This window comes from Pseudonaja textilis, chromosome Z (assembly GCF_049901715.1).
Source record: "Pseudonaja textilis isolate UNSWEBS1 chromosome Z, rPseTex1.2, whole genome shotgun sequence".
NCBI lineage: Eukaryota > Metazoa > Chordata > Lepidosauria > Squamata > Elapidae > Pseudonaja > Pseudonaja textilis.
The window spans coordinates 35,839,911-35,984,089 of record NC_142008.1 but is presented as its reverse complement, the minus strand read 5'-3'; the positions used below and the strand labels follow the sequence as shown (position 1 = coordinate 35,984,089).

The window sequence follows — 144,179 nt, the reverse complement described above, 5'->3', positions numbered from 1 at the left end:
ACTCGGTCGGATATGTAGGTATTTTATACAATCGCCTATGCATTCATCTTTGTTTGAGCTTCCTAGTATTGGGACAAAAATATGAGTATGGAGTCCGCCACTTCTGAGCCCTGTAAGAAAGGAGAGGTGGTCGCCCCCTTTCCACCCTCGGGTAGTATTTCATTTGCTCCGGGTCACAGTTCAGAGCTGTTTGACAGCCTTCGAGGGCGCTACGATCTGGATGAAGACCTGCGCCGTCTGAAGTTAGAGGAATTGAGTTGCACGCCGCAGGCCAGATCCGGAGAAAAAGCTCAGTTGCTAACAAGAAAAAAGCCGGGTGACTTGCCGATTTTGCAAGAAGAATTGGGCTTATTTAGGTGGGAGAACGTCTCATTGATCTCCATAGGACTCCGGTAGAGTGCGAGGCGCCGAGTGGCTAATATTGTATTTGCTGCGCACCATTACGCGCCAGCTGGTGGGAGAATGTTTGCACTCCCTCCCCCTATTTTGTTATATATTTTAGTCCCCCTCCGCCCGGTCTTTCGATGCTTGTGAAAGTATTCTCCAATACACGAGCGTTTAAACAACCTCAGCAGCAGCTCCAGCGCGCCACCGTTCAACTCCGAGACCCTTTTAAATTATTGGTAATTAAACGCTATTCCCAAAGTAACATTCATCTTCAAGTAAGCACGATTGCAACTGTCAACCGTCTGGAGGAGATGTGCGGTAATCTGGGAGCCTGACCTCCAGGAAGAGGGGGGGCGAGGGGCGACAGGGAAAAAAATCAATATTGCTGAGGAGACGGATTTTGTAGCTTTTAAATTCTCTGACGAGAAACAGAAGTATTTTACGATTTTTTGAGGTAGCTCTTTCCTCCCCCCGTTTTTCTCCTCCCTGGGGGCCTAAACGAAATGATAGGTGACGGCGAAAGTGAGCGAGGACATGGTTCCCAAACTTGTTTCTCTCACTTGTTGCTACTTGAGGCCCCCAGATGTGTGACGGACTTCATATCCCCCCCCACCCCCACGACTTCATATCTTCCCCCACACGCCATCGTCGCCGCCGAAGGGGGATCCTTTCCGTAGTAGGGAAACGTTTCCTAGAATGGAAGAAGCGACATTTTCCTATGTTCCCCCAGGACCGGCTCCTCAGCGACATCTGGGAGTCGTGGGTCTGAAAACAAGCGAGGGAAACTGGTTTGTGACAGCCACGACCGGCACATTTTCCCCACATAAGGGAAATGGCTGCTCTGTCAAGCCCCAAAGCGACATCTGGAGAAAGACATTTCAGCGGGAAAAGAAAGAAAAAAGGATAATCAGATATTCCGAGGTCGTCGGCTCCGCCTTGACTGACCCTCTGGTTTCAGCCACGCCCCTCCGGCGAAATACGCGCAGGACTGGGGGGTGGGGTGGGAAGGAGCCCCCCTCCTAGGAAAAGTTCAAGATTGTAACGAAAAGGTCCCACGCATGGGCCAGGCAGTGGAGGATAGTGAAGGACTCCGATTCACCTGCAGGAAAGAAACGCATTCATTTTTTCCTCCCATGGCAATATAGGTGCGCGTTTGGACGTGTGTGCTTGAATACCTTCTTTTTTCCTTGCCGTTTGGACAAGTTAGCCACTTGAATACCATTTCATTGCTCCCAGCCAAGGGAACAATGAAAACGGGCAGCGGAAATAATGGAGCAACGTTAAGCACTTCCCTTCCTGCAGGCTACCTCAGACTCCCATTGTTTCTGTGGAAGAGAGCTTAAGGAAGAGCTTCAGATGCGCTCGTTGAAATCAAGGGGCTTAAAATTATTTGGATACTGGGATATTTTTCTTTAGCAACGACAAGGAAAAAACAATACTGAGAAAAAATGACTTTACTTATATAGGTATGTTATAATTTATTGTTCAGCCTTTCTGTGGATTTCTTTGGCAGCTTTCCTTAGACAATTCCCAGGTAAAATGAAAAAAATAAACTTAGGCAGAAGCAAAAAGTTAATATGGGTGGAAGTGAAAAGATTTCCTTCCTTCCTTCCTTCCTTCCTTCCTTCCTTCCTTCCTTCCTTCCTTCCTTCCTTCCTTCCTTCCTTCCTTCTTTCTTTCTTTCTTTCTTTCTTTCTTTCTTTCTTTCTTTCTTTCTTTCTGATACATAATGACAACTTTGGCTAGAGATTCAGACCCAGTTATCTTCCCACACTTTGATGCTTTTGAATATCCTCTGCCACTCTCCTAGGACGGAATTGTATCTTTATTTCTTGAGGTGGGATCATGCTATCAATAAAACTTGTTCTAAGGCCTGATTAGTACTTGGACAGAGAAGATCCAGAGCACTGGTGAATTGAAAGCAGTGAGTTGAAAGAAGGCAACTACAGACCTTTCCCATACCTTTGACCTGCTCCTGAGGGTCAACTTGACTGTTATTCCCTTTCCCCAGGAATCCCAGAGCCGGGGTTTTCTTACTTTTTTACTTCACCCATGCACCCACCACCCATTTAAACGCCTCTGTCCACATCAGATCAGGCTGCCTGGGCCTGGTTAACTGAGGCCTATCTACAATAATTTCTGCCCGCCCAGTAAGATAGTCAGTGTGAGTGTGTCACCTAGGAAGCACCTTCTCTGCTAAAAAACTTTGCTTCTAGGCCTGAGGTTAGGATGGCCGTTGAGTCTCTGAGGTCTTTTTTGGGGGGCAATTAGTTTTTCCTACCCCCCCCCCCAGTTTTTAAAATGTCAAACTGGGAATTGGGCAGCCTCTAAATCCAATAAAAGGCTTAGTACATGTTCCAACAAATAAAAGCCACGTTTGGTTTGCTCAGCAAACTAATCAATAGCCGGAGGGATAGTGGTTGTTGGGTGTATTGACAAATCATGCCCATGGGAGACCCGTGCACGTGAGTCTTCCTGAATGAAGTATCACTTGTTCCCAGGGGGAGCGCCTTGGAATAGGACCAATTCTTCCCCTTCCTCCAAGTTGGAGAAGGGACGCTGGCTCCTCTAGTATCGGGATTCGGCTCCTGAGAATCGGCCAATAGAGCCGCTTCGTCTCGCTTGGACACATCGAAAGGTCGGCAGAGCTTTCCTTCCTTCAGGCCCTGCTCGACGAGTTAGTTTGTTTCCTGGCACCTCCGGGACCGAGTGTGTGTGTGCGTGCGGGGGAGGAGGGGAAGTGTGCGCTCAGCTGGGACTCTTGTTTCCTCCCAATTGCCCCCCTCCCCCCCCCGCTTCGCCGCACATACACAGGCACGTTCGTCTCATCGGGCGGATGAGATTCCTAATGGCTCCCCGAGCCACTAGGTTCTTAGCCGGGCAGACTTCTGCAAGTTGTTCCCGGTATGTAAATTAGGTCCCCAAAGCTGTTGTCCAAATCGAAGAAACAGAGAAATTAATCTGGGAGACTATCCATCATAGACTGTAATAAAGGGAGCGACATGGATGAGACAGATGATATGATTAAGGAGCTGTGGTCGTTTTAATTAACTTTTCGCTGTCCTGTAATGATCAAACTGGTCAACAGACCCGGTCAATAAGCATGTTAATATCAAACAAATAAAACCAGGGATGATTAAAAACCTCCCGGTTTATTAAATTTGAAATTCAAATGAAATTTATGTGCAGATGCAGACGGAATGCTAATGGGGCGCCACTTTTGCCAAAGCAGCGGATGCTACAGGTTTACAAGAAAACGTGCGGACCGCTCTCTGCCAAGCAGCGAAAGGGAATTGGTGCGCTCTTATTACCTCCATGAATTTGGAGAAGAAATATTTTTCTCGCTCTTGAGGCCCCAGTCCTCAGAAATTCCTATCTCCCCCTCTCCCCAACGTTCACCCTGCCCCACAAAGATCTGGGACTGCCTGAGGACTGTGCCCAGCCCTGATAACACAGGTTTTTAATTAATCTGGTATTTTCAACCCAGAGGAAGGAGCATAGCAGGCGAAGGCCGCTAGTGGATGCGCATCCTGCGCGCACATACCCTCCGCACACCAAGTTGCCCTCTCCGTCTGTTCGGAGGCACCGCAAGAAACGCAACTACACCGAGGCTTTGTTTCTCTTTCTTTCCCTTGTTTACTCTCTTGCTGGGCACAGAGAGTGCAATTCTTCCGCAGCGACATTTTCTAAATTGTGATAATTTGGGTAGAAGTTGCTTTTCAGTAGTTGAAAGAAAAGAGAAAAAAAAGAAGTTATCTATAGAAATAAGCATTTTTCAAACCCTCCCAAACTATATAATAACTGGCGAGATTTAGAAATGCATAACTGACAAGAAAAGGAGGGAAGCGTTTTTCTCCCCCCCCACCCACCCACCCAAGGAATTCGTCTAATTAATGATCCCTGTTTGCAGGGATCTCTTTAGAACACGGAAGCACCAAGCGTTCTGCCCCTTCTTTCCTGGAGGGAGGCATTGACTCCGTTGACTCCCGACCCCCACCCAAATCTGCAGGTCTTCTTCTCCCGTGCCCTTCTGGTGCAGCGGATAAAGTCAACAGATCCCGAGTCTCCACAGTTACTCCACCATCCGGATTCTCCCATAAAGCACTCCCTTACTCTTTTTTTTACCCACGGTTTCACCCCCACCCCCTTTCTGTTGGGTGCTTGGTGGGGGGAGGGTCAAGGGGTAGTATTGATTCAATTTAAATCCTAAATTTAAACAAGTGTGCATTAGGTCTTTAAAATGAATATCATTATAGAAGGAGACCAAAGGCGTGAAGTTAATTCTTTTTATTTGTTAAACGCCGCTCCCTCCCTCCCTCCACCCGTTCCTCCTCCTGGGCTGGCCTGTCCCGCCTTCTCAACAGGCTCAAGTCACTCAGAGCAGCTCAGCGAGAGAAGCGCCGCATTCATGGTTAACCGTCAGCCTTCAGAGAAAGACAGCAGTTCATTAATTTACTTCGCTCCTTACTTCCAAGTATGACCATGCCTCTTACCCCGTAATCAATAGCTATGATCTGCAGTCAATAGCTATGATCTGCAGTCAATAGCCACAAAGCATTAAAAGCCTCCCGCACCTCCGAAAAAAGGGGAGGGAGAAGTCCAGAATTGGCTATAGAGGTGAGATATCCCAGCCCCGACATATATGTATCTGGTTTCTCCTAAAAGTTTGGTGTGGAGGAAAAACTCCAGCTACATACATATTGCAAGCAAAGGACTGGGGCGCTCTTATATTAACTATACCACTGAACCCTTGTCATCTGAAAAATAATACCGGGAACAAAATTTTCAGGTACATTCTCCTAACGAAATATCCTCTTCTGCTTAAATTAAATAGGTTGCACTTTAGTGATGGTGGTTGTGTTGATGACCATGATAATAATAAATAACGACGATTTGATGGAAGTCTAAAATCCTTCCATTTAACACCGGGGTCAAGAGATTTCACTCCTCTGAAAACGGAGGTATTCCGATTTGAAGAAAAAAAGAGGAGGAGGGGAAAATATTTGCAATACGTAGTGCGGAATCCCAATTTCAAACTTTTTATTGTCCAAAACAAAACAAATATGTCGTTGAGTGCGTAAAATCCAGTTGAAACAATCAGGAATGCACCAGGAAATTGGCGTCTAAAATATCTACACCCATATACACAGCTCCATCTTTTTCAGGAAAAAAAGGGAAGGAGGGAAGGAAGGAAAGAAGGAAGGAAGGAAGACCCACTGACTGTAAAGTGGCCAGATCCTGGATAATTCTTTCCGCCGTTTCACACGACTAGACAGACTCCTTGGCGTTACAAAAAGGCTGGGTGAGTGGGTGCTCGGGTAGGGAAGGGCAGAAAAACGGGGTTTCCCAATCATCCAAACGATTGCTGCGGAGAATTTGGGTTTGGGGGAAGGCGGAAGGGACCGCAGACTAAAAGAGACTGGCGTTGAAACTACAGTCGGCAGCTCGCAAAGCGTGCGCGCCCGCTGTCACATGCTATGCGTAGTCTCAAGCAGAGGAAATAAAACGCTTTTCCCCGCTTTCCGTGTGAGGGGCTGAATATCTGAACAACCTTCCGGGAAACGGGAGCTTGTAAAACGGAGGGAACAAACAAGCAGGCGAAGCGCACTGCGAGGAACGCCGTAGCTCCCTTGCGCTCGCCCTGCACGCCTGCTTTTTCGCCAGCCCGTTCCCAGCGCGCTGTGCTGCAGCCCTGGAAAGGAGCGGGCGGCGGCGGCGGCGGCGGCGGCGGCGGCGGCGCTGATGACCTCACGCGGCAACGCAGCGGAGCGGCCGACGGCGCCGCAGATTGGCTGGCGCGGGCTCAGCGGCACTTCAAAGCGAGAGAGGGAGCTACAATTGTGGTGGAATGGGCGGAACTGATCATTGTATTGCACACCTCTAAAAAAAACACTGCCTCTGATTTATCAATATAAAAAAGATCCTCTGAGAGGAGGGCACTTTGTGGGATGGCAACTTCACTTCTAGGGGTGAGTCCGGAGGGTGTGTTTTATTTTTCCCCTACTGCCCCCCCGCTTTGCTATTTTAATTGGGTCCTTTTTATTGGCGATCGCGGAGCAGGGTTAAGGCAGCCCCTCTCTTGACCGGGGCTATTGAGGGTTTCATTTTTGCTTTTTTTTTTCTCTTGACTCCATGCGAGTTTAAGAGAAAAGAAAGAGGAGAGAGGGAAGGGGAGGGGGAAGAGGGCAGCCACTTTTTTTTCCCAACCCCCTTGACATCGTGCAGGGAAAGGTTTTAAGGGCATTAGCCCTTAACAACCTCCAGAGCTTGGGCTGAGCTATTCCTGTATCCCCGGAGAACTGGCCTCTCTGTTGTCGACGCGGACGGGGAAAAACAGCTGCCTCGCTTGATCTTTTTCTCTCCCTGTGAGAGCTTTAAAAAAAAAAAAATTGCAGCAGCTTGTTGTTGTTGTTGATCCCCCTCCTTTTTAACATTTCTTTGAGCCCGACATTTCCTGCAGGTATGTTGATTGTCTCTGTTTCCTTGAGGTGCGGATATAAAAGTTTGCGGGGGGGAGGAGAAAGAATGCTATGAGCGAACTCGGAGACTAAAGGAACGTTTTAAATAAACAACTTTAAACTGCGGCTACAGCCAATTTTAATTGCTCGATAAGAATGGCTGCGGATTAAATGCACCAATACTCTTGGTAGTTTCGGGAAGAGAAAGAACGGAGCTGTGGAAACCCAGCGCCTATGAACTGGGACTTAGTCGGTACCGAAGCTTTTCAGTTTTTAGATTTTCTTTTCGAGTCTGGGCTTCTGGATGGGACTGAGATTAAGTTCTCGAGCTCTTTGGCCTGACTCCGGGCTGCGCGCCAATCTCAACCAAAGAAACCAGTGAGCTTTCCTAAAGGGCGCTTTTCTGGGGGTTGTGAGCAGGGATCGGGGGAGGGGGTGTCGTTTCTTCTTACGGAATCAAGAGGAGGGGTAAAGGACCGCAAAGGTTCCTCGCCTTAGCCCCCATTTCCACGTCCGCAGGGGAGGCTGTTGGGCGCGGACCCTGCTCTGGGGCGGGCTGCCGCGGGCATCTTTGCCGGCGGAAGATGACGGGCGCTGTCCCGGACTTCTCTCCCCGTTTTCTGCAGGAAGAACCGCGTCTCGGCTCCACTCCACTGGCCATGCTTGCCGCTACCTGCAACAAGATCGGCAGTCCCAGCCCATCGCCGTCTGTCCTGTCCGACAGTACCTCATCTTTCGGCAAAGGCTTCCATCCGTGGAAACGTTCGTCATCTTCGGGAAGCTGCAACGTGGTGGGCTCCACTCTAAGTGGCGTCGGAGTCTCGGCCTCGACCCGTAACGGTTCTTCAGCTCACGCCGCGGCTGCGGCCGCGGCCGCGGCTGCGGCGGCCGCCCTAGTCTCGGACTCTTTCAGCTGCGCCGGCTCGCCTGGATCCAGCGCCTTCTCACTCACGTCGAGCGGCGCGGCGGCCGGCTCGCCCTTTGCCAACGACTACTCGGTATTCCAGGCGCCCGGGCCGTCGGGAGGTGGTGGCGGCGGCGGCGGCGGCGGCGGGGCAGCTCCTGACACAGCTGCCGCTCATCAGCCGGTATTCATCTCCAAGGTGCACACCTCGGTGGAGGGTCTGCAGGGCATCTACCCGCGCGTGGGCATGGCGCACCCCTACGAATCCTGGTTCAAGCCGTCGCACCCGAGCGACGCGGGCGCCTCCAGCTGGTGGGACGTGGGCGCCGGCTGGCTGGACGTGCAGAACCCCAACGGCGTCCACCCGGCCGCTGCCGCGGCCAGCGGTCTCCAGGCGGGTTCCCTACATTCGCCACTGGGCGCCTACAACTCGGATTATTCTGGCCTGGCGGGCCACTCGGCCTTCAGCAGCAGCGCCGCCTCCTCACACCTCCTCAGCCCAGCCGGGCAGCATCTCATGGACGGATTTAAGCCGGTGCTGCCGGGCTCATACCCGGACGCGGCCCCCTCGCCACTGACGTCCGGAGCCGGAGCCTCCATGCTGGGCGCCGGACCCTCCGCGCCACTAGGCGGCTCCCCGCGCTCTTCGGCCCGTCGCTACTCGGGCCGCGCCACTTGTGACTGCCCCAACTGCCAGGAGGCGGAGCGGTTGGGCCCGGCGGGTGCCAGCCTGAGGCGCAAGGGCTTGCACAGCTGCCACATCCCCGGCTGCGGCAAGGTCTACGGCAAGACGTCGCACCTCAAGGCGCACCTGCGCTGGCACACGGGCGAGCGGCCCTTCGTCTGCAACTGGCTCTTCTGCGGCAAGCGCTTCACGCGCTCGGACGAGCTGCAGCGCCACCTGCGCACGCACACGGGCGAGAAGCGCTTCGCCTGTCCGGTGTGCAACAAGCGCTTCATGCGCAGCGACCACCTCAGCAAGCACGTCAAGACTCACAGCGGCGGCGGGAGCGGCGGCGGCGGGAGCGGGAGCGGCGGCGGCTCGGGGGGCGGCAAGAAGGGCAGCGACACCGACAGCGAGCACAGCGCTCCCGGCAGCCCGCCCTGCCACTCACCGGAGCTGCTCCAGACCCCCGAGACGGGCCACCGGAATGGCCTGGAGTGAAATCCCCCGAGTGAGCCGGCGGAGCCCAGGCGGGAGGAGGACCTGGCTTTGCTCTTCCCGGCTGTCGTCTCTCTCCTCCCCCTCTTCGCCCTCTGTCTCTCCTTCTCCCTTTCTTGTTCGGATCCACCGCGTTTTCAGCCCTCCTATTTCATAGCCTCCCGCCCGCTGGGCCAAACGGGATCTGGACGTCAAAGTAACGCGCTCCAGCCAACGCGGACTCGCAGCCAGATCCCTGCCCAGAAAAGGGACTTCGGTTGCCGAGCGGCTGCTCCAGAGACACCCGCGCTGGAGGGGAAGAGGTTTGGGGCGCTCTAAGCAGTGGGGGGGGGATTGAGCTCTCGGCAAGGACCAGGGCCTCTCTCAGAAGGAGAGGCGGCTATCCAGGGGAGTAGGGAAAGGGAGAGGGTGAAGAGCCCAAGACCTCCCGCTGAAAGCACTTTGAATATTGTGAGATGCTTTTAATTAATATTATTATTATTTCAAAGAATTGCTCCAAACGTTAAATTTCTATTCAGTTTTGCTCCGAAACTACAGCGCTCACTCGCTTTCTCTGGAATGTTGCAACTAATAGGGTTACTCTGGAGGACGTAGGTGAAGCCTAAAAAGTGTGCGTGTGTCGAAGTGAGAGTGTGAATGTAGGCGCGATCGCCTAGCGCCCCATTTGCAATTCAGTTCTGTCAAAGAGGATCCCGCCTTGGTAGATATTACAAAATAAGCTGGGCTAGTCTTTTCTTTCGGATGTCTTTTCTGTTTAGCACTTCCAAGTATTCTGTGCTTCAGCGAGTAACTCAAAATAACTAAGATTCTGGTCTTAGTTGGAGGTTATCTTTTATTTCGGCTTTTAAAAAAGAAAAAAAAGTTCTAATGAACAGATCAGTAACTTTCAAGTAAATGGGCGCTTAAAGATGCCATTGACCTGAGGGGGAAAAAAATCAGATTTAGGAACCATTAAAGAAAAATTCCCTTGTTTTAATTAACCCGGCATATAGCTATAGAGCCTTCACTCAGAAATTAGTGAGGCTGGGTTTCATAGACTTAAGTACAAAATTGTTTTCATAGACATGTTTTTTTAAATTACTCTTCAATGCCATTTACTCAGAATTAAAGCAAACCGAATTAAAGTTCCAAAGTTAAACAGACAGTGACGATCCTTTCTAAGTATCTCTAGGATTGCATAGTAAATTGCCTTAAAATACTATCCTTTGCATGCTTTCCTAGGGATAAATTCCATTCAGCATAAAGATATTTATTTTTGGCTAATATTCGTAAAGTTGGGCTGCACCCATTCCAGTCAGTTAATTTATACCTCTATCAGCCCAACTAGTTTAAAAAGTTTTGAATTGGGCTATCAATTCGAGTTTTCTGCTGTAATCAAGCATTGCTTAATTTTTGGTTAAAACTGACCCTTCAAAATGCTTCCTGGAAAAAGTGTAATCAATTGGTGCAGTTCAACCACTTTAATTACATGTAAACTTTATAATTGTTGAAAGTTCTGACACAGTAAAAGTCAGTCCCATTGATTTCAATGAGATGTTAAAATCCATTTCTGATATTTTCTTTCTCAATGAGATCAGTATGACTCAAAATAGTTGTTTGACTGGCTAATACCCATTCGTTAAATATAAGGGACTTCCAATTTCCCCTATTATTCTTTTAGAAGTTAGAGAACAATAATATAATTAAATTATTTCAATCTAGATAAGTTTCTTCCCCATTCTTAAAAAAAAAAAAAAATACCAGCACCCCTGCTTGGTTTCCAGAGTGCACCAATTCATGTGATGCTTTGAAAACACCAAGGATACAATTTATTCTAATTCATAGCATAATTTTTCTGACAATAAGAAATATGAAAGCAATCTGACTTTTTTTTGCAAGTCTATAGTTTATTAAGAAGAAAAAAAAACCCAGCCAACCAAACAAAAACAGAAGAGCATAAAAACAAATATTGGTAAAATAGTTCAAAACCTAATGACTTCTACAACAGAAATCGTTGTAAAATAGCTAACAATTTAATATAATTCCACCACTGTATTGGTGTGAGGCGCAGTTGTCCAGGGGACGATTTGTACAGTATTTTTCTTGTATATTACTTCCAGTAAATATTTGAAAATATATCAAAGTACACTTGAGCTTTCTTTCTTTTTTTAAAAAAAAACATTTTCGTTGTCATAAAATATTAAATCATTATTGTTGCAGTCTTAATAAACTGCTTTTTTTAAAAAAAAAATGTCATTTGAAGTGTACAGAAAATTGCACTTCAGAATATAGTTTTGCTTGAATATTAATTTAGTTAGACATAAGACTGTAATTAAACAAAAAAGATTGGATAAATGTTGAATGCCATTTCATTTAATGGAGCATGTACTTTTTTGCATTTTCTGACAGTTCAGGTATAGTTTAAGTGATAATTCTCCTATATTTCACTCAGTGGGTTTATCTAGACCCATATATTAAATACACTGTCCAAATGATGCAGACAAATAATGGCCTGTGCTTTTCCCTGAAAATAAATATGGTGAATGTTAATAACACACTCTTGATGTTACCTAAACAACACAATCCTATGCATATTTTCTTGGAAATTCTACTGTCTTCAGTAGGTCTTATTCCTAAATATGGATAGGATTATTGCCTGCAAGTTTGCAAACTCTGCAAACAAATTGTCTCATTGTAATGTTGAAATAAGTTTGGATATTTCACATTGAAATGAAAAGAATGAAAGAAACAAAGGAAGAAAGAAAAAGCCTTTCTCTGGAATACTTTAAAATTGCATTTTAAATGCATGAAATGTTATTGACTTTTATCTGTAAGATTTTAAATGGAATTAATAAACAGCACATAAAATATTTGTTGTTAGGGTTAGTTAATTTCTTTCTCAGGATAATAATGGGATATCTTCAAGACATTGCAATTTGTTTTCCCCTGGACTGGGATCCCTTTTGAAAATAACATATGAGACTCTGCACCCTTGCGCAGGCTTCCTGGGCAAGTCTTTCTAAAAGTAATAGGTAAATGTATGCTCAGGACAGAACCCCTATTAAACACAGCTGGATTTGCTTTGAGGTAAGAAGCTTTAGCAAGTAATGTAACAAACATTGTTCTTCCCCCCTCATTTCTGTTGAGTGTGTGAATATTGATAACAAACACTTTCACATTCAAATATTAGTTGGTTAATGATTCTCTGATCAACTGAAACAGTTAAATTTTAGGAATATTATTCAGTGATTGGCTCAATGTGTGCATGAAGTGCTCATTTTTATTATTTTACAAGTAGCTTGGCTTATAACGCATTTCTTCTTACAGACAATAAGTGAATGGGAAACAAAACTGGTATTATCCTATCACGCTTGAACAACTATTAAATATGTTGACCCCTGTTATTGATTCTTAATGCCAGCAGGATAAGAACAAATACATTCCTTGAAGCTACTTTTAGGATCAGGGGAAAAATAGCTTAAGGTTGAAAAGAATCAAGCAGGAATATTTGCTCCTCAATAGATCCAAGACTGAAGTTTGAAAGTTGTTGATTATTCCGATTCCTGGCTGTTCGTCACTCTAAAAAGGAAATCCTGTTTGGTTGAAATTGTAAAGAAAAGACCACAGAATCGGTAGTCGATGGGTACTTTTTAGAAAGTGCTGTTCGAATTCCGTCGCCATTCCCTCCCGGAGCAAACAAACCTTGGGGGCTGGGGAAATGCAAACTTGAGTTTGGGGAATTTGGGCGCCAGATTGTTTCATTTGATTTCGTTCATCTCATGGGTGCAATCCGGAGGGCTGGCATTTTGCGGTTTGGCCGGTGATTTCGTGTGGCATCTCCCTTTCCAACAGGAAGGCAAAAGTGAAAGTTAGGCTAGGATGTATATAGTAATTGGAAAAGTAACCAACAAAATGAGAGTCCTAGTCTTGTCGGGGAGCTGAGGGTTGCGAAATAGTCACAACTGTAAAAATATAGCTGCTGTTGTTTTTTTCTCCCGGATTTTGACGTCTTTGCAAGGCACACTTTGCGGTTCTTTTCCAGCCTCCATCTCTTCCAAGCAAAGAAAAAGTTCGCCAGCATCAAGGGCGCACCGGTGTTCCCCCCGCCCGCCACATTTTCGCTTTGACAAAGGCTGGCGCGCGCAAAGAGCTTGAAAGGGGAGAGTTGAAGTTGGAGGTCCGTCAGACGAGATAGCGTCTTTCTTCTCCACCTCCCTTCCTGGCAAGGTGGGCTTCGAGGCTGGGGGCGGGGATGGGTTTGTCTGCCCCACAGGAGGGCCCCGAGGTGATTCCAGCCTCCCGCCCCAGCTGAAAAGCTGAAGCTGCTTTTGGCTTGGTGCCCTGAGTGTGCGTGGCCTATTCTGCGCTACTAAGTGGAAATTGCGGAGGTGAGAGAGGTCTCGACCTTAGTGCAAAAAAAGAAAAGAAAGAAAAAGAGAAAGAAAAAAAAAGCCGCTTTCTGCAGGCTTTCGGATGCTTTCAGCCGAAATCCCTCCCAGCTAGAGAAAACTCAGCCGGGCTGTGGGAGGGAGGCAGCGGGCGGGCGGGGAGGCGGAGGCAGTCCGCCTTAGCTATTTGCTCTTTGACTTTGTAAATAGATCTTCTGCAAAGCTGCCTTGGGCGTCCTGCTCCAAGTTTAAGACAATGAGGAAGTGGGGCAGAACCAATACTTGGAATTAATACCTTAGGATCGCGCCAGCTCTGTCTCCACTTAGATGTTTCCAATTGGAGCTGGACTAGTCAAACTGGATTTATTTGGGGCCCATGGGGGGAAAAAAGAGAGAGAGGGTAGAGACTCGCATCCAATATCCCCTGTTCCTTTGCTTAGTTACATAACCCCGAAGAACGTGCATTTGACACTTTCTACCACAGACCATGCCTAACCCCCTGGTTTGAAGTGGTAGGATGTGACCCCCATTGACTGGTGGAGCTAAGCATTGCTGCAGTCTTGGCCAAATTTTAAAAGAAGGATCCTAAATCCTTCTTTTAAAACTGAGCTCCCTTGAATCCTGTCCAAAGAAGACTGTATTAGGGTGGCAGCCTTGTAAACATGTGTAGTTACCTTCAACTCGAAGTAAACGCATTTAGGATCGGTCTCTAACTCAGCTGGCAGATATCTAATTCTGAGCTTTGGAAGGGATAATAAATAAGGAGGAGGTGCCTCTGAAAGAAAAGATAAGAGCTTAAATCAAGGTATGGAATCATCAACCACAGGTGTCTTTCTGCCATGATTCCGGAACGCCTGCATGGACTTGTGGTGGTTTAAGATTCTTCTTACTCTTGGTTGGGGACAGCCTCATTTCTGAGTCTCCGAGTTTTAAAGGCGAACTTTAGTACTAGCCAGCTTTCCTTGCTAGTTGCATCTCCTTTGGAAAAGGAGTCTTGTTCACCTTGTGCACTGAGAAAGTGTTGCGCAACTTTACAAGAAATGCTTTACTTGCTTCCTTTTTAGACCTAATACACAATAGGTATTAGATCACACAGTAGGTGGGGCTAGACTAGGAATCTGGACTAAACTAGCACTGGGTTGTTTGGGTCCTGGGATCCCAGTCAGCTACTATCGAGGTCTATATGTACGAAGCCATTCCTTGAAACTATAAAATGACTCCTTCGACTAGACTAGAGCAGACTAGAGCATATTTCTGCAGACACAGTTAGGTTTTGTTATTCCTGGTTTAAGGTTGAATGTGTTTTGTAACCTCAGCTGCAGGGTCGATCACGGACAGAGTTCGAATCCCTGCTCAGTTTGGAAAGGCAGGGGGAGGTTTGGGTCAATCACTATTCCGCAATCAAACCAACTTCAAACGTTTGTCGAAGGATAAAGAGGGAAGAAAAGGGAGAAGGCGTTGCTGTGAACTGTTTGGAGAGATGGTGGTTTAAATTTACACAGAGTTACAATAACGATTTGATGCTGGACAGAAAGTTCCTTCCTTAGGTGTTAGGAAAAGCAAAGAGTTTGAGTCTAAGTGTATTAATATGCATTCTGAATTCGGCGCTGGCTCTTATCGATCTAGAAGAAAAATACACTCCAGAGCCACTCAACGAAATCTTAAAATAGTTTATCTCTCCCTTGATTGTGTCGTGATCCTAACAATCCTGGGGTTTTGTTTTCGAAAAATTGCTTTTCTCCTGGAAGGAGCTTCTTCCGAACCTCTGTTTATTTCTCTGGAAATAAAAAGAGCACCGGGAATTCAGCGGCATGTCCAGACTGAGTCGCTGGGCTGCTGTCCCAAAATACCCTTGCAGCGATTCTCTTGAGGAAAACGCCAGACTGACTTCCGGGCACTATTACCCTATTAGGGTCTTTAAAGATTGCTACTTTCGAAGTGCCTGGGGGAAGGGAGTAGAAATTTCCCCACCCACAAGGTTTACTGTGACTTACTGGCTAGCAAATTCAATTAGCATTCTGTGGGACATTGATACTCGCAAAATTTCAATTCGGATCTAACACAGGATTTCCTGCCGGAAGCTGCGAGGATAAAATGGCTTAGGTTTCAGTTAAATGCAGAGAAAACATAAACTCGCGGGGACTCGGGTCGGTCGCGCAGTCCCCAAACACACGGGGATCTAGATATGTGTGCCGCTTATTCTCCCCCTCCCCGCGGGACAAAACCTGAGGCGGTGTTTTGAGTCCCTTGGGAAACAATTGCAGGACACTTGTTCCTGGGGTTGGGATGGAAGGATCGTTTGCTGGAAACACCCCCCGATTTTATTTCTGCCCAGTTTAGAGTAATTACATTTCCCTGGTTAAGAGGCCAGCCCAATTCTTCGTCGCCTGAGGAGGGAATGAGAGGCCTTTATCCCTTTTTTTCGCCGTGAGCCTCAATGGGGAATAATGGCTTGAAAGAACCAGGGGAGGTTGCTTGAGCTCCAGCCGGGAAAGTCTACGTCCCGTGGCAACTTTACGCGAGAATTACGGAGGCAATTTTTGGTGAAAGCATCCGAAGGCGATCTTCATTTTACCCGGCATTTGATACTACATCCCGCCGGCGTTTTCTAGTGTTTGTGTGGCCACCGGTCTTAAAATAATTATCTCTCCACGCGGCTTTACTTTTGGTCCTCTGTCCGTGAGCTAAGTGTCTTGGAGACTTGGTTCACCTTTGGTGGACGTGGGTCCGAAGGAGCCTTTAGGAATCAAGAAGGCACCTTACGCCTCACGGGTGGACGGGGTGGACAGAAAGGGGTGACTACGGTATGATTTCCAAAACCGACTTCGGTGCTCGCGCGGATCTGGCGCCTGAGAGCATAGCCGAGCGTGCCGACTTCGGGAGTGGAGAAACAGCGCCGCCTGCCGACTGAATCGAAGCTGCTACGTGTGCTGGCCGAAAGACAGAGGCGCCGCGAGGGCCGCAAACGGGAGCGAGCTTTTAAGTTGGCCAAAACTTTCTGCCAGTTTTGTTAGGCGCAGGGTCGATGCCGAAAATGGTTTTTTGGGTTTTTTTTGTTTTATATATATAAAAAATGTATTAAGGAAATTAAAGGTAAAAAATATTGAGGCTGAGGGATTAAAATGTTAATATATGTATATAGCACTGTATTTTTCTTGCCCGTTTCGCTGATCTTGCAGTTGACGCTTTATTTTTCTCTTTTGTTGCATCCACTTTGGGTTCTGCCGGCCCAAATGCTATTAAGTGGATCTGAGGAAGCTGGCTACCTTTTCTCAGATCTGTTTCGCTCTTCCTTGGCTCCAAACCTCCTTAGCTGCGGACTTTTAGTGGGACTCGGCCTTTCTTCCAGCTACATCAGATCTCACAGGAACAGAGCGAAGAAGAAATATTTTTTCAGAATCGGTGGTTAAAAGGAACCAACAGAACTAAAGGAAGGAAAGAAGCACCTTCCGTGTTTTAAAAAAGTTAATCCCAAAATGAAAGCAACTGAAAAGGAGGGATTTTTGGTCTCCTCTGTGCAGAGGCGCTTGCTTTAATTTCTCTACAAAAGAAATCTAATATAAAAAAGCAAATATTTCTGTAGCATATATAAGGACTTAAAGTACTTAGGTGCTCCTACAAAAAAAATCATGGCTTGATAGATGTTTGGACAGGGAACTTCATGATATATATTAGAAATTATGCTATACTTTGACGACGATAATAATAGTAGACATAACCCTTCCTGGTGGCAGTAGAAAAGCCAAGTCTAGCTAGAATTGCTAAAGTTGGTATAGAGATGAATCTAATCTATATAGCAGACACAAGATAAATAACGTTGCCATTTTCAACAGATGTGTGCTGATCCAACCTGATTCAAATCTCAGTAACAAAGGTTCAAAAAAAAAATTCTGCTATTTAATCTGTTACATGTCACATCATCAACACAAGTGAAATTCATTTGTTTTGGTTCAATTTTTATTGGTTCTTTTACCCATGCATTCACACGCTGTCTACTCTTCTCAACAGCAGTATTGGACAAGATGATTAACTGGATATGTGGAAACCTTCTTCGAGTTCAACTTTAGCTATGAAAGTTCACCGGCTGACTCTGGGCCTGCCATTACATTTCTTGTCATAGCCAAGATTGGCACTGAATTAGTGCCAAAGTAAAAATGAGTAGAAAAAGGTTATTTCTCTGCTGTCTCCAGGACATCAACTGTGCTTTCCAAGAAGTTCCCTACCAACAACCAGTTTGCAATACCTTCACTTAAATAATATTTCTCTTATTTCTAGAGAGGTAAAGACACATACTTCAGTACAACTCCCAAGCTAGAGTCACTCAAATAGATTACAACTCCTTTATCCACAATCTCAATACATGTCATGTTCCCTCAACTCCACCCCCGCATAATGAGAAGGGTAATTTGACCCTGGCACCAGTGTGCCAGGGTCAAATTACCCTTCTCATTATGGGGAGGGGAGTTGAGGGAACATGACATGTATTGAGATCAAATATATAGGAATATATAAAGTGTCCTTGAACATTTTGTGTAGAAAACACATGGTAGAATACACTGAGCCAGAAATTAAATCAAAACAAATTAATTTCACTTGTGTAGATGATGTGCCATGTAACAGAATACATAGCCAGAATTGTTTTGGGGAGCCTCAGTTACTGAGGTTTGGGTCAGGTTGGATCAGCATGCACCTCTTGAAAATGGCAAAGGTATCATTATCTTGCGTCTGTTCTACAGGTTAGATTCATCTCTATACCAACTCTTTTTCACCTGAGGCTTACCATTCAATTGCATCAGAAATCTTGGCCTCAGTATAGTGCAGATTAATGTCAGCAACCTGCCTGATTTAATTTCCATCCGTAACATGAGAAGAATGCCTAGATATCGGATTCACTTTAACTGATTGTCTGGTGCTTCAATGGCACTAAGAAAATATGCTTAAACCTGCCAGGATGCAAAGTAGATTTCTGCCAAATGAAAGTTGACTGCCTGTTTAAGTGCATGCCTAAAGTTTTGTGGATAGCCATTTCTGCAAATTATATGTTACAGCACAGCCAGCAGGATTCCTGATTCCTTCAGTACTTTTTGAAAAATTAAAAATAAATGCCTACACAGAAATGAAAGTCTTGGTACTTCAATGAATTGAGAATGAAAAATTAGAAATCTAATGATCTAGAAATGTTATTCACTTAATGGGCAAAAGGGGGAAATACTCCGGTTTGTAATGTTTTCTTGGTGGTTCTTTTAAATTATCCTTTTTTTACAGGCTTCTTATATTTCACATTATTGCTTTAAAATAAAGTTGTGTACTTCCAATTACCCCTTTAATACAATACCTGGCAGAAATGTTTGTATCAATCTTCAAAAATATTGAGTTCAAACTTTCCTTTTTTTAAAAACTATGCCAGGGAGTTCTGAATACTGAGGGTGCCATTTACTTGACTATTAAAATCTATCTGTATTTCTAACAACATTGCAGACTTATCTCTCTCTCTCTCTCTCTTTTATTTTTTACTAAACTTCCTTTGAACTGTCAATGTTCACAACTAAAGTTTTAGATATTGAATATTAGAATGTAAAAAGAAACTCTGGTCATGAATACTTAAGTATAAAATCTCAGAGGTATTTTTGTGATTAAGGTGACACTTACAATTTTTGTACAAAACAAGTTTGATCTAAAAATGCCCAGGCTATTTGATTAATATGGGCAGTATCATATTGTACATAAAATTCTAGTGTGTGAATAGATATTGGCACATCTGCTTTTGTGATTAGACTATGCCCTGCTTGTATAATGAAGATCTCTAATATGATCCTTAAAGACTACTGTTGCTATGTAGGTTTCTTTTATGGGACTTGCCAGACTCTCTGGTTCCTTAATTTTCTTTGAAATATTTTTGATGAAAAACTTTAAAAAAAAAACACAGGAGAGTCTGGGATGCTGCACAGAGAGGCATGAAACTTCTTGCTTCAAAGAATTTTTGAACAGAAAAAAATGGTGAGTGTCTTCAGTTCAAGGTTTGGTTCTGAAACATGCCCAGATGTCTAGAAAGTGAAAAGAAATTGGAATTGTGCAGAGAAATCTGATAGACTTGAAGAGACATTCTTGGCAAAAAGAAAAAGAAAAAAAAGAGGGACAGTAGAAGATAAAGCAGGCATTTTGAATATTGTAAACATGTAATGTGATTGCTCTACACTTGTGTAATTTAACTTGCATCTTTTGATGTGCATGGGGGAACTTTGAATAAATAGATTACTGACCACCAACCTTGCATTCTGCAAAATGGGTTTTTTGTTCTCCCTGGGAGAGACTATATCACTCAGCATCTCTTACCTGACTTACAAGCAGCTTCTTGACCCAGCACTTTATTTTCTGTTTTGCTAGATTTCTGCCTGGAATGTTTTGTGACTGGCTATGCCAGTGTGACTATCATTTTGTGAGAGGGGCAACGACACACTCTTAACATTCAAAATATACCCAAGAGTTCAGAAGGATACTGCAGAATCCTTACATTGCTATATGAGCACAAGTTGTCTCTGAACTGCGTTTGGTGCTCCTGCTCCTATATCCCATTCAGTTGTAATGTGTTTAATAAAGTGATTTTAAAAAAATGAATAACCAGAGAGAGTCAGTAAAGAAAGTCAATCACATGTAACATAGAGAGATGTATGGTCCTGTAGTTTTCTTTCAGACTGCTGCAGCCTGGCATAAAACTGGCATAGGTAAAAAGAAGGCCTTCTCAACAATATCAGTCAGGTGACCTTGCATTATAGTGCAAATCCAGGAATATAGTGACAGCCTCTGCACCTGCCCCAAACATATGTTCAAAAATTACACAAAGCCTCTTTTAAGATGAGCTTAGCTGCTGATTTCAAATTCACTCAAAAGCACCCATATATCCCTGGGTGCTTTGCAATAGCATGAAAATATGCAATGGTGAAAACAATCCTATTCACCTCTTTAGGGAGCAAAATGCAGAATGGTGTTCTATGATCTCGCTGCCATCTGAGTTCATTTCCAATTTTAAGGATAGCAAAGTGTAACAGATTTTACACATGTTGAGGCTCCTACTTGGTGGTTTCGAAATAAGAGGAGACATTATTCTGACATGTGTTGTTACCACAGTGGTGAACTATGGATGACTTGCAGCTGTTGTAAGACTGGTGATGGGGATTGGAATTGCTGTTATTCAGGTTAATTTAACTGCTGCTGACATTGTCAGTGGAGCACTAGAATAAAGGAGAGACTGCAATGGTTTGAAATTGTAGAACTACAAATTGGGGCTGAAGCTTTTTGAATGTCCAGGTTCAAACTAGAGCCAAAGTAGGCTGCTGCTGCTTTGCTGCAAAGTTCCAAAAGATCTATTGAAATTACTACTGATTTTTTTTAAGTTTAGGCTTAATCCGAATCTGATGCATACTCAATTCTTTAATTAGCCATATCTTTTTCTTCTTCTTTTCCTTAGGCTTTTCATTTGTGTTGCTTACATTACTTCTCAGAATATACCTCTGAATATATCCCAGTTCTTGCCTTCTGATGATACATTTTTACATTTTTAGCACACAGAAGGTTGCAACAACACTTGAAAAGGCTAGCATATATGGCTACTTTTTCTTTTTTCTTTGTCTTTCTTTTAACAGAAGTCAACTTGCCAGCAGGTTATGTCCCAGATATTTTGTAAATATATCACGAGGAGGATGTTTTAATGTTTTAACATTTCTTCTCAATTCTTCTTTAAATTGAGGCAGAATAATAAGTTTATTTAACAGTTTCTGATCACTTGAAGCCAATACACTTTGTTGCATCACAGCTATGCATTCAAATCATGTGTGCCATCACTAACTCTAAAAACTGGTCAGAAGATTTAAGCTGATGAAGGAAGCTAATATAGCCATACAACCCTATATTTATATTTATTTGTTTTATTTGTTTAAGAAGATGTATATGGCCACCAAACTCACTTTCAGTGACTCAGGGTGGCTTACAAAAATAAAAAGCCAATATAAAAACAGTAAAAACCAAAAGCCCTCCTACCCCATCTTCCTGCAGATAAACAGTCAAATGAGACATTTGATGGGTTCCACCCCACTCCAGGGCCTCTAGGCCTGTTGTCAAAACTGGGATTTAAGCATCTTGCAAAAGTGTCAAAATGGGGGCTAATCTTATCTCTCCAAAGATGGTGTTCCACAGGAAGGGAACCACCATGGACAAGGCCCTTGTTTTTCATCCTTCTAAATGAACCTTCTCAGAAGAGGCTGCCTGTAGCAGTCCCTGCCTCCCCGCTTTGGTGAATTGTGTAGCTGTGCCTGGAAGAAAACAGTCCTTCAAATAACCCCGATCCCAAGCTATGTAGGGTTTTGAAGATGACAACCAGCACTTTGAATTGCACCCAGAAGCAAATCAGCAGTCAATGCAGCTGCTGCAGGATCAGGCAAGCCACATTTTGAATCATTTAAAACTTCTGGATACTTTTCAACAGCAGCCCCATGTAGAATGTGTTGAAGTAGTCAAGATGGTAGGTAATTAGGATGTGAGTGACTGTGATCAGGGATTGTTAGTCCAGGAAAGGGCATAACTGATGTACAACCTGTAGCTGCACAAAGGGACTCCTGGCCACAATGCCTCCTTCTCCTTCAGCAAGAATTGTGAGTCCAGAGAACCCCCTGGGGTAGTGCCATCCCATCTAAGACCAGAGGTGGCAATTCTCCATTGACCAAGAATCCTCAACCAGAGCTATTCTGCTTTGCCAGGGCTGAATTTCATCCGGTTGCTCCCCATCCAGCCCTTAGTAATTTCCAAACATTGTGAGGGGGAGATCAAGCCATCAACAACTTGCCATGCATCGAGACATATAGCTGTGGCATATCAGCATATTGAGGCTATCTAACTCATGGTGGCAATGATGTAGATATTAAATGAAAGTACCAAGCCCTGTGGAACCCTGCAAAGCAGGGGTGAAGGCTGGACCTGTCGCTTGTGATTAACAGTAACTGAAAGTGACCACAAAGGGTGGAAGTTAACAAGGACAATATTCCAACCTCTGAAGCCATCCAGAAGGATACTATGATTAATTATATTGAAGGGTTCTTAGGAGAGCAAGGATGGGAATGCATGCAGAAACCCCGCCCTGCTCCTGCCAAATATCACTAAAAAGTGCGACCAAAGGCCATTTCCATCCTGTATCCTGACTGAAAAGGGTCTAGATAATCTAGTTTATACAGGAACCTTTGTGTGATGACCCATAGTGTCTCAAAAATAACACAAAAACTAAAACATGAATGTGATGCCTTCAACTTAGGCTTGCTGTTTTATTAGTCACAGTTTAAATTCAAAAAGTAAATAATGAAGCAAAAGGAAACCAAAAACAAACTGCATTGATGAGAGTTCCAAGGCAAACCAAGATAATTAATTACACATTCTAGGAAGATAACTGGGGAGAGCCCATAGGAAGAATGCCAACAAAGATAAATCTTATCCAAGGAAAGTACTAGTTTGACTCCAGTTTCTGTGAACACGCAGTTCCAAACTCTTATACAGAGGTCACAGCTGCAACCCATGAGGAGGATAATGGCCTTCTCCTCCTGAGTAGACCACGTTTTTTCCTGATCCTCTCCTCCCTGCGTGCCCTAGGATGGATAGGGGATGGGCCTGGTTCCTCCTCTGACTGCTCAGCCAGCCTCTGCCCTTCCCCAGACTCCTCCTCCACCTCTGGAGCCACACTTCCACTCTCTGTTGGCTGTTCCTCCTCTTCCTCAGAGTTAGACTCCACCAGGGACATGACACTCTGGAGTTGCCATGCAACCACCTTCTCAAAAACCTTCCCCTGAAAGGGAAGATTGGAGATATAATAAAATTATACAAAAATCTAGCAAAGGCTTCTTAAGAAGAGGGCAGACCACAACCCCCTTGAAATTCTGGGTATGTGACCACTATTCCTAATTGGACCCTGGGGCATGGTTTTCATGAAATGCCAAGCTAACTTCAACTCCACCCTTGCTGAGGATAGATTCAAGTCCCCCGGAACTACAAGTCTGGTGAACTCCACCACCAGCTTTGCAGTGAGGTCCAGGAACCTGGGTAAGGAAGCTGCCATGCAGTGGGGAGGCTGGCACAGTAGCAGCAATCTCACCTGATCCCTTGGCCCGGTCCAACCTAAGAAAAAGAGTCTCATAGTTGGGCACTTGTGGAGCCATGTACCTGGAGATTGCCAGAGATTAAAGGATAACTTTAAGTCTCTCAACAGTGAACTGTAGACACTATACTAAGCACATTTGTGTTTTAAGAAAAAGAAGTGGCAAGGTGATTAATGCTACTTTTTTGTGTCAGCCTGGTTCTTTGTGGGCTGCTTATTTCTGGGATGTTGTATCTCTGACGCCAGCAGAGTCTGTTCCCTCTGATAATTAGCTATCACAAAATATTGCTAGCAAGCTACCACTCTGACATAACTGAGTCCTATCAGTGATACTGGGGATATTTCAAGGAATTGACAAGCTTGCTAACCTTTCTGACATTCCATATGCCCATCACAACAAAGATCAATCAGTGGGCAATTTTTAGTCTTAAGCCAAGTCTGCCATGCCTGGAAAATAAATAGAAGAATTAATTTAAGTAGTTTTAACATTATTTTTATATTAAGGTTACAATAGAACACTTTCTGTTCAGCACAACTAGACTCCTGTTTGGAAGCCACAGTGCTGTTTTTCATTCATCCTTACTAAATTGTCAACCATCCCATTAGTATATACAGCAATATATATATATATATATATATCCTGGGACATTACTTTATCAAGAGTATAACTTTACTGATTGATCTATATAGGCACAGTAGAAAGCAAAGCTAGTTCTGATTTTCGTGTAAAAAACCTGCATAGTCAAATCCTCCCTTTCCCCCATGGGCCACCCACTGTCCAGTGTCCACGAATCCAGTGTAAACTCTTTGCTTTGGGAAACTGCTTGGCTCAGAAGGCTCTCATTGCTTGACCTTGAAGCATAGAGCAAGCCACAGGCCACCAAGCGTGCACATGAATTCCTCAATTCTCTCCCAGCCACCTATACATTCCAATAATTCCTCGTTCTTTGGACCACATTGACTCTCTTGGGATCTGGGGGAGGCCCTCCACCTTGCACACATTTGCCTTCCAGAAGGTTTTGGGCCCTTCTCCCTGTCTCTTATGCTCACAGGCTGTTTCTCAGATCTCTTGGCCTTCTATTTGGGATGGCAGTGCTCCTGAACCTCTGGGCTTCACCAGAACCTCCTGGGCCATGATTGCTCCTGGCTTCTTCCTCTCCTCTGAAACTTTGTCTGCCACCAACATATCGGGGTTGTTGGCCTCCTGGCAGGATCCAGTTAGGCTACTACTATGAGAACTGGCTTAATATCAATGGTCCCATTGGCATATGCAACTCCTGGGATTTTATTTTACCAGGAGTTTAACTTTACTAGTAGATCCATATAGGCTATATAGAAAGCAAAGCCAGTTCTAACTTTTTGTGTTAAAAAACTGCCTAGTTTTTTAACATCTCCCTTCCCACTCCCTATGGCTGTCCATTGCTCAGTATCCACCAATCCAGTGCAATCTCTTTGCTCTGGAAAACAGTCTCCTCAAAGCCCTCATCAGTGGACCTTGAGATGTAGAGATTCTCCCAGGCCATAGATGGTGCACATGACTCAATTCCCTCCAGCCACCCATACATTCCAATCATTCCTCCCTGGTTTCTGCTGTCTGTGATCAAAAGTGCAGAGTGAGTCAGCCTGGAAATAAATATTAAGATGAAATTCTGCTAAATATCCGGCTAGAACTGGACAGAGAAAGTGTTACCCAAAAGCTAAGAAATCCCTGGGTTTTTTTTTACCTCTATGTTTCAAAGTATGAAATAATTATACTTTGTGTTATACTATGAATGAACATTGTTGAAAATTCCCAGTCATCTATCTGGAAGTTGAGTCCAGTTGCCATGACTCCTCTCTGGGGGTATCTTTTTTCAAAATAATGCTCAAAGCTGAAAGCATTTTGAAGTCAGCTTGACTACCCACAAAATCTCAAGTCTCAAAGTAGCACTCTTCACGCACTGAATTCAAATTGAATCAATGCTGATTCACATGGATTCACTATTCCCAGGAGATGGGGAATACCACTGAGCATGATGGGAGAATATTATTGCTGAGCTCTCCATTACAGTGATTTCCTTCCTGTTGATGTTTGTGATTTATCTTGCTCTTCCTGGCTATAAACAGCTTGAGAGTATCTGTCTATCTACTAATCTATCTAACAGATTAACAGATTTGGAAGGGACCTTGGAGGTCTTCTAGTCCAGCGGTCGCCAACTGGTGGGCTGCGAGAAAATTTTAGTGGGCCACAGAGAAATCTCACCCCCAGAGCACCCCCACAAAGCAATTAATCCAGGCTGCACAGAAACACAAGGCTGTGCTTCCCACGTGGCCTGAGGGAACCCTCCCCGCCCACTCACTCCTTACCCAGCAAACTTGTCTGCTTAAGTTGCTATTTTTCCTTTTTCCGACCATCATCTGTTCTGCTGTGCTGGGATATTTAGATTAGCTAGGAAGCAGGAAATGGTTGGATTTCTTGCTTTCTAGCTAGTCTTTAGATCTTTGGCTCAGCACAGTTGAACCTCTCTTAGGGCTGAAGGTTTGCTTGCAAGCAAATTCAGTGCAGACTCACGGCAAGCAAATTTGAGAGACTGAGCTAGCCGATGGCAGATAGATAGATCACTGAATGATTCTGTGAGCAACTCAATCTGCCTGCTTTGCCTGATTTTGGGTAAAAGTTGCTCTTTTTTTTATTTATAAAAAATTCAATATTTACATGCATGGTGTGTTGTGAGTTAATTTTGTGAGTTTGCTTGCTAGCAAATTTTATGAGTTTGCTTGCAAGCAAATTTTATGTGACAAACTGAGATAGCCAATAGCAGTTAGATAGATCTCTGAATGAATCTGTGATTCTGTGAGCAACTCAATCTGCCTGCCTGCTTTGCCTGATTTTGGGTAAAAGTTGCTCTTTTTTTATAAAAAAAAAGTTCAATATTTATATAAATATTTATAATATTTACATACAAGCCATGCGCATCCAGTCACATGACCACCAAGACACACCCACAAATTAGGCCACGCCCACAGAACCAGTTAGTGGTCCCTGGGATCTAAAATTATGAGTTTGGTGGTCCCTGAAGTCCAAAAGGTTGGCGACTCCTGTTCTAATCCAATCTCCTGTTCAAGTAAGATATCCTATATCATTCCAGACAAGTGACTGTCCTGTCTCTTCTTAAAAGACTTCAGTGATGAAGCACTCACCACTTCTGAAGGCAAGTTGTTCCACTGGTTACTTGTTCTCACTGTTAGGAAATTTATCTTTAGTTCTAAGCTGCTTCTCTCCTTATTTTCCATCCATTGTTTCTTGCCTTCTGGTGCTTTGGAAAATAGGTTGACGATCCCCCCCCCCACTTCTTTATAGCAGCCACTCAAATATTGGAACTCTGCTATCATGTCTCTCCTAGCCTTCTTTTCACTGGACTAGACAGACCCAATTCTTGCAACTGTTCCTAATATGTTGAGCCTCTACCGCCTGACTCATCTTTATAGCTCTTTTCTGCAGTCTCTGGACTCTTTCCAGAGTCTCAACATTTTTTTATAATATGGTGACCAAAATTGGATGCAGTGTAAGTGTGGGCTTACTAAGGCTTTATAAAATGGTACTAATACTTCAAGTGATCTTGATTCTATCTGTCTTTTAATATTAGGATTGCGTTGGCTTTTTTTGTTGTTGCTGCCACACACTGCTGGTGCATATTTAAGTGACTGTCAACTAGGACTCGAAAATCCCTCTCATAGTTACTTCTAGTGAAACAGATTTCACCAAATTTCTATCTATAGATTTGGTTTCTCTTGCCTAAGTGTAAAACCTTATTTTTCTCTAATTGAATCCATTTTGTTAGATAAATCTACTTATTCTCCATCCATCCACCCACCCACCCATCCATCAAAACACACAGATTTATTTATTAATAGATTTATTTGTGGGCCATCTCATTTTAAATAACAAATAAATATTTCCTCTGGAAATAGGACAGTAATGTTATTATTGAGTTACTATTGAAATGATAAAATTTGCACCTGAGTTTTTCAATGGTCAATTCTTCCTCCTCATATACACTGCTGTCAGTTTCTAGATATAATATGGAATATAAATACAAGGCATAAATAAAAGTAAATAATATGCCATAAAGACAATTTGGATTCAGATACATTTAAGTACTGTCTATAGGTGAGAGCAAGACATATTTTGATTAATCATGTATCAGTAAGCTGGTGTTAATCTTTAGCAACTGTAAATGCAGAACTGTTTACTATATTTATATAAATATTTGAAATCACAGTGAAACTTTCCTTACCTTTAAAGATGTATATATGCAGTCACATACTGAGGTATTAATCAGAAAACTATCAAGTGGACAGAGAACAATGACCTCCAAGGCATTTGTCAGTCAGTGATTCAGACAGTTGGGGAAACTTATAAATGCCTGTGACACATAATTTTCTTGTATTTTGTCCTGTTCCCAAGCAAAGCTTTTATTATGCAAACCCTGCCATAGCCACACAGTTTTACAGAGAAACTTGACAACACTTTTCATTTCTAACGGACCCATTTTTGCATCAAATATCAAAGTAAACTGAAACACTAGCCATTTCCCATTTTTAGCCAGTTGGTGCCTGTTTCAAAAAGAACAATATTTCTTGTATATTTTAATTATTTAATCTCTAACAATTAACAACAGATTTTGTTTAATTAAAAAAGATACTTTTGGTGATGGGAAATCATATGCTGGGACATTTTTTCCACATAATTCATATATTAATCATAAGCAAGGTAATTATTAAAACCTGTGTTTTTGCTGTTGTTGAGGTACGGACTTAAGGCCTGGTGTCCAATAGTACTTGCATGTTCTTCCTGTTTTGGAGAAACTATCAGAAAGCTTCATGCATATTATGATTTTTACTGGTTTTATTTTTGCAACCTACACATATCTACTCATTTATAAATATATGTTTTGTTTTTCATGAAAGTAAATTTACTATCTGAATAGCAAAATAGCAAAAATATCAACTTAAAATATTGTGTGTGTGTGTGTGTGTATTACCCTATGTATTCCTCAACAGGTTTAAATGTAATTTATGTATTTATATTTAGCAAGTAACATATGCTTGAAAAAACATCTTTTATTGCCACATTTGTACAGTATTTTCTTGACAAATTCTCCTCTCTCTTTCACTCCCTCTCCTCTCCCCCTCTTCTCACTGAAAATGATTTTAGATACTTTCACAGCATGTTTTCCTTTCTGCTACATAGTCAGTTTTCATGATTTGATTCTCTGCAAAAAGAATACTGCCACAAGGAGTGTAAATGATGATATGCCGTAATTTTGGACTCTAAAATTATGCTGTTTTCCTATGTTACAGCAAAGCAATAAATTTTCATCATATTCCAGCTACAATACTACAGGAAGTCCTTAACCGATGACTTTTTGTTTAATAATGGCCCCAGAAAAAGTGACTTATAGTATAACCTGTACTTGTACTTAGGACAGACAATCCACAAACCTCATGATCACAGGATTACAATTTAGGCAATTGGCTTGCAGCATCCTGTTGTCACATGACCCTGATTTTTTTACTCTTTTTTGCCAATTTCCAGCAACCACCTCCACCACCCCATTGGGGAAACTGATTTATTTAATGCCTGTGTGATTCACTTAACAATCACTGTAAAAATTGTCATAAAATTGGGTCCAACTTGATTTACCACCTTCATGACATGAAGGAAATTCTGGTTCCAACTGTGGTCCTAATTCCAGGATTGTCTGCATTCCTATTGACAGTACAGCACATGCACACATCCACACAAGTTCAAGTGGATTGGGCCTTATACCCTTCCCTTACAAGGTCTCCAGCCTCTGAGTCTTTTCCTAAACTCTTGGAAAGGGGCATCTTGGTAATGTTGCCATTTTTTCACAGGGAAATCTGTCTTGATTTACTCAGAAGAAAGCAAGTGGCCATTTTTCTCCTTTCAGTAGCTCAACTGAATAGCAAAGATACATTCTAAAGTCTGGCTTCTTTTAAAAGAATGAATACTATATATATTTGTGAATAAACTGGGAATTTTAGGTGAGAAAATAAATTTCAAAAATTGGATTTGGCTTATCTGCATATGAGCTTATCTACAAGTATTCACTGAAACTCTTTTTAGAAGGGCTTCATGAACTGTAGCAGGCTATAGAATTAACCTTGAAGAACAAGATGTATTTTATGAGCCTTCATGGTATATTTTTATATCATGGTCTTGCTGTTTATCCTGCATAAGGGAACATGGGGCTGGAGTTGACAAATTGCTTCAGTAATGAAACCCACTAACCCACATTTGCAAATGTATAATAACCTTATGGTTATATATTAACTAATTATATTTCTATCCTGCTGTTCCTATAGTTCTGGATTAGTCTGAGGATTCTGATAGTTCCCAAGATCTTTTCAGAGGTCCCTGAAGTCATATAAATAAATACTTTAATGATTCTCAATTTTAATGTTGAATACAATACATATTGATAGACATAAACCACATATACCAAAGCTCCTTGGAGTTGTCAATCATTTTTAAGAATGTAAAAGGGTCCAGAGACCAAAATAATTGAAAACTGTATTACACTGAGAGCAATATCACATTGACTCTAATTTTAAGGCTGCTATATGAAAATGTTATGACTTTGATCAGTAGATGGCACTAGAGTCAGAGTTTGACAAGACTGCAAGCAATAAAGTTGAAATACTCTGTGGCTGCTGTTCTTTGCACATGTGGCAACTGTAATCCTAGAAAACATGGGTAACAATCTGTAGTTCTGCAGATGTTGCTATCACACTTATCCAGCATGACTATTGGGATCTGTAGTCCAACAACTACAAAACCTGAGGCTACCAATTTCCTATTTCCAAAGTGTACTTTTATGTGTATACCTTAAAGCAAGTCTTGATTCCTGGCAAGTATCTGGATAAGTCCTTGCCATTTTCTTGGCCTGATTTCAGAAGTAGTTTGCCATTTTCCCGCTTCCTAAGGCTGAGAGAAATTACCTGGACACACGTGTTTCTAGCCTGGTACTTGGACTACTGCACCAAACTGGCTCTCTGCCCATTTACTTGAAAGTATGAATCAACTATTACTTGTAGCGCGATCAATTTTTTCCACTTTCAATTTCCAAACATCAGGGGTGCTCAAAAGTTATGACATGCCTTGGGGATTGTAAAGGTATTTTGGTTACTTTAATATAATTTAGATGGTCTTGGTAAGTAACTACACATATCACAACTTTTTAACATTTTGTTTATTTCATGTACTATAGAATACCTCCCATGGCAAATATCCAGTACTGCTCTACTGACCAATTATGCTGGCAATAATGTGCCAAATGATTCCACTATCAAGTTTTACTCACCCACTGAGGAGCTCTTAAGGAGACATAAACTGCACTTCATTGTGACCATCCAATATTCAAGTGTGCCTCTTAGGACTTATTAAAATGCCTGCAGCAGCTGGAGGGTTGTATTCTAACCACATTAAGTGATGCATGGATTGCAAACAATTAACCTGACCAGAAGCTTTAGAAAACAGAGGAGTTATTACCAAAAAGATCATGTCAAAAGAACATCACGCAGATCGTTCACTAGATGAATTGCTTGACAATATACTGTTTTTGCTGCTGCTTCATATGAACTTAAAAGAGATTTTTGTTAGATTTTTCCACCTGAAGATTCTGTTTTGGGCTTTTCCCATGTGATTTTGAGTTAGTCTGGCCATGTTTTATTAAATTTAACTCGGAGAAGCATATTTGTTTGTTATCTGCTCAAACTCCCAACCCTGTATAAAATCATAATTTGCATAGATGCTTATTTTGAAAAGTAATTGAAACCAATTTTAATTTAATTTTTAATTTTAATATAAAATACTGAATGTATGTATGTATGTATGTATGTATGTATGTATTCAGCTTTGTTCGGGTATTTTCCCACGTCATTATAGTTGTGCTTTTAAAGTTTTAAAAGACAACTATAATGACGTGGGAATACAGAACAAAGCTGAATACCATACATGTAAGTACCAATGAAAACTTAAGAAAATACACACACACACACACAGGTATATAGGTGTATGTATATATATGTATATATTTGTTTTCTTAAGTTTTGCGTGTGCTATGTATAACGGCATTCAGCTTTGTTCGGGTATTTTCCACGTCATTGTAGTTGTGCTTTTAAAGTTGTAGCAACGTTTCGGCAGAATCTCATCTGCCATCATCAGGCTTCTGTATTGTGTTCACAGAATGAGCACAACTACAATGACGTGGGAAAATACCCGAACAAAGCTGAATGCCATACATGTAAGTACCGCGAAAACTTAAGAATGAATATATATTTTAAAAAATATAAAAAATAGATTTTAAAAATACCAGAACCATCGCCAAAACCGAACACTTCAACAGCAGAATAATCAGAGAAGCCATAGAGATAGAAAAACGCCCACACAGCATGAACAAACGAGATGACACCTCCCGCCTTCCAGCCATTTGGAAACCCGCCCTCATGAACAGACGAGTACCTAACATGAAGAAGGACACCAGACCCACACCCGTGAGAGCCACACAAGATGCCACCACCACACTTCCATGTAGAAAACAGACTCTCACCCACTCAGAAGATGAGACACGACCATGGACCAGAGGCTGCACTACAGCTGCATCACTACCCACTTCAAACCCCTCCGAGCCATACATGAAGCAAACCGACACCCACTATGAAGATGCAGCAGGACCACGAACTAGAAGCCAAACAGCAAGATCACAACTCACCAGCTCAAATCCCCAGCAACTAAGACTAACCTGAGCACAACCAAGCCCCCACCTGAACAGAACACGCCTCCAACCAATCAGAACAGCTAACCCCCAACCAATCAGAACACAGCCAAACCCCCTACCAATGAGAACACCCCACCCAATCAGAACACAGCCAAGCCCCCACCCAATCAAGTCCCACCCCCACTGGCAGTTAAAAGGAGGAAGCAGTTGCAATCTCACATTACTCTGAGAAGCACAGAGCCGGAGACAGAAGCCTGAAGATGATGAATGAGACTTCATCGAAACGCATTGCCTAGATACTTTGAATCTTACGCCGGGGAGAAAACCCGAAAAACCAAAGATCCCCATTTATATATATATATATATATATATATATATATATATATATATATATATATATATATATATATATATGAAAATGGTTTATGAGAGAATTTTATTGTAACTGATATTTGTGTGCTCCAGCTCATCTCAACCCAGACCTTCAACCAGATTGGGATATTCAACTGCAGAGAAGATGAAGGAGCAACTTGAATCTAGATAGACTTATCTCAAAAGCTTGAAATAGAAATTACTGCCTTCCCCTCAAATAGTGCCAACATTGGTGGATACTGAATTAACTGAGCTACTAATCAATATTCAGTTTTCCCTACCTCCATTCCATGTTGTCCATACCCTGATGTCTAGGTCTCTTAAACCTGATATACTGAGTTTAAGGTATACTATTTCTGTCAACTGGGGAGAAGGGGGGGGAGAGAGAGATGTTTGTATGCATATTTAGGAAAAGAACGCCATCACCTAAAAAACAAACTCAAAAGAAAGAAATGTAAGGCAGACATTTTTTTGCATATGCATATAGGGTTAAAAAATAACTCTGTTCTTTTGAAGGACTCCAATGGTTCTTTAAAACTAAGTAGGCTGCAATTTATGGAAGTGAAAGGAAATATCCTTTTTGTTTATCATTCTCATTCTATCTCCTAAGGAAACTAATTATTGATTGATCGGGTAGATACTTTATCAGTGTTGATGGGTGTTGAGGTAATTCTCCGTTAGGAGAATGAGTGCACACAGGGAGACGTAGTGAGAGTGGTGAAGAATAACACACAACCAGCACACAGATACACTGTATAGTAAAAATGTAGGTTTTTACTTCCAGTAAACATTTAAGCAAAGTCCAACAAGCAGTCCAAGTCATTCATCATTAAAGCAGTCAGTTTTCAGTCCAGGGATAATCCAATAACAAAGTCCAGAATCAAAAACAGTTCAGTAGAAGACTCAAATCCAAGACTAATGATGATCAGCAACAGTCGATAGAGGAATGCAGGAATGGCAACACTCTCCAGAACAGAACAGAACAGAACAGAACAACCCAGGTTTCTGGCTCCATCTTATGGTCATTTGAGGAACCACACCCAATTACCATTTTAGCATTCCCTTAAAGAGACAGTATTAAAATGTCTATCCGGGTTTACATATTTTCCAACCCAACTGTTAGGTGGCTTACATTCCTAATAATGGGCTACAAATGGTTGGTTCAACAAAGACTTAGTTTTTCTTGTCCTAAAAAGACCATTTGGAAGCTCACAGATGTCAGTGGGAAAGCAGGAGGAGCAAGATCTGCTTTGGCATTTGTAATATTTCCCATTGAATCAGCAAAATGCAAAAACAAATACTATTCTAGGTCTGGTAAGAACAGGCATCTTAATATGGGTTGTCCTTGATTTAAACCATTCATTTAGTGACTGTTCAAAGTTACAATGGCACTGAGAGAAATAACTTTTGTCCATTTTCACATGTACAACTGTTCAAGCATCCCCATGGTCACATGGGAAAAATTCAGGTGCAACTGCCTGATATTTATGATAGTTGTGGTGTCCTAAGGTCATGTGATCGACTTTTGTGACCAATCAAAACAATCAGTCTAACGTCACTACCTGGGAAGATACTAAGAAAAACAAACAAAAAACCCCAGATCTATGAACACTTGAAACAAATGAAGTTATAACTACTAGCCATCATAGGCTTGTTAAAAACAGACCATGCCAAACCAATCTTATTTAATTCTTTGACTGTGACTAAATTAGTAGGCCAGCAAAATGCTGTAGACATAATGTACTTAGACTTCAGCAAGGAATTTGACAAAGTAGACCACAACCTACTTCTTGATAAGCTAGAAGAATGTGATATAGACAGCATCACCATTAGATGGATTTGTAGCTGGCTGACAAACCATAATCAATGAGTAGTCCTTAATGGTACTACATCTACATGGAAGGAAGGAAGCAGTGGGATACCATAAGGTTCCATCTTAGGCCTGTTACATCTTCATAAATGACTTAAATGAGAGAATAGAAGAGAACTCATCAAATTTGCAGAAGACACTAAACTGGCAGGAATAGCCAACATCCCAGAAGACAAGCTCAGGATCTGAGAAGATCTTGCCAGGCTTGAACAACAAAATGAAATTAAATGTGGAAAAAAGCAAAGTTTTACACCTGGGCTAAAAGTACAGATTAGGTGAAACTTGACCAGGGGTGGGATTCAACCGGTGTTACTACTGGTTAGGTCATTACGTTTTGCTGCACGCACGTCTGATACATCTTAAGCTGTGCTGCCCAGACAGCTGATAAGCGCTGTGCATAGGTGCACAGCATTTGAAAAACTGCTTTTTTAGTGCTTTTTCAACCTCAGCTGTGCCCCGCAAAGCAGCTGAGGTTGAAAAAGCAGGAAATAAAGGTCAGGTAACAGCCAGGGCGAGTGGGTGGGCAAAACAGCAGCAGACACAGAACCGGTTCTGTGTCTGCTGCTCTTCAGAGTTACCGGTTCTGTACAGCCAGGAAGAACCAGTAGCATCCCACTCCTGAACTTGATTCCAAAACAGTAACTGTGAGAAGGACCTTGGAGCTTTAGTGGATGGATGATCACTTAAACATAAGACAGCAGTACGCAGCAACAGCAGCCAAAAGAGCTAATACAATCCTTGGTTGTATAAAGAGAGGCATAGAATCAAAATCACGTGAAGTATTAGTTCCACTTTATAAAGGCTTGGTAAGACCACATCTGGAATACTGCATCTAGTTTTTGTCACCACATTTCAAAAAAGATGTTGAGACTTTGGAAAAAGTGCAAAGAAGAATTAAAAATTCAACTAAGAAGATTAAAGGCCTAGTAGCTAAAACATATGAAGAACAGTTGCAAGATTTGGGTTTGGATAGTCTAGAGAAAAGAAGGACTAGGGTGGACATGATAGCAGTATTGCAGTATTTGAGAGGCTGCCACAAAGAAGAGGGGATCAATTTATTTTCCAAAGCACCAGAGGGCAGGACAAGGAACAATATATAGAAACTAATCAAGGAGAGATGCAATCTGGAATTAAGGAGAAACTTCCTAACAGTGAAGTCAATTAATCAAAGGAATAGCTTTCTATCAGAAGTTGTGGGTGCATCATCACTGGTGGGTTTTAAGAAGAGACTGGACAATCACTTGTCTGAAGTGGGATAGAGTTTCCTGCTTGAGCAGGGGCTGGATTACAAGACTTCCAAGGTCCCTTCCAGCTCTATTATCCTGACCTTCACTTTACAATTGTGTTACTAACTTAACAGCTGTAGTTAAGAAAGGTCACAGAGCAAAAAGAGACAAAGGTCATTTAACAAATTTCTTGCTTAGAAATATAAATTTTGGGCTCAATTATGATTGTAAGTCAAGGACTACCTTTATTTAGAAGACACTATGCTTTTAATGAATTCTGTAAAATTATCTTGCAAGGCTGATAACTTTTGTTTGTACAACATTTCGCAATGAGGTGAACTTTAATGAAATAGCCCAATGCCTATTTTCAAGAAGTAGTTCATGGGACCATTGTGATAATCGTATTAAAACCAGTTTATGGCTTTTGTTCTAATATATCACAATGTACTTACTATTATCATAAAAAAGAAAGCTTCATGGGATGAATGTCGTAGGACTATTAGCATGTGAATGGGTGATTAGCAAGGCATCAACAAGAGTGCCCAGACTACAAAAATTAGCATTTATATTATATTAGAAAGGACATAAGAGTCCTGTTTTTCCCGCCCCACTTAGCAACATGATAAGCTAATAACTTCATTTCAATTACTTTCAAGGCATCGAGTTACTTAAAAGAATGAACATGATCATGCAAACTCGTCTCCCAAGGGGGTCTTTGAAAATCGTACCCTGGATCATGAACTTATTAGGCAATGCAATTTATGCTTATGAGAATATCTGCATTCTCACTGTGAACTCAGTTATAACAGTTTACCAATCCCTTTAGAACCAGGAGGACCATGGGAAAAGTGGCCCGTCAGGCTCTTTCCCTTGTACCAGTTGTAAAGGCCTGGCCTAGATCCACGGGACTGGAGGAGTAGATATCACTGCTTTTTGTGAAAGGTCAAATGACAGTTTTCCCTGATGTAACCTTGAGCTACAATTCCCCACACTGTATTCTCAGTCATTTGCCAGGAGATTATGAATCATTGTGAACACTTCTGTTGTAATGTAAATTGTGATAGGAAAGAAGACCTAACAATATAATCTATATCATTTGCAGTTGTGTAGAAAACTGACTCCTTTTTCACACTGTGGTTGACGTGAAATATCATGTAATACTAGTTCAATGCTCACTGATGCAGTTTTCAAAGCACTGTTATGTGTCTCTAAGCTACAAGGATTAGTTGCTAGTGACCTGCCTATTTTCAAAATGCATCTGAACCTATTTCTTCTCAGGCTGCTCATCACTTCTTTAATTAATCAGCTGGGCTTTGGCTCATATTTTTAATAATTAAGAGGAGGAAGGAAAAGTTCCTTTTATGGCTTTACACTCAGGATAGATACTATATTCAAGAGTGACTTTACAGGATCCTTATAAATGCATAAAAATCTTGCTTTTCTTTTAGGCGCAGTGGCTTAGCAGATAAGATGCTGAGCTTGTCGATCAGAAAGGTCGGCGGTTCAGCCGTTTGAATCTCTAATGCCGTGTAACAGAGTGAGTTCCCATTATTTGTCCCTGTTTCTGCCAACCTAGAAGTTCGAAAGCACGTAAAATGCAAGTAGAAAAATAGAGACCACTTTGGTGGAAGGTGCACCCTTGGTGTTTAGTCATGCCGGCCACATGACCAAGGAGACGTCTTTGGACAGTGCTGGCTCTTCGGCTTTGTAATGGAGATGAGCACCGCCCCCTACAGTCAGAAACTACTAACACGTATGTGTGAGAGGAACCTTTACCTTTGCCTTAAGATGTCATTTTAAAAATAACATTTATGTGTGCCCAAAATACATGGGCGAGAGTTTGGAGTGGTGTTTAAGACACCATGCTAGAAACTGAGGGACCATAAGTTACTGTCCTATCTTAGGCACGAACACTGGTGGGATTCAGCCAGTTCACACCGGTTGCTAACTTTCTGAGCAGTTTGATGAACTGGTTGTTGGAAGAAATCATTAGGGCAGAGAACTGGTTGTTAAATTATTTTAATCCCACCACTGGGCATGAAGCCTGCTAGATTACCTTGGGCAGTGGCTCCCTCTCAGTCTGAGGAAACAGGAAAGCTTGTCTAATAACTTTTTAAAATCACCCATCAGTTTTTCTGTACAGCAAAACATTCTGTAACATTATATCCTCCTCCAGGATATAATAAAATTTCAGCCCCCCTGCCCACAATTCTCTCTCCTCAAAACTTGCACATTGTTTTATGAATCTTTTTAATAACAACTTTGTTTGAAAATGTAAGTGTAACAAGAATCAGTTTTGTCCCTTGACCAATTCACAGGTTTTTTTAAAAAATTAAATTCTTTATGCATTTTTCCTAGCTATTATTTCTTGGTAGTGTTGTAAAATTTCAGGATTATTGAGAATAGTTATAAAGTCCCTTGTTGCCACCTGTGTTCTTCAGTGTACTCATCACAATTGTCCCTGGGCCAGGGAGTCTATTTAAAAGGAGGATAAAACTTTTGATTTATTCCATTTAAAAATATGCTTTTCCATGTTACAAAATAAATATCTACATGCATCAAAAGGGTGCTAAAAGAAATAAAAAGATAGATAAGAATTCCTAATTTCACACTCACAGCCCATAAGTAATCTAAACCAGAAGCAAAATCATTGCAAAAAAAGTCCAAATAAAACAAACTATAAACACGAAAACACACATCTTTGTAGGTCCTACCACATATCTTATAAACCAGGAGAGGTTTATATTGATGGCAGTTCCTGGAACAAGGGGGAAAACAAGCTTCAGATTAAATATGATGCCATTCAAGAGTTTCCTTGTAGAGTAAAATTGCAATCTGAATTCAGAACTTATGAGAAGAAAGCAAAGCTTTAATTTCCCTGGTTCATTCCTGTTCTATATCCATCACATTTTTATATGCCAAATGAATTCATTCATTTCCCAGTGCAGATGCAAAAAAGTCAAAAAAGATTATAACACTATGTGCTAAATGTTTAGAGCTCAAAGCATTGTTAGAGACCCCACACACCCACTTCACGGTCTGTTTCTGTTGCTCCCCCCTGGAAGGAGGTTTTGAAGTATTTCTAGCAGGACTACCAACTTTATTCCCTATGCCATATGGCTGGTACACTCACTAGATTTGTTTTTCTCACCATGTTTTTCTTGCCATATACACACAAACCAGACTCTGTAGTTTCTCTGCATAATATATGTGTGTTTTTTGTATTTATTTTTGTATTTATTTATTTAATCATATTTATGTAATGTGTATTGGAGATGGTGACCCTTTGAGAGCTGTATGCAATGAAGTTTCATTTTAGTGTATGCCGATTGGTGTACATTCAAAGTGACAATAAAGTTATTCTAAGTCTAAATTCTAAGTCTTAGACCTTCCCCTGCTCTCTATGGATTATGTTCAGGATTGGATCCCTCATTCTGGGATTTAATCAGAGGTGGTATTCAGCAGGTTCTGACCAGTTCTGGAGAACCGTAGTGGAAATTTTGAGCAGTTTGGGGAACCGGCAAATCCCACCTCTGACTGGAGATTTTACAGTATCCCTCCCCTGCCACGCCCACCAAGCCACGCCCACAGAACCGGTAGTTTAAAAAAAAAATTGAATCCCACCACTGGCTGTAACTGCTGCTCAGAGACCATTATCATTTATTTATTCATGTATTTATTTGCAAAATGTCTATCTCGACAAAAATAGAAAATTTTTGGTTAGGAACAATGGTAGCACCATTAAAACACAGCCACTGCAAATGCTGAGCAAAGGATAACATCAACTAAAATTTTAAAAACCCCAGTATCCTAGATGCTTTAATAGATTAGGGGGAAAAAAAACAGGGATTGCAGTATTAAAAGGCTTCACAAAAAAGGCATTAAATTCATTATCATAGCTTAATTATTTGTAGATTAAGTTTATTCAGTTTAATTTAAATCTATCTACTGTAACTTCCCCAATACAATGTCTAATTTAAGTTCATTTCATGGTAAAATGAAAAGAAAATGGGAAGAATATTTTTAATCCACTTTAATAGGTCTCTTTTTATTAATTACTCAATGCTTGGCTTTTTAAGCAGTGCTAAGAGTGTTCATTTCATCATAATTAAAGGAGTCTAACAGAAAACAAGAGAATTCAGGGGAGCTAAGCAATAACATCAAACAATTATGGAGTGGCAGATAAAACATTTCTTGTACCTTGTTTTAATTTTCTTGAATTCACTGCATTAGCTCTGAGGATTAAGTGAATGTGATACTTAACAATTATGCTTCTGTTTTGAGGAGACAGCGACTACAACAGGTTGTGCCAAAATATGAGTTCTAAAGATGGGTTTAATGATATGAATCAATCAATCAATTAATATATGAAATATGAATTTCAAAACTAAGGTATAGACCCACTGTGACCCACTTATGATTCTACATGAAAAAGATGCTATCTTTAATTTTGCCATTATAAAATTTATAGTGGGACTTCTATAAAAATTCTACTGGGATAGTCCTTGACCGTAGTGGAACCTGTACCACTAAAACTTGATTGTTGGCTAGCTGTTTCCCCAGGCATTGTGGTATCTGTTCAGATAATGATAAAATCTACTTTCCCATGGATCACGCATTGAAAGATCACCAAATCCTGATTTCAATTTAGATCTCTTGCCAACTCAAAAATGAAATGACTGAGGGAAAAGTCATGCTTCTTAGGTCCCACAAGAGGGCAGTGTTTAATGGAGATAGCCTGGAGTTAACTCAGCCTGCTAGAATGTATTGGGCAGACAGAAACAATTGGTCTTCAGTTGTCCAGGCTGTATGCCATAGAGTTCCACTATAGAGGGTAGTCCTGCAGTTTCCATTTCTTGGTTCTAATCTTAAGAGTCCAGAGCAACTAAGAAATCTACCCCATGTCTGTTTGATGCAGGCACTTAGATACTTGAACTCAATTTTCAAGATTTACTGAACCCTTAATCAATGGTTCCCCCCTAAACTCAAAGTATATACAATGAGTATTATTCATCCAAAGCACAGCAAATGGAATTTCATTAGGAGAGCTGAAATTAGATGCCTAACTTTGCAGGCATTTTACCAACAACATTGTGCTTTTCTTTTTTTCTTTCTTTTTTAACCTGATTTTATTTCAGAGTTTTAAAATTTCTTCTCTCGGATGTGATGACTTGGATGTATTTCGCTGAGATAAAAGATTTTTAGTATGTATCCCTTTGAGCCATAAGAGGTCAGTGTTGTGTGAGAAAAGCTTTAGATCTAAATAACTGTCTTTGAGGCTGTGCTGCTCTATCAAAGATCAAAAACTCTAATTTTCTGTGGCTATTAAGATCCCATAGACATCTATATAGCCTGAGGTTTTTAATCAAACAACTCTATTTTAGTCAGACAATTTTAAGTAATTCTAGACAATGTATAAAGATAATGGTCAACATTGCCATTTGGACAAAATTATTGCCAGCAGCAAAGATATTTCCTTCAAAGACTCAGTTTTATTTCTTCTAGTTTATACACACTTTATAGCAGGGATTTTATTGATGTATTATATCTGGAAATGTTTACATTCTTATATGCATTACACTCCACTTTTGCTAGATAATTTCTGTACCTGAAAAATAGGGATCATGCATATTAATGTTTGTACAATCTTGGCTTCTAAATATGTCACTTCTGTTCTTACAGAGAGACATTGTCTTCTTTCGAGTCTACCCAACAACAAATGTAGAGCAGACCATATGGAGCACGAAAGGTTTAGGGATAACTCCGTGTGATTCTTCTTCATTGCAATCCCATTTGCCCCACTTTTGCTTAATAGAAGTAGTACAAGAAAAGATGAAATAACATCCCTGGTGGAGTGGGGTGGGGGTCAAAGCGAGCAAAATGCCAAAAGAAGCCCCTTATGTATTGTACATGATGTTGCATAAAAGTACAAACAGGGCAGAGCACGTGGTGGAGTGTCACATCAATGCTCCTTTCGTTAGAGAGAGACGATATAGTTATATCAAGGCTGCAGCTGCGGAGGTGATCGATGGTATTAAGTATGTGGGGGTGCAGATAACTGACTTCTCTTCATACATTATCTTTAGCAAAGCATACAAACCAGCATTTACATTTCCGGCATCATATGAGGAGAGCCCATATTTCTCCTTCTGTCCTGGCTACATTTTACAGAAGAAAGATTGAGAGCCTCTTAACAAACTGCATCACTATTTGGTTTGGTGGTAGCAGTGCTTCAGATAGAAGGTCCATACAGAGAGTGGTAAGCACAGCCAAGATTATAGGAAGTTTGCTTCCTATTATTCAGGATACTGCTTATAAATGCTATGTGCTTAGAGCTCAAATAATTGTTAGAGACCCCACACACCCATTTCATGGTATGTTTCTGTTGCTCCTCTCTAGGAAGATGTTTCAAAGTATTTAGAGCAGGACTATCAGATTCTGTAACAGGTTTTTTTTTGTAAATTTTATTGGTTTTTTAAAACAAACATAAACAAACAAAACATAAAAACATCAAAATTTCTTCCATAGATATACAAACAGTGTGCCGGTTGGTTTACAAATCATTTTGTGCATCCATTTCGTAGTCTTCAATTACAGTTACATTACATAAAAGCTCATATTATCAATCAAAAATTAAATACCCTAATATCATTATTAATCAATCATTTGACTATAGATTTATTCATTTATATTTTATGAGATAACCATAATTTACTTAGTTTATTTTATAACAATTCATATTATCCTCCCCGATCTATCCTAAAAACATTTTGTAGATATAATAAAAAAGAAGTACATCTTTATATATTTATTTTCTAAAAATCTACATATTTCATTACTATATTTTATTATCTAACCATTGATAGAAAAGGTCCCAAATTTTATAAAATTGTTTATCCTCTTGTTCTCTAATTTCAAATGTCAATCTACCCATTTCAGCACATTCCAATATTTTCTTAATGATTACCTCCTGCGATGGTATTTTCTCATTTTTCCCGTTTTTAGCAAATACAATCCTAGCCGCTGTTAATACATTTACAATCAGGTATTTCAAATCTTTGCTATATGTTTCAGGTAAAATTCCCAATAAAAATATCTCTGGTTTCAAATCTATATGTTTTTTTGTCATTTTTTCCAACCACATGTGGATTTTAGTCCAGTATTTTTTAGCGTCCGCATAAGTCCACCACATATGGTAATATGAGCCAGGTGTCTGATGACATTTCCAACATTTTTCGGATTTATTCTTGAACATTCTTGCTAGTCTTGTCGGTGGGAAATGCCACCTGTAAAACATCTTATACAAATTTTCTTTATAAGCCGTTGACATTATCATTTTATAATTTTGAAACCACAATTTTTGCCATTTCTCTAACTCAATCCCATATCCAAAGTTCTTCCCCTTCATAGTTTCTTTAACTTGTTCTTCTTCTAGTTTAATTTCTAATAAATATCCATACAGTTTTTTAATCACCTTTTCATCAGTACCTGTCAAAATCTTATCTAGATCAGTGAATTTATCAAAGAAACCTTCTGTTTTAAAATCTTTATCATACCTTGAATGTATTTGCACATATGAGAACCAATTCATCCTTATACCTTGTTCCTCTAGATTTTGCATAGATTTAAGTTCACCCTTTTCATACAATATTTCCCCATATCTGACTGTTTGTTCCTTTTTATATATTATAGGATAAGAAAATGCTTCAATAGTCGATAATCAGACTGGAATTTTCAAATAACATTGTCTTTTAATCTTCTCCCGATTTAACCACAAAGACTCCCATATATAATGTCTTCCAAAATGCCCCTGTATTTTAGTTCCCTTGTACCATAAAAAAGCATGCCACCCCAACAAAAAAAATCATGTCCTTCTAATGTCAACAATCTAGTATTTCTTAATGTTATCCATTCCTTGACCCACATCAGGTTTGTAGCTTGGTAGTACAACTCCCAATTAGGCAAAGCAAATCCTCCTCTAATTCTAGCATCTTTCAAAAGCTTTAATTTTATTCTCACTTTCTTACCTTGCCATATATATTTCAACACAATTTTATTTAAATCTTCAAAATAGTCTTTTCACAGCCTAATTAGAATTGTTTGGAACAAATATAAAATTCTGGGTAATATATTTATCTTGATTGTTGAAATTCTCCCTATTAGTGACAGTTGTAGATTTTCCCATTTCGCCAAGTCTAACTCTATCTGCTGTTTAAGTTTGATATAATTATTCTTTTTTAATGTACTGCATCTTGCTGTCAAATGTATCCCCAAATACTTGATCTTATTCGTGACTTGAATTTTCAATAGATCTGCCAATTCTTCCTTTTGTCTTGATAACATATTCTTTGTCAAAATCTTTGTCTTATCTTTGTTTATTTTCAAACCAGCCACCTTGCCATATGACTCTATCTTTTCCAATAATTTTGGTGCTGTTTCTAAAGGGTCTTCTAAGATAAAAACCAAATCATCCGCAAAGGCTTGCCGTTTAAATTCTTCCTTTTTAATTTTCATTCCTTTTATACTCTTTTCATCTCTAATATTTCTGTTTAACACTTCTAAAGTTAACACGAATAGCAAAGGTGATAGTGGGCACCCTTGTCTTGTTCCTTTTCTTATGTTAATAGAGTCTGTCAATTCTTCCTCTATCATTACCTTTGCCGTTTGCTTATAGTATATAGCTTCTATTGCTTGGATAAATTTTCTAGAAAAACCTATCTGTTCAATGGGTAATTTAAGCATAGATATTGACAAGATGTGTGTATTTAAATTAAGATAGGAGAATTGGATCTTGCAGAATGTCAAAAAGGATATTTGTCTGTTTTTTAATGTATTTTCTTTTTTCTCCGCTTCTTTGTTTGTTTCTTTCTTTACATCTCTTTTTCTCTTCCTTTTTCGGTTCGTAAGACCGAGCGTTTTTCTTTTTCTCCTTTTCTCTCCCTTTTGTATATGTAATGTCGATATGTTTTTAATTGTAAATTCAATAAAATTTATTTATAGAAAAACCTATCTGTTCCAACAATAATAACATGAAACGCCAATTCACATTGTCAAATGCTTTCTGTGCATCTAGAAATATCAAAGCCATTTGTTTTTCAGGATGTGCCTCATAGTATTCCAAGGTATCCAAAATTACTCTCATATTATTTTTAATTTGTCTCTTTGGCAGAAATCCATTTTGGTAAGAGTGAATAAAATTATTTAAATATTTTTTAAGTCTTTCTGCCAATATTGAAGCAAAAATTTTATAATCTGCATTTAGTAGAGAAATAGGTCTATAGTTCTTAATTTGCAATGGATCAGCCTCCTCTTTTGAAATAAGTGTAATATAAGCTTCTGACCACTATTTGGGTATCTTCTTCTTTAACATAACTTCATTCATAACTTCTAGCAATGGGAGATTCAACGATTCTTGTAATGTTTTATAAAATTCTGCTGGAAGTCCATCTGGGCCTTTCCATTGTTTTGCTTCTTAAGTGCTTCAGTTAACTCCATCATAGTTATATTGCTTTCTAACATTTTTTCAGTCTCTTTAGGTATCTTGGGTAAATTAGCATTCTGTAAATAATGCTTAACTCTTTCCTGATCAATATTCTCTTGCTTATATAATTTCCCATAAAAGTCTTGAATGATTTCCTTCTTCTCTTTACTGCCATGCCAAACTTGGCCTTGATCATCTATTAACTGCAATGTTTTCCTTGATTCTTCCTCCTTTCTCAGTTTATATGCTAACCATCTACCTGGTTTGTTTGCATCTTCAAAGTAGTTCTGCTTGGCACCTCTAATTTTCTGTGCTAATTCTTCTTTCTCTATTTGACTCATTTTGTGTTTAATTATATTCATTTTTAGCTTAATGTCCTTTTTCTGTGGCATTTTCTGTAGCTCCTTTTCAAGCCTTTTATGCTCATCCTCTAGGGCCTTAGAGGCTTGCCTTTTCCTAGTATTCCTTTTCCTTGTATAATCTATTATCAAGCCTCTAGGATATGCCTTCATTATATCCCATACATTCTGAATTGATGTATCTTCTTTTTTATTTTCTCTAAAGAAAAAGGCCAATTCTTTCTCCATCCGCTGTGTGAAGTCTTTTTCCTTTAAAATACGAGGGCTATCCACAAAATAGATTACATTTTCGTCTGTAGCAAGAAGGGGCGGAGCTAGCGCAGCCATCTTTGGTCTGTGCGTCCGCTGCTCAGTCTGCATCTAGTCGTGCTAGTGGGAGGTTTGTATCGTTGCCCGTTATTTCACAGCAAACTTTTGAAATGTGTGCTGCAACTGAAAATCCCATGAGTTGTGAGGTGCGATCAGTGATAAGGTTTCTGTTGGCAAAAAACCATAAACCGATTGAAATTTTTCGGCAACTGTGTGAAGTGTACAGGGGCAACATCATCACTGAAGGTGGAGTGCACCAATGGTGCATTAAGTTTAAAAATGGCCGAACTATGGCACTCGAGAAGTCCTGAATGCTTTCGCTTGGTGCAAGATCGGGGCTGTAGGGCGGATGAGGAAAAATCTCCCACTTGAAAGCATTCAGGACTTCTTGAGTGCCATAGTTCGGCCATTTTTAAACTTAATGCACCATTGGCGCATTCAACCTTCAGTGATGATGTTGTCCTCGTACACTTCACACAGTTGCTGAAAAATTTCAGTCGGTTTATGGTTTTTTGCCAACAGAAACCTTATCACGGATCGCACCTCACAACTCGTGGGATTTTCAGTTGCAGCACACATTTCAAATGTTTGCTGTGAAATGACGGGCAACAATATGAACCTCTCACTATCACGACTAGATGCAGACTGAGCGGCGGACGCACAGACCAAAGATGACTGTGCTAGCTCCGCCCCTTCTTGCTACAGATGAAAACATAATCTATTTTGTGGATAGCCCTCGTAGTATTATTTAACGTCCATCTCGATCTACTTTTTTGTCCTTTCCATTTAATTGTCATTGGGTTGTGGTCTGTCCAAGTACTTGTTTCAATATTTATTTCTTGAATATTAGATATTAATTCTGTTGACATCATATCATATCTATTCTGGACCATGATAAATGTCTATTTGAATAGAAAGTATGTTGTTTTAATATCTTGGATTCTGATTCTGTAACAGTTTTGTTCCTGATGCAATCTGTCTTGTATACTTTCAGGATTCTTTTTATTTTGCCATTCATTCAAATTAGACTGTGATGTTTCTCTTTGTCACATACAGTATATGTGTGTATGTGGATACATGCATAAGGGTTATCTTTTGAGAGCTGAATGCAATGAAATTTCATTTTAATGTATGCTGATTAGTGTACATTTAAAATGACAATAAAGTTTCTATTCTCTATTCCATTCCATTCCATTTTATAGGAATCCTGTTAGGATTTAATATTATTGTATTTTATGATTACTTGAAAAGTTAATGAGGTTTTATTTTGGACATGGCCTTAAATTTCAGGAAAATTTAAGAGGGAAAAAAGAAGATGAGATATATCTTGAATTGTTCAACAAATGATCCTCCTCCTGCCCCAAAACACTGATTTTTTTTTTGTCTACAAGTATTCAAAATAAAGTACTTTATAAAGTACTTTAGCATACAACTCATTTGTCACTGAATTAGCTTTTTTATTTTTTTATCATTGTTCTATTTAATTTATGAATTGATAAAGTGTAATTATATTGCATTAAAACAGCAGAAGTACAGGAACTAAATTTGTAGAAACAATCAATGAATAATGATATTGCAGATTATTTAGATCAGGGCTGTCAAACTGACTTTGGGCCAGATGAATCATGCACTGGCCATGCCCACGCCCAGTTTAGCAAAGGAGAAAAAAGTCACAATACGTCACGTGACGATGCTGTAATGATGCAAGTTTGACACTCCTAATTTAGATAAAAATGCAGTGTATCATTGATCTCCACTGTGAATGGTGTGTGTGTATATAGAAGTACAAATCTTCTCATGTTCTTTGCTAGGTCAGGAACCATAGGCCTTGCAGACCTCACACTGTGTTTGTTTGGAGATCATGTAAATAATTAATAAAAACTTCAGGTTCCTTCTGATTTTGAGATAGTATATGTGAATGACTTGCAAGATGGAAGGGAGGGGGAGAAATGCTGCCTAAGATCCTTTGGATAAAGCCAATAGCTGTGTGATAGGCAAAGAAAGAAACTCAGAAAGATCTTTCCTATTGAATCTAACTGTAAAAAGAGACAGTTGAGACAATTGAACTTTCAAATTGGCAAGATTGATGTCAGCCTTCCCAGGTAGGCTAGGCAGGAAACATGATCAGATTCTGGTAAGCCTAAAAATACATTAACAGAATTTTGCAAATTTAAAAGTATACATTTTTCACCATCTCTTTTTAAAGCCTTATCAATTTGCTGAATCTCTTTCTCTTCCCATTATGCAGCTGTGAGCTTTCCCCTCTTATCTGATTGTTCCCTAGGCAGCATTCTTCCCTCTTCTACTCCATGGTCACACCCACATTTACAACATATAAAAAAGGGTGATAGCTTAGGAGTCAAAGGATAGTTCTACATATTAGCTAATTACTAGAAAAATAAATTCTGCCTATTCTAAGGGGAATTAATTTACATACTGTTTTACTTTTAAAGGTCAAACATATATAAATATAGTCTTTAATTTGTGGTTTATTGCAAATAAATCTTGTTTCACTCATATTCAGATAGGGTTGCATTGCTTGAGTGCTGAGAAGTCATACTTCTATGCAATAAAACAGAAAGTGGAAAGATGCAGGCAACTCACTCTGTACTGAATGGAATATGGTATCTTAGGGAGCACATAATGAAAAATAGACAAAATTTCTTAAGCCCTATAGTATGCAAAAGTAATGGATCATAGTGCATCCGATAGCTGCAGGTCAGCAAAATAATTGTTGCCTTCAGGGAAAGTTTAGGATTGAAAACTTATTAAAAGCTTGCATGCTTATGAGCAGAAGCACCTTGTTTCATAATATTGTTCTTAATCTATAATGACTTCTCTGATCTTCTTAATTTTGCAAACAAATGAGGGCTATGGTTAGAGCAAATAAAGAAGAAGAAGCAAACAGGCCATTTCAAACTATTTCTTGTATTGAAATAAACATGCTTTGGTTTAGGGTCTCTGATGTAACTTTCAATCCTATTTTTCTCCACATGAAATTTTTACAATTGGAAAGTTTCCTTTTATTACTTTTAGTTAAAAAAATCTGTATTATTATTATTTCAGATTGGATATCTCAAAATGAGATGTTTGTGGAATTAAAATAAAACAAGATGGCAATTGCAATCTTTATGGCTTTGGCTGCAATAGCACGGAGAATCATCTTTATTTATCCTTGAATTCCACCCAACCCCAAAGCCAGTTTTAGAAAAGAAAGATGATCAGTGGCTTCAATACTGTGATTTTGTAAATATGTTCAGATTAAACGATAATAATTTGCGATTGATAGTGAGCAGTATGGAAATCTAGAGATGGACAGCAAAGCACAATTTCATATTTTTTAATTAGTTTATAATACAAAGTACAAAAATACAAAAGAAAGTATTGGAAAATAAGAGAGGGAGAAGAGAAGGGAAAAATGTAGGGAAAAGGGAAAAAAGAAAGAAAAGGTGTTGACTTCCAACTCCCTTTGGTACAGTAAAATAGGATGATAGCCATTTCTGTAACAACAAGCCTATCTAATCAATGAAACCCAAAATCAAAACTTTCATTTTTTTCCACCTCAAGCATAATGTCCAGAAATGGTTTCCAAGTAGAAACAAAAGCAATTGTATTTTTTGTTTTGTCTTTGTCTTTGTCTTTGTCTTTTTCTTTAATCAATGCACTCAATACACATATATACATACACATATTAATCAGATTGTCTTCTGGCAGTGAGTCTATAACAACTTGGCATAGCCAGTTTAGTGTGGCCAGTTCACCAGTGCCAGCTTGTTACCACCAAGTTGCCTATGCCAACTCACCGCTAAGTCACTAAGGAAAACTCCACAGGGACAACTTGCTGTGGGACAACTCGCTGCAAGCTTCTGGAGGGAGACCCAGCCAAGTGCATGACTGAGTGGGAAAAGTGCAGAATGGTGGTGGCAACTGAGGGAGCTTCCCATTTTTCACATCCCCTGCCACTGCCACTGCCACCAAACTGTGGGCTGAAGAGGCCAGGGATGTTGGCTGTAGTGGTGGGCAGGGCGGATGGCAGTGCAGCAATAGCAGCAAGGTGATGTCTCATTTTCACACTCCCTGCCACTGCCCCCTCCCCACCCACCCAGCCCAGTACTGTCACTACTCCTGGTCCTTTTGCCCTTGAGCTTGGCAGCGGTGGTGTGAAAGGGGTGTGAAAATGGGAAGCTCCTGACCACTGATACCATTCTGTGCTCTGCCCACCCATTCTTCCACCTGCCCACTCAGTTCTCCTTTTGACTGCCCACAGCGAGTTGTCTCTGCAGTGAGTTAGCCCTGTGGAGTTGTCCTGTGGCAACTTGGTGGCAATGAATTGACAGAGGTGAATTGGTGGTGGCGAGCTGGCTGTGCCACACTGGCCATGTCCCATTCCATCTGACAGCCACATGGTTTCAAAATATTCATTGTGCCCATAGATGCAGAGAAGTTTGGAATTCCTGATTGTCCTTAAATCATACTTATTTTAGTAAGACCTATGGTATTTAAAAGCTTTAGGTCAATGAAATTACTAAACCACTAGGATTTAAGTAATCAGTTTCATATTTGAATTCTTTTTTCACATACAGGAATCTGTAAGTGGCAAAACACACATTTGTAATGGAAACTCTGTTCCTTACTTACATTTATATGACACTGTCATGCAAGTGTAGGAGAATAGAATAGAAAGAATAGAATAATATGACATCACAATTTGCATTTTCTCTTCTGTTCATTTTCATGATTGGGAATGGACACTTGTCGTCGTCTCCTCCTCCTCCTCCTCCTCTGCCTCCTCCTCCTCCCATTATACCATTCTATATATTTCTGCTTAAGCCTATCTTGCCATTTTGGAGATATACTACATAATCTTTCACAAACATCTACAGTTCAAGAAAGTCGGTATATATCATGAACAAAACCTTTTTGGTTAACGGCATTTACATATACTTGGTTCAATCATTAATTTTCCTGTGTTGAAGCATCTTTGCAAAACATAGTAATTGTCAAGCCCCACAAAGATCCCCACAAGATCAAGAAACAAGAATGGCAGAGACTTGACTAAGGTATGTTTAATGCTAGTCTTGGGGGAAGACACAAATTACTGGAAATTACAAGAAGAATTTCAATTTCTCATTTATATTGAGTTTGTCAAGTCAGAAGCTTTTTGAATGATTTGAAATGCTTCGTCCTCAGTTTCACATGGGCCGATTGACTTTTATAAGATGAACTACCACCTACTATCGCTTGATCATCTGTGCCCATTTACTTTCCAGCCTCACTATCTCAGTCAGGATTGCATTATTTTTCTAAATAGGGAGATTTCTTTGTGGGAAAGTGAAAGGCTGGTGGCAAGGGAAAAACTTGTGCTTCAGCTGCAGTAGTTGTGATAGGTATTTAATGAGGAGAGAAAATTCACAATAGATAGGATGAGATGGGATGAAAGGCAGATACACCAAGTAATAAGTTAATTTGCATGCCAGTTAAAAGATGATTTCTTTTTTATTGTTATGTCCCTTTAAAATTAGGAGATCTTTTGAATCTTCAAATGTCTTCCAATTTTGTATGTAGGTTGGTAATTAACTATGATGAAGTCTGTTCATGTGAAATTAAGGAATTTTCATCATGTCTTCTGCTTGCTTGTTCGTGTTCATGGATGCCTTTTGTTAGTCTTCTGCCTGTTTGGCTGTTGTAGCGCTTAAATTGTATGTTGTATATGGTTCCTGTTTTTTTCTTCTGGGACTGCTGGGTCTTTTGTTTTACTAGGATGTTTTGGAGAACTTAGTTGGTTTGTGTGCTATAGTGATGCCACATAGTTATAATAGTCCGTTGATGGTTTCTGAGATGTTTCAATATATGGCAGTATTATCCTTTCAACTGTTTGTTCTGGTTGTCCTATATTGGGTTGAGTGCTCAGTCACTTTTTGATGAAGCTGCCTGGAGAGTGTGGGTGAAGTTGTGCAGAAACCACCAACAGATCACAGGTAGTCATCAACTTACAACTTCAACTGAGCCCAAAATTTCTGTTGCTAAGTGAGACACATGTTAAGTGAATTTTGTTCCACTTTTTGGCCACAATTGTTAATTGAATCACTACAGTTGGTAAGTTAGTAACATGTTTGTTAAGTGCCTCTCATTTTCCCATTGACTTTGCTTGACAGAAGGTCACAAAAGGTGATCACATGACCCGGGGACATTGCAACCATTTTAAGTATGAGTCAGTTGTCAAGCATCTGAATTTTGATCACATAACCATGAAGATGATACAGTGGTTGTAAGTGTGAAAAAATAATCACAAGTCATTGCTTTCAATCATGTTGTAATTTTGAACGGTCTCTAAATGAACTGTGGTAGGTTGATGACTACCCATATTACAATTAAATGACATCAACACTGACAGACAACTCAATCAAGGAACTACCAAGACACTCCCACCAACATTGATAGGGCAAGTTACTAATATATTAGAGCCATGGTTAGGATGCAGTAGTGCAGACTGTTCGCTGTCAAGAGTTCGATTCTTACTGGCTCAAGGTTTGACTCAGCCTTCCATCCTTCCAAGGTGGGTAAAATGAGGAACCAGACTGTTGGAGACAATATGCTGACTCTGTAAACCGCTTAGAGAGGGCTGTAAAGCACTATGAAGCAGTATATAAGTCTAAGTGCTATTGCTATTGCTATATAAAATGAGAGCAAATCCCACTTCCCATTAGCACTGATGATGTTATGTAGTTTGGTAATAAAACATTTGCAAGAAAATAACCAATCTCAAAGAGCATCAAGATCCCCACAGTTTAACCCTGAACAAATATTATCTTCTATCTGTTATGATATTACAAATCTACAATGTGCATTCCTTAATAGAATACTAATTTTCAAAATGTTTGTTGAATGCCCTAATTAGTCAAATTATTAAAAGGAGGTGCTGTGGCTCAGTGGCTTAATGATACTGGAGATGGTCTCTGTCTGGTAGTTTGAGTCCCAGCACTGCACTCCTTAGCTTTGGACAACCTAGCAGTTTGAAAGCATGTTATTTGCAAGTAGATAAATAGGTACCACTTTGGTGGGAAAACAAGCCGGTGCTTCAAGTGAATGGTCAGAGCCCTGCTGGCGATAGATCTTCCTGGATGCAACACCTGTTTGTGAGGTAGCTTCAGTGGAGGAAGAAGGGCCTGGCTGCTGCTGCTGGATACTGTGCATCTTTCTTTCTGATATAAATCTAGCTCACCCTCCGTGATGCACTATGGGTAGCGCACAAGCATGAACAAAACGGGTTAGTAGTCTCAGGCAGCCAAACCTATATTCCGTTTTAGTATTGTAGTCTGCTATTGTAAGATATTGTAACATTGCCAAATGCTAAATAAAATAGATTACTTAAAGAGAACAATCAGAATTAATTTAAGTAATTTAATGAAAATGCAGAGGATATTCTCCTGACTTCTAATAGCAGTTAAAAGTTAGTATGGAAGAGAAAGTCATACTTAATTCTAAACTGAAGAATACAAGGCAAACATATAAAGCCACTATGCTAGTAAGATTGTGAAGGAACTATAAAAAAAACATTTCTGCAATTATTTCAAAATTATATTAGCAGATATGCTATTCTGATACTAATCTATGGGTCTAATAGTGTAGCAATTACAAATAATATTATAACAATTAGTTTTCCATAAAGCCAGTAGAAAAAGATTTTTTTATTACCTGGTTTATTCCTTTTGAATAAAGAGGAAAAAGAGATTACATAGTACTTAAATCTTTTAAGGATATTTTCTGTATATTATTTATTGAAGTTTCAAGTTTGATATATGTGTTCCATTGAAATATCTGCTAGAGTTGATCGCCTGCTTTCTGCTTCCAGGACTTTTGGAATTTGATTTTCTAAATTTAATTGTTTTGGGAAATTTATATTTACATACCTTATCTTATAGAAGATATTTTCAGTTGGACTGGACTGATTACTTTCATATATGCTTTATCAACCCATTGAACTTTATTATGCAGTTGAACATTATGGAGCTTTGTAACATTTTTATTACTCTTACATAAATTACCATCAGCATCATAATAAAAAAAAAATTGTAATGCAGCAATATATAAATTAGTATTTTTGTTCTTCACATAAGTAGGCCAACTATCTGAACTTTGCATTTACAGGTACCTGAGAATTCCTTGTTAACAGAACATGGAACAATCATTCTTCATGTTGACTGGGATTCAATGAATAACTTTTTTTGGTGTGCTAAAGGGGTCGTATACAAAAATTGAAATAAGAATGAAAACTGTAATTTTTGAACAAGAGATCCACTTCCACCATACTATTTGTACTTATGCTTCAATGTAGCAAAATGGATTGCTGTTTGACAATCCAAACCCAAACCTGCTTGTGGTTTTTCATACCATGTCTTGGTCTAGCTTCGCCAAACTTCTGTTTCTGTTTCTATAAATAGAATTAATGGGGTACTTGGGCATTGACAAGTGCATAATAAAATCCCTCCAGTGCTAGCAGCTGGCTGTGAGTTCCTTCTTCAACTACTCTGCCATTTTGGATGACTGCTATTATATCAGAATTCTGGATTGTTGACAGTCGATGAGCAATAACAATGCAGGTTCGGCCTTTTCGAGCTTCATCTAATGCTTTCTGGACAATCTGTACTCAAAGACAAAAGAGAAATAACCTTATAAAAGCACCAGAGATACACTTTCCCCCCAGTTTAGATCATTTCTCAAACAATGGCAAATTGCTTACCGATGAAGTAGGAAGTCAGCTATGGCTTCACTCACCTTTTCGCTCTCTGTATCCAGAGCTGATGTGGCCTCATCTAGAAGTAAAACTGCAGGTTTTCGGACAAGGGCACGAGCAATAGCTATTCTTTGCTTTTGTCCTCCAGAAAGCTGTGCTCCTTTATCACCCACTCGGGTATTGTATTTCTGATTTTGAGAAAAAGAAGAATATTGGTATTGTGAGAGAGTCAAAGATAGAGTCCTAACAGTCTTAAGAGTCCTAAGATAAATAGCATAATTCTCATATCAAGTAAGTTTGTAAATTAGGAAGAAAGAAAAATGAATGTAAATACCATTAATAGATGTATTATAACAAATCAGTTTCCTAATCTTTAAAATACAATTTTGCCATTTTGCACAGGAACAGAAACTTCTTCAATTTGGTGCTACTCTAATGCAGAACCCTCACATCCCAGACATAAACTGTTTCAATTCCTTCCCTCAAAACGACATTATAGAGCACTGCACACCAGAACAACTAGACAGCTTTTTCCCGAACACCATCACTCTGCTAAACAAATAATTCCCTCAACACTGTCCAACTATTTACAAAGTCTGCACTACTATTACCATTAATCTTCTCATCACTCCTTATCACCTATCCGCTGCCACTTGTGACTGTATGACTAATTTTATCACTTGTATCCTTACGATTTATATTGACTGTTTCCTAGTATGATTTGATTACTTATCGCACCCTATGACTATTATTAAGTGTTGTACCTTATGATTCTTGACTCTCAATAAATTTATCTTTTCTTTTATGTACACTGAAAGCATTTTATGTACACTGAAAGCATTTGCACCAAGACAAATTCCTTGTTAGTCCAATCACACTTGGCTAATAAAGAATTCTGTTCTGCTTTGTTCTGTTCTGTTCTGTTCTATCCTAGAAAATTGATATGGTTATGGTACACAAAAATGTCATATTGTTGTGAACACAGTCCAAAAAATCCAGCCATTCAAAAACTCAGCTAACATTGATTTTAAGGTTGTGCTTGCCAAACAGAGAACAAGAGGATTCAAAGGAGGATATATCCTCCTCTTGATAGTTGTTTGATAACCCTATTTTTGGGATAAGTTCCCCCACCTATTCTGAGCTTCAGTTTATAGATTTCAAATGAGGTTATGATACTTGCATTACCTGTAAAATTATCTGTTGAATTTCAAAAAACACTCTTGCTTTTTATTTATTTACTTGTTTGTTTTGCTGATCATTAGTTTTACTCCATAACAGATACATGTACCAGCTGCAATAATTAATTTCATGCAGAAAAACAATGCTAGATACCTCTGGAAGATTTTCTATAAAATTGTGAATATTGGCTGCTTTGGCTGCTTCTTCAATTTCCTCCTGGCTAACAACTCTGCTATTATCTCCATACTGGATATTCTCTGCAATACTGCAGTCAAACAGAATAGGTTCTTGTTGTACAAGGCCCAGTCTGGATCTTAGCCACTGTATATGTAGAGATTTAGTGTCTACACCATCTGCAATCTGGAAATAGAAAGGAAAACATGACACTCTTAATTGAAAAGTTAAAAATATACTCCTTACTGTTCTCTTCTGGAATAAGCAACATGATGCAAAACAAATGAAAAAAAAGGTAAGAGTAAGCAAAATAAAGTGTTGTAAGAAAAATATATATAACTAAATTTAGTTTTCGCCAATATAATTCATGGTATTTTCTTATTTTTATACTTTTCTATCCCTGGAAATTATCTTTGTTTCTACTATATATTACTTTTTTTTTTTTTTTAGAGGAGGAGCTTTCAATCAGTGTTGAATCCTGGCAACTGCCTGGACTACTTCTTGCAGTCTTCTTGCAAGATTTTAGAAATCGGTTGCTAGGGCTGAGAGTGACTTGCCCAAGATCACCCAGCTGACTTTGTATCTAAGGCAGGACTAAAACTCTTAGCTTCCTAGTTTCTAGCCCAGGTCATTAACTACTATATCACACTGACTCTCCTGCTTACTCACCCTGCCTAATATATTACTTTTCATTGTGTACACTTCATTTCCTTTTTGAGATTCCATCAAGTCTGTCCAACCATAACTTTCTTATTTTCTCTTTCTTCTCTATCCATTCATGCTTTCTTTCATATAGTTTTGGGAATTCTATTCTCTTTCATTCTCTCTATATGACCAAATAACTACAGCATATTTCTTTTGTGATGCTTTTGTATTTTATTCACATTAATTCAGAACTCATAGATCCTTAACCCACTTATTTTTATTTAACCTCTCAATTTCCTAAAATATCATACTGCTATTGCATTCAAATCTTTTGTTTCTTCTCAATTAAACATTTTTTTGTCCAGAAAAACATTTTCTGTATTTTAGTAAACATTCTAAAAATTCATTTAATTGCTATAGTTTTTCATCATTTATGTATAATTTGCAATCATTCATTCCATACTAAATATTATTATCTTAGCCGTCAATATACACTGCTCAAAAAAATAAAGGGAATACAAAAATAAGACATCCTAGATCTGAATGAATGAAATATTCTTATTAAATACTTTGTTCATTACACAGTTGAATGTGCTGACAACAAAATCACACAAAAATTGTGTGGGTTGTAGACTCTGTCTACAGTCTGCATGCTACTCATGCTACACTAGAGTGAAAGCACCGCCAGCATTCAAAAGTGACCAAACCATCAGCCAGAAAGCATAGGAACTGAGAAGTGGTCTCTGGTCACCACCTGCAGAACCACTCCTTTATTGGGATGTCTTGCTAACTGCCTATGCTTTCCACCTCTTGTCTATTCCATTTGCACAACAGCATGTGAAATTGATTGCCAATCAGTTACTACCTAAGTGGACAGTTTGATTTCACAGAAGTGTGATTGACTTGGAGTTACACTGTGTTGTTTAAGTGTTCCCTTTATTTTTTTGAGCAGTGTATTACTTTTCATATCTATATTCCCTTGTGTATGATATAATTTCAAGATAGAACGACCTGCCATGGATTATAGAACAAACCAAAGTATACAATATCATCAAGGGAGTAAAAAAATTGAAATGGAAATGGGTTGGTCGCATAGTAAAATTCAATGTTGCCTTCTGCTAATTGATGGCAGATGGACCAAGGCAGTCATAGAATGGATCCTACTTAATTAAAAAGCATTCACAAAAGACACCTAAAACAAGATGGATCAATGACACCAGTAAGTATTGTGGGCCCATTTGACAAAAGAAAGTTCAGGACCATATTGGTTGGAAACATGCAGAAGATGCCTTCATCCTGCAGTGGATCGACAGGCTAAAATGATGGTGATGATGACGATGATACAATCTTTGTAAATTTGCTGCACATTATTTAGATTCTCAGGCAAATGCTTACTAATGACCAGCTGAATAATGAAATCCCAGTCTAGGGACATCATCTACTTGCAACCAACCTGTACACCCCAAATTTTATTCATCATTATCTCTTGTACTTGTCAAACACCTTCCAAGGCACATTTAACAAACTAATCCTCCTACAGTTTTTAAATTCACCATTGTTTTATTTTGCCATTTTATAAAGACACAATAACCATATTCTTCAGTTGTTGAGCACAGGAAGAGCTCTGGTAAGAAAGCCACAGATCCACTCTGTAAGCAAACCTCAAATTTTAACATTTTTCTAATTACACTGTCTAACTTGCATTTTCTACATTCTTATAGGATTTACTGTATGAATTCCTGCCCTTCATTTTCTCTGGAATACTAAAATTTGTAGTACTTTTTTCAATACCATTATTTCAGATATCACTGTTATTCCTATACGGATCTCTGACACAATTGTGCCCACACTTTAGCTTCATCACAAATCACATTAAAATGCTAGTTAAGATGTCCAAAATTTTCACATTCTTTTATCAAACTCTCTGTCTGGTCTGGATTATTATAAAGCCTCATAATCAATAATACCACAGAGAAGAACTAGTATACGCCTTCATGTACCACAGAAATGTTTTCAGTAGAATCAAGGTCGACTTACCACTTGTCCTGAAATTGGGTCATAGAATCGCTCTAGAAGTTGAATAGAAGTGCTCTTGCCACAACCACTGCTACCCACAAGAGCCAGTGTCTGGCCCTTGTTAATCTTTATATTGAGTCCTTGCAAAACCTGAACTTCTGGTCTGGTTGGATATGCAAAATGGATATCTTTAAATTCAATGTTGCCTTCAAATTTCTCCTGCAGTAGAAAGAGGTGAGGAGATGATGATGGTATGTTTTGCACAATGTTCTAGGTTTTTCCTTCTATACTTCTCCTGTGGTACTAATCGTAGTAACAGAATTAGTAGTGGAATGGCTGCAACAACAACAATAATGTACCTCCTTCCTGTACATATTTATTCAAATAAAATTTTGATATGGACTGGAATTATTTTTCAAACTTTTATCCTCCTAACTAGTTTAATTTATGAACTAAAATAGTATATAAAATTTCTGCTATTTGACTTTTTACATAAGCAGTTTAACGTTATTTTGAAATTAACTGAAAGAAAAGTGAAACATAGAATTTTCTCCATTTATTCTACTTAAGGCAATATATATTTTCTTGGTCATTTCCATACATGATGAATGGCTATTTCTCCTGTTACTCCTTTTATTGTTTACAACATACAATGCAGCAAATATTTTAAATTCATTAAAATGTAAGGGGACAATTCAATGAAAGGGAAGTTTAATTTAAGAATGACTTTAAATTTCCCACTGAAACAAAGAGACTGGAGCAAAATTCTTATAGAAGTAGCTTTTTTCAGAAATAAGTCCCAGGATTTTAAAATGATATCTATTGCATAGTATTGAATATAATATTGGTTTATTCATTTACTAGATAATTATACACATGCCTAATAATTTTTTAGATCAAATTTGCAGAAACCAAAGTTTCTAAGTTACCAACTCAATATATTAAAGACATAATAAGCATTAGTTGTAAGATCTTACTAATTTTTCTCCTTCTTCACTATAGCTGTCAATTGCAGGCTTTCGATCCAAAAGGTGAAATATTCTTTGAGCAGAAACCTTTGACTTGCTAAAATCAGGTGCAAGAGAATTAGCTTGGCCAGCATTCATTGCAGCAAAAATCACTGATGAGAAGACTCTGGAAATATAAAACAAAAATACTAAAGGGGTGTATCAGAAAATAATACAAAGGTAAACTTTTAAGTAACAAACTTTGTTGAAATCAACTGTAAATGGCATGATTTTGCAACTTGAATTTTATAATGTCAGCCTCTTTAAACAGAACAATTTACTGAATTTTATATCTTGGATATACAGCATACCAGAGGTGGTATTCAGCAGGCTCTGACCAGTTCTGGAGAACCGATAGCAGAAATTTTGAGTAGTTCAGAGAACTGGCAAAAACCACCTCTGACTGAAAATTTTACAGTATCCTTCCACTGCCACGCCCACCAAGCCATGCCCACAGAGTAAAAAAAAAATTGAATCCCACCACTGGAGCATACTATATATTAAATAAGATCAAATAAAACATATTGCCAAAAGCCTATATGGCTATAAAATGCAATGAAACTTTGGATAAAATTTGAAAAATTGAAGCAAAGGGGATTTCATATGATTCAAGATTATTTAAGTCAAGATCTGGTATTTGTAGCAGTAATTTTCTATGTATTTTGTTGGAAAAATCTCAGTGAATTTAGTATGTTTTAAACTTTATAAAGATACATATAAATGTGCCTTATGACTAGGGGTGGGTTTCAACTGGTGTTACTATTGGTTCGGTGACTAGGTTTGCACGCATGTGTAAAAATCCTTAAGCTGTGCTGCCTGGACAGCTGAAAAGAGCTACGCGCAAGTGTGCAGCATTTAAAAAGCCACTTTTTTCCTGCTTTTTCAACCTCAGCTGTGCTGTGCAAAGCAGCTGAAGTTGAAAAAGCAGAAAATAAAGGACAGGTAAGGGCCCGGGTGGGTGAGTGCGCCAAACAGCAGCAAATACAGAACCGGTTTGGTGTCTGCTGCTCTTCAGAGCTACCAGTTCTGTAGAGCCAGGCAGAACTGGTAGCATCCCAACCCTGCTTATGACAATGTTCATCAGTAAGGCAAATATTATCCCATCAGTCAAAAACTAAGATGTTATGTTGCAAAGGAGAGAGTTTGGAATTCAAAATTATCTCTTGTCACGATCAAAGTTAGGAAAACTTAGGAAAAAGTCTCTTTCCCTTCTCAGTGATCGTTGACCTTACACTTAAATACTGTATCCCAAAAGTTTAGCTTTTCACAGGTCTTGATAGCTATAAGTAAGAGTTATTGAGTTAATGGCAGATACTGAATTATGCCTCAATTCTTACTATAACTTAAACAGAAAATGAAAAGAACAATCCTTTCCCATTGTTGCTCTTCAGCAAAAGGTTTCTAGAATCTGGAGATTCCTACTAACTATCAGAAGCTGTCATTTTTAAATTATATGTGGCCGGCAACATTATTGAGGGACTATTTCTCCTAAGTCATGACTGATCCCATCAGATCTGACAGAAGTAGTTTGTTGTAAATTCTATCCACTAGATAGTGTCATCTGACAGGACTTAGGAGAAGTACCTTTTCTGCTTCTCCCTGTGCCATATAAAACATTATTCCCCAAAAGGCCAAGCTCACCCTAATCTTCTAGAAGAGAAGATTTCTGCCTTCTAGAAGAGCATGAAGACTGGCATTGCTACCTGATCTGGGAGCTGGAGAGTAGTGAGGAGCCCATAAAGTGGCTATAATGTTCATGTGATTTCCCAGTGACTGGTGTTAATTGTTTTAACATTTCTTATTACTTTGTATAGCTATTTTATTCTGTGTTTGTGTTTGTTTATGTTTTAATTGTAAGCTGCCTAGGCCATGTGAGACTTATATAGAAGTATATATTCCTAATTCTTTGTATATGACACCAAGAACTTTTCAACTGGTGTCATGATTCTATATTCTAACATAATGACACAAATGTCAATAAACTTACAAACGAATAACACAACCACAGAAACTGAAATCCTCCAACTTTTGGGAAGGGGTAAATCTCATGATATTTATCCCAAAGGTGCTTTTTCAAAAAGCAACTGGACTTTCTGGTTTTCTTTGAAGACATTTCATTTCTCATCCAAGAAGCTTCTTCAGCTCTGATTGGTTTGTGGAAATGAAAGGAATAATACTCCTTGCAGATAACTTGTCAAGGAGTATAAATCCTTCCATTCCTCACTACCCAGTCAGAGCTGAAGAAGCTTCAAGAAGCTTCTTGAGCTTCTTGAGAAGCAAAACATCTTCAAAGAAACACCAAAAAGTCTAGCTGCCTCTTGAAAAAGCACCTTTGGGACAACTATGACATGGAAGACTGAGAATCTCCATAGACAGTAATGAGATTTAGCAATCTCATATCAGAGATCTTGATGTCTCTTATGTTGAAGAAATTCCAGGTTTCTGTATGGAATCTTGAAAAATCATCTGGGAGAATACCCAAAACTATTGATATTTCAAATTCTTTTTTTACATTTTAAAAGTTTTTGTGTTAATTGTTTTTAACTTGTGACAAAAACATCAAAAGGCAGCCTAGATAATGGCATATTTAGGTGCTGACTGTGTAAGCCTTTCCTTAAACAGTTTATTGACAAGCCTAAGACATTAATTATACAAATTTTTCCTTCACTTCAACATGATTGTTCTTGCTTTAAAAATATACATATATCCATATATGAAAATTGGTAACCTCAGTTCATATTTTCATTACCCTCCTTAAAAGCTAGTATACTCACATAAACAGTTGTTCAAAGTTCATAAAACAATGGGCAATAAGCCATGCTCCAAATCTAAAGACAGCAGCATTTATAAAAAAGTTGAAACTCTGCCCTATGGCATAGGATAATCCATTAATAGGAGCTTTCTTTAATGAGTCCCTAATAAAAGAAAATATTTGATATTATTCACAATCAATCATAAAATTCAAAACTGACCACGATTTATAACTATATCAGTGTTGATTAACCTTATCAAGAGCTGTGGACTTCAACTCCCATATTATACGAGGTTGAAATACAACCTCTTAAAGTTGTTGAGGTTGAGAAACACTGAGCTATGTTAATAATACTTTTCCAAGTAGATCATCTTATCTGTCCAAATATTTTGGATAGAAACATTAAATGTGGATATTAAAAGTGTTTGCATTACACACCGCAATATGAGTCCAAATTGCTGGAAATGCAAAAAAAAAGAGGGAACTTTTTTCCATATGTGGTGGTCCTGTACAGAAGCTCAAAAATATTGGCAGAAAATTAGAAATTGGCTGGAAGAAATGACAAGAGAACAGATCGAATTCAAATCAGAGTCCTTTCTGTTAGGGATCTTTGATAAAGAAATATTTTAAAAAGTGAAATATATAATAATACACATTTTGACAGTGGCCAGATTGGCTTTTGCACAATGTTGGAAGCAGCCTCATGTTCCATCAGAGGAGATGATCATTCAAAAAATTTCAAGTTGTGCAGAAATGGACAAATTAACTTTGGCATTAAAAAATAAAGACACTTCAATATGCTACAACAGCGGGAACTGCTGGTACAAATGGATAGACCAAAGATAGACTTTACACTAAAAGGCAAAAGAGGATAGGATAAATCCATAGCAGTGATACACAGATATATGTAAGGATAAGGTGTGTGTATTTGGCATAAAATAAGGATAAAAAAGAGGTCCTACAAACTGCTGAAGATGAGAATGTTTTTAATTGTTTTCTATTTTTTTTTCTATTTTCTTCTCCCTTTCTTCTTTTATTCTCTTTCATTTATGTATGTGTTGTTGGTTTGTTTTAATTGTAAAATCAATAAAATTTATTTAAAAAATAAAAGTGTTTGCATTACAATTTCATGTGTGTCTTTGTGTGTGAGAGATTACTGTTATGTATACATGTGTCTATGTGTGTGTGTGTGTGTATTTATATGTAGATGTGTGTATGTGTGTGTATGTTTAGATTCTTTTTTACTGATGCTTTTTAAAAAACTTTGTTTAAAAACATTTTAAAGTAGTGACTATAATGAGGAATATACATATAAAATATATAGTGCACATAAACTCACATACAAAACATATTAAAAAATAAAATGCTTACTTGTATGGTTTATATAAACTTGCTTTGTAGTTCTCAAAAAATCTGTCTTCTCTTGTTAATGCCACAACAGTTCTTATATTTTCTACAACTTCTGTTGAAATCTAGATTTGGGGGAAAAGGGAAAATATAAGGCATTCATTCAGTGATACAAGGATTTTTGTGATGTATAGCATTATCTACTTAAAGTACAAAACCCGCGGAATAGCATACTATAAAACATGTGCTTATAATGCATGGCTCATAATTTATCATGTGTAAATCCAGACCATTGTGATTTATTAAAGTATTGTTAAATAAACTAGATTTAGACAATTATATTTATTGTTAGCTTATTTCCAAAGGCAATGCAGACCAGCAAGTTAAATCTCTGACATTCCCTTTTGAAGTAATATTCTGCTAAAGAATTAACTTTCTGAAATCCCTTCACTTCTTGCCCTATGTTCTTCATGGTGAAGGGAGATGGGGATAAGAAATCAGGATGTTTTTCTCCTTCTCCAAAAAGCAAAACAGAAAATATGGGATAAAGTGCTTCTTTGTTTTCCTATTCTGCTGAGCAAAGAATGCTAAGCATTGGTGAATGGTTGACTCCTTCTGTGGGAAGACATTTTTCAGTTTTGTGTAATGAATATTGCAATGGAGGTCAAGGGAACCTGTGCTTGTCAAATCATTTTAAAGAACAATTCTTGGTAACTCTAGTCAGCATACAAAAAAAAATGATAGGAATTTCAATTAAGCAACAACCAAAGACCCAGGCTTACTTAATTTGAGTTTTCAAATTGTGCTTCTCCCCAGATTATTTGTTTCATTATACAGAAGTTTTTGAGTTTGTGTTAAGTGATTTCACATTACACTGTCTGAAGTACATTCTGAGAAAGGGTGGCATGTAAATAAATAGACCATGTTTTTCTAGAGAAGCACTACTGGAAAAAATGAAGACTAAGAACCATACTAAAGTAGACTGAGATCTTGCTGAAATAGTGAATGGATGTAACTCTATTGAAAGTTCAAATCATAGAACATTTACTGCCTACTTGTCACCACTATAACATTAATCTTATCCATGTGTGTATATATGCAGAAGATACCCTTCTTGTCACCACTATAGCATTAATCTTATCCATGTGTGTATATATGCAGAAGATACCCTTCCAGCTTCTTCAAGAGCTTTTTGATCCTGAGCTGCATGACCTTCCATCGATTTCGCTTGAAAAGCCTTTGCAACAATGACGAAGGGAATGCAAGCTAAGATGAGCAGCGTTAAATGCCAACCATGTGCAAAAGCAATGATAAGAGCTGTCACAAGTGTGAAGAAAGTCATGGTCATTAAAGCCAACCGACTTCCAGTAGCCTTGAAAATAAACAAGAAAAACAAATTATATCTTTTCCACAATAAACATTCTTTTCATAACATTCACAATAAGGCTGTCTTCTGGGAGAAGGCTTCTTGGTATCTTAACTAGAACTATTAGATTATGTAATAGCTTTGTACTATATAGTATCAATCTGATTTTATATGTGTGTATGTAAATATTCAGATGGCTTAACACATCTGAAGGCTCACAGGTTCTCTTTCTCTGTGGAAACACAATGTATATATGTTTTGCTAAGGTATAAAGGCATATGCATGGAAAGTTCACGTCAGGTGGCATGATTAATTTTTATTTCCTGCTTTTCCAAGTCATGTTGCTAACTTTCTTGAAAACACTTTTTACATAGTTTTTCTTTATTAGTTGAAACTGCCCATTGTACCATGAAATGGATGCAGAATCATTTCTTTATGTAAATATGATATCATCTGGCAATACTGCAAAGCCAGTAAATTGGTTGGCAGTTAGCTTCAGTGCCAAACTGATTCATAGAATCTTGGGGTCTTGTAGAATGTGTCATTCCAGAGCAGACTATTTTAGAAAGTGCAATTAGAATACTTGTCTGAAGACACAAAACAAACATAGACCCCAATGTATTCAGAATGTGAAAATGATTCAAATAATGGATTTATTCTGCTGTTTCCTGCAGAAGTCTCTTATTGATACTAAGATAATTATAATTCCAACAAAATATATAAAAACAATAAGCAAAAACCATACTCCTTTAACTTGGGAAGCATCTGTTGAAAGTCTGGTTAACAGAACTCCAATACCATTATTGTGGTCATCAAACCATCCAATTTCCTAAAACCAAAATGAACAAATTAAAATAATAATTGAAATTAACAATTAGTCTTGTTAGAACTTGGAACCTTTCTTCTTGTATCGAATTATGGTAGAAACATGTCTTGGCAACATAACTTTTTTTCTCTGCCATTACTCCCTGAAATTGTCTTCATTTCATTCCCAGTTCATTAGTGAATCAGATATGAGTCACTCTTAGTTGAATCCTTTTCTATTGCAATTCTGAATATACAATGGTAGTCACAAAACATGCAAAATCTATTACATTTTGTCATCCACTACACTGATACCAAAATCAGGTGATCTTTCTTGGGTGGCATCAAGGCAGCAACTCTAAAGTTTTTAGCTACCTGTTCTCAATGTTGATTTTAATTTACCAATTTAGTATAAGGTTGATGTAACAAAACAAGAGGTGCCCACACTGGAAGTCAAAAAATGATAGATGCAAATGCTTGATTGACACCTGCTCTATTTTTACTTAAAAAGTGGGCAGGGGCTCAATCATATGTTCATAATTGCCAGCTGGATATTTTATCCACTACTACCTGTTCCACGGTGCACCCAATAAAACAATAGAGTGGTGGGACAGTGAAAAAGTGTAATAGACTGAAATAGTTTAATACTGAAATGATGGGACCAGCTGTTCATTCACCATTATTTCCCAAATAAAATATAATGATCTCTGGAAGTCAGCATTTGTTGTGTCTACTTAAAAAAACCAGAAAAGGCCTACAGATAGAGACATCTGAATTAAAAGTGCAGCTTTCCTCCTACTAGCTATTTATAATGATGAAATTAATTCTTGGCCCTTCAAATGTTATTTTCCACTATTAAAAGAGATGTTAAATTTAGTGCCTCCAAGCACTAAATGTTCTGTGGGTAAATGAATACATCATTTTGGCAACATAACTCACTTGGAATCTAAAAGGATGAAGTGGTGCATTATGTTCCTATATCTTTATAGATAATTCTAGGCTATATGGAAGTCTGTAAACTTCTTAAGCCTTAGCTTTTTATTCAACAAGTCCCTGTTTTGGACTGCAAGAGGCAGTTCCTAACCAACCTTGGTTGGATTGGAAAATCAAAGTACAATTGGACTAATTTAATACTTAGATGAAAAAGCATCAGACAATCTTCGGGCTTAAGTCAGCTGGGAATTCTTAAAAACATCCCTTAAATAGGCTTCATGATCCTGCTAAGACAAGAAAAGAACATTCTTCAGTCACCTAAATTCAGCAGCTTGACTTGAGATTCCCCATTTATTTTAATAATATTTACTGTTTTTATTCATTAGTAGACTTTTGCTAATGCATATTTCTAAATGGGTCCTGGCACTGATAATGTTACTTGGTTTGGGTAATGAAATATCTGCAAGAAATCAAACTCAGAGAGCACCAAGGACTCCTCATTTCAACTCTGATGTTCTCTTTTATTGGGGATCCAAGCTTGTCCCCAAAGTGCTATTTCTTTCTCTTTCCTGTTCTGTTTTGTTACCTGCTGTAGCAAGGCTTTGAAAGAAAGAGAGCGCAACCGCATTGTGAGAGCTTCTCCAGACTTCCCAAAGGTGAATCCCTGCAAAAGATAAAGACAAAACTTTTATTTTTTTATTTTTTAGAAAAGGGCTATTCTCATCTGAAGAGGAGAATATCCATCAAATAAGTGAGTGGCAGTTTCAAGTATTTATTAATGCAGAACTTAACAAATTCAAGAAATAAAGACAGAATGATATCAAAGATTAAGGAGGGAAAAATTACTAATTAAAGTAACGATTGCATGTTATGGCACAGTGGTTAGAATGTAGTATTGTAGGCTAACTCTGCCCACTGCCAGGAGTTCGACCCTGAATGTGTCAAGGTTGACTCAGCCTTCCATCCTTCTGAGGTCGGTAAAATGAGGACCCAAATTGTTGGGGGCAATATGCTGACTCTGTAAACCATGTAGAAAGGACTGTAAAGCACTGTAAAGCAGTATATAAGTGTAAGTGTCTATTGCTATTCTGGGGAACTGCCTGATGAAATTTGAATAAAAAGGTAAACAAAGAAGCACATTGAATGTTGAAAAGGCCTGGATGTATAGTTTAAGATAGCCAAAGTAACAAGGATGATATTCATGTGACTTATGGGATTGCAATGATTTATTGGATTCCATCTAATAAACAAAGCATAGTGTCAAAAGTCCATCTTTTTAAAATTGAAAGCCTTTTCATATTGCACGGGTTGAGTTACTTAGTACTGTATACAATCATCTCTTTCTTATAGGGTGCTCCTTTGTGATAATTTCTTATTAAGTAGATCTTATACTAGAACCTACCTGGATTGTATAAGTTATCAAGCTGATCACTCCCAACACCAGAAACATGAGAGAATACAGCACTGTATTCTGGCTTTTCTTTACATCATCTTGTTCTTGGAAAGCCTGAGTGGCAAAGCATACTTTTAATCACCAGCACAAGAAACAGTTGCAGTTCAATTTATGACCATTTCCTGAAAGCCAATTTTCCTGATTTCTCTGTATGTTACCATCAAATGTTACCATGTTATTCTGAACAGCAGACTATATTTTACATGAAGAATTTGAAACCAATTCTAATTCAGTGACCACTAATCTAATTCAGATTGTAGGAAATGACAGTTAGATGGCAGCAGTGTGAAAAAGTTGATCTCTTTACTGCCATCTGGTGATTGCATGGAGTTTTGCAAGCCACGTTTGGTAGCACCCCCCGAGAACAGAATTTGTAGCTGAATCTTATGACTTTCTAAAAAATAGAAATCTGGCTCATATTCATTCCTTGTCAAAAATAATTAAATTCAAAGGTGAACATTAATCAGGGCCAAATAGAAGCTTGTAAAAGAGTACTATATGAATAAAAAGTTAAAAATAATATTATTTATTTGAAATATCTGTAGGGTACAGTTTCCTGCAGGTGTTCGTGATATGGATGGAACCAACATACCAAATAATTGTAGGACAAGAACCTCGTTAGTGTGGCAGGAGAAATTCAGGAGTGTGTTAAGCCCTTTTCCAGCTAACAATATAGAAGCATAAGCTTCTGTGAACTGCAGTCTACTGCATCCGTCGGTGAATAAAATAGTTCAATGAATTCTATTTTTAATTTATATCTCCTTTCCCATGAAAAATAATGTTCAGTATGGGAAATTAAATACCGATATATAATTTGTTGGATGAAGCAAATTAACGTTTTTGTGGAGAAAGCACTCCATCATTGGGGAGATCCTGATGAGAAGGTCAGAAATCTCCACAAGATATGCTGAAAAATAGTCAAGATGGCAGCTGAGGAGTGTAATTAACACCTATTTTTATATGTGGATTTTTAATTGTACTGTCTAGGTTGCCATCTTGACTTTTTTTCACCGTCTCCTGCAAATACCCTAATCTTTTCCATAGACACAAATCAACTAAAGTTTCAAGTAAGTGGCTCTTGACCAAAGGACTGTTCTAGACTTCAGTTTCATGTTGAAGAAAAAGAAGATTATTTTACTGAGTATTTAGATTTTAAAGTTTAATATCTTTAATATCTTTAAACATACTTGGAACTGTCTGGAATTGTGAAATATTATTAAAACTAATCAAGTATCATCAATAGAATAGAACAGAATAGAATTCTTTATTGGCCAAGTGAGATTTATTGGACACACAAGGAATTTGTCTTTGGTGCATCAAATTGGCAAACTGTCATTCATTCCTCTTTTAGTATAAGGGCAATTTTTTAAAATTCAAGGCTGCATTTACACAAGAATAATGTACAAGTAATCCTCAAGTTATAACCAGAAATGAATTCTGAAACTTCCAGTACAGTTGTTAAGTGACTTCCACCCAAATTATGATCTTTTTTGTTGTTTTTAAGCAAATCACATAATTGTTTAGTGAATCTGGATTTCTGAATTGATTTTGCTTGTTGGAAATCCCCTGAGAACATTGCAAATGGAAAACATGTAACCTGGGATAGTGTAAATATAGGCCAAATGCCTGTATCACAATCACACGATGTGCAAGGAATGATTGCAAGTCACTTTTTTCAGCACTGTCATAACTTTGAATGGTTGCTAAACAAATAGTTATAAGTCGAGGACCTCCTTGGCAGATGTATTGTACATGGCCAGATTAAAAGGAAGTGGGGATTCCATTCTTCCTCTCTCTTTCTGTATTTTCCCCTTTCTTCTCTCTCTTTCTCTTCCCCCACCTTCCTTGCCAGTGGCTTTTGAAATGCATTATGTATGACATTTTATTGTTCTATTAGCATCCAATTTATACACAAGATAAACTGAATGCTCATATGTTCATATGATGACTATATCAGAACAAAATTCAAAATTCACACCAGAAAAACAGTACAGTAATATATATGTTCTGGGCTACTCTTTCTTGTTTTATACTGTCTTGGAGGATTCTTTGATCACATGGATTAAGATTATTCATTTCATTTGGGAGGAATGATTTAGAAATTACAATGTGTTTTTGGAAAGTTAAAGGTGGAACTGAGATGATGAGAAAATTGAAATGCTTCCAATTAAGTAAGATCATAATAAGAAATCAATACATCTGCTGGGTTTTATAGTTTCTGCAAAAAAAAAAAGGAAATAGAAGCATTGAGTAGTCCTAAACATACCCCAATAATTTTACCAAACAGAACTGCAAAGGCAGGAGTAACACCTCCAGCAATGGCTGCAGCAACAACCCCAACTGCTATGTAACAGAATTCAGGCTTATTCAGAGCCAGGATCCTGGTATAAGGAACATCTGGAAGAGTCTCTTTCTGTAAAGACAGAAAATTCTCCTTATCACCAACAAGATTACAAGCAGCAATTCAACTGATGGGGAAATGTCACGGAGAATTACTGAAACTGTACAGCACTGAAAGGAAACTGACTTCTCTATTCAAGCCCAGTCATTTCTATGATCTCAGACAATGAATACAAGGGTGAAAACAAAAGAAAAAGAACAAAAAACCAATTTATCTCAAAATCTGTCCACAAAGGTCACTAAAAAGTAAGAGAAAGCCTTCATGAATGGCAACATTTCTGCATGAATCATTCTTTTGCATTACTAATGGGTTAGGATCTTGTTGCCTGTACATTAACTTTCGGTTCTCATTATGTTTGTGTCATGTGTTTCAGATGAAGTTTTGATGTGGCAGGTTTAAAATGAAGTATAATCCCAAAGTCCAAAAGTGAAACACATTTCCTAATTGATTTTTTCAAGTTGTTCATATTGTTTGATATGTACATCATCATAATTACTAAACATAGGGCAGGGATGAATGAAGCAGAATGTCATTTTTTCCTAACAATTGGGGTTTCTTTACTCATGAATTTATCTGAAAATAAAATCAAATGCATGGATAAATACAAGACATTTATGGAAAAAACAAAGCTTTTCTTATAACTCTGGTTTATTACTAGAATCACAAGGCGGAGATACCAATTTCCAGTAAACACTAAACCTTTTACACAGAGGCATCATGTTTTTAATATAGAAGTTATTTTAGAAACTATCTTAATACTAACCACACGGACTTTCTTTGCTTTCCTCTTCTGTTTTTTTCTCCTTTTCCTTTCAGAAAATCTTTTAGTAGAAGCCCTACTGAGGGAAGGCCTGTTGGATATTCCTCGTAAACTTCCATACTTGGCCACTTCTGGACCACCATTAGAACTCCCCAAGTCATTTAGATCTGCTATTTCATATAAATCTTGTTTTTCAGAAATTTCACTATTTTCATCCTCAGTCTCAAATTCTGTCTCTTCATTTGATGTTTCACTCTCTGGTTCTTCACTCTGGTAATTCTAAACATTTATAAAAAGAAAACAAATTAGAAAAAAATTATCGATTTTTCTAATGTCAACTTATTAGACTAAAATCTACAGGTAGCCATTGATTTACAACCATTCTTTGAAAAAAGTGACTTATGATTAGTCCTTACACTTACTACTATTACAGCATTTCCATGGTCATGAGATTGTGATTTGGGAATTTGGCAACCAGCATGGATTTACAACGGTTGCAGCTTCTCAGGGTTACATTTTGCCAGTTGGCTTGCAACAGGCAAAGTCAATGGAGGACATTAGATTCACTTAACAATTTTGTGATTTGTTTAATGAATAAGCAAAAATAAAAAATAAAAATTCATGACTGGGAATTCTGGAAGTTAAAGTCCTTAAAGCTGTCAATGTTGAGAGATATTGGGCTATCATAACAGAATCTTGAAAGGTTGACTGCATTTACCTATGTCTGAAGCATTGCTTTGTTTATATTCTAACATATCTGGATCAATAAAGAATCCAGTGGTATTCTTGAGAAAAAGAAATTACTCTTTTACTCTGGAAGTTAATGTTAATACTCTATAATGTGCCAGATACAAGCAACAGAAAGCTGTTAAACATTCAGATTTTAAATTTAAAAAATAGCCATAAATAAACACTCATCAAGGTGCACATCTAGCTTAACAGTAATATTTCTTTGACCTAGTAGAGACAGCCAATACATTTCATTAACTTGCCTGATTATTATTCAGTATTGTGGAACAGTGGGCTTGTAAGTTCCTGAATCCTATTTTGACTAGCTACAACATTTAGCCAAAGCTAAATGTAAACCTGGACAAATAGTAGCTTCTCATTTATTTTTATTTATTTATTTTGATTTGTCAATCAATTACAAGATAATAGGTATAAGTATATACATAGTTATGAATACATGAAATGGGTACATATAAGAAAAATAAAAGAAACAATAGGACAGGGATGGTAGGCACATTGGTGGGCTTATGTACAAGATAGTTTCAAAGCATCATTTATAAAGGTGGAATGTTTTTCCTCTTGTAGTTAATGCTATATTGCAATTTACCCAAATGGACGATTCTAGACCTCTCATAGTTAGGATGTGGAAAAGGGCAGAAATTGCATACCTGAGAATTATCCTCATAAAGCATATAGTATCACATTTGAAGTAAGCCACTGAATCCCATTACCTGCTGCATTACAAGAGCATAGTAAACTCCTTTATGTGCCATGAGTTCACTATGTGTCCCCTGTTCAACCAGAACACCCTTCTCAAAGCCAGCGATAACATCAGCTGTCCTGATTGTAGAAAGTCTGTGAGCAATTACAATGGTGGTGCGCCCAGCCCTGGCCTTCAAAGAAGGATAAAAAAAGAAAAGGAAACGAAAAAGAAAAACTTATCTAAAACATGAATTTTTTCACAATACTGCCCTATATTTTTTCATGTATAGCGATAAGGTCTATTAAAATTTTAGTTCATAACCTAAATGTATATTTGTCAATTGGTTTAACCAGATATTCTAGTGCTTATTTATATCTCATATTTTATGTCAATATAGTATATCTGCAATCCATAGTTGTTTAAATATGGTTGAACATATCACACAGATTTAAAAATTCACTTATAGCTATAAGTTTCATTACTGCTAGATCATGGTTATTGGATCATGGTTAATAAATCATGGTTATTGCTTCACACTAATTTAAATACAATGTCAGGCAACTGTAAAAAAAAAACATAAGAGTTTTTGGTTTGCCACTTGGCAACTGATGAGAACTGCTTTCAAGCTCTCTAGTTTACAATTCCAAAGAAGCTTTTTTCAAAAGGCAACTGGACTTTCTTTTGTTTTTCCTTGAAAATGTTTTGTTTCTATCCAAGAACCAAAGAAGTTTCTTGGATTAGAAGTGAAACATCTTTAAGGAAAAACCAAGACAGTCTAGTTGTCTTTAGAAAAAAGTATCTTTGGGACAACCATGATTTGGATGAATCTCCATAGACCTTTAGTTATGCACTCTAGTTACAGTGGTTGAAAAAAAGAAATCTGTTGTCTTTCCAGGACCTTGTCTAGTATATATCATATTGTTCCTGACCCCAGCACTGGGACAAGGAAAATATGATAGATAAGCACTTTCTGTTTTATGAAAACGATTGCAACTTTTTGTTGAAGTTATGATTTTGTTGTATTCTCAAATTAAATACTTGTTGTCCAGTTATTAATGTAAGCTATATAAATAAAAACACTATTTTTTTATTGAAAACCACTTAGGAACATTCAAAATATCTATCAAATAAATAAAGAAGCCACTTTCCAAATTTTCAGGCTTCCCTGAATTTATCATCTTAGATTTTTGGTCTTCTGTCTAGATTGGCTTTTGATCTGTTCACATTCCACGAATGACAAAAATACTTATTATCATTCATTTTTATATTTTATATCATTCTATAGTTTGAGCTGATTAAAATAATGGAAATATTATCTACCTCATGCATTTTTTACTTTCTTTTGGTCGATTGGAAATAATGGGAGACATCATCATCTAGAACTGATTAAACAAAGGTCTGGTTTGGTAAATTTGATAGATTAATCATGTGATAATTTTGGGTAGGGTAGTTTGAGTTTCTCTTTGCAGTGAGTCCTTTTATAAAATGGAAACAATCTCCCAATTCATAAAAGAAAGCAAGAACTGGAACACTAATTTCTGACTCTTTTCTCTGGAAAGTTCATTGGTATTAATAGAATAACCAAGATGAATGGTTAATGAATCACCTTGTAAAAATGACTAATACTGAAACTTATGTTACAGGAAAACACAGACACACAGATACAAGCAATAATAAAAGCACACCCATCTGTGCACTATCCATAAATGCTACTTTTAATCATTCAGTTTTGAGCCAGATACTTGTAAAATGGTTGGAAGGTCTTAAATGAAATGATAAGCTTTTGATTTTATGAGGTTTAAAATGTCATTAGTAGCTTTAAGATATTAGTGTGATAGGCTTTTTTAAAAGAACAAACTGTCTAATATAGGCAGGATATAGTTTTTATTTGTACATAATCTTTAAACCCATAATATTTAAATACAAACAATGTTGAGTCTAGTAAAAAGTTGTAATAAGTGCTATGCCTATCTTTCATTTTGAAACACTGAAATATTGATATATTTAGCATTTTTACTATTAGGTGATTTTTATTTTATTGTTACAATAGTCATAGCATTTCAGAGTACATGACTGTGGTTATCATAGAAGCAAACTGGCAAAACTGTTTCAAAAACACTAACTATATCCCTCTTTGGGCTTTTGTTAAACAAATCTTCTTCAGCTTTTCCCCATCCTGCACACTTTGCTAGATCCTCATCATGAATTACATATTTTACTAAATAATACATATTTGAGTAAATTTTTCTTTTTTGAAAATAATTTTGATCACCTGTGGATGCATTTACTTGCATTTATTCACCAACAGACTTTTAATTCCTTAAAGTCATTCTTTATGTATAGTTGAAATACTACAGAATCATATTTAACTAGGCATCTTTACCTTATCAAGTGCTGCTTGGACTATGGATTCACTCTGATTATCTAAAGCAGAGGTGGCCTCATCCAGCAGCAAGATCTTGGGGTTTCTGGCCAGGGCACGAGCAATAGCAATACGCTGTTTCTGACCCCCACTGAGCTGGGCTCCTCTTTCTCCAACCCTGGTATTAAATTTCTGGGATATTCAAAATATAGAAATGAATACTGTGTATGCTCATATGTGTTTCTAAGTGAGAAAAGATTATTAGTATGCAAGCAAGTATATTGAATATATTAGCCAAGCACACAATATGTGCCTGCAGGTGCTCATGGACACGCACACAGTTTTAAAGAAAACAGAGCACTTTCTATCTGCAGACACTCTTTCTCATTGAATATGGCTTTGTTGCTCTCTTGATATTTTGATCAGATGAACTGTGCCAATAGTTTCTCTCTCAAAATCTCAGGAATAGTTTAATTAAACAATGACATGAAAGATTCTTAAAGAAAAAAGGAAGTTCCATGTTGGCATGCTCTGAGTAACATTCATTCATTTGTATGAATGCGGCATAAATACAACACTTCATTGCTCTACTTATGAGCTACTGCTTTGGTTCTTAATGTTTCCAGTGTGATTAAAATTTCCATTGCTCAAAAGAGAGTGTCTCTACTCAAAGTAAGTAAATGAGTGTACATTGATGCACAAACCCATTAAACAAAGCCAGTCATTAAATATAATTAACCATTGACTGTAAAAGCTGCATACTTGAGACAGCTAGTTTACTCTCCATTACAACAACATATCATACTGTAATGACTGAATATTCAGAAGACATAGTAGCTAATAATCTCATTCAAGAAAAGTTTTAGAAACACCCATGTAACCTGAATGAGTATGCCTTTGATTTCCTTACAAATCCTTAAAAATCTAACAGTGAAAGCTTTATGATCTGAGAGTTATTTTAGCAAGAAAAACAAAGAAAATTATATAATAACCCTAAAAAATTGACCTAATTCCAAAATATCAAGGCTTAAAAAAGAAGTGAACTTGAGGAAAGATAGGATGAGATTCCTGTTTCTGGGACCTCTGTATATTTACTAGTCTTACTGCCATCAAAAATTTTTTTACATTTCTTCATGTGGTTTAAAACTACACCTTGCACCTTCTCAGGTCTCCATATTATTTCCAAAGGCAAAATATTTAATATAATAGATCTCTGGGAGATTTTCAGAAAAATGAGTAAAGATTTCAGACATAATTGACTAAACACTATAGAAAAATTGATTGCCCATACTATCCACTCTAATTTTGACAATTAAGTGAAATTTTTTTGATGTTACCAGAATTTCTATATAAGGGTCATGACTGTCATTTTGCCGTAGAACACAAAACAAAGCTCAGAATTATTTAATCAGATTTTTTTTTTTTTTTTGCACTTGGATCTATTTGGGGAATCATAAGGCCTTGTTACAGAACAAAGTAGATTTCAGAAACAGGAACTTTCTAATACCTGACAAGTATGGCATTAAATATTGTTCATAATCTTAATGAAATATATTGAAATACTCAAAGGGATGTACAACTTACACAAATATGAATGCAGTATAATGTTGTAAACATTAACCAATTCTGATTTACAACATCAGTTATTGCTTCAGGGTTCCAGAAGGATATACAACTGATGATTTACAGAATACATGGATCATTCTCCTCCTTCTCCTTTCCCTCCCCCTTTCCCTCCTTCTCTCTCCCTCCTCCCCTCCTCCTTCTCCTTATTTAAAACAAAGTTATACAAAGCAATACTTTTAAAAGTCAGCAGGATTTCCTGCTAGGAATAATGTACCTAATTTAAAGAAAAACATAACCTCAAATCCACAGAAAAAGGAAAAATTTAATAACAGAATGTTAACACAATTGAAGAGCTATAATTATATTCTCATTTTAGTTAAGGAATTAATTTGCCTTTTTCATTATTGCCAGGATTCACTTCATACATCCATAAAAATAAAAGTGTGATGACCTAAGAAATTTCAACAGCTATGGCAAGTTAATATGCCTTTTTGATTTATGAAGTTCAATATTAACTTCAATATTAATTAGAAAATAGAACTTTAATTTCTGAATATATTTATTTGATTCTTTTAAATTCATCTTTGCCTCTTGCCATGTACTTGTTAAGTAAAATTTACTTTAGGAACTTATACAATTATGAATTTAATGCAACCACCTTAAAAAAATGGTTGTGTCTTAATTGTAGAATCTTGCATACTTTATTAAGGGGGAAAAAATAGAAACAATAAAGTTATAGAGGTTGTGGGTTATTCATCTCAGAATAGGTGTAAATGCCCCCAAAATTTAGTGTTGCTTTTTTCTTTTATGTTTTAAATTGAAACAAAGGTCATAACAACTCAGGACTTCCTAATATTTGGTTAAAGTACTATTGATCATCTACAGCTCAGAATATTTTAGTATCCATGTTTTATTATATTTCTATATTTTATTAATTTTATTGTAATTTCTTCATTTGATTGTTATGAGTAATTGAGAATTGGATGCTATACAAGTTTAATAAATTATTTAAATTATTAGAACAGACATAGCGCTTCGGACTCTATGAGTTTATACTTTTTTCCCTCGAGCATATAAAACTTCATATGTGAAGTTTTATGTATAATAATGTATGTCATGAAAATTCATTTAAGTGGGTTTGATAATATTATAGAGCATGCTTGAAAGAAAACATGAAGTGTGGGAGTAAGTGGAAAGTGTGCTTTATTGTTCACTGATAGAAATGCATTCCACCAGTTTGTCTTGCTAGCAATAGAAAAAGATCAGAGGAACAACTCAGTGTGTGAGTGTGTAGACATGCATCCCTTGTGAAAGCAGACTAAACAGCAATTGAAACTTTCTCCCTTTTGTATGTTTTGTTGTGGATACAAAGGGTAATCCCAACATTCTGCATTTGTAAGATTTTTGCAGAGATCTCTGTTTTTTTTAAAAAAAAATCACTGCAGGCATTCCTACAGCGAGCAATACTGAGAATTATTAGTTTAACAATGTCTGGTTGGCTATAGATGTTAGATACAAATGAATCAGCTACATAACAAAGTGTCAACTGTTAAGGTTCGTTGGATGACACTGGCTTCAATAAAGTGCTCTATGATAAAGTACATTGTGATTAAACTGTGGGGTAGATCTGAAAAGCACATAAATGGGGGAGGGCAAACAGATTACTCCATCCTTACTAGAGGACCATCGTTACAAGAATGTGAACATTGTGCTACTTACTTCAGGAAGTTTCATTATGAAGTCATATGCATTTGCTTCTTTGGCTGCTTGTTCAATTTCAGCATCAGTAATATCCTCTCTACCATAACGAATATTGCCTGCAATTGTGGTAGCGAACAAAACTGGTTCTTGGCTTACAATGCCAATGTTTTCCCTCATCCACTTGATGTTAAGAGTTCGAACATCATGTCCATCTATAGTGATCTGAAGAAAGGAAAATAGAAGTTTGTAACAGCCACCAGTGTAGATCTTTGATTACTAGAGTAATCAAGTAGATACTGATGACTAATATACAGTTTTTAGATATTGATTACTAATATACAATTTTTAGAAAACGTATATTAGAAGTTTTGTTGTTGGTGTTGTTAGCCCTGATTTAGGGCTTTTTTTAAATTAAAAAGTCAAACTCAGAAGTCCCAATAATAAGATATCACAGTTGCCCCTGCATTAAAACGAACCTGTCCTTGTGGTGGATCATAAAATCTTTGCAAGAGTTGAATAGTAGTGCTTTTCCCACAACCACTGGAACCAACAAGAGCAATGGTCTGTCCAGGTTTTATTTTTAAATTCAAACCTCTAAGAATCTGGAATTATTCAAAATATAAATATATATTTAAAATATATTTTAGTCATTTCTCTGGCTTAATACAGTACAGAACATGCCTGAAATACAGGAAAAATATTCTTGAAGATTATCTAATATATTTTAGTCAATAAAAACATTCTAAAAATGAAGGGCTCATTTACGATATCTAAGAAAGATCCTTTATCTTCTATAATTACACTTTTTATTACTGCTAGAGTGCTTTTATTTTGCAATGAAGCTTGTAATTGCACATTCTTAAGACCTTTCCCTGATCATACAGAAAATAGCTTTAACATTTCTTTTACATGCATAAAAAGAAAAAGAAAAATTTCTGTCTTACCTGAATATTTGGTCTAGAGGGGTAACTGAAATAGATATTTTTAAATTCAATTTCTCCTCTGAGTTTATCCAGCTTGAATCCCTCAATGGAACTGCTATCTATGGGACGAGGCTGGAAAAATAATTGGAAATAAATCTATAATTTTTATAAATACAATATAATGCAAGCAATTTTTGTCCAATGCTAAATAAGTATGAGATGTAAGGTATGGGAAACGATGCATTATTTCTTCTTACAGGATTGCATTTCTGAGAAATATAGCTGCCTTTTCAAATAATGAATAGATTGCCTATAAATTTCAAAGCAAGCGCTTTGAATTAATATCAGTTAAGGCTAATTATACATAACTATATTAGGAATGTCATTTGTGGATCCTGTTATACTCATATAATTGTCATGTGCAAGCAACTAGAATCATTTGTGAATAGGGCCAAGTAGATATTTTATTGCTGAACACCTATTTACAAGAATCGTGCAAGATTGTCTGCCTTTTCTTGGGAAATGGCAGATATAGACCTAAGAGTTTTACCTCAGAGATTTCCTCTCCCTAACCAACTCTTTATTTCCCCTTCTCCTCTCTTTTTGCAGGTAATTCCACTATATCAAAAACCAACAAATTAAGTGTTCTGAAACTTAACCAATTGAAACAAAGATGGGAAACAATTTGTTCTAACCTTCAGTTCATATACTTTCATTCATAACTACCAAATAAAAAATTTACTGTTTTGAAGTTAGAACAGTAAATAAAAGAAATCAAACAGAATATTGCTGAATAAGAAAAAACACTTGAAGTTTAGTTCATCCTCTGTTTGCAATGCTGAAATAGTTCACAAGCTACATTCTCATTTTATTCATGTGAATGTGCTAAGGCAATGAGGCTCTTGATTTAACCTCTGAAATCCCATCATTCTAGTACCACTATTGCCAAAGGTTTTTCTTTCTAAAGCAGGATAATCCCACATTATTTATTTCAATGTTTTTCAAATTTAACACCGTTAAGATATGTGGGCTTCAGCTCCCAGAATTCCCCAGTCTTAAAGTTTTCAAGTTGGAACAATTCAAACTTAGATTCATTTATTATTAGATTCTAAATCTACTAACAAGGAACTGATATGTTATCCATTTGAGTCTGGCGAACTTGTGTTGTTCCTCTGTTCCTTCAGGTGATATGCCATAGGTTTATTTCATTTATCTAAGAAAATGCAAAGAAATACAGAAATGAAGTGCTCAAATATCCATAAGGATATTTATATATCGTAGCACATAAATACCTTTTTGATAATTTTAAAGACTTGGTAAGCTGCTCCACGAGCATTGGCCACGTTCTCCAAATTGGGAGAAGCCTGTCCAAGGGAAAATGCCCCAATAAGTACAGAAAAAAAAACCTGTCAAGTAAAAGAGAGAAAATAGTTAATGTAAGTGTTCAATTCTGTGGATTCAGTTAATAAGTCAGCAGAGTAATAACAGCCAATATCAGGGTACAGGGTGCCCAGAGTTTTAGTGCAGCAACCCTGGAGGTGCACGGTCTTTATATCCAGAATATTATTATAGTTCTCATAGCTTGATTTAAACACAGTTTTGAAATTATAACTATTCATAATATGAACGTTTCTTATAATCAGGCAGCACTGATGTTTTATTTATCTGTTTTGATGAACATTACCTTAATTCAAAGGTAATTTTCCCACCAAGAATAATTTAAGATTAGTAATATGATTTCTAGCACAGATAATCTTGCTGCAAGTAAATCATCATGTTTATATATCTACAATGAATTCATTTAACTATTGGCATCTCCCCTATCTGAAGTTTATTATTGCTAGTATTTAATCTGGAAAAGAAAAGCAATCGAATACTGAGGACAACAATCTGTGGGCCAGCCAGTGCAAAATTAGATAGTAATCAAAAATATATTATACTATATCTCTCTTTGTGTATATGTCTGTAAAAAGCCATGTGTGCATCACATGCATGACACAAGTTCAAAAATGTGGAGTTTGGTTGCACAGTCTTCACTTTTCTGATTTCTTCAGATGCTTCTGACAGCACTTTTTGTGTCAACTGGTGGGATCCTGAATGTCCCAAATCCTTAATGACATCTCTATGTAAATTTTCATAAGCTTGTTTACTATAGTCAACAGAATAGAAGTGAAATAATGGTCTCTTTAATTAGCAGCTATGCAAAGCTTGAATGGTTTAAATCTCTCCACTGACAGAAATCATTCATTTGGCAACCTAACATTAATTGGTACTTGAGTATAGGATTATCTATATACCTGTATGTTTGTACATAGACTTTATCTACATTTGACTACTTTTAATGCCAACAGAATGAATTCAGATATACTTTCAGACCTTCACTAAGACAAAGATATCATTTTCTACAATAGCTTAAACTCAATTTATGGACTACAAGTTAAAGAACCTTTTTCCAACAGTGATCACAGCATGATTGATTTTTGTCTCAACTTGTGTCCTTGCAAAGAGAATCATAATGATGGGACTCTACATTATAACTATAAAAAAGCAAACTATGATCTCATAGTTGCAAATTGATTGGCACCTCCCGTTCACAGGTTGTAATACTGCAGAAGACCATTATAACACTTTTTTGCTCAATAGAGTCATTAATCTATACGTACCAAAAATAACTCCTAAAGCTAAAAATAAAACAAATTATCCATATCAATAAGAAAGCTATAATCCAAGAAAAAAATCTCCTTGGTGACAAAAAAAATGGCTATGTAGCTAACCTTAAAAACCCCTACAAAACCTTATGCTGCCAGATAAAGGCTGAATGTACCAATCACCATTGCAAACAGGAGGAAGAGCTGTTAAACTCAAACTCTTCCCAAGCCTTGTATAATTTCATTCAAGACTCAAAATCTATCCCACTCCTAAAAAGGGCCTAATGAATCTGTAACAATGAATCTGTAAAGGCCAACCTCTTTAATAAGTTCTTCAGTTCAGTCTTTGTTGACAGCAATGGCTGATGCTCCCCATTTCCTAGTCACACCACAACAAATTGTAATGACTTACTACATATTGATTTTGCAGCAGTTAATGCTGAAACAGCACTATGTAACCTAAAGCCATCTATTGGCCCTGATGGATTATGTGCCTTTTTTTTTTTTGAAAAGGATTGCCACTGCCCTAGCAAACCTGTAAATACAATCTATGAGGTATCTTTCATTAGCCATAGTCATACCTATTTTTAAAAAGGGAGACACTAGTCTAATAGAAAATTACAGACTAATCTCACTGCGTTACATCACCTATAAAGTCATGGAATCAATTATAAAACAATCCATCACCCTACATTTATAAACAAACAACCTACTTTCTAACAGGCAGTTTGTTTTCAGGAAAAATTTGTCCTGTAATCTGCAACTTGTACACTGCAGGAACATATGGACCACATATCTAGACAAGGGTAAAGCAACAGATGCAATTTACATAGACTTCTGCAAAGTCTTTGATTCAGTGCTGCATAACAAATTACTCCTGAAACTTACTTCTTAAGGCATCTCTGATACCTGAACAAGTGGATAACCACGTTCCTGTCAAACAGGCAACAAATTGTCAAAATAGGGAAGGCCCTATTAAATCCAGCACCAGTTAATGGTGGTGTCCCACAAGGCAGTGTCTTAGGACCCACACTCTTTCTACTTTACATCAATGATCTATGTGACAATATTAAAAGCAGCTGCATCCTCTTCACCAATGACATAAAATTATTTAACACCACCAACAATGCTGCTGCCCTACAAAACAACCATGACTATGTGTCAGAATGGTCACACAATTGGCAACTCCAAATTTCAACTAACAAATGCTCTGTCCTACACATTGGCAAAAAAAATCAGAACACCAAATAAAAGTTAGGTGGAAGCGATCTCACAGATGACCCTCACTCTGTCTAGGAGTACTTACCTTAAACAATCTAAGCCCCCGAGCTCACTGTAACAGCATCCCTAAAAAGGCTTGAAGAGTTGTTAACCTTATTTTCCAAAGCTTCTTCTCCAGCAATATTGAACTGTTTAACTAGGGTGTACAAAACCTTTGCCAGACTAATTTTCAAATACAGCTCATCCGCCTAGAACCCACATTGTATATTGGACATTAACACAATTGAATGGGTTCAGAGGTAATTCATCAGAAAAGTATTTCACTCCTCCACTCACAATAGAATTCCCTATGCTTCTAGGCTCAAAATTTTGGGCCTGGACAATCTAGAACTGTTTGATCTAAGCATAGTACACAAAATTGTCTGTTACAATGTCTTACCTGTCAATGACTCCATCAACCTCAATCACAATAATACATGGGCAAACAACCAATACAAACTCAAGGTAAACCGCTCCAAACTCGATGGCAGAAAATATAACTTCAGCAATAAAGTAGTTAATGCCTGGAACGCCCTACCTGACTCCGTTGTTACAACCTAAACCCTTCACAGCTTCAACCTCAAACTGTCTACAGTGGACCTTACCCCATTCCTAAGAGGTCCTTAATGGGGGCGTGCATAAGCACACCAGTGTGCCTACCATCCCTATCTTACTGTTCCATTTATCTGTATTTACTCCCTTTGTCCTTGTTTATGGTCATACTTTTGCTTGTTATCTTGTGTATGTTTGACAAACAAATAAAAATAAAAATAAATAGGGATGTTCTTTGTCTTAGAAAATATTTTGCCTCCCTGCCTTACGCATTTTAGCTATACCCAGAGTCCCAAGACAGATGTCTATCTGATTTTATTAAAATTATTTGACAATGATTTTCTTTTTCTTGAGCGACAAGTCCAAGAACCTTTTGATTTATTAGATGTTAGATTTATTAGATTTTATCTATTAGATTTATAATAGTTATTTTAAACATTAATATTCAATAGAAAATGTACACTTACAATTAATACTGTTCCAATATCATAATTATCCTTTTCATCGACTGTGAGTTTGGTTCCATACCAGAAGGCAAGAGCATAGCATCCATAGATCAAAAACTGGGATACACCAGTTGAAATATTGGTGGTGATAGTCTTTTTTGTTCCAATAGACTGAGCCTCTTCTAGGTTTTTATCATACCTGATAACAGATCCAGCATGTTAGACTTAGGACAGTTTTAGAATAAGTTTTTCCTATAAGCAAACACTTGTACCTTTTAATCTTTTTTTTTTAAAGTTTTACTTCCTGGGGCTGTTGAAATCTCACTGATGTTTCCTTGGATCTCTCTTTTTACAAGACATTTCCCTGAGAAAAGTAGGGTTATTTTATCTAGTGATGTTCCATTTAAAACATTGATGTAACACATTGGTTGAAATTTGCTACAAATTACAGGAACAACCCAGAGCACATTATGAACTTTAATGTCAACGTGAATACATTTAATCTCCAAAATTTTCTTGCAAATGGTAATTTAAACACTAGGAGATTGTTTTATGTATAACTGGACAAACAAGGGGGGAACACATATTATAATCCAAGTTGCCATCCTGATCCTGAGAACTATTGGCTACATTAATCTAAGTAGGTGAAGTATATTTGTATATTATATTGGAGCATTGCTTTTGTTCTTGATCTTTTTTGCTTCTCTCTGGCTTTTGGAAAGAGGGAAGGAAAAAAATTCTAATCTATACAATTTCTCATGACATACATAATTTCATGTCCAAAGAATAATTATTTGTAGAAGGATCAAGCAGCTTGGTGGCTGGAAATCTAGGGTTTAGAAAAGGCTTAATGTGAGCATACCTGGTTTCGATCCGATGATCCTGTTCTAGCTCATAAAGATCTGGGGAAGATTTCAGAAGCACTACTATTTAACACAGCTAATATTAACATAAAATCAGATTAACACACCTAATATTAACATAAAATCAGATAAACTGATGGCATAAGATACTGTCCCATGAATATGTAAATGCCATCTTACCTTGCTATAGCTTTCTTCTGCCCATTGAAAGCAATAACTGTCCTGATAGCTGACAAAATTTCTTCTGCTACAGACCCTGCCTTGGCATAAGCCAGCAGCTCCTTTGTAGTCAATACTGATAGTATCTGGTTCAAGAAAAATAATTGAACTCAGAAAAACAGAAAATGTTTACATGTTTTACTTTTGAAGGTAAATACACACACACACACACACACACACACACACACACACACACACAAAAGCAACATACCGTGCTTCCTGGGGAGGAAAATAAGGGGAGGAAATTCTGCCTCTGCCTACCAGCATCTATCAGTATTCATCTGACTAGCGTCCGGTCAGTGTGTGAGAGAGTTGAGGGCTGTTTGGAAACTGAAACAGTATTTGCTGTGTAGCAAGAAGGAGACAGCAAGGATCCTGGGCATGGCTTAGTCAACTACAGTTGGAACAGATTTCTTTTCAGTTGGGGAGGGGGAGTAGAACTCCTTAGCATCAGAGCGTGTTAATAATATAGGAAATACTAATGCTCTGATAGTCATTTTGAAAAATCATATAATCATATAGATATATAGATATATATGTATATGTATATATATATATTATAATAATATAATATAATATAATATAATATAATATAATATAATATAATATAATATAATATAATATAATATAATATAATATAATCACCCATCTCATAAAGCAAGGATCTTCAAACTTGGCAAGTTTAAGACTTATGGACTTCAACTCCCAGAATTCCTGAACTAACATAACTAGAGAAGAAATTCTGGGAGTTGAAGTCCACAAATCTCAAAGCTGTCAAGTTTGAAGACCTGTCATAAAGGCTAAAGCTGATTTTGGCTAATTTTTTGTTTTAAGTTGTAGCATTGTACAAAGAAATTATCACTGATCCAGAACTCAATGCTTTGAGTAACTATGGGAGGAAGATGATTGACCAATGGAATATATCTACTTTGAGGGCTGAACCAGCTGCCACTATGTTTCTATGTGCAATTTAGAATACTGTTATCATCTTTAAAGCCTTTCTTTGTTTAAATCTGGATATCTATGGGACCACTCAAGTCCTATTATTTAAGACTGGGTTACCCAACCTTGGCAACCTTTAAGATTTGTGGATTTCAACTTATGCTGGCTGAGGAATTCTGGGAGTTGAAGTCCACCTGTCTAAAAGTTGACAAGGTTGGGAAACCCTTTTCTAAGATCGGAAAGAGAATGCTCCCTTCATGCCCTTATTTTAGGAAATAACATTTACAGGGATCTCAAGGTCCAGCCTTCTTAACCTTGGTTTCCTTCCTGGAAAAGAATTCCAGTCTAATATAATAGACTTAGACTGAGCTTACAGTCTAAGCTCATTAGCTTTTTGTGAAACTGTTAAGACATGACTGTTTATCTTTGAGGTTTGAAACTTTCCCCCGCTTTCCTACAGGTTGACTGTGCCTATGGACTCTGTGTGTTTATCGATAATGGGAAATTGTTCAATAGTTGTGTTTAACTAATCTAAATTCTTGTGTAGGGTGTCATAGTGCCATTATCTCCTCTGAACTATTGCATGACTGCTTTTTTAAATATATATAAGAAAATTGTTGTATCACTGTTAAAGCAAAAAGGTAGATAATTTTAAAGAAGGCTATTTTAGAACCAGGTATGTGTGTGTGTGTTTACAGTAGATTTTCACAGGTACAGGTATGTAGGCCTAGGTGTGTTCGGGTCTTTTCCCATGTAAGATTGAGAGTATCTTGGCGATGTTTCGACGAGGTCCCACTCGCCATCTTCAAGCTGGTGCTTTCGGCCTTGTGCTTGTGCAAAGCATGAAGCCAAACACAATACAGAAGCCTGATGATGGCAGATGAGATTCTGCCGAAACATTGCTACAACTTTAAAACTACAACTATAATGACGTGGGAAAATACTCGAACAAAGCTGAATACCATACATGTAAGTACCCGCGAAAACTTAAGAAAACAAATACCTACCTACCTACCTACCTACATACATACATACATATATATAAAATCTTTTTTTAACAAAAAAAGAAAAATAATATTGTCCCCATGGTCTAAACTAAGAGCCAATAGGCTTAAATCCTATGGAAAATTATTCAAACTAAATAGCAATAGCACTTAGACTTAAATACTGCTTCACAGTGCTTTATAGCTCTCTCTAAGTGGCTTACAGAGTCAGCATATTGTCTCTAACAACTTGGATCCTCATTTTACCAACCTCGGAAAGATCGAAGGCTGAGTCAACCTTGGTTTGGTGGGAGTCAAACTGCTGGCAGTTTGTAGAATTAGCCTACAATACTGCTTTCTAACCACTGTGCCACCATAGCTCACTGAATATTGGAGAGAGGGGAAATTGTGTTGGAAGAAACTATCTGACAGTAAAATAAATTGTTTTGAAGGATTGCAGGCTTTGCTTCACTAGAAATTTTTCAGAATAGGATGATATTGTTCATTTGAAAATTTGCAGTAGTGAATTTCCTACATCAGGAAAGAATTGTGCAGTTCTGTTATGTTAATAAAATATACTCCCAGAAACTTACATATGACCATAAGCCCCCAGAAACAGCAATAAGAGGAGTAACAGACAATATCACCAGGGTCAATTTCCATCCATATGCAAATCCTATTATAATTCCCGTCAGAAATGTTGAAAAATTTTGGATTAAAATAGCAATCTTGTCTCCGATGCCTTTGTGAATTGTGTTAATATCCCTGCAATGTAAACAGAATAAAGGATGAAAAGTTACCGTCAATTACCTTTATTCACATATTCAATAAAATCAGCATACATAATCAAATGTAGCAGCTTACATTTTTATGAGATATCTCAGATGATAGTTGAATATCCAATGTATATAATTAGCAGTTCCAGAAACCTAGTTTGTGTTTTGGAATACAAGTCAAATAAAATGTGTCTTGCTAAATATGCTGGGAATAATTGCAGCAGATTCAATGGTAATGGTTGAAAAATTGTCCAGAATTAAATTTGCACCCCAATACATTATATTTTTATAACAACATTCAGAAATAAATGGAAACATCCCCCAGAGAGAGAGAAGTGGGGAAGGGAGGAGATCCCTCTAACATTTCTTTATATACACAAGCATATGCTCTCGGTTAAAATTAATGGAACTATTCATTAAAGGACATACATACTTTGGAGGGAAGCCGAACATTATAGAACAGAGTGTCAAACTTAATTTCATTGAGGGCTACATCAGGATTGTGTTTGACTTCAGGAATGGGCATGGCCAGCTTGACATCATGTCAGGGGCACCTATGGTAGCCCGAGCATTCTATCACCAAAATGGGCTTCCAAGCTCCATTTTTGGCTGCAATAGCCTCCTGTAACCCTCCCTCAATGAAAATGGAGCTCAGGATGATAGCCTGCAGCCCTCACGAGATCTGTTTTCGGCTGCAATGGCTTCTGCAACCCTCTGCCAGTGAAAATGAAGCTTGAGAGGGCAGCCCATCATTGTTCCCAAGTTGGCCTCTTGGGCCAGATCTAAGTACCTTCTTGAGTTTGACACACCTGTTATAAAATAATGCTAAATATTGAATATTTGACAGATTATAGGGTTCCTAATCCCATTTTGTGGGTCTGATTTCAATAGAGGACAATATTTAGAAGCATTCAATAATTATTGTCCTGCCTTAATTCATGTTAATAATTTTGGGATAAAATGCTGAGCAGAGATCATGGTTTATGCAGTAAAATATAAACTAATAATTATGAAATTCCACTGAGCATTTATGAACTCATACAGTTATTATTACTTCCTAACAGCCATCAGGTAGGATTCTGACTTTTAGAAAATGGCACTACATAAACAGCCTTAGCAATCTGATCAAGAAAGAGACAAACATAGCTTCTTAAGCAGAGTTTTCTCTTTTATCTGACAGCTCTTTCTTGGTGAGGGCCTTCTAGCTCAGGAAATCTCTACTTTGTGAAATTGGGCTTCTATCTTATTGTCCATTGTCATGGAAAATGATTTTTGCTCTATTGAGATTTATTATTCTGTTAATAATTTAATTTTTAAATTGCTATATAGCTTTAATGAATCTGGAATCCAGCTTGGCTTGTGCTGCTGTCTTAAATGGAGAAAATCTTAATCAGTTATCCATTGAAAGCTCTTGTTTCCTAACTGGATTGAACTAAGAGCCTGAAAGGCAAACATATTGTTAGAACTAGCATATTTTCTCAATGTATATTTTCCATTATCTGCCTGCTTATTCACTTTAATTCCTTCCTCTTTGATAAATACAAATACTAAATAGGCTGTCCTCTTTCTCCCCATTCCTCATTCTTTCCAATTATCCATGTCTTCCTTTGCCTGTTCATATATCTGGTAATCCTAGTACTAATATGTATTTTGATATTATGTTATCTATTTTTAATTCTATAAATATTTTTAAATTGTAATTTCAGGACGACAACTTCTATTATAAGCAGTCATCTGAAAATTCTGTTCTAAGGCTGGAAAACATTTAAAAACAAATAAGTAAATATAACTAGTGAATGTGGCCAATTGATGATATAGAAATACAACTAAATCAACCATGGAAATTGGTCCTCTTTTGATCCATGGCAGTGATTGTTTTCCCCAAATTGCATATTAAAAACATTTACTCTGTCAGCCTCGTATTCAATGTTCCAATTGGTGTGGTATCAAACCAGGCCATTTCTTGGTGAAGAACAGCAAAAAAGAATTTGTCACGTATCCTTGATGCCTGTCTTGCAGAAGCAACCACAAAGGTCCAGATTTCAAAAAAACTGCAGAGCAGCACAGCAAAGCCAATTCCAACGAAGTAGTACGCATGGCTGTGGAAGACATGAAGAGTCAATACATTTGTTAAGAATTTATTTCTACCTTTTCAGCCCCCAAAGCCCAAATATAGTTCCCAATTTAAAAACGTAAAGTACATTCTTGTAGACAAAAGAGGAGGAAAATAAATTGATTTCCACACTCATAAAAAGTTAATAGTCATGCAAATAATCAATACAATAAATGATAATGAATATAAAATCAGATGTTTATTATATAACAAAAGAACAATAATAGGTTATAAAGTGTTATAAAATACAAAGTATGAGAGCAAATAAAAGAACAGGGATAAGGAGGGGGAATGGCAGAGAAAAGTGAGGAAGTGTAAGAAAAGAAAAAGAAGCATTGACTTCCAACTCTGTTACAGTAATATAGGGCATTAACAACAATCACAACTTTTTGTTTTACCATAATAGTATAAACCAGTCATTTCTACAAAAATCTATAAGTCTAATCAACAAAAGAACATTAAATTGCTATATAGCACAAGCAATAGCACTTAGACTAATATATAGCTTCACAGTGTTTTGCAGCCCTCTCTAAGCAGTTTACAGAGTCAGCCTATTGTCCCCAACAATCTGGCTCCTCATTTTACCCACCTCGGAAGGATGGAAGGCAGAGTCAACCTTGAGCCTGGTGGGATTTGAACTGCTAAATTGTAGGCAGCTGGCAGTCAGCAGAAATCGCTTGCATTCTAACCACTGTGCCATAAGGCTATATTTATAACAGAATAGTAAATTCAATGTAATTTAATATCAGATAAGTTAACCATAAAATCAATTATAAGTTACAATTTGCCAGTTACAAATAGGAAGAAGAACAAAGCTGTGTAGGTACATACGAGGCCATTTGATTTTCTATATCTGAAGCAGCCTGAGGACATGCTGAATTATTCATTTCTGCACTTCCTATAAGAAATATTATAACAATAGTAGTATCAGAAGATAACTTATAGATATTAAACAGAAATACAGTCCAAATATTTTTACATAGTCTAAAGTCTCCAAGGTGCTTTTTTTTCTTCAAAAAGCAATTTGGTTGGTTTTTTTTTCCTTGAGGAAGAAGAAGAAAATGTTTCACTTCTTATCCAAGAAGCTTCATCAGTTCTGATAAATGGGGAGATGAAAGTATAGGTACTCACAGTTGAGACTGGATGGTGGGGGAATGGAAGGATAGGTTCTCATAGATGGCAAGGGGGGCTGGAAGGATTGTATTTCTTTGCAGTTATGTGGTCATAGCACTCTCACACCTGTTGAGATCATTTAGGAGTATATCTGTACCTTCAGGAATACCTGAATCAGAGTGCAATTGATTATGGAATCTTCTTGGAACCGCTGCAAGGGCTAGTTGTTAAACTGGAGATAGGTGGTATCTTATACCTCCCTTCTGTAGAAGGTGAGGTGTTCAATTCTAACAAAGATGAATTATTTTATCCTTCTTTTAAAGTTCCAACGACCATTTGACTGCAAAGAAATACAATCCTTCCATTCCACTCCCTTCTTGTCAGGAACCTATCTTTCCATTCCCCAGCCATCAGAACTGATGAAGCTTCTTGAGCGAGTAACAAAACGTTTTATTCTTCTTCCTCAAGGGGTTAGGATCCAGTTGCCTTTTGAACAACAAAAAAAGTAACTTTGAGAAAACTATGACCTAGATGACTGAGAATCTCAATAGACATAAAGTCTAAAGTCCGATAATGTCCAAGAAAAGTAACATTCATTAAAGATAAATTGTTACTTTCTAGATCAATCCCCAAATCTAGTTTTTCAAGCAATACCAGATTGCAAATTGGCTGTCATACACAATAACAAAACCCCAGATTTTGGATCATTACATGTGGGGATATATATATATATATATGTTGTGATTGGAAGGACCAATCCTGTTAGGAACTTTGAATCTGATGACTGTTAGATCGTGGATTGACGTCAGAACCAGGAAACGTTAATCTGATGGGCAAGCCAGTTAATTAGCACGTTACTGCAAAGAGCTCTGTCTGTTTGAATTTCAAAGGGGAGTCCTAACAGTTTTGCTTGCAGTTTTGAATGAGGACGTTACTGCAAAGAGCTCTGTCTGTTTGAATTTCAAAGGGGAGTCCTAACAGTTTTGCCTGCAGTTTTGAATGAGGACGTTACTGCAAAGAGCTCTGTCTGTTTGAATTTCGAAGAGGAGTCCTAACAGTTCCTGTCAGCAGTGATAATAAATATTTTGAATGAGGACACATTCGATTTGCAGGACCGGCCTGAACCTTCAACCTCCTCTGCTTCTCAATCAGGTTATCAGCCGGGAACGGCTGACAATGAGGAACTTATGGAGACTTCAGGTGAAGATAATAATTTAGATGATTGCTGGGTGGATGTCAGAAGCAGGCGTCTCCTTATGAGAAGAAACCAATGGGAGCACAGGAGGAGGGTAGATCAGTAATTAGACTAATTAGCTGCTGCTCTATAAAGGGTGAGAGATGACTTTGCACTCTGTCCGGAACAAAGTGTTTGTTTGCAAGGAGAACCGAAGATTTTGGCTTGGAGGATTTAAACCTGAAATATCTTGTTGGGACTTGGATTTATTTCGTTGGAACTATTAACTTGGACTATCTTGTGGAGGCTATCTACAGCTGTTATCAGTGAAGATTCCTGTTTGCTGCCTTTATTTGCGAGGACTGCTGCTTTCAGCCTTATCTGTTTATTTTGGAAGGTGGGACATAACATACCCGAACAAAGCTGAATGCCATACATGTAAGTACCCGCGAAAACTAAGAAAATACACACACACACACACACACACACACACACACACACACCAAGGTTTTTTCTTTGCTTTGGCAAAACCACAAAAGAGATTGCCACTGCTTTCCTTTAAGATGCTTTTTCCAGTCTGGCTCTCAGCTTTCAAATTTAATAATAATAATTTCTTATCTAAACTTGGTCCAACTCTACAGGCTTTTCTGTGATCAGCTAAGGTCAACTAGATATGGCCATCTATCAGAGTGTATATACTATCACTATAATTCCATTAGATATGCCATCTATCAGAATGGATATACTATCACTATAATTCAGTGGCAAAGAGTGGCATTGGGGGACATTCAGTGGCATTGGGGGACATGAAATAATAGATTAGGGATAGATCATCATGGAGAAATATCTATTGATGTGATCCCTAAAAGTAAAAAAAATGATTTTAAGGTACATAATTAATCAAAGACTAATTTCTTAAATTAAATTCTGAATATGTGAGGCAATATTTTTCTTGCTATATTTCAACAATTGTTCATTATGTTCAGAGTCTTAGTTTCCCAGCTTAGTTCTCTCAGTCTATGGATTCACATCCTACACTAAGCATTTAATAAGCTACAATTGGCTGGTTTGATGCTATGTTGTAATTCAATATATTATGGCTTAGTGTGATGTAAAGCTCTTACCTGTAGACACATTTGAACTAGTTACCACAAAGCTGTTTGTCATCTGGCCAAAGATAATGATGATAATTGGTTGTCCAGTTCCTGCTGCAACAGCTGCGATGGATCCCACAATTATTAAAATAATATCTAGAGCGTCTGCAAAGGTAAACTAAATGGATACAGAAAAATGTAAATGAAATTGTGACAGAATGTTCCATATAGCTTATAGACAAGATTGTCTTGTTCATGGCAATCATCTGTATAGTTCTATTACATATTGTATCCAACTTGCATTTTGGAAGCCATATTACAAAAAACTATTGCATGCTTATTTTTCATTCCTAAGCTCATCTGGATTCTTTCTTTCTTTCTTTCTTTCTTTCTTTCTTTCTTTCTTTCTTTCTTTCTTTCTTTCTTTCTTTCTTTCTTTCTTTCTTTCTTTCTTTCTTTCTTCCTTCCTTCCTTCCTTCCTTCCTTCCTTCCTTCCTTCCTTTTTCCATTTTGTCAAGCATGTTTTAGATAACAGATATAATTGGAAACATGATTAAGAATGCATGAAATGGGTACGAATAACAGGGGACATTAGGACAGAGATGGTAGGCATGTTGGTGCTCTTATGCACGCCCCTTACAGGCCTCTTAGGAATGGGGTGAGGTCAACAGTAGACAGTCTAAGGTTAAAGTTTTGGAGTTTGGGGAACAGACCACAGAGTCAGGTTGTACATTCCAGGCATTGACAATTCTGTTGCTGAAGTCGTATTTTCTGCAATTGAGCTTGGAACGGTTTACCTTAGGTTTATATCTATTGTGTGCTTGTGTGTTGTGGTTGAAGCTGAAGTAGTCATTGACAGGTAGGATATTGTAGCAGATAATTTATGTACTACACTTAGGTCAGACTGAAGGCAGCATGTTCTAAGTTGTCTAAGCCCAAAATTTCAAGTCTGGTGGTATAAGGTATTCTGTTATGAGCAGAAGAATGAAGGACTTTTCGCATGAAATATCTCTGGACTCTCTCAGTTGTATTCTGGTCCTGGCCATCTTGTTTCCAGATTTGTCAACCAGTAATTGAATAATTTGTAACAGGTTATGATAGTAAGACAGAAGCATTTACACATTATTTTTACCAGAAGACTTAATGTAGGGCTGTCAACCTCTTGGCCTGTGGGCTGGCCATGCCCATGCATGGTTTAGCGACAAGGGGAAGAATCCCCACACACATCACGTGACACTGCTGTGATGATGTGAGTTTGATACCCTGACTTAATGTCTGTGCTCAACATCAAACATTTACCAACTCTCATTGATAGGCAATTGTTTTCTGAAGGTGCCTAATTTTGATATTCCACATATTTCCATTTCATTTTAAAAAATTATTTAGATTAAAAAGAGGGAAGTAGACAAGTTTCAGAGGAAAATGACTGCATTTAGTATCATTTTTATTTACTTGAACTTCTTCTAAACCCTCACAGGTATTTTTAGAGCTTAATTACTTTGTTTTGAAGTTTCAGCCTGAAATTTTAAGCCAGCTAGAAAAACATTTTTCAGTTAAAAATTAACAAATCATTATACAATGAAGTAACTATTTTCCTCATCTGGGTTAAAATATATATTTTAAACTGATCTGCTGCCCTATTTAAAAAATAAATAAATAAAAGAAAACTCATATCAATAGGATTGCAAACTAACCAGTTCAAAAAATCCAATCATCTGCTTTTCTTTCTTCTTAGAGGTTTCATTGTTCTTTCTAAAAAGGTTTGAACAGGAGATTAAGTCAACTGAAACAATTTCTAGCAAATTAAGTGTGCAAGGGCTTAAATTAAACTTACATTTTCTTATTTTTTAAATGACTCTTTTGTGGAGAAGTTTCATCCAGCTGGAAAGCAGGATTGTCACAGCCATTGCTTGAAATTTCTAATGGGGAAGCAGATTGCATTTAACATCCTACAAATATATTGATCTACCTATACAAAAATAAACCTGCAGAAATGACTGTAAAAGGTCTAGAATTGGCATACTTATGAAGCAACTTATGAAGAAATTAAACATGGATTAAAAGTGGATTGTTATATAGCAATAATTAACAGAGCAAAACTAATTGGCTTTTTTCTATTAAATATATACTTCATAATTATAAAAATGTTCACATGAAACTTTAAAAAGATATTTATATAGAATAGGAAATTGTTCATATACTGTATAAGGCAAAAAGGCAGCATTCTTGACATTTTCATTTAACAATTACTCTACATGAATGCATATTAGAGTTAAACAAAATGCTTTAATCTGAAATTACTTCAACAATGGTTGAATGTTTCTGTTTCCCAAAGTGTAAACTATAGGCCAGAGACTTCATAATATAAAACACAGCTTTTAAAACAGAACTTTAATATGTTGATGGATATGAGATAACATGAGATCTGAGATTATCCTTTATCAAAAGTTTCTTAGGGTGAATTTCAAAGGACTCCTATCCCACAGTAGTACTCTGTTCCAAAAGGTAAAAACATTTTTTTTTCAGATATTGGAAAGATTGTTGTAATTTGTTGAATTTCTAACTCCAAAAGACATGGTAGTTTGCTTGAATAGTGATCAGTTATAATGTAATGATATATTTACTATGCATAGCCTAGAAAGAATATGTGAATATAAATAAATTATTAGAAATATCAGATTTACCAGGTATAGAAACATCATTCACTGTGTAACTTTTGGAATGATCCTTCATTGATTTGTTCTCTGACCCAATTTCAGCCGAACCGATCAGTTTCAAAAAATCTACATCAAAAGAAATTATATTTCAGAAATAATATGCTCATTTAATTTTTTTATTATTTCTCTTAATGTTGACATTTAGTGAAAATATCCTCTCTCAATCCAGATACTCAAAAGGTTTGAAATCAACTTAATTCAACTACTTGTCAAGTTTCCCTGTCATAAAGTATTGATTAAAATGCATACATTCTTCAGCATAATCTCAAGATTTTCCAGAAATTCATCTTACCTCTGTTTATGTCATCTTCATCTTGAGATTAAAAAATTCAGATTTCATATTCCATTGACCTGCATGTAGTCCTATGTACTCCATATTTTTGTCTCAGCAAAGCATCATCTGATTATTTTACTTAAAGTTTGAAAAGATATTTCCTTATCTGTGTAGCATGAACTGGCAATCTAAGGTTCCCAAGCCTCCAAGACCCTGGTACTCCTTTTAACTGTAATTTCTGGAAATTGACAGGGCAATTTCCTGCCAGTTTGAGAATGGAAAGAGTTTAAAAATAGTGTAAACTTCCAGAAATATAAATTTCCATTAAAATAATAACAAAGAAAAACATCAAAACTTTCTCCATTCATCCTCAGTCTTTAAAATGTTGACCATTTGTGATTTACAGTGATCATTCTTTTTTTTTTAAACATAAATTTAGGGATATCACAAGCGACAGTGACTTCAGACTATCAGGTTTGGGAAACATTTAAACATTTGTTTAATAACGTTGTTAATAAACTTATTTAGATAATTTGTTGTGAAAAGAAGAGAGCCTCCTAAGGCTCCTCCTCCTCTCTTCAGACAAGATATTTCTGTGAATATTTTTTCCAATATCTAAGATAGCCAAATCCTTAACCAGTCATATGATTTCCCCTCCTAGCAATAGCAAAACGTTCTCTTACTAAGTGTGTTACATTAGTAGTTACATTATGTTTCTATGGAAGGAAGACATGCCTTGTTGAACACGAATGGTTTGTTAAGGAATTTGCTTCCCCAAAAGCTCTATAATTTAATTGATTTCTGACTTAAATTTTTAAAAATGTTATTCAAGAAATAGGCCAAGTTGTCAGAAGAAAACATCATCTTTGGAGATTCTATTAAATTTCCCCATCTACTTTTCAGGTTAGTCTTCTCTTCCTTTCCATTGCTTTCTCAATGATTAAATGCCAAAGTGCAACTCTAAATGGCAGATGGCCAGACACCCTATTGCACATGGTCTCAGCCAGTATTGTTCCAGCTCAGGGGATCTTGAGAAGGTTGAAAGAATCTTTTGCATAGCTGCAGCCCTGGTTTTTGGTGTTTCTTTTGAGGCAAATGAGAATGAAGCTTCTTTTAAGATACCAGCTTTGCAAACACATTTCTTTCAAGCTATAAGACATAATATATATGAATATATATCTTAGCTTGAATATATTTTTTTCCCTGGAAGTAAAAAATAGAATTCAAGCAGAACCTCCCTCCTCAACCAGCAATATAAATATTATACCAGGCAGATTAAAAATGAGGCCAAATCCTTCTGTCTTCTTCAACAAATCTTAGTAATGACAGATTAGACAACTCCTTCTGAATTAAATCCTTGTTAGTCAATGCCAGAAACTTGAAAGATGATGAGTCACAGAAGAATGAAATTCATTTTGGTTGATAAGTGATATTAATTTCATGACCTGTCTCCTCTTCTATTTTTCTCATCCAAGCTTATTTTATTTGGGAATTTTCTATTACTTGAAATGGCTGAATATGATTTCTCAGTTAACATAATGAAAGATAGCATGTTGAAACAAAAGTATTAATATATATAATGGTTAATAAATTAAAAAAATCAGAGAAATGTCATACGAATTTATAAGGCTGTGCTAGTTCATTCCAAAGACCTGCTTATTTCAATATCTTCTTCCACACAATAGCAATTCAGGTGCCACAGGAAATAGTATGAGTAGAATATGAATATGGTATCATTTTCCCCCATTTATCTTATTGGCTGGACCTGCTAGAAGCTGAGATCCAACAACTTTTAAGGGTTGTTCCTCTTCCTTCCATCTTTCTTTTTCTGCTTTTTTTCATTAACAGTATCACTTAAATTACTAGCATTAGCCAAGTGGCATCATACTCATGGCTTCAATCCACAAACTGTTGGATATAGTCTCTGATTACATCCAGCTCATTCTTGGAAAGATGAGAGTCATAGCTCAAACTTCTGAAAGTCTTATGCCAAGAAGAATGTATTAATGCATCTCAGATAAAACATAACTTCTTGGGGGACAGCTCTTTTAATTGTAGCAAAAAACTGAGAATTCAGGTCTATGAAAAAAACAATACATTTATTGACACATGTGTTCACAAATTCATGAAGTATAAACTACATATTTATGTCACAACATAAAGTAATTTGGCTCATGCATTAGATTAAGAAATATTTTCTCCTAAATTTTGATTTGTTAAATGATCGGCTGGGGTTTTCATAACATGGTGAAAATACATGGATAATCTGCTCTCTATCTATATCCATCTGTTCACCTGTCTGTCTGTTGATCCATTCATCCATCCATATCTGTCTGTCTGTCTGTCTGTCTATCTATCTATCTATCTATCTATCTATCTATCTATTATCTATCTATCTATCTATCTATCTATCTATCTATCTATCTATCTATCTATCATCCACCCACCATCCACATAGGTTGGGAAATAGGATAGCTAGATATAAGTAAGATAGCTAGATAGCTACATATCCATCCATCCAGCTGTGTAGCTATCTAGTTATCCTACTTATATTTAGCTATCCCACTTCCCAAACTATGTATCTCTTTAATATTGGTCCATAGGATTCTTAATACTTAGCATGTTGGTTTCCATTTCCAGTTAGCATGGACTGAAATAGTGGAAATAGTGGCTTTTCAATATTTAGATAAACCATGCATTTTTCAGACATCCATAATGGCTTGAATCCTATAATAAACTTCACCTAAACAAAGCAAACCACTACAAGATATAGAACTAAGTGTGAATCAGATTGCAGTGTATGTGTATAGAGATAACATGGAAAGACTAAGACACAAAAGGACTTTCTATACTCTTTACTTTTTTTTCTTTGTGGTCCAAAATGCATGTCTGTTTCAAAAATTATTGTTTAAGCTAAGCATGTAATTCCCATTTATGACTAATATATTTAAACAAGAACAAAATGTGTAGGGCTTCTTAAAAATAGGATTGCTCACATATTACATTCCATTGAGACCATAACCTCATTTTCCATCTACTGTATAACCAAATTCCTCTTTTGTTTAAAGAATTGTCATTGTAGTCCACAGCAATTATTAAATCTGCAAACCAAATAATGCTGAGAAATTCATAATTTAAACTTCTTAGATGAGTGGGAGAGGCAATTTGTTGTAGGAGTTAAAGCATCAGACTAGAATCCAAGAGTTCTAGTCCTGCCTTTAGCACAAAGCCAATTGTGTGGCCTTGGGTCATTCTCTCTCTCTCTGTCCCATGAAACGTTCAATGCAAATCACTTCTGAAATCTTGCTAAGAAAACTGCAAGTACTTGTCTAGGCAGTCAAACAAGAATCAAGGTTGGCTTAAAGGCATAGATGATAGATAGATAGATAGATAGATCTTCCTGTTTCACGTTCAGAAAAGGAAAGAGGCAGTATTTTTAAAAAAAAAAATTAAAAAAAAAATACATTCACACCTCTTCATAGAATGAATGGGCACACCAACGACACACTCATTGTTAAGCCATTTAGTTACATATTTATTTAAGCCTTACAATGTGATTTTAAAATATAAGTCTTCCAGATGCTGAGTATTAAACACCAATACTCCAGCCAATATGGCATTGGCTGAGTTGGCTGGGGCAACAACCTCCTACAATATGAATTAGGTATTAGGTATTCGCCTCTCTGAATTCTGAATTTAATTACCATCTAAGCAGACACAAATACCCAATCCCATGATTTCCTGATGCTGATTACAATGCCAGCACTATACAGCAAGGACTCTGGGAGAATTAGTAAAACACATTGCACGAGATCGGGGAAAGCAGTACACACCCGCACGTGTAAGGAGTGCGCTATCCACAAAACACTTCCGAGGCTTATAGACAACGAAAGAGTTTCGCTCTTCCGCGGCTCAAAAGTAGTCAAAGAGGACCAGTAAGAGGAGAATATGATTCTAAAATTGTCCTTTATCTGCAAGGAAAAAATGCTGAGAGTGCCATATTCTAGCCCAATTTCCTTTTTTGCACAACCGTTCACGGTGGCAGGATCCTCTTCTGTAATTTGCACTCACTTATCAAGCCTGCATTCTATCCTCACCCACCACCTCCCCGGCCTCAGTTCATCTCCTCACCTACGATCTTCTGGGGAAACGCAGACGGGATGTTCAGCTATAAGCTCCAAGTACTAAGCCAAGCGAGAATCGTCTTTCGGCGTCGAAGGAAAGTTGGCAAATGCCCCTCTGGCTGATGGGATAGGTTTATGGCACCTGTTTTTGCTAGCAAGGTTAATGTAAGGTTTCGCTCGAAGCTATTCGGGAGACACGCCCAGAGAGCTCAACCTTTCTTCCCGGTTCGCGTTTCAATAAGGGACAAAAAGCTGCTTGACTTCAAACGTAGCCCTTCCATTTAACAAGCTTTCCTTGGTCAGAGAGAGAAATCATTTTCTCCCTTTACTCGTCTTTTAAAACAAACCTGAATATATAGGAGCAGCCGATCACAAAGAAACAGACTGTTTGAGAAATGTAGCTTGGTTTATAATCTCAGTAATGATTTACTTGCCTTCTTTTCTGGATCATACAGAACAATCTCCCTAATGGCCATTCAGTGAAAGGCTACATATAATTGTATGTGGATAAATCCAACTATTTTTATTCTAGGTTACTTTCTGTTAAGTGTGTTTAGGACTAGAGGAGTGGTTTCTGGATTTGATCAGTGTCAGGGAATAATGTTCCTTATCAAATACTGTTAAATCTCATTTATCAGTTTTCAAAAGTTGAAATAAGTACAACCAGTGTTAAATGCTACCTTTTAAATATTAATGGATTATTAAGGCCATATCTGAATGTTTCTCAAATGTTGTTTATTGCCAACTTTTCTTTCTTTCCATCGGAATTTTGTCAAACATCTGCCCAATCACACTCCACAATCAACCCTTCCCAGCAAAACACTCTGTAATTTAATATGTTTTCCATTACACCATGCATGTCTGCAGACATAGCATTTTATCACATTTTAATAGCTTTTATTACTTTCTTTCTGCCTCACTTTTGCTTGGTACTAAAATCTCTGTAGGCTTGTTTGACTGCAGAGCCAAATAGCATGCAAGAATCTTCAACCAATTAGCATTTTGTGTTATTCCTACTGAGCCCTAAGGCAATTCCTCTTCCCTGGAAGGCAGAACTGAATGTCAGAGGAAGTCCTGCACTTTGTAGTTAGCCTCTGGCTGCCAGAATGGATTTTTTCCTAGTTGCAGTGTAAAGACATGTATCTATATTTTGTCTCAGATGGCAAATGTCTGTTGGTATGAATGTTTTATTATTGAACAATTGATGTTCTCACACCTGAATAATTTAGAACAGAAAGTTCTGTACACCTTGTTGTTTCTCTAAAACATTGACTTTTGAATAGAAGATTTCTTTGATCAGATATATTAAAAGGTGGATTTATAAAAATAAAGAAAACACCTCTCTCCTTTACTTCACAGTAAAAACATACTGGATAAGGCTTCCTCGGGAAGGGGAAATGTGAACATCTTTTTCTCTCCACCTGAATTTTCTTGTTCTTCTACTTCAGTTACTACTGGCTATTTGCAAACTTTGGGATATTCAAGAATCCTGGAAAAAACTCACACATATTAAACATTAAGAAAAATTTCTACATCTTATCCTTGATAAAAAAATAAGAAGTTGAAGGAATCTGATTTCTGGTATATATTGAGGAAATTATCTAAAAGAGTTAGAACTTTGTTGGAAAGAAAGAAAGAAACTAACTATTGCTAGTTGTAAGTGGACATTGCAGTTCATAGATTCCATACATGAGAAGAAGATTGTACAGAAATAGATAAAAAGGTATTCCATAATGAAATTATATTGTATGGAATTGACCAGTCCAGACTAGCTTTACTATTAGTGTGTTAATACATGCTAAGTGAATTAATCAGTTGCAGGTTCTGAGAAACAAAAATATAGGCTATTGATCTATCAGATTTAATAAGGATGATAGCAGGACCCAGAATAAAGAGATATGAATCAAAGTATTACATAAGATGATTTCAAAATGTACCAGAACTATTTGTAACCCTGCTGAGCTGTTGCTAATTGTGAAACATGATTTTCCAAAGTATGTAGCTTTATAAATATATTTGGACATAGAAGGACAAAACATGAGAAACAAGGAACTGAAAGTAGCCGATGGATAGAGGTTTGAGATGTACTAGGGTATATGTGGAGACTGTCAGTAAGAAAGAACAAGAAAGTAAGTTGTGAAATGCATGCAGAAAAGTATAAAAAGAATGTCTTTGGATGAGTTCAGGGCCACTGGCCATAGCTATTCCTTGCTGAACCTAGCTATTGTCTCTGGACCTCATTGAAATGGGTTTAGAGGTGGTATTCAGCAGGTTCTGACAGGTTCTGGAGAACCAGTAGTGGAAATTTTGAGTAGTTCCAAGAACTGGCAAATACCACCTCTGACTGGTCCCGCCCCCATCTATTTTCTGTCTCCTGAATCCCAGCTGATTGGCTGGGTCTTCTTTTATTGCTCTGCACAGGAGAATGGAGCTGGAAAGCAGGTTAGTGGTGTGGGGAAGGGAATGGGATTTGGCAATAACTTTCCTCCAGAATGGAGAGGGAATGGGGATTTTCAGTATTCTTCCGCTGCCACGCCCACCAAGCCACGTCATGCCCATCAAGCCACGCCAGTAGTAAAAAAAATTTGAATCCCACCAAGAAATGGGTTGTTACTATAAGTTGTGTTATGATGGCTATTCATGTTTCAAATTGCTCACGAAATAAACCTCTGAATCTTTAAATAAGAATTATTGTTTGTGGTCTATCTGCGTTCCTCTTTATTGGGATGTTTTTACGACAAGGTCATTATTTAACTTGATTCTGAGAAACTAGGAGATTCATCTTAATTGACCTTCAGGAGATACAATACGCAGACTTAACAAAAAGTCTGGTAAAATAAATGAATCTGTCTGTAACTTTCAGGTTATGGCAGTTCATATTTCAGAGCAAAACACGCTCTGCAACTTTTTGTTAGGTCAGTAAAGTCTACTTTATACCATAAAAGGAGAAGGAGAAAAAAAACATAACATACTATACCTAGTCTAAGCAATTTTATTGGTATAGTGTTCTGAACACATTAATCCCATCAAGATTATAGTAACAATTCACAATTATTATAATAGTGAAATATTTTCATTTAAACTCGACAGGTGATTGATGGCAATTTTAATCATTTTTACTCAGATTTAAATGCCACTGAGTTGAATATCATATTGTATTGATAATATAGGGTTGTGTTTCTTAGATATATCACAAAAATGGATGCAACAGGATAATTATAAATATAGAAAGATTGTTCTCACAATTGTAGAAATTATAATTATTACACAGTCATTCAGGAATGATTTAGAATATTACAGAATATCTAGATCGGCCTGAATTCATCATAGTTAAGGGGACTACTCACTTAGATTATTATCCTCACTTATTATCCTCACTTAGAACAGACTATAAAATGTTGCTTTATATCTGAAATCTCTTTTCATAATGCCTGGACAAAAACCCTTTCTTGATATTATCTAGTAATGATCTATTCCAGTGGTCACCAACCAGTGGGCCGGGGACCCCTGGTGGTCCATGAGAAAATTTTGGTGGTTTGCAGAGAAATGCACGCTCAAAGCAATTAATCCAGGGTGAGTGGGAACAAAAGGCTGTGCTGCCCACACGGCCCGTGGGAACACAAAGCTTGCGTTGCTTGCATTATGAACAACATGAGGTAGTGAGGAGAGCGGGGAAAGGGCGGAGCGGGGAACTTGCCCCACACACCTCGCCTGGCTACCAGGCTGCTTATTTCCATTTCTTTCTTCTTCTGCTTCCCAAACTCTGCCAGAAATGAGTCTTTGGGACCCTGCAAGGCCTCCTGCTCCAAGAGGCTGTGCCAGCATGACAAGTCTCACAAAGGCTCATTTCTGGCGGAGTTTGGGGGAGAGAAAGAAAGACTTCTGCTGCTTTCCTTGCATGAAGCCAAAAGTCTCTCTTTCTCTCTTTCCCTGAGTATGGAGCTGGAGACCGTATCCTGTGATCCCAAATAAAGAATGATCGATCGATAGGAAAACAGGGTGGGGAATTTTCCTGCAGACTTTTTGGGGGATTTTCCCTGGGTCTCTGGTCCATGGGATTTAAAATTATGAGTTTGGTGGTCCCTGAGGTCCAAAAGGTTGACGACCCCTGATCTATTCCATGTTCAGTTCCTTTATAGGTTGTCCTTGGCTTATATTCATTCATTCAGCATCTATTGAAAGTTACAGTGATGCTGGAAAATGAAATACAAGACAATTCATGAAGTTTCAGCTATTGTACCATCCCTGGCAGCCATGTGATCATGATCTGGGCACTTGCAGGAAGATTCAATCACTTGATTGCCATTTATTATCTTTTTTGCTGGCTTCCTCCAAGCAAGGTCAGGCAAAGTTAATGCAGAATACAGCAGAAACAATTGCAAGTTGGTTTGATAAGCTAGCTGGCTTTTCTGCATTCGTATGGTGCCATGTTCTCTATCCTGTGCTCTTCCTGCACTTGCATTTTACCCAACCACCCCTCTCCCTGCCCTCCATTATTCATACTTAATCTTCCCTGAGGCTCCCAAGGATACCTCACAGTGTCCCTCATCACCCATAGCATTTACATACACTCTGACTTCTATCAGTTCCCATTTTAAAGCCCACATATCTTGAGGTTATAAGAACAACTGGAACTGATTGTTGTTGATAAATTAAGTAGTGATATAATGTTGTGCTTTACAACCACATTGCTTGGCAATGGCAATCTTTGTCCCAAAAATAACCCAAAGACTGCCTCTAATCATTATTCACTTATTATCTTTCATTATCTAATACCAAATTTTTGTTTTTTAGGTTCATTATTTTGTCACGTGGTAACATGAACAGCATATTATTAAAACACATACTTGAAGACTTAGTTCTTTTTCTAAATAGATACTCACCAAATAGTCATCATTCTCATTCATTCTGTAACTTCCTGACTTGTATTCTCAACCAGCCGCTGAAATTACCTGACAATAATACCACCTCTTCAGTCATCTTCATTCTCAATGTTGCATAATTTCCCCCCCAAATCATCTATGGATCAAGTGTACAATTCACAGGAATGTTAGTTTTATAGTTGTATGCTATCTTTATTTTCTATATCTCTAACAGCACAGATTGTGCCCCTGCCTCCTATTTTCCTTCAACAATACTCTGTGAGGTGGATTGAGTTGAGATGGAGTGGCTGAACGAAAAGTCAGCCAATCATCTTTCAATTATCATCAAATTACATAATTCTATCTTTATGTGTAGTCATTGTTGAACTAAGTAGCAAGTATGTCAACAAAATGCATTACAAGAACAATTACACATGTGTAATGATTCAACATTCCAAGATTATTACCCCTGTAGTGTATTTCTCAATCCAAATATGAACTACTTTAATATATTCTCAATGAGTAAATACTACCTTGTCACAAAGGCAAACAGGAAGGCGTTTATATCTGAAGTAGAGTTTGTAACTGTAGAGTTGTAATTGCAGGAATGTTCCAATCTCGGATGGTAAACCTCAGATAAATAATGTTTCCAAGCAAATACAACTCAGGTAAACAAAGTCACTAATCTAAAGGAGGATTAGAGAGAGGAAGTAAACATATGTTAGACTTTAACTAGAGATAATTAATTGTATGGATTACTGTGCTAAACAGTAACCAAAGTTAAGCAGTAACCAAAGTTAACCAGTGATGGAGGATAATTAAAAATGTGTATAAATGCAAGACTAGACTCCAATAAAGATCATCATGATTCAGTTGTTCATGATCAAACAACTCGACTGCCCCATCATTACAAGTGGCACCTGAACAGGGATCCTCTTACTTTGTCTGGCAAGGATTTGGTGCACCTTCAACCCTTTGTGGTTTCTTCAATCTTTTGGTTTCTGTAAGTATGGGGTCTTTGCTTTCTGAGGAACAAAGGAAGCATGTAGATGAATTAGGCTATTTATTGAAGAAAAATAATACCGAAGTACCAAAAAGAAATCTCTTAAGGCTGGTCCAGGAAATTGCAGCTCAGTGCCTATGGTACCCAGAAAGGGGTCTTTAAAATTAACTGATTGGGAACGTATAGGGAAAACATTGCATACTGAACCTTGAGCAAAAATAGAAGTTTTGCATGTGTGGCATTTATGTAGGCATGCAATTGAAAAATTTGGTCACAATGAACTTTCTCTTTTAACACCTCCACCTTCATGTTATACTAATGCTGTCATTTGTCCCACTTCTTCACCTGAATATATGTCTTCAATTCCCTCAGCTCCTGCAGATACAGGGCAAAAGCCTCTTGACTCTATTGTTCAGTCTTCTTTTCAGAAAATGGTAGAGACTTGTAAAAGGGATGCCTCTGTCTCAGGAACAGAACTTGCAGAATTACTGTCTGTTTGTCCAGTACAATATCATCCTGGTCAGGGGCCACAGCTTGGACTGCAAGTAGCAGAATGGGAGGGTCTGCCTTATCAGATCTTAAGAGAGTAAAAAAAGGCAGTTACAGACTATGGGATTAGTGGTAATTTTACAAGAGGACTTGTAGAAGGAATAAAAAATGGTTATACAATGATCCCTGAAGATTGGAAGCAAATATTTCACATGATTTTAACATCCACGCAATATGTGGTTTGGGAGAGTGAATATATGAGACATGCTCAAGCTGCTGCTTTAGGAGGGGGAGGGGCATATACAGTTGAGCAGCTATTTGGTTCTGGACCATTTGGTACAATCCCTACTCAAGTTGTTCTTCCTCCAGCTACATTAACTATTGTTTCTGAATGTGCCTTTTGTGCTTTTCTTAAGGTACCCCAAGTTGGAGAACCTAGAGCAAATTTTTCAAACATTCAACAGAATGCCAATGAGCCTTATGCTGACTTTGTTGAGTGTCTGTCCAAAGCAATTAGACAGAAGTTTGATCATCAGGAAGCTGCTGGTGAACTTCTTCGCCAGTTAGCTATTGAAAATGCTAATGCAGATTGTAAAAGAGCTTTACAGCCGTTAAAGGCTACTGCTCATTACACTCTGGCAGATATGCTGCGAGTCTGCCAGGATATTGGATCCCAAACTTATAAAATGCATATGTTAGCAGCTGCTATTCAGAAAGGACAGCGACCAATTGGTAACTGTTTTAAGTGTAAGAAGCCTGACCACTTTCAGAAGGACTGTCATTCTACACCTTCTATGCCTCAGAATCATCCTTCTAAGAAGTGCCCTATTTGTAAAAAGGGGTTTCATTGGGCCAATCAATGTTGGTTTTGATCAGGAAACTTGCCAATGTGTATGGCACTCACCCAGAATTCAAAGCATGCCTTTCCCATCACTCTGACTCCTCCAGCAGTCTCTCTCACTACTCCCCAGCCACAGCCGGTATCGCTGGGATCGATTTAATCACTCAAGAGGAAATTGAGTTTAAATTTCTCATGGAAGTTAAAATAGTTCCCTCTCAATTTAAAGGTCCTCTTCCTTCGGGATTAGTTGGCTTAATTTTGCCTCGTTCTTCTGCACACAAAAAGGGCTGTTTTGTTGTCCCTGGGATAATTGATTCAGATTACACTGGTATCCTCATGAATCAGATTTGGGTGAATCTTGCTCAAGTTCTTCCTTGTAATTCTTCTGTTGCTCAATTGCTTCTTCTTCCATATAAAATTCCATCTCCTGGTATAGGTAATTGTGGGGATGCAAGATTTGGATCAACTTCTTTATCTGTAGGCTTATTTCATTAGCTGAACTCCTCTCATCCATTGTTAACGCTCTTCCTTAATAAACAACCATTTCAAGGGTTATTGGATACTGGAGCCGATGTTACTGTCATCTCCTCTTTACAGTGGCCAGTACAGTGGCCAAAAATGACAGTTTCTTCATTGTGGGGAATAGGAGGTTCTACAGCTGCTTGGCAGAGTGTTCAAGAAATTAATGTTACAACATCTGCTGGTAAGTCCTTTTTCCTACAACCATACATTCTAGATATTCATACTAATATTTGGGGCCGTGATATCCTTTCTCTTCTTAATGCCCATTTGATTCTTGATGATGTCTCTTCCTCTTAAATGTCTCTGTTCTATGCTGGTTTGAGTGGAACAATGGCCATTATCAAGGGAAAAACTTGCTGTTTTACAACAATTAGGCGGCTCCCAACTAGGAAAGTGAAGCTCTCACTCCTGGAGCACTATCTCCCTATAAAGCCACCACCTGAACCAGAAATCACTTTTAAAGCTGCTGCTTGCACCAGTAACCATGAGTAAACCTGATCCCCAAAAAACAAGCCCCAAAACGCTGGATTCTGAAGCTGTGGAGCCCAAATAATGCTAGCAGAGCTCCTGCTAATTGTTCCGGAGCCCTCCTCTCCTTCCCCAGAGAAGTGAAGCTCTTTCCATCGAGCCCTATTAACCACACTGGTGGAGCTCTTGAACTGGATCACTTGGAGCCTGAGGAGTGCAAACAACGTACCTTCATTTAAATCCCTCACACAGCTGATAGAAGTATCTTCCACGCCAGACAACGCGTTTCCATTAATATCCCCCCCACAGTTTCCCTGGAGCCACATCAGACAGCTGGCAGGGAGAAACAAGGAGGGAGGAGAAAGCCCTGAGGCTCTTAGGAGCCAAAAGTTACCCTGGACGGCAGAGGAATGCTTTGGTTGTTGAGAGGAGAGGACAGTCTCCTTGACTGACCCGAAGAAAACCCCTCCATCCGAACTAAAAAGAGAATTGCCTGCATAGCTAAATCAAAACCAGTAAGTCAGCTAAGACAGAAGTCAAAAAGAAAGGAAAGATCTTGTAACAGCGTGCTTAGTCTTGGTTAGAATCACTCAAAGTTCTGCAGTGGAATTTTCCTTGTAAAGTGGGACTCAAAGGAGGAAAATAACTGTGATTAATGATCTGGAGTGACTGTCAGATTTCGTTAAAAAAAAGGTATTGCAACTAGAAGTAACTTTAAAAGTAAAGGACAGATTGGATTAGTTAACCCAAATTTCTGGACTGTATTTTTAGTACTAATCAACTTGAAGAACTTTAGGAAACTATTGCAAAACAATCTTATTCAGAGACATATTGATTGTAGTTAAAGTGTTTTAATTCAGCGAGTTTTGCTCTCTTTCAAAACCCCAGTGTGCTTTGAACATCCTGTTACAGCCTTTTGTTTACAGAGCAATAACAGCAGCAATCAGAGCAATAAATTCCTCTTACCCAGTCTATCACAGCTGCTAGAAAAACAAACAACCCTTTCCTTAAAGACTCTCAATACTACCTCATTACTTTAATCAAACACCCATTAATTCGTTACCTCAAAACTTACAACTTTTCTACCTCATCACCGACATCAATGATTAGATAATCAATTTCTATAAAATATTTTATTAATGGTTTAATTGATTTATTGTATTAATTGATTAGTGTGATTAGAGTGTTTAGTGCAAAGAGTGTGATTACTGACTAGTTTAAAGATCAAGATTCATGTAATTTAATTGATTAGTAAAATCAGTGATTTAGTGAATTTAATTGAACAGTGTGACTAATGATTAGTGTAATTAATTGATTAGTAGTTAGTGTAATTAATTGATTAGGTTGATTGTTGCTTAGGAAATTATCTGACTAGAGAGATTACTGCAATTGATTGATTGGTGTGATATTGGCTATATTGATTACCCAAAATTGTTCCATTAATTAATTCAATCAACGTACTATCTTAACAAACCTACCATGCCAAGAAAAAAATCCAATGCCAAACCACAACCTAAAGAGAAATTAATCCCCAACAATGAACCACAAGACTCCTGCACATGCCTTAAATGCTACAAAACTCTAAAGGATAATGAAAACTCCATCAAATGTTCTCTGTGTAACAAATACACTCATCATGACTGCTTGGGATTACCCAAGCAAATGATTCAATACCTAGAATCATCCAATGAGTTTCCATATCTCTGCAAATCATGCAGACCCAAACTGGATCTGTTGGAAAGAGTTAATACCATTGAAACACGATTAACATCCCTTGACACCATAGTAGCATCCCTGGATGCCTTAAAAGAAAGATTATCCAACCTCGAAAAAAAAGACACAACGCAAAAACCTGAACATCCAATAGCTACAAACCACATCTCTACTCAACAACCACAACCCAATCCACAACCCAATCCACAAAAAACATAACCCACACAAATATTGATATCCCAATCCTCATCAGAGAAGCTGTTGAGCGTGAACGGAAACGTCCAAACGCCATCTTATTTGGTCTAGAGGGCATCAATGATAATGATGACATCACAACTGTCCGAAACATCATCAGTGATTATCAAGCATCAACCATCTCCCCTGATGAAATACTTGACATTTCCCGCATTGGCCAAGAGCTCAAAAACAGAGACGGCTCTGTGACCCCACGCTTCTGCAGGGTCATTTGCAAAAATGAATCAAGCAAACGCAAATTCATTTACACTATAAATTCACTCGCCAAAACCAACACCAACCATAAGAACCTCTGTTGTCACCCTGACCTAACCGTACAGCAACGTGCCTGCTCCCGTGTACTCCGCACTGAACTCAAAAAACGTCTAGACAATGGAGAGAAGGGCCTGTACATTGACTACCATGCTGACTGTATCAAAAGTAAGTCACACATCCCGCAACTCAGCTTTAACCTTCAACCACAACCCTACCTCAATCAATCCACCATCACCCAAGACTAGGCACGCACGCCCCTAACTACCTCAATTCCAACTACTGCTGGCCTTAAATGCAAGCTACTCAATGCAAGAAGCCTTGTAAATAAAATACCTGAATTTTTCCTTCTACTAAATATGGCTAAATTCGACATTATATTTGTCTGTGAAACATGGCTCAACGCATCTCTCCCTGACTCCATTACCACAGTAAGAGACTATCATGTTTACCGATCAGATCGTGAAATTCGTAGAGGAGGTGGTGTTGCTATCTTCTATAAAAAGTCCTTACATCTAAAAAATATCCAAGTTACCCAGGAGCTTGCTCTTCCTGAGACCATCATCTGTGAACTATCCTTAAATATCACAATTCGATTCTTACTATGTTACAGAGCACCTGATTATGACATCGAACATGTAAACAAGCTAAATACACTACTAACATGGGCAGCATCCTGCCCATACCCTTTATCTTTCTTGGTGATTTCAATCTGCCTCATATTGACTGGACCCTAAATGAATGTACAACTGAAACCATACATGCAACCTTTTACAATGCTGTTACAAATCTGGGACTGGAACAACTAGTAACCAACAACACTAGACTAAACAACTGCCTCGATCTCATCTTCTGCAATAGTTTGAATTTAATTTCACGGAATACAAACTAAAGAACCCTTTTCCAGCAGTGACCACAATATGATTGACTTTTGTCTCAACATACGTCCACACAAAAACCACCACAATGATGTAATCCCCAATTATAATTTCAAAAAAGGCAACTATGATCTTATAAACAACGATCTCTCATCCCTTGATTGGCAATCTCTATTCACTGGATGCAATACTGTTGAAGACCATTACAACATATTTTTACTTGAAGTCAAAAGAGTCATCAAACTATATGTACCAACAACAACTCCCAAAACAAAACGAAAAAATAGATTGCCCATAACAATAAGGAAACTTCAATCCAAAAAGAGGTCACTCTGGTGGAAAAACAAATCTGGTCACGTCGCCAATTTCAAAAGCCGATACAAAAATTTATGCCACCAAAGAAAGACCGAATGCACCAATTATCACATTAAACAAGAGGAAAACCTTCTAAGCACCAATTCCACCAGTGCTTTTTACAATTTTGTAAACAACAAACTAAAAGATTCAAGGTCCATCCCACCCCTGATAGGACCTAATGGTAAAGACTGCAACGACGACACCATTAAAGCCAACATCTTTAACACATTTTTTGGCTCAGTATTTGTAAACAGCAATGGATCATGCCCAGTATTTCCTAGCCGAACCACAGATAACTACAATGATCTAATACATATCGATTTTACAGAAGACAATGTTGAAAAAGCACTACGCAATCTAAAACCATCTCTATCTATTGGACCGGATGGAATATGTGCCTATTTCTTAAAAAAGCTATCCACTGCCATAGCCAAACCTCTAAGCATAATCTTTGAAAAATCTTTCAGGACCAGCTCCTTGCCTAACCTATGGTCACAAGCCACAGTCATCCCCATCTTCAAAAAGGGAGACCCCAGCCTAGTTGAAAATTACAGACCAATCTCTTTATGCTGCGTCTCCTGTAAAGTCATGGAATCAATTATTAACCAATCCATCATCCTCCACTTAGAGACAAACAACCTACTCTCCAATAAACAATTTGGTTTCAGAAAAAAACTATCCTGTAATCTGCAACTCTTACACTGCAAAAACATATGGACTACACAACTTGATCAGGGCAAAACAATAGATGCAATCTACATAGACTTCTGTAAAGCCTTTGATTCAGTGGTACATGACAAACTACTACTAAAAATAAAATCCTATGGTATCTCTGGACAATTGCATAACTGGATAGAAGCGTTCCTGTCAAACAGACAACAAATGGTCAAAATTGGGAGCGTCCTATCAAATTCTGTACCTGTCAATAGTGGTGTCCCCCAAGGCAGTGTTCTAGGACCAACTCTCTTCATACTCTACATAAATGACCTCTGTGATCATATTAAGAGCAACTGCGTTCTTTTCGCTGATGATGTAAAGCTGTTCAATACCACAGACAATACTGCTACCCTTCAAAAAGATCTTGACTGTGTATCAGAATGGTCAAACAAATGGCAACTTCAAATCTCAACAAATAAATGCTCTGTCTTACATATTGGCAAAAAAATCTGAAAATAAAGTACAAGCTGAATAGTCAAGATCTTGTTGATGATCCAAGCTCTGTAAAGGACCTTGGAATACTCACCTCTAATGATCTAAGTGCTAGAGCCCACTGCAACTACATAGCCAAAAGGCATTAAGAGTTGTTAACCTAATCTTACGTAGCTTTTTCTCTGGTAATATCACACTACTAACTAGAGCATACAAAACATTTGCTAGACCAATACTCGAATACAGCTCATCAGTCTGGAACCCACATTATGTATCTGATATTAGCACAATTGAGAAAGTCCAGAAATATTTCACAAGAAGAGTTCTCCACTCCTCTACTTGTTGTAGAATACCTTATGCCACCAGACTTGAAATTCTAGAACTAGAAAACCTTGAATTACGCCGTCTTCGGTCTGACTTAAGCATGGTATATAAAATCATACATTGCAATGTCCTACCTGTCAATGAATACTTCAGCTTCAACCATAACAACACAAGAGCACACAACAGATACAAACTCAAGGTTAACCGCACCAAGCTTGATTGCAGGAAATACGACTTCAGCAACAGAGTGATCAATGTCTGGAATACTCTACCTGACTCTGTAGTTTCTTCCCCAAACCCCAAAACTTTAACCTTAGACAGTCTACTATTGACCTCACCCCTTTCCTAAGAGGTCTGTAGGGGCGTGCATAAGCGCACCAACGTGCCTACCATCCCTGTCCTATTGTTTCTTTTATTTTTCTTTTATTTTTCTTATATGTACCCATTTCATGTATTCATAACTATGTATACACTTATACTTATTATCTTGTAAACAATTGACAAATAAAATAAAATAAATAAAATAAATTGGTTCAAGAGCAATTGGCTGCTGTCATATAGAACCTTCTACTAGTCCTTGGAATACTCCTGTTTTTGTTATAAAAAAGAAAAATGGGAAACATAGAATGTTGCACAATTCCTCCATTCCAATTCTTCCTGAATTTCAAGTACAGAAATCATATACATTAGTACAATGGCAAAAATTACTTGGCATTATTAATTGGGCATTCTTCTACATTACAACTGGTGATATGTTGCCCTTATTTCAGTCTTTGAAGGGAGCACAATCACCAGGAGATCTAGTTGTATTAACTGATCCTCAAAGAACATGCCTTCAAGAAATATTGAATAAGTTTAAGCATCGATATGTGGATAGGATAACATCCTTAACAATAGGACTTTCCTTAGCTATTCTTCCCACTACACCCTTACCCACAGGATGTCTTTATTCTAATGCGTCCCCGCAAGCGGTCAACATTCATGAATGGATTAATTTGTCAGCTACTCCACCTAGAAACATTTACCTTATCAATCAGCATTAGAGGATTTGTTTATTAAAGGTCGTAAATGAGCCTTAAATCTTAAGGACAGGATCTCATTAGCATAGCTTTAACTTGTACAAAAATTAAACATGAGCATTTGATGATGATTTCAGAATCATATCAGATAGCCTTTTCTCAATATATGGGAAACTTGTTGTATTCTTTACCCAAGGATCCTAGAATAGTGGTTGGTTACTACTACTTTAAATCCGGCCATATCTTCCATTTTTGTGCGAAATCCTATTTCTAAAGGTCTTACAGTCTTTACTGATGGATCACCTCCAAGGGGTGTGGTTGTCTGGCAGATTCAACAACAATGGTATTCTAAATTTACTGCCACGCAGACTTCAGCTCAACGTGCTGAGCTGGCTGCTGTGATTTTGGCTTTACGATTGTTCAATGACCAACCTATTAACTTGATTGTTGATACTCAATATGTGTATTTAGCTATGCAATCTCTTCCCCTTTCTTATTGTGCTCTCTTTTTGGATAAGAATTTGTTATCCTTGTTTTTATCTTTAAAGAATAGTTTGGAAACTCACTTGTATTCTTTGTATGTAGAACAAATTCGAAATCATGCTCCCTTTACTAATGCCTCGACTGAAGGAAATCAGAAGGCAGATGAATCCTTAAAGGATGTTGTGTCTTTGTTTGCTGATCCTGTTGCTAGTCATTCTTATTTTCATCAAAATGCAAAATCGCTTGCAAACCAATTTAATATTTCATTATCTCAAGCCCGGGATATTGTCTGTGCTTGTCCAGCTTGTCAGCAACTGGCAGTTCCCTTTTCAGTGGGTGTCAACCTACGAGGAACCCAAGCTAATCAAATTTGGCAAATGGATGTAACTCAATTTTCAACCTTTAAGCCATACTGTTATCTTCATACATCTATTGTCACTCATTCACACTTCCTTTGGGTTACTGCTTCAAAACATGAACGTACTTCAGATGTTATTTCTCATTGCCTATTCTCTTTTGCTGTAATGGGTTGGCCTTCTCAGTTTAAAACTGACAATGGCCCCACTTATATTAGTAAGGAATTTCAAAACTTTTGTCAGAAATGGAATATTACTTTAGTGCACAAAATTCCTTACAACTCTCAGGGTAAAGTTATAGTTGAGTGAGCTCATCGTACTTTTAAGGCATTGCTTCAGAAACCATTACAAACTGAGTCCGGCCCTTACCATCTGCGAAAGATTCAAAATCTCATTGCTGTAGCATTATATACTTGGAATTATTTAACCTTTTTAGATTCTCTTGCAGACTCACCTGTTAATTTGCATTTTCAAACTACTGAATCTTTAGCAAGGCCTTTGGTAAAGTATCTTCAAGCTCCAGATCCAACCTGGAAAGGCCCTACACCACTAATCACCTGGAGTCACAGTTACGCCGCTGTGGAAGATCCTTCTACTCGACAAGCAGTGTGGGTTCCAGCATGCTGTGTTCATCCGTATCATGGCATGGCATCAGGGCCTTCACAACCCAATTCCAGATTTCAATCTTCATCTGAAAACAGAACACTTTTGTCTCAACATACGTCCACACAAAAATCATCACAATGGCAAAATCCCCAATTATAACTTCAAAAAAGGCAACTATGATCTTATAAACAACAATCTCTCTTCCCTTGATTGGCAACTTCTATTCACTGGATGCAATACTGTTGAAGACCATTACAACATATTCTTACTAGAAATCAAAAGAGCCATCAAACTATATGTACTAATAACAACTCCCAAAACCAGGAAAAACAGATTACCCATAACAATAAGGAAGCTTCAATCCAAAAAGAGAACACTTTGGCGAAAAAACAAATCTGGTCATGTTGCCAACTTCAAAAGCCGATACAAAAATCCATGCCACCAGATAAAAACTGAATGCACTAATTATCACATTAAACAACAGGAAACGCGCCAATTCCACCCATGCTTTCTACAATTTTGTAAACAACAAACTAAAAGACTCAAGGTCCATCCCACCCCTGAAAGGACCTAATGGCAAAGACTGCAACAACGACACCATCAAAGCAAACCTCTTTAACACATTCTTTGGCTCAGTATTTGTAAACAGCAATGGATCAAGCCCAGTACTTTCTAGTCGAACCACAGACAACTACCATGATCTAATACACATTGATTTTACAGAAGACATTGTTGAAAAAGTACTGCTCAATCTAAAACCAACTCTATCTGTTGGACCAGACGGAATATGTGCCTACTTCTTTAAAAAGCTATCCACTGCCATAGCCGAACCTCTAAGCATAATCTTTGAAAAATCTTTCAGGACCAGCTCCTTGCCAAAACTATGCTCACAGGCCACGGTTATCCCCATCTTCAAAAAGGGAGACCCCAGCCTAGTTGAAAACTACAGACTAATCTCCTTATGCTGCATCACCTGTAAAGTCATGGAATCAATTATTAACCAATCCATCCTCCTCCACTTGAAGACAAACAACCTACTCTCTAATAAACAATTTGGTTTCAGCCAAAAACTTATGTAATCTGCAACTCTTACACTGCAAAAACATACGGACTACAGAACTCTATCAGGGCAAAACAATAGACACAATCTACATAGATTTCTGTAAAGCCTTTGATTCAGTGGTACACAACAAACTACTACTAAAACTAAAATTCTATGGTTTCTGCATAACTGGATAGAAGCATTCCTGTCAAAACAGACAACCAATGGTCAAAATTGGGAGCATCCTATCAAATTCTGTACCTGTCAACAATGGTGTCCCCAAGGCAGTGTTCTAGGACCAACTCTTTTCATACTCTACATAAATGACCTCTGTGATCATATCAAGAGCAACTGCGTTCTCTTCACTGATGATGTAAAGCTGTTCAACACCACAGACAATACTGCTACCCTCCAAAAAGACCTTGACTATGTATCAGAATGGTCAATCAAATGGCAACTTCAAATCTTAACAAATAAATGCTCTGTCTTACATATTGGCAGAAAAAAAATCAGAAAATAAAATACAAGCTAAATAGTCAAGACCTTGTTGAGGATCCAAACTTTGTCAAGGACCTTGGAATACTCATCTCAAATGATCTAAGTGCTAGAGCCCACTGTAACTACATAGCCAAAAAGGCATTAAGAGTTGTTAATCTAATCCTACGTAGCTTTTTTTCTTTTAATATCATACTACTAATTAGAGCATACAAAACATTTGCTGGACTTGAATACAGCTCATCAGTCTAGAACCCATATCATGTATCTGATATAACACAATTGAAAAAGTTCAGAAATATTTCACAAGAAGAGTTCTTCACTCCTCTACTCATTGCAGAATACCTTATGCCACCAGACTTGAAACTCTAGACCTAGAAAATCTAGAACTACACTGCCTCCGGTCCGATCTAAATATAGTATATAAAATCATACATTGCAATGTCCTACCTGCAAATGAATACTTCAGCTTCAATCATAACAATACAAGAGCACACAATAAATACAAACTCAAGGTTAACCTCACCAAACTTGACTACAGAAAATACGACTTTAGCAACAGAGTGGTCTATGTCTGGAATACTCTACCTGACTCTGTGGTTTCTTCCCTAAACCCCAAAAACTTTAACCTTAGACTGTCTACTACTGACCTCACCCCTTTCCTAAGAGTGCATAAGTGCACCAATCGTGCCTACCTTCCCGGTGCTATTGTTTTTTTATTTTTCCTATAAGTATCTATCTCATGTATTCAAAACTATATTTATTCTTATACCTGTATCTTGTAAGCAATTGACAAATCAAATAAAATCTAAAATGTAAACAATGTTGGTTTGTACATAATGTTTTTTAATAAAGTGAAGAAAGAGTGGGTTCATTTACCAGTCTCAGTCATTTCCACAACACATGCAGTGTTCTGTGTTCATGATAAGGATCCAATATCAATATGTTCTGACACATTTGGACTATCACAACAAAAGTATACTAAAGTCTAGTTTTACTTATTGATTCTATTCCATACAAGCTAGAATAATTAATCTAAAAACAATTGCATGCCATGATCTAGGAGGTTTGGAATTTGCATAAACATGTACTGCTTGTTAAAGGCACTTTTATAGATTATATTATATCACAATACATCAATTTTCAAAGTTTAAAAAAAATCATTTTGGAAATTATTATCTTTTTATAGTGGGAAATAGCAATAAAAAGGGAGGATTATTCCCCTTCTGACATATAGGATTCTCTCACCAAGATTAGTGAAAATAAACAACTGGGCAAAGTAATACTGGTATTTTAAGATGAAAATTATTTGTAATGTGTTTAAATCTAATTGCAGGAGAGAAAACAGTAGAAAATTCCCACTCTGAAGCTTTTTTGAAAGGTGCTGAAAAGTGGCTATTCTCCCACATCTTGAGGCAGGTAGCAGAGAGCACTTGGAAGACCTTGTCTTTTTTTTCACTCTAGCTTTTCTTGAAGTGTCACATTTAGCTAAAATCAGAATGTTTCTTCTGTTTGAAATGACCAATAAAAAATGAGACAAGGCATGTAATCATCATTAGATGATTGCATTGCATTCAAAAGTCCCCTCTTCAATGACTTTCTGCATTCTTGCTTGTAAAACAGCAGAGAAACCTGACATACCTGTATTGCACCAATTTTTCCCCTCCCTCTTCACATGGCTAATCTCTTTCCACCAAAAATACCCTAGTGAATCAAAGCTTGCTTTGATTTGGACTAGGAATTGGAGGGTTTTAAGGAAGTATGATTATTCAATTAATATTCCAAAGACATTTTAATAGTAAATAGCTTATCTTTCAAGATTAACTATCAACTATAAAGAAATCCGTAATCAATATATGGGCTGAAGTTCAGCACTTTGTAGAGTAGCAATAAAAGTCTGGGGAAAAGCCATTCAGACAACAGAATATATCTTTACCTGCAAAGAGCAGAATCATGCAGGCAATGTTTTTCATTAAGATGCTTTATTGAAGGAAAAGTTGAATTTTGAAGAAACGGAATAAAAAGAATATTCATGCTTTGTGAATGTTGGTATTGGAGAAAACATCTAAGAATGCCATGGATATCCAGAAAACAAATAAATATTCAAGACATAAATGACTAGACTCAAAATTATCAAGGTTTGAACATACCAACTCTTTGGAAAAATCCATTATGCAAGGAATAGTATGAGGAAAGACAAGAGGGCAGTGACCAGCAACCAGAACAAGAGTTCAATACAGGTGGACTTATGACTAAAATTCAGTCTCGAATCATGGTGTTAAGTCATGCCAGCCACTAAGTGGGTCACCGTATTGCTGTGTCTAACTTTATATCCTTTTTTTGCAGTAATGGTTACGTGAACACCATGGTCATTAAGCAAATGAAGTAGCCATTGAATGAATGTTAGAGACATTAAACAAGTCCATTGCCCACAAGGGCTTTTTGTTTTGCCAGAAACCAGAAGTAAATACTGGTTTCCAGCAAAAAAAGGTCATACATTACATGATATGATTACAGAACACTGCAAACAGTTTAGTTTAGTTTATTGTCATTGCACCTTGTGCAATTAAATTAAATATCATCTTCAATGTACATTATAACTATAAAAATAAAACACAAACACATATTCTTCACATTCTATACAATTGAATTGAAAACCGATATTGCATTAATATTGCACTATACAGTAGAATTCAATATAGTTACTGTTCTGAGATAGAAACTGTTTTCCACTTTATTTGTCCTGTATTACCCTGTACTGTCTGCCAGATAGTAATATTTTTTTAAAAAGGGTCCCCAGGATGAAATGGATCTTTAAGAAAGTTTTGAACTTTCTTAAGGCAGCTTTCTTAAGAGCTCTCTTAAGCTCTTCCAAAGAGGGGAGAGGACAACCAATGATCCCCTGGGCAATGATATTAACCCTCTGGATTTCTGAACTATCTGCCACTGTGTAATTGGCAAACCATACAGAGGTGCAGTAGGTTAAAATGCTCTCTATGGTGCACCGGTAGAAGATCACCAGCAATTTTTCATTCAGTTGTTGTTTCCTGAGAAGTCTCAGGTAGTATAATCTCTGCTGGGCCCTTTTGACTAGTGCTGCAATGTGAGTGTCCCAGGTCAGAGCTCTTTTTTGATAACAACACCCAAAAACTTAAAATTGGCCACTTGGTCTCCATTCATAAGAAGGGCTGGGTGTCTGATCTGTTCCTTCTACAGTCCACTCTAAGCTCCTTGGTCTTAGTGGTGCTGAGGACCAAGTTATTGTCTTCACGCCATGAAAGCAACTGGTCCACTTCATCTCAGTAGGTAGATTCATCCCCCCCGGAGATGAGTCCTACCACTGTTGTATCATCTGCAAATTTAGTAATAGTATTACTAGTGTGAATGGGAATGCAGTCATGCACATAAAGAGTATAGAGTAAGGGACTCAGCACACAACCCTGTGGTGAACCAGTGTTAAGAATAAGGGCTGAAGAGGTATAATTACCTAATCTGACCCTCTATGAGTGGCCAGACAGGAAATCCATAATCCAAAGGCAGATTGAATAAGAAAGCCCAAGATCCATAAGTTTAGACACTAGTCTAGGTGGAAGAATAGTGTAAAATGCAGAACTGAAATCTACAAACAGCAGCCTCACATAGCTCCCCCACTATTCTAGATGAGTCAGAGCAGTGTGAAGAGTGATGGCTATAGTGTCCTCTGTAGATCTATTTCTTCTATATGAAAACTGGTGTTTATCAAATGTATGCGGAATACCAGAAGTGATGTGCCAACAGACCAATTTCTCAAAGCACTTCATGATGATAAGAGTGAGTGCCACTGGTCTGTAATCGTTGAAGTTATTGATAGGGAACTTCTTTGGCAGTGGAACAATGGTGGAAGTCTTCAAACAAGATGGAATAGTGAACTGGGATAAAGACAGATTAAAGATCCTGGTAAAGACTCCAGCCAACTGATCAGCACAATCTTTAAGCACTTGGCTAGAGATATTGTCAGAATTAGCAGCCTTTCTAGGGTCCATGTTCCTCATCTCCTGTTCCTCCACAATGAGATGGGGGCTACACAGGGCTGGTGGTTGTATTTTAGCTGTCTCTGATGTCTCCACTTCAAAGTGAGCAAAGAAATGATTCAGCTTCTCTGCCAATGAAGTATCCCTCTCAGCAGAGATGACATTGGTCGGTTGATGGTTGGTAATTTATTGAATCCCTCACCACACTGCCTCATGTTATTACTATAAAAAATATCCTCAATCTTCTTCTTATTCCTCTAGTCTTGGCCTTCCAAATACCTTTCTTGAGATTAGCTCAGAAACACTGTATCTTGCCCCAACACAAGACCTAAAGGCCTTGGTCCTATCACGCAAGACAAGCTGAATTTCCTTGATCATCCAGGGCTTCTGATTGAGATAGATCCTAATACATTTATCCACAGTGATAGTATATGTGCAATGTTTGATATAGCACAGAACAGCTGCAGTGTGCTCTTCTATGTCTGGATGGTAAAAGATGTCCCAATTTGTGTTTTCAAAACAATCCTGTTGTTGGGAAGCATTTTCTGGCCAAGATTTCACTGTCTTTATTATAGGCACAATCTGTCTTCTAAGAAGGATGTATGCTGGTGCTAAAAGCAGTGACATATAGTCTGATTGTCCCAAATGTGGTAATTCTATAGCCTAATAGCCATGTTTTTTTTAATACAAATTTTATTAATTTTTAAAGACATACACAAACACAAGACATAAAAAATCTCTTTTCTGAAGGTTGCTTAGTCCCGGGTTAGAACTCTTCGTACAGACACAAAATCAAATTCATATTCATTTTATATACCATTCCATATCTTATCAACATTTTCAATTTTCTATATATCTTCTCCTCTCTTTTAAATTTTCTTAATTTTATTTTATTTGTTTATCTCATCTCAATTCAAATCATAATATTATTCTTTGTCTGTTCTACTTCCAACTATCCATTTATCTTTCTTCTTTAAAGAAAACTTCTCCTGTACACTAATTGGAGTATGACGCCTTTACCTCTCTCCCCTACATTTATAATACTTAGTATAGAATACATAGCTTACATTGGGATTCTGTTTGGTACATTCTAAAATTATACAATATTATCAATACCAATACAAATCTATTCATTAATATTAATGTTCATTTATATCTTAGACACTTAGCACATTACTTTTCAATTAAATCACATGCTTTTATGGGAGGACCTACTTTCCAAGATTATCCCCCCCACATCACATATTTTAAATCATTATTTCATTAGGCTGTTCCCCCTTCTCCTACTACAAATCTCTCATTTCAAAAAAAAATTCCACTAGGACAACATAGTCTAATCATTAATATTAACAATCTTGAACATTTTACCCATTTCAGTTAAAAACCATACCTTTATGGGAACACTTATGCTTTCCATGATTATTTCCCCTCCATATCATATATCTTAAGTCATTGTTTCATTAAAGTGTTCCCCTTTTCTTGACAAAAATTTCACTAAGTTATACTAAACATATCATCCCATTTTAAATTGCATATTATTTCCAATTTTCTATAATTATTTCTAAGTACAAATGTGAAAATACAATAATACAATCTTGTGTACCTTTCCAGAATCCCTTTTTCAGTAAGTTTTACCTATTATCTCTAAAAAAAACTTTTGTTTCTTTGCATCTTGCTCTCCACCATTGAGACTTATCATTCCCTTCCTTCCTCCCTTGCTTATTCTTCTCCTCGTCCTCTATACCCCCTTGTCTCTCCACCTCCCTTTTATTCTGCTTTCCTCCTTTCTGTTGTTTTCCAACAGTGTCCCCTTTTCATCTTATTCTTCTCTTTTTTGGTTATTTTTCCATGTCTTAAAGTCTTCTTTTCCTTTTTCTCTTTCTTCTTTCCTTCCCCAGCCGAAGTCACTTGTTCATCAAAAATGGCTTCTTCTTTGTCCCAGTCATCCTGTTGCGCATTCAGCTTTACATAAGTACAAACCGCCATTTCTAAAAATTGAAAAAGCGTGCCCAAAGCATCCTTCCCTTCTTGCTTTTCTTTTTCATATTTTTGATATACGAGTTTCAATCCACCCACAAGTGATGCCATTATAAAGAGAAAAAGTTTTTCCAAACAAACAACCACCCAAAAGCTTTAATCAGAGGTAATTCTCAAAAGTTTCAAAGTCACCAGACAGTCCAAACAAGCTATTTCTTTTAAATACTTTTTAAATACTTTCTCCTTCTTCACTTTCTCTTTCTGGGGTTAAAGTTTAATCACAAAGTTCCATTTAGGATATATCTTTTTAAAGTCTTATTAATATTTAATAACTCTTTAGAGTTCTAGGCAATCTTCTCCTTAATTTCAAATTCTGCTCCAATTTTTTTCCCTCTCCCTTCCCACTCACAGCAAAAAAGATTCTTTTTTTTTAAATGTTCAGAAATCCATATCCCTTCAGCATTTAAATACCTCCAATGCAGGTTTTCCGATTTCTTTTATAGTTCCATCCGCTGTCACGTTAGGAAGGAGAGTGAAAAAAGAAGAAAACTTTCCCTTTTAAAGTTCCATTCGCTGCTTGCGACTCTCTCTGGAAACAATGTATTTTTAGCAACTTTTCAAAATTCCAGGGTACTTTCTCTTGCTTTGCTCTGTCCCGGTCAAAAACAACTTTCACAACTCTTCCAACTTTCTCCCTCCAGCACAATCTTGTCCGGCTGTAGGTTTCTTCATGGTGGCCATTACAGACCGCTGCTCCTCCGCCTTGGGAAAAGGGGTTTTGCTGGCTGGGGAGGGGGTCTGCAATACCCCCAAACCCCTGTCCGGATCCCCCCTGTCTTTAGCTGCCCCTGCAGGGCAGCTATATCCCCCAGATCCAAACGGATCGGGGAACCTTGGCGGCGAGCGCAGCAGGGATCGCGCAGTATCGCAAATCCCTGCCGCCGCCAAAGCCTTGCAAACCGGAAGTCAGCCTAATAGCCATGTTTAATGTTGGTATATACTTTGTCCAATATATTTGCTCCTCTAGTAGCACACTTAACATACTGATAGAATTTAGGGAGCACTGCTTTTAAATCAGCCTGATTTAATATGCACAGCATCAGGATACTTATTCTGCTGATTACTAACAATGTTGTACAAGACTACCAAAGCTATGGTAGTATCAGCAGGTATGGTGGGATATAGTCTGCAAAACCATGCTGAATTTCTGTGGAAAATATATAGGTCTACATTTAAGAGTCATATACTCCAGATCCATAGAGCAGTGGCTGTCTACAGTTTTAAATTGATACACCAGCTTTTGTTCATATAAAGGCTTAAACCTCCCCCTTTGTTCTTGCTCAACAGCTGTATCTGGAATGAGTGAATGAAATCAAGTTTCTTTGATTAGCAAAACACAGCAGTTCTTGATGAATTTAGACTTTGCAATCTGTAGCCTTAATTTATCAATTTTGTTAGTAAGGGAGCTTCCATTGGTAAGAAATATACTTTGAACTGAAGGCTTGTGTGAAAACTTACTCAGCTTAAAAAGAACTTCTTCAGGACATCCTCTCTTTCTCTTCCTGTCCCTCCATTTTCTGTGTGTCCTCCTCCTTTTTGCAGGGATAGTAACCCATGGCTCCCCTAGGGTCCTAGCCGCATCCTCCGGTATGTTATGAGAATGTATAAAATTGTCTGTAATGGTGGACTAGATCATAATAGCCTTTTCACATTTCAGTCCAATTTGTAACAAGCCTTGCTAACTATAGGTGCACCTTGCTCCACAGGGTCCAATTAAAAAACACCACAGAATCATCCACCCCATACACTGAAAGAAGGAGCGTCCAGCTGCAACATCCACGTGCACAGCCATCTTGAATTGCAGTTCAAACAGTTGTGAATATGGTCTGATTGCCAAACACTCAAAATATGCATATGTGACTATTGGGAAGGTGAATGATGAAACTTTGAAGCCAGGTCGTAAATAGTTCTGTGGAGGTCCATCTTAACCTTGAATGATTACTAAGCAACCAGTAATAAGTTGAGAACTGTACAAAGACAGTGGGTGTACCATTGAGAGGCTCAAAGAGAAACAGAGCATCCTGCAGAAAATCTAAGCGGTCAATTTGATAGCAGATATTCAGTTAGACAACTAAAACCAAATTAATTTCACTTCCTTTTATATTTCAAAACTGATTGGGGAAAAAACACGTTATAAAGGTCATAAAGACAGAAGCTTCATGAATTGTCCCAAGCAACTATATAGTTGAATGAAGCAGTTTCTTAACAGGCAAACTGAAGGCAAAAAAAGCCATAAAGTTCATTTTTATACAGAAAGAGCATGAAGCAGAAAGCAGTGAATTTGGGGGTTGGTTTTGGAAAACTCATAAAATACAGATATAATCTGAAAATGGTAACCTGAGTAAATCAGTGTTCAAAGAAATATATTCATCGATTCACTGAATATCCTGAAGCCTGGGTACCTGGCAGACAAGTGTGGTAATAATTAACTACAAAATTGGTGTACTTGTAACTAATGGAAATATACAAAATTATGTCAGGTTTCAACTGCAATCTGTATCTTGTTGTTATGCAATTGCATCTTCCCCCTTCCTCCACAGCCATTGGGTTTTTGTGCAGCATCAACCATATGTTTGTTTGTAGCTAATGTTTTAAGTGATTGAAATAACATGCCTCTAACAGAGAGTAAAATTCCCGGAAAAGGAAGGATTTTTTAGGACAAGGCTGTTATATAGAGGAAGACAGAGATAATCCTCGACTTACAACCACAATTATACCCAAAATTTTGGTTGCTGAGCAAGAGCGTTGTTAAAGTGAGTTTTCATGCATTTTAATGCAATCCATTGTGGACCGGACTGAGAATTTGAGAGCAAAGATGATCGATACACTCGTAAGGGAAGTAGGGTACCATTTGGCTTACTCTATGTCTACCACTGAGCCTCGAATCTCCATTGCTAAGCGATACAACTGTTCACATGGGGGATTGTGTGACTCTGTGACACAGACCATCATAAGTATGAGTAAATTGACAAGTGTCCGAATTTGGATCACCTGACCATGGGGTTGCTGCAACAGTTATTAACTGTGAAAAACAGTTGTAACTTGTAACTCCAGTGCCATTGTAACTTGAACAGTCACTAAGTCAGTCACACAGTCTCTAAGTGAATCTGGATCACCCAAAAGCCCAGGAGGAACCATATTTCTATGAATGGGCCACTCTGAAGGGCATGGGACAGTGGGACTGAGGCCCATTGGTCAGGGTGAAGGGATGGGGGCAGGCCAGCAAGGGGAAAAGCTGGAGGTTAATGCATCGAGGACAGTGGTGGTATTTGACTGTTCGGTCCGGTTCTGGCAAGCCAGTAGGAGGGATGAGCAGCGGAGACTGAACTGGTTCTCTCCACCACTCTGCTGTTGGGCCCACGCACCCGCCTGGGCTCCATACTCACTTTTATCTGCTAAATTTGAAGCACAGCTGCTTTGTGCGGCACAGAATACTGCTGCGTGGCAGCTGCTGAAGTGACCGGGATTGTGCAGGCTTACAGGAGGCGAGTTAGAAAACCTCTGCGCCTGCGCAAATGCCTCTGCACCTGCGCAAAGTGCACGTTTGGCACGCAGGTGCACACAAAGTGTGTACATGTGCACAAAGCGCACCCACCAAGCCACACCCACCGAACAATATTTGAATCCCAATAATATTTGAATCCCACCACTGGAGGAGAAGCAGGTATGGCCAATGATAGGAGTCTAAAAGTCCCATTCCAGCATGGGTATTGTATATATGCATCAAGATTTATATTATTGCATATAAAGAAGTTTCTTCTATATAACGAATCCTGCTGAATTATTTGCTGGTGTGCTGGCTGGATCGCTATAAACTCCAACACAATTCCTATATATCACTTGCTGTAGTTAAAAGCTAGCTCTTTAAATTTGTAGTTCCTTTTATGAAGCTCCCCTTCTAAAAATAAAGCAAAAGAAAACTAAATACGTCCACACAAAAATCATCACAACAACGGAATCCCCAATTATAATTTCAAAAAAGGCAACTATGATCTTATAAACAACGATCTCTCATCCCTTGATTGGCAATTTCTATTCTCTAGATGCAGTACTGTAGAAGACCATTACAACATATTTTTACTTGAAGTCAAAAGAGTCATCAAACTATATGTACCATTAACAACTCCCAAAACCAGAAAAAAACAAATTACCCAAAACAATAAGGAAGCTTCAATCCAAAAAGAAATCACTTTGGTGGAAAAACAAATCTGGTCATGTTGTCAACTTCAAAAGCTGATACAAAAAATTATGCCACCAGATAAAAACTGAATGCACCAATTATCACATTAAACAAGGAGAAAACCTTCTACGCACCAATTCCACCTGTGCTTTCTACAATTTTGTTTAACGACAAACTAAAAGACTCAAGGTCCATCCCACCTCTGAAAGGACCTAATGGTAAAGACTGCAATGATGGCACCATCAAAGCAAACCTCTTTAACACATTCTTTGGAGCAGTATTTGTAAACAGCAATGGATCATGCCCAGTATTTCCTAGTTGAACCACAGACAACTACCATGATCTAATACATATTGATTTTACAGAAGACAATGTTGAAAAAACACTGTGCAATCTAAAACCATCTCTATCTATTGTACCGGACGGAATATGTGCCTACTTCTTTAAAAAGCTACCACTGCCATAGCCAAATCTCTAAGCATAATCTTTGAAAAATCTTTCAGGACCAGCTCCTTGCCAAAACTATGCTTACAAGCTACAGTCATCGCCATTTTCAAAAAGGGAGACCCCAGGTTAGTTGAAAATTACAACCAATATCTTTATGCTGCATCACCTGTAAAGTCATGGAATCAATTATTAACCAATCCATCCTCCTTCACTTAGAAACAAACAACCTACTCTCTAATAAACAATTTGGTTTCAGGAAAAAACTATCATTCAATCTGCAACTCTTTACACTGCAAAAACATATGGACTACACAACTTGATCAGGCCAAAGCAATAGACACAATCTACATAGACTTCTGTAAAGCCTTTGATTCAGTGGTACATGACAAACTACTCCTAAAACTCAAACCTTACGGTATCTCTGGACATATCCATAACTGGATAGAAGCATTCCCATCAAACAGACAACAAATGGTCAAAATTGGGAGCATCCTATCAAATTCTGTACCTGTCAATAGTGATGTCCCCCAAGGCAGTGTTCTAGGACCAACTCTTTTCATACTCTACATACATGACCTCTGTGATCATATCAAGAGCAACTGCATTCTCTTCACTGATGATGTAAAGCTATTCAACACCACAGACAATACTGCTACCCTTCAAAAAGACCATGACTATATATCAGAATGATCAAACAAATGGCAACTTCAAATCTCAACAAATAAATGCTCTGTCTTACATATTGGCAAAAACAAAATCAGAAAATAAAATACAAGCTGAATAGTCAAGATCTTGTTGATGATCCAAACTCTGTCAAGGATCTTGGAGTACTCATCTCTAATGACCTAAGTGCTAGAGCCCACTGTAACTACATAGCCAAAAAGGCGTTAAGAGTTGTTAACCTAATCTTATGTAGCTTTTTCTCTGGTAATATTACACTAATAACTAGAGCATACAAAACATTTGCTAGACCAATACTCGACTACAGCTCATTAGTTCGGAACCCACATTATGTATCTGATATTAACACAGTTGAGAAAGTCCAGAAATATTTCACAAGAAGAGTTCTCCACTCCTGTACTCGTTGCAGAATACCTTATGCCACCAGACTCAAAATTCTAGACCTAGAAAACCTACAATTATGCTGCCTTTGGTCCGATCTAAGTATAGTATATAAAATCATACATTGCAATGTACTACCTGTCAATGAATACTTCAACTTCAACCATAACAACACAAGAGCGAACAATAGATACAAACTCAAGGTTAATTGCACCAAATTTGATCGCAGAAAATATGACTTCAGCAACAGAGTGGTCAATGTCTGGAATACTCTACCTGACTCTGTGGTTTCTTCCCCAAACCCCAAAACCTTAACCTTAGACTGTCTACTATTGACCTCACCCCTTTCCTAAGAGGTCTGTAGGGGGGCGTGCAAAAGTGCACCAATGTGCCTCCATCCCCATCCTATTGTTTCTTTTATTTTTTTTTATTTTTCTTCTATGTATCCATGTTTTCATAACTATGTTTTTACTTATACCTATTATCTTGTAAGCAGTTGACAAAAATAAATAAAATAAATAAACAAATAAAAGATAGTTTTGTTTCTTTATTGTTAATGTTATATACCAAGCAATAAATATTATAAGTCAGTTTGTATCTGTAGCAGCAGGTGAAGATTGCCAAAGAAAAAAGTTAATAATTATTATTTCAGTAAAAATATTGAATCAGTTCGGCTTCCGGTTTGAGCTTCTTCAGTGACAGACCGAAACCTCGTCTCTGCAAGGCTTCAATCCGTACTCGCCACTGGAGCGCCCCGAGCCGGCTGGCTTCAGTGCTAAGCCACCCCATAGAGGTGGTGAAGGGGGGGGGGGAGACTGCCTGCAGGGTTGAGGAGAGCCGCATCTCTCCTCCCCAGCTGGCCATTACTCCCTTTCCCGAAGGCAGTTGCAGTGGTGGTCAGAAATGGCCACCACAAAGAAGAACTCGACTGGAAAAGAATGTGCAGGAGGTAGATAAGAGGAGAAAGTTTTGGTTGACCAGGTCAAACAGCAAAAGCAACAAATAGGGTACCCTGGAATTGAAACTATTAAAAAACAATAACATTGTTCCCAAAGAAGATTTTTAAGCTGCGAAGGAGAGAGAAAAGGGAAAATATTTGGGTTTTTTTTCTTCTCCTTTTCCTATACTGACAGCTAAGAGACTTAAGTAAGAAATTGAAAAAAAAATCCACTTTGACATCAAGCTTTTGAAAACAGGAAAGGAGAGAGGAAGAATAAAAGGGCAGGATCTGGAAGGAAGGAGACTGCCTGGAATTAAAAAGAACTTATAGGAAAATCTCAACAAGACTTCCAAAAGATACACTCTAACTGAAACATCGTAACAAAAACCCCAGGAAGAGAAAGTCGAAAAAGAAATAAGAAGGTATAACTCGGGACTATCTGGATTACTTGATGATTTCTGGATCCTTGGTTATTGTTTTGAATGACTAAAATCAATCGGGTGGTTGTTTAAAACTGTTTTAAATGGCTCCACTTTTAGAAGAACTAAAAATGGAACTTAAAAAGTACAATGAAGATGCACAAGAAGGGAGAGGTTCTTTTGGCTTCGTATTTCAGTTTTTAGAAATGGAGATTTGGAATTATGAGAAACAACAAGAAATGCCTGCAGAACAAGAAGATTGCGACAAAGAAGAAGCCATAATTTTTTTAAATTTTTAAATAAACTTTATTGATTTTATCAATTAAAACAAGACAAACAACACAAACAACACAAACAAAAAGATTAAAAGATTTCAGCAGAGGGGCCTTGATCTTAAAGTATCTCAACACACATATCAGTTGCTGGCCATGCCTTTCATACAATATTTCCTACAAGATGGAGCTAGGTTAAAGTCATGGTGCAAACTCTAGCAGGTCCAAAGAATTGGGATTTGCTTAATTCAATCCTAATAATAAATGAAATTGCATGTGTCTTTTGCAGCAATTTAATTTTTAAAATGTTTTCATTCCATTTTAATTCTTTCCAAGAGTGCCCCCATTAAATAGAGGGGGGGGGGAGAGAGAGAGAGAGAGAGAGAGAGAGAGAGAGAGAGAGAGAGAGAGAGAGAGAGAGACTATATGTCCCCCTGCAGATGAACTTTTTTTAAAAAAAATTTTTTATTGGTTTTTAAAAACATAAACAAACAAAACAGAAAAACATCAAGCTGTCTTCCATAGGTGTACATACAGTGTGCCGGTTGGTTTACAAATTGTTTTGTGCTTCCATTTTGTAGTCTTCAATTACAATTACATTACATATAATCTCATATTGTCAATCAAAAATTAAATGCCTTAGTATCATTATTAATAAATCACTTGACTATACTTTTATTCATTCATGTTTTACAAGATAACCATAATTTACTTAATTTATTTTATAACAGTTCATATTATCATCCCAAATCTATCCTAAAATCATTTTGTAGTTATAATAAGAAAGAAGTACATCTTTATATATTTATTATTTTCTAGAAATCTACATATTTCATTACTGTACTTTGTTATCTAACCATTGATAGAAATGATCCCAAATTTTAAAAAATTGTTTATCCTCTTGTTCTCTAATTTCAAATGTCAATTTACTCACTTCAGCACATTCCAATATTTTCTTAATGGTTTCCTCCTGTGATGGTATCTTCTCATTTTTCCAGTTTTTATCAAATACAATCCTAGCTGCTGTTAATACATTTACAATCAGGTATTTCAAGTTTTTACTATATATTTCAGGTAAAATTCCCAATAAAAATATATCTGGTTTCAAGTCTATATGTTTTTCATCATTTTTTTCAACCATATGTGGATTTTAGTCCAGTATTTTTTAGCATCCGTACAAGTCCACTACATATGGTAAAATGAGCCAGGTGTCTGATGACATTTCCAACATTTTTTGGATTTATTCTTGAACATTCTTGCTAGTCTTGTCGGTGGGAAATGCCACCTGTAAAACATCTTATACAAATTTTCTTTATATGCTGTTGACATTGTCATTTTATAATTTTGAGACCACAATTTTTGCCATTTCTCTAAATCAATCCCATATCTAAAATTCTTCCCCCAAGCAATCATTGTTTCTTCAACTTGTTCTTCTAGTTTAATTTCTAATAGATATCCATACAATTTTCTAATTACCTTTTCATCAGTACCTGACAAAATCTTATCTAAGTCAGTCAATTTATCATAGAAACCATCTGTTTTAGAATCTTTATCATACCTTTATCATATGAGAACCAATTCATCTCTATACCTTGTTCCTCTAGTTTTTGCATAGATTTAAGTTCACCCTTTTCATTCAGTATTTCACCATATCTAACTGTTTGTTCGTTTTTGTATATTATAGGATACAAGAATGCTTCAATAGTCAATAACCAGACTGGAATTTTCAAATAACATTGTCTTTTAACGTTCTTCCAGTTTAACCACAGAGATTCCTGTATATAATGCTTTCTAAAATACCCCTGTGTTTTAGTTCCTTTGTACCATAGAAAAGCATTCCACCCCAACAACAGATCATGTCCTTCTAATTTCTTAGTGTTATCTATTCCTTAACCCACATCAGATTTGTAGCTTGGTAGTACAATTCCCAATTTGGCAAACCAAATCCTCCTCTAATTCTAGCTTCTTGCAAAAGTTTTAACTTTATTCTAGCTTTCTTACTTTGCCATATATATTTCAACACAATTTTATTTAAATCTTCAAAACAATCTTTTCCAAGCCTAATTGGAATTGTTTGAAACAAATATAAAATTCTGGGTAATATATTCATCTTGATTGTTGAAATTCTCCCTATTAGTGAGAGTTGTAAGTTTTCCTATTTCGCCAAGTCTAGGGCTATCTGCTGTTTAAGTTTAATATAATTATTCTCTTTTAATGTACTACAACTTGCTGTCAAGTATATCCCCAAGTATTGATCTTATTCGTGACTTGAATTTTCAATAGATCTGCCAGTTCTTTCTTTTATCTTAATAGCATATTCTTTGTCAAAATCTTTGTCTTATCTTTATTTATTTTCAAACCAGCCACCTTTCCATATGTCTCTATCTTTTCTATCAATTTTGATGCTGTTTCTAAAGGGTCTTCTAAGGTGAAAACCAGATCATCCACAAATGATTGCAGCTTAAATTCTTCCTTTTTGATTTTCATTCCTTTTATATTCTTTTCAGCTCTAATATTTCTGTTTAACACTTCTAAAGTTAACACGAATAGCAAAGGTGATAGTGGGCACCCTTGTCTTGTTCCTTTTCTTATGTTAATAGAGTCTGTCAGTTCTCCCTCTATCATTACATTTGCCGTTTGCTTATAGTATATAGCTTCTATTGCTTGGATTAATTTTCTAGCAAAACCCATCTGTTCCAACAGTAATAACATGAATCGCCAATTCACATTGTCAAATGCCTTCTGTGCATCTAGAAATATCAGAGCCATTTGTTTTTCAGGATGTGCCTCGTAGTATTCCAAGGTGTCCAAGATTACTCTCATATTGTCTTTAATTTGTCTCTTTGGCAGAAATCCATTTTGATCAGGATGGATAAAATTATTTAAATATTTTTTTAGACTTTCTGCCAATATTGAAGCAAAGATTTTGTAATCTGCATTTAGTAAAGAAATGGGTCTATAGTTCTTAATTTGTAATGGGTCGGCCACCTCTTTAGGAATAAGTGTAATATAGGCTTCTGACCATGATTTAGGCATCTTCTTCTTTAACATAACTTCATTCATAACTTCTAGCAATGGAAGATTCAACAATTCTTGTAATGTTTTATAAAATTCTGCCGGAAGTCCATCTGGGCCTGGTGCCTTTCCATTATTTTGCTTCTTGAGTGCTTCAGTTAACTCCATCATCGTTATGTTGCATTTTTTCAACCTCTTTAGGTATCTGAGGTAAATTAGCATTCTGTAAGTACTGCTTAACTCTTTCTTCATCAATATTCTCTTGCATATATAATTTCCCATAGAAGTCTCGAATGATTTCCTTCTTCTCTTTGCTACTATGGCAAACTTGGCCTTGCTCATCTATTAATTGCAATATTTTCCTTGATTCTTTCTCCTTTCTCAATTTATATGCTAACCATCTACCTGGTTTGTTTGCGTCTTCAAAGTAGTTCTGTTTAGCACCTCTAATTTTCTGTGCTAATTCTTCTTTTTCTATTTGACCCATTTTGTGTTTAATTATATCCATTTTTAACTTGATATCCTTTTTCTGTGGCATTTTCTGTAGCTCTTTTTCAAGTCTTTTATGCTCTTCCTCTAGGGCCTTAGAGGCTAGCCTTTTCATAGTATTCCTTTTCCTTGTATAGACTAATATCAAGCATCTAGCATATGCCTTCATTATATCCCATACATTCTGAATTGATGTATCTAAAGAAGAAGCCATCTTTAATGAACAAGTAATCTTAGATGGGGGGGGGAAGCAAAGAGGGGGGGAAAGAGAATGGAAAGTTTAAGATTGGGAAAAACAACTCCAAAAAAAAATAGAGTGAAAAATAAGTATAAAATCAGAAAGCAACAGAAGAGGGAAATGCAGAAGAGAGAATTGGAAATAGAGAGGCAAGGGGGTAAAAAGGGGAGGGAGAAGATGAGAGGGAAGGAAGAAAGGAAAAGAAGTCATAAAGGACAGAAAAAAAATACAGAGAAACAGGGCCTATTTAGAGATAATGGGTGAAAATTTAATGGAAAAATGTATTCTGCAAAGGTTCATAAGATAGTATGGTTATATTAGAAACAGAAATAATTTTAGAAAATATGAAACAATGTATGATTAAAATGTCTGATAAAGTAGCTATCATAATTCAGTGGAATGCTTGTCAATAAATAAATGTAATAAAAGGTGTATTTAATGATTTATAAAACATACGTGAAGAGAAATAAGGGAAAAATTAATTATGGAGATTATATGTGTTTTTAAGGAAGTATGATATTTAATTGAAAAGTGTTAAAGATGTTAAAGATGTTAAGATTTTAATGATTATTAATGATAGAACTGAACTGGAACAGAATGAGGGTTTATAGTTACATAGATTTACAACCTTTTTTAAAAAAAAACAAACAATATAGTGTGTATTATAAGAATGTACCAAGCAGAATTCGATTGGAAGTTATGTATTATGTATTATATTGAAGGTCATAACCTTAAGATATATATTGAAGTTTAAATAAGAGTTGAATGGATGTAATTAAAAGATATAAAGGTGTCATACTCAAATTAGTAACTACAGGAGAAAACTTGTTTAATGAGAAAAGATAATATGAAATTGAAACAGAACAGACAAAAGTATAAATATAATGATTTGAATTGAGATTAGATAATCAGATTAAAATTGAGAAAATCAAAAGAGGAGAAAAACTATATAGAAAATGTAAAATAGTATAAGATAAGGAATAGAATACAAAAAGGAGCATGAAATTGAGTTTTGTGTCTGTATAAAGAAGTTCAACACGGGACCATGCTATTTTCAAAAAAGATGTTTTACTTGTATTTTGTATGTGTGAAAACCCAAATAAAACTTTATTTAAAATAATAATAATAAAAAATATTGAATCAGTTCATAATTATTTCTTTTTCGTGAAAATTAAACTATAGAAGAATAGAGCCTAGATATTTTCCTTAAGTTATAGACCTACCAAACCACAGATGGCAGAATTAGTGCAGCAGATGAAGTCAGGTTTTTTTGGTTTTTTGTTTAAACTATCTGGCTAATTGAGGTCTACTGATCTTTCTCCTATGAAGACAATGGTGCCCTCAATTCTTTCTATCATCAACCTCATTTTGGATAATTTTCTCTTGTCTCAAGGTGTGTGTATGGGGGGGGGTTCCCTTTCAAACCATTTGCATCACCAATCTTGAAAGATTAAAAAAAAAAACCTTGACGCCCTTGTTATCAGAGAAGCTGAGGATACAGTAGGAAGTATAAATGAATAAATTTAAAGAAGTGGCTATTAGAAATTAATAAAAGCTTCTCAACTTGCACACTTCTACAGCTTGGATATCACAACCAACTGTGCCATTGGTCAAGAGTGACATAGTGTTGGAGATAGATGGTGTCATTATTCTGCTCAGGATATTGGTTGACCTTTATTTTTGACATAAAAATATACATACCTTCCTAGATTTACAAGGTTAAGAGGTTTCTTCTGTGTTTGAGGAAATAGTTGATTTTTCTATTTCTACAAAGCCCTATTTTAAAATGCTACAGGAAACTTTTGAAGACATTGTATTTTACTCATTCAAAAGAAAGGTGATCAATTTGTTATATGACTAACTGAAGTAAGAGAGGACACTTTCCTGGCAAACAGTTTCTCAACATTTGGGTAGAGTCAATTTCCTTGGAGTCATTAGAGACAGTGAGGACAGGACGACTGGGGAATTTCTTTCATGACATCATCTCTCATCTCATTTTGCAGTCTATTCTAACCCTAGAATATTCTAACCCTAGAATAGACTAACCCTATTGTGTTTTGCAAGTGGTAACTTGCAAAACACAATAGCTGCCCCATAAGTAGCATATGCAGTGAGTATCTGTCTGTGGAAAACATAAACACGGTGTGTGTGTGTGTGTGTGTATTCAGTGACTTTCTTGAAGAGAACAGATATAGATTCAATTCAGACAATTTAAATATGAACCATATAATGAAAAACTAAATAATGCAAGTCAATAGCTAACATGGTTCCAAATCATTACTAAATAAGAGAAGGAGGTAGGACGAGGTCCAGGAAAGAAGAAAAAGGAAGAAAAAAGAAACATGCTACTAACATATCTTCCAAAGCTAATTCCATTCTAATATGGTTGTTCCAATTTTGTCATATATTATGTTAAAATAGTCACTAGAAATTAAATATTGATAGATATTACATCTAATATAGTATACACATGATGAATATATTGATGATATAGGGAAGTAAAGAAATTGCAGCATTCCTTTTAGAAGCAGCAAATATGCCTTTCAAGAATTTTGCTTGCATTTTTTCCAGTTTGTCTTTCTTGGCTTGAATCAGTGTGCCATGTAAGATTTGAGCCAAAGATTTGGCTTTAGAAAGTTTTAATGCACCAGGTATTATTAGTTTGTCCTCTTTCATTACAGAAGAGGTACTTAAAAGCAGTGACCATCTTGAGACTGGATGTGTTAAACAATCATGATGTGTGCTCCAGGTCCATTTGGAGTAAAAACTCACCTCAAATGTTTGAAGATATTTATGAAGCCAATCTTCTTTCCTTCTCTGATTCAGCTTTGCTATTGGACTTTTTTTTGCAAAAAAAAAGGATTTTTGATTTTTTTTTAAATTAAATACCAGGCAGTTTTTCTAGCCATAGTGAAGCATCATTTTAATAGCGTAGGTAAATCCAATATTGCTCTGTGCAGCACTGTCTGTACAGCAGCACTGTTTGCACATCTTACATGCAATTTGGGATCTATAAAATATCCACCATAAATTAACATATAAATAAAGATGAAACTAGGATATATCCCAGATAAGCTCCTTTTTCTCTGAAGGTCTTTCCAATGGATCTACCATTACCAATATTCTAGGAGAATCATCAATTGCGAAATAAAGTGAGATATTGACAAATGATTAGAAATTATATCAAGGGATGAAATATACAGATAAGGAATTATAGTTTCTCCTTTAATTATGGCTAATTAAGCCAACAAGTTTATGGCATCTCCAAACCTTGGAAAGTATAATTGAAAAAGCATACATACCAAGCAAGTTGAGATTCAAATCTTTTACAAACTTCCAGGAATTCCTTAATATCTCATGCTGGGTTCTGGGTGAAAATATCAAGAAAATTTAAACAAAATTGTCCAAGTCTAAAAACCATAAGTGTAAAGTTTGGAAACCTAAAGATAATACAAAAAAGAAGATGCCTTTTTGAAATTCCTTAAATTAAAAAAAAAGAAGAAGATGAGCCAAACCACAACGAGTGCGAGAATATGACTTTGCCAAAATATTTAGCAATGAATGGAAGAATAATACACAAACTCAAGAGATAGGAAAGGAGTCTGTTAGTTCTTTCCCCCATAAACAGTAGCTTTTCCCAGGCTGCAAGAAATCCAGGAAACAAAAATTCAAAACCAAAAAGTCTTAGAAAATTCACTAATAAAGGAAAGCTAGAAGATCCTATGCAAAAAAATTTGAACCTTACTTCTAACTATGGAATTAAAAAAAGAAGAAGCAAAAATCCTTATTACTGTAATTTTTGTTTCCTTTTTTTGATTCCTGGTATGAACATGTTGACAATGGCTATTTACCATGAGAATAGAATAGAATAGAATAGAATAGAATAGAATAGAATAGAATAGAATAGAATAGAATAACTAATGTACACTAATCATCATACATTAAAATGAAATTTTATTGCATACAGCTCTCAGTGGGTCACCACCTCCAATAGACACCACATAAACATAATAAAATAAATAAATGTTTTGCATATACCCCAAATACCCTCATATATTATATGACACAGAGAAACAACACAGTCTAGTTTAGATGTATACATGTACATGGCAAAAAAACTTGTAATCTTGTGTTTGTTTCTTTAAAATAAAAGCAAACAGATAATCAGAGTTGGAAGGGACCTTGTAGGTCATCTAGTCCAACCCACCGCCCAAGCGGGAGACCCTACACCATTTCTGAAAGATTCATATTGAAAAACCCATGATTCCAGTATGTAGTATGTCTTCTCATATTCCCAGTATGAGGATGAATTATTGCATTGCTGTTGGGAAGGATGCAGGCTGGTATTCCCAAACTTGCTGCTACTAGCAGCTAATGGAGCTACTCTCTGTATTTCCTGGAACCATGTTATACATACTGTTTTGTACTCTGCTTGCTGACTGCTCTCTAATTCATTATAACCAAAAGCACTAACTTCCCACTTCCTATTCTCCTTGCTGTGGTCCTGGAGTGTGCTACTTCACTCCAGTCATTGATCATTGTCCAACACTGCATTTTTAAAAAAATATACAAGTTTATACAATGATTCTGTTTTATCAAGAAGGTCAAAAAGGGTAAAGAAACAGGAACTCCACCACCCATGAGTCCTGAGTTTAGACTGAATATCAAGCCATCTTTCTAGCCAAAGGAAAGGAAGGGGTTGAAATCCAGAAAAGGATCTGATAAGATGGCTTAATTTTTAGCCAGTTTACTATACAAGACAAGCCATTGAGAGGTACAATGCTGAAAAATCATGGAGCTTCTTTAATTCCTTTAAACTCATGTCACCTGTGACTCTTATGTTTGTTTTCATAACTAGACATGATAGTACAGTATGTATTTGTACCTAGTATATACAAGTATATTACAAAGATCCTTGTTTTCTGCATTCTTGTATCTTCTTTTAATTTCGTTTCGCATAGACTTGTTCGTGATGAATGCCCAAAATTCAATTCTAAATTAATTTTTGAAACTTCTAGTATTTATGAAAGATTCCAGTTCATTTCAAGAAATAATCAGCTTTTACAAGATATACGTCATATAAAGGAGGACATAACAACTAAGCCACGAATTACACATGAGTAATGCAGAAATTTTCAGCAAATGGTTTAGACGAAACATTTAAAAAGCAAGAAGAGAGAAGATTATATTAAAGATAAAAATGTAATAGAACTAGAAGAAAATGTAGATGAACTATGTATAATGAATCATAGAAAAATGAACATTTTTTAATTTAAATAGCATATGTAATTGGTGTTACTGGTAGCATGCAAGAAGATAAATATGAAAAATAATCTTTGAAAGTATGATAATGAATCAGCTAAAGAATGTGCTCGTGGGGAAGTTCAGATCTTACAACTGGCAGAATAAAATTGCTTAAGGTAAAAAAAAGTTAGGTCAAAGTCAGAGCCCTATGTCAGTAATTGTCCCCAGCCAGTAACCGGAAGACCAGGAGACAGTAGCATTCTGTGACTTACCATGGCTCACTTTTTAAAAGAAGTATTCATAATGACAGAACTGACAGTCAAGTGCTCTAACACTTGACAAGATTGAGAAGTCGTTATCCTTATCTGCCTGGAAATGGTTATCCTTCTCAAGTTCACTTATTATAACTAGTTCAATGGTAGTTATCCTGAAAATATACAATAAAAAGTAAACACTGCAATCTTTCACTAATACTGTTTTTGACCAGAGTGTACTCTGCAAACCATCCAAAATTTAAATGGGTTATAAATTGCTGCAATAGACAGCTAATTAAATTCTACTTCTAAGTTAATTTATAGGTTATGAAGAATTCCAAACTATAAACTTAAGAAGAGAAAAAGCTAAAGGGATTTAGAATCACATTTGTAAATTACAATAAAGCAATACTATATAGTGAATGGAGTCAATGTAAGCATTTTAGGGCAATATGTTCAGACTACAGCATTGCCTCAGCAGGGTTTGTGGATGAGAATCATGACTTACATGTGATTTTCTTCTATACTACTGTTGTTTGATTTTATCTCATGCCTAAGTCCGTAATCAATCCACTTGTAGTAACTTAAATTCTTAAATACAAAAATACAGGTGCAAAGCAAGGTATATATTTTAAAAGTTGATAAAAATTCTCAGGAGTTGGCCAATCATACTTACTATGGGAAATATTGGTGAGTTTTTAAGTCAGTAAACTATGATTAAACTGTAGTTAATTTAGTATGATACTTAGTGTGAATACGTTTTGGATTTTGTCTATTAAATTTTTAAAAATGAAATTATAGTAATATTTAAATATGAGCCAGCAATGTGCAGCAGCTGCTAAAAAAGCCAACACAGTCCTAGACTGCATAAACAGAGGGATAGAATCAAGACCACGTGAAGTGTTAATGCCACTTTATAATGCTTTGGTAAAGCCACACTTGGAATACTGCATTCGGTTTTGGTAAAAAAAGATGTTGAGACTCTAGAAAAAGTGCAGAGAAGAGCGACAAAGATGATTAGGGGACTGAAGACTAGAAAATATGAAGAATGGTTACAGGAACTGGGTATGTCTAGTTGAATGAAAAGAAGGACTAGGGGAGACATGATAGCGGTGTTCCAATATATCAGGGCTGCCACAAAGAAGAGGGAGTCAAGCTATTCTCCAAAGGACAAAGGACAAGAAGCAATGGGTGGAAACTAATCAAGGAGAGCATCAGCCTAGAACTAAGGAGAAATTTCCTGACAATTAGAACAATTAATGAGTTGAACAACTTGCCTTGAGAAGTTGTGAATGCTCCAGGACTGGAAGTTTTAAAAAAGATGTTGGGTAACCATTTGTCTACAGTGGTGTACGGCTTCCTGCTTAAGCAGGGTTTGGTCTAGAAGACCTCAAAGGTCCCTTCCAACTCTGTTATTCTTTTATTCTTATCTGATGATCTAGTCCTTTCCTCTATTCTATATCTAAAAAAATTATATAGGAATATCTAGCATTGTAGGATCAGATATTACTGTTATTTTCTGATTTTATTGAAGTGTTTTAAAAACACAGCCTGTTTTCTTGCAAAGAAAAATCCCTAATAAAACAGCATATTCTTATTTCTGTCTACAACAGGTTAACTACAGGTAATCCTCTACATATAACCAAAATTGAGCCCAAAATTTCTGACACTAAGTAAGTCAGTTGTAAAATGAGTTTTGGTCCATTTTACAACATTTCTTAATGTTAAGTAAAGTAAGTTAAGTAAACCATTACTACTGTTAAGCTAGCAGCACAGTTGTTAAGTGAATCTGGTTTGTCCATTGACTTGGCTTGTCAGAAAGTCACAAAAGGTCACACCTGACTCCAAAACACCACAACTGTCATAAATAGGAACCCATTGCTAAGGGTTCAAATTTTGATCACGTGACCATGGCTATGCTGCAATGGTTGTCCAAGTGTGAAAAAGAGTTATTTTGTAACTTTGAATGGCTACTAAATGAACGGTTGTAAGTTGAGGACTATTTATATTCTTGTATTTGAGAATTTCAGTTATTACAAATGGTACTGGCAGTCATTCAATTATTTAAATATAAAATAAGATGTTTGAGTTGCTGATAATGTGGTAATAGGGGTAGGGGACAAGGGATTTTTCCCCTCCACCTAATCTTCCTTTTGAGGGTGGGCTGTTACAAATTCACAGTCATTTACTGATACACAGACATTATTTACAGAAAACCTACATTCTGAAGTTAGAGAAACTGAACTAACCTGTTTTTCAGTGTAAATCATACCACTGATATAACTAACCCTTAACATATATACGTTCATTGGAAGGTCAGTGTTACTTTCCTTCATCATTCTCTCTTTTATCTGTCACGAAGGTGAAACAACCTGTACAGAGTTTTGTAATACTTCCTTTTAAATTTTAATCTTCTTTAGATTCTTCAGGCCATAACAGGATTCTATACAGGCACAAAATTTCTAAGTGATCTCATAATTATATGTGCAATGGAAAAAATGTGAAAAAGATTAAAGCCCAATGCAAAACTTTTTGGTGTAGCTCTAGTCTATGTTTGCAAGTACAGTGACAGATACTACAATCATTTTATATAGTTGTCTATCATTGTATATTCAGAAAAGAGCTCCAGCTCAAGTGGCAGAAATATTTTAGCATTAGTGACTAAAAAACAAAAACACTATAAATAATAAAACTTCTCTACAAGTGATCTATTCCACTAAGCAGGGAGAAGTTTTGCAAAGATTAATTGTCCTGATCTAGTAAATCCTACTTTGTGAAGATATTCACATATCTCTGATACCAGAGAAAAGATAAAATCACCGTCTTCTTTAGATATGAGCAAAAAAAATAAAATTACACTGTTTGGGAAAAATTGGACTGGTTTGAAAGCATAATCCAATCAAAGTTAAATAATTTGACCTTTTCCAGCTTAAATGAACAAAAGTTAAGATGTAATTGAGATCAGTTGCTTGTATTCCGGGTGATAAATAATATTCCATAATAGCTTTTTGTGCACTATGAAGCTCTTTCTATAATTGGAAATAGGCAATATGAGTTTCAACACATGAAAACTGTGCTATAAGCCTGACTCAAAATCACCTCATGGTGACCTCTTGTAATATCCTCTTTTGAAATGTATTTTTTACTTCCTGTTGTTCTCCCAGCTGAATAATAGTGATGTAGAGAGCTGACCCAAATTAATTTTTTTTGAGATCAGCCAAGATTAAGACCACGTTCCATTCCTATCACGTTGCTAAATGTAAAGTATATAATTCCTGAAAATATCCAAATATCTGTGCACGCAGATAATTATTGTCAGAGCCATCATTGGCAAATGCAAATTGTTTGGCCCTTAATTTTTTGTGTGAGTTTTGTTTGAGTGATTCCTTTCCTTGCCCTGAAGTTTTCTTGGCAAGATATCAGAAGTGGTTTGCCATTGTTAGCTTCCTAGGGCTAAGTATAATTTGCCCGAAGTGGCAATGAGTTGGCTTTATGCCTGTATGGGATTTCCCAATTTCTAGTTTCATGACTTAATCATTAAACCAAACAGACTTTCTAAATTAAATATTTTACATCCTTAAATTATCTTGGCTTATTGCAGAAGGAGGTGATCAGGTAACACATTTTGAATTCCTTCTGCAATGAACTAATGCCAGATAAAGCAGGAACAACTTCTTCAGCATATGAACTATTATACCTTTATTAATCGGGATGAACATAAGTTAAAACATTAAAAAAAATACAGATACATATTGATTATGAAAATGAAACATCATTACAGGATGAAAATCACTA

At 37.2% G+C, this 144,179-nt stretch overlaps 2 protein-coding genes across 6 annotated transcripts; one reads left to right on the top strand and one right to left on the bottom strand.

Moving 5' to 3' along the window:
- The first annotated feature begins 6,259 nt into the window (after nucleotides 1–6,259).
- Nucleotides 6,260–9,833, top strand: SP8 (Sp8 transcription factor). 4 transcript variants are annotated; one of them, XM_026706232.2, is made up of 2 exons: nucleotides 6,260–6,356; nucleotides 7,472–9,833. In XM_026706232.2, the coding sequence occupies exons 1-2, from the start codon at nucleotides 6,336–6,338 to the stop codon at nucleotides 8,912–8,914; spliced, it is 1,464 nt and encodes a 487-aa protein (XP_026562017.2). In that variant the 5' UTR covers nucleotides 6,260–6,335; the 3' UTR covers nucleotides 8,915–9,833. The 4 variants fall into 4 exon arrangements, with proteins under 4 accessions (XP_026562017.2, XP_087771340.1, XP_087771341.1 ...); XM_087915214.1 differs by lacking the exon at nucleotides 6,260–6,356 and adding an exon at nucleotides 6,556–6,847; XM_087915215.1 differs by lacking the exon at nucleotides 6,260–6,356 and adding an exon at nucleotides 6,881–7,098.
- Nucleotides 9,834–53,936: 44,103 nt separating this feature from the next.
- Nucleotides 53,937–96,281, bottom strand: ABCB5 (ATP binding cassette subfamily B member 5). 2 transcript variants are annotated; one of them, XM_087916898.1, is made up of 28 exons: nucleotides 96,233–96,281; nucleotides 95,383–95,467; nucleotides 95,243–95,300; nucleotides 93,579–93,726; nucleotides 90,999–91,065; nucleotides 89,962–90,153; nucleotides 87,872–88,043; nucleotides 85,315–85,439; nucleotides 84,293–84,470; nucleotides 80,658–80,771; nucleotides 79,387–79,497; nucleotides 78,919–79,044; nucleotides 78,461–78,664; nucleotides 75,197–75,367; nucleotides 72,829–73,003; nucleotides 71,385–71,644; nucleotides 70,487–70,633; nucleotides 68,170–68,274; nucleotides 67,354–67,431; nucleotides 65,776–65,859; nucleotides 64,833–65,036; nucleotides 63,689–63,789; nucleotides 62,340–62,480; nucleotides 59,536–59,692; nucleotides 58,580–58,777; nucleotides 55,877–56,083; nucleotides 54,586–54,732; nucleotides 53,937–54,451 (listed from the first exon to the last, which is right to left on the bottom strand). In XM_087916898.1, the coding sequence occupies exons 1-28, from the start codon at nucleotides 96,279–96,281 to the stop codon at nucleotides 54,254–54,256; spliced, it is 4,002 nt and encodes a 1,333-aa protein (XP_087773024.1). In that variant the 3' UTR covers nucleotides 53,937–54,253. The 2 variants fall into 2 exon arrangements, with proteins under 2 accessions (XP_087773024.1, XP_087773023.1); XM_087916897.1 differs by having other exon boundaries at nucleotides 71,385–71,660; nucleotides 72,842–73,003.
- Between the last annotated feature and the right edge of the window lie 47,898 nt (nucleotides 96,282–144,179).

What these genes read in the sequence shown, in the direction of transcription:
- ABCB5 (XM_087916897.1), bottom strand. Translation starts at nt 96,281, where the DNA reads ATGAAGGATCATTCCAAAAGTTACACAGTGAATGATGTTTCTATACCT. An exon ending in TCAAAGCCTTGCTACAGCAG is followed by an intron (nt 65,860 to 67,353) that starts GTAACAAAACAG and finishes TTTTGGTTTTAG; the next exon opens with GAAATTGGATGGTTTGATGA. An exon ending in ACCCAATTTCAGGACAAGTG is followed by an intron (nt 56,084 to 58,579) that starts GTAAGTCGACCT and finishes TTCTATTTCCAG; the next exon opens with ATTGCAGATGGTGTAGACAC.
- SP8 (XM_026706232.2), top strand. Translation starts at nt 6,336, where the DNA reads ATGGCAACTTCACTTCTAGGG. An exon ending in TGGCAACTTCACTTCTAGGG is followed by an intron (nt 6,357 to 7,471) that starts GTGAGTCCGGAG and finishes CGTTTTCTGCAG; the next exon opens with GAAGAACCGCGTCTCGGCTC.